We start from the raw sequence: 144,179 nt of genomic DNA, 5'->3' as shown, positions 1-144,179 counted from the left end.
CATTAGTTCTAGCAATAAAAGAAGAAAAAGAAATTGAAGGAACTAGAATAGACAAAGAAAAAATTATCACTCTTTGCAGACGATATAATGATATACTTAGAGAATCCTAGAGAGTCAAGTAAAAAACTTCTTGAAACAATAAACAACCTTAGCAAAGTTGAAGAATATAAAAATAAACCCACATAAATCATTGGAATTTCTATGTATTACTAACAAAGCCCAGCAGCAAGAGATAGAGAAATAGAAAGAAACAGAAATAGAAACATTTAAAGTAACTGTATGCAATATAAAATATTTGGGAGTCTACCTGCCAAGACAAACCCAGGAACTAAACACAATTACAATTACAAAACACTTTTCATACAAATAAAGTCAGATCTAAATAACTGGAAAAAACATTAGTTGCTCATGGGTAGGTCAAGGCAATATAATAAAAATGACAATTTTTCCTAAATTAATTTACTTATTCAGTGCCATACCAATCAAACTACCAAAAAATTATTATATAGAGCTTGAAAAAATAACAAAATTAATCTGGGAGAATGAAAGGTTCAGAATATCAAGGGAATTCACGAAAAGAAATGCTAGGGAATGTGACCTAACCATACAAGATCTTAAATTGTATTATAAAACAGCAATCATCAAAACTACTTCATACTGGCTAAGAAATAGGGTGGTGGATCAGTGGAATAGGTTAGGTACTCAAGACACAGTAGTCAATGACTATAGTAATCCACTGTCTGATAAAACCAAAGACCCCAGCTTCTGGAATAAGCACTCACCATCTGGCAAAAACTGTTGGGAAAACTGGAAAATAGTATGGCAGAAACTAGGCATAGACCAACATCTTACACTGTATACCAAAATAAAGTTAAAATGGGTACATGATTTAGATATGAAGACTGATACTATAAGCAAAGTGGGAGAGCAAGGAATAGTTTACCTGTCAGATTTATGGAGAATGAAAGAATTTATGACCAAACAAGAGACAGAAAATATTATGAGATGGATAATTTTGATTATATTAAATTGAAAAGCTTTTACACAAACAAAGCCAATGCAACCAAGATTAGGAGGGAAGCAGAAAACTGGGAAAGAATTTTTACAACCAGTGTCTCTGATAAAGGCCTCATCTCTAAAATATATAGAGAACTGAGTCAAATTTATAAAAATACAAGCCATTCCTCAATTGATAAATGGTCAAAGGAAATGAACAGGCAGTTTTCAGAAGAAGAAATGAAAGCTATCTATAGTCTTGTGAAAAATGCTCGAAATCACCATTGATTAGAGAAATGCAAAGTAAAACAACTCTTACACATCACAACACACCTATCAGACTGGCTAACATGAAAAAAACATAAAAATCATAAATGTTGGAGAAGATGTGGGAAAATAGGAACACTAATGCATTCTTGGTGGAGTTGTGAACTAATCCAACAATTCTGAAAATCAATTTGAAACTATGTCCAAAGGGCTATAAAAACATACCTATCTTTTGACCCAGTAATACCACTTCTAGGTTTGTACCTCAAAGAGATCATAAAAATGAGGAAGGGACCCACATGTACAAAAAAATATTTATAGCAGCTCTTTTTGTAGTGGCCAAGAATTGGAAATTGAGGGGATGCCCATCAACTGGGGAATGGCTCAACAAGTTGTGGTATAGGAATGCAATGGAATACTATTGTGCTATAAGAAATGATGAGCAGGAAGACTTCAGAAAGACTTGTAGGAACTGATGCTGAGTGAAATGAGCAGAACCAGGAGAACATTACACACACTAACAGCCACATTGTGGGATGACTAACTTTGATAGACTTAACTCTTCTCAACAATGCAAGGATCTAAGACAACTCTAAAAGACTCATGTTGGAAAATGCTGCCCACATCCAGAGAAAGAACTATGGAGTCTCAATGTAGATGAAGAACACCATTTGCTCTCTTTTTTTCTTTTTCTTTTGTTTTGTTTCTTCTTTCTTGTGGTTCCTCCCACCGGTTCTGATTCTTCTTTACAACACGACTAATGTGAAAATACATTTAATGTAAATGTATATGAAGAGCCTACATCAGTTTACATGCCATCTTCAGGAGGGTGAGGGAGGGGAGGCAGAGGAAATTTAAAATTCAAAAGCTTATGGAAGTGAATGCTTAAAACTAGCAAATAATTAATTTAAAAAATGTCAGGCTCTAATTTGTAGTATTTGCCAATTTAAAATATTAATTAGTCAAAATCTGCCTTCTTACACCCCTTATCCTAATTGAGAAAACAAGAAAAACTATGTTACAAACATGTATCATTCATCAAAACAACTTTCTATAATGGCATATCCAAATAAAAATTAATCTCGTGCATTGAGTCCTTCACCCTTCAATAAGGAGATGGGCAGCATGTTTTATCGTTAGTCCTCAGGAATCCTGGCTGGTCATTATACTGATGAACATTCAGCACAATCATATTCCATCACAACTATATACCTTGTTCACCCTTTGCCCAATTGATGGACATCTCCTCAGATTCCCCATTCTTTGCCACCTCAGAAAGAATCCTAGTTGTGTACGTCCTTAGAGGCTGTTTTGATTAGGACTTTATTCTTTCTCTAATTCTTTCTCCCCTTCCCTCTTTTTTCCTTTTCCTCCTATTTCTCTGTTGAGTAAAATGTATTTTTGTACCTAACCCTGAGTGTGTGCGTGTGTGTGTGTGTGTATTTTGTCTTCTTTTGAGTAGTTCAGGTAAATGTGAGGTTTAAGTGTTATCCACTATCTCCCTCCACCTCATTTCCCCTTCTTATTTGTATAAATGTTTATCTACATACTCTATGTAAAATGTTTCCCCTAACCTTCCCTCCCCAAATTCCTCTTCCCTTCTCTTTTCATTCTTTTAAGATCAAGACACTCCAGAACCACTCCTAAGCTGTGTCTAATTGGATTCCTCCGTGATCCCCGGTAGTGGCGACACAGAGGCTAGAGCGCTGACCTTGGAATTAGGAAGACTCACCCTTGTGAGTTCAAAACTGGCCTCAGACACTTACTAGCTCTGTGACCTTGGATAAGTCACTTTACCCTGTTTGCCTCACTTCCTCATCCATAAACTATTCTCCCCCTTCATCTTTACCTCTTCACTTCCCTGGCTTCCTTCAGGTCCTAGCTAAAACCTCACTTATATAGGAAACATTTCCTGATTACCCTTCATGTTAGTGCCTTGCCTCTGTTGATTATTTCCACTTTAAGGTGGTACGGTGGATACAGCCCTGAGCCTGGAGTCAGAAAGACTCGAGTTCAGATTTGGTTTTAGACGCTAGCTAGGTGACCCTGGGCAAGTCATTTCACCCTATTTGCCTCAGTTTCCGCATTTGTAAATTAGGGATCATAATAGCACCTCTCTCCCAGAGTGGTTCAAATGAGATAACTGTAAAATGTAAAATGGTGTATAGGAAGTGCTATGTACATGTGAGCTATTATTATTATTTGTACATAGTTGTTTGCATTGTTATTGTTTGTTTACCTGTTTTTCAGTAGCTTCAACTCTTCATGATCCCATTTGGGATTTTCTTGGCAAAGATGCTGGAGTGGTTTGCCATTTCTTTCTCCAGCTCACACTTTACAGATGAGGAAACTGAGGCAAACAGGGTGAAATGAGTTACCCAGGGTCACACAGCTAGTACATGTCTGCGGCTAGATTAGAACTCAAAAAGATGAGCTTTCCTGATTCCTGAACAGGTACTTGACCCACTGCACCACCTAGCTGCCCCTTGTGTTATTCTCCTCTCTCATCAGTTAGATTGTGAGCTCCTTGAGAGTAGAAAATCTTTGAATCCTCAACACTTAGCAAAGTAATTGACTCATAGTAGGTGCTTAATAAATGTGTATTGACTGACTGACTGGCTAGTCCAAACTTCTGTACATTTTGCACCTCCCACCACCAACACAGCATCTCTACCTCTCCACCCTGGATAATGACTGCTATCTAATGACATTCCACATCCTCAGCAAAATTCAGCAAAGGAGAATGAGTAAAACCAGGAACCTGAGACATGCTAAGAGCATCTTTGTGGGAAACAGTGGCCTTAGATACAAAAAAAGGGACCAGAAGGGGCCAACATTAGGTTGTAGTGGAAAGAATGTAGTGGATTTGGAGTTAGACAATCAAGGTTTGTATTTGAGCTTTGCCACTTACTACGTATATGACCTTGAACAAAAATTTCATTTCATCTCTCTGGGCTCATTTACTCATCTATATAATGAGGGTGTTGGGTCAACTGACCTATAGGGTCACTTCCTGCTCTAGGTAGGGTCTAGGAATTCTGGGTCAGGCTTTCTAGCCATGGGTCCACATTACTCCTCAGCAATGATTTTAGATACATTAGGACAATTCAAGGCAATCAAAGTAAGAAAAGCTGTCCATAAATCTCGGACCAGAATAGAAATACCAGCTTCAGAGAAGATGTCTAGGACAGACAAAGGGATTAAGGAAATATACCCTGGCAACGAAGGCAAGACAAGAACGAAAATTCCAGCAACACTCATAGTCAGGAGGGCTTTAAGGTTCCCAAAGGACTTTCCTCAGGACAGCTCTATGAACTAGGCAAGCACAAATACTGCTATCCTTGTTTGACAGAAAGGATCATTCTCTCTCACTGCAAAGTGTAAATAAAACGCACTCTTGGTGGTTGACCCAGCTTCCTCCTAAAAGCTTGTCTTAATGACAGTTGTAAGAGAAGGAAGAAGAAAAACCTGTTCTTGAGTATGTTTCTTCCCAACACAAAATCTGTTTTTCATATTTCTGCCTGTTCTTCAGGTCCTCTGGGATTTTTTTCCCCTAACAGGGGGTAGAAAGGGCCCATCTTGCTTCTAATGTGGATTCCTCTAAGTCTTGTACTTACAGTGTTGGAGGTGAGGAACGGGAGCAAATGACTGGAAAGAAAGGTGGGAGGTGAGAGATATGCTATTTATAGCTTCCCTGGACCTTCTAGAAAGGTTACCTTCTGTTCTCTGTCATTAAAAACAAATCAGGATATTCTTCTCGCACTTTGCCTGTAGACCAAATTTCCCAGAATCTGAAGCTTTTCCAGGCATATCATCAAAGTCAAAGCCATTTGAGATTCACAAGAGGAATTTATCATGTTAGATCTAGGGATATTTTGGACTCTTGCTTCTAATATAAAATATGCATGCATATTTAGGGATATTCAGCCAGTTCCTTAATAATAACTGTATTGGCAAAGCACCTTACATGTATTATTGTATTTGGCAGCATTGCAACAACCCTGTGTAGGTAGATGCTGAGGCAAACAAGGTTAAGTGACTTGCCCAGGGTCACATAGCTTAGTAAGTGTCCGAGGCCAAATTTGAACTCAGGTCTTCCTGACTCCAAGTCTGGCAGCTGCCCCTACAGGTAATATTATAGCCAGTTTACAGCTGAAGAAACTGAGACCTAGAGAAATTAAATCACTTGCCCAGTGTCACATAGCTAATAATAATCAGAGGTTGGATTTGAACTCAGGTCATAGAATGTAAGCCATTGGAGGGTAGAGACTGTTTCATTTTTATCTTTGTATCTTCAGCATTTAGGACAGGGCCTGGCACATAGTAAATGTCTGCTGGTTGACTCATCGTTACTCTCTTTCTAATACTACCTTAACTACCCCATACTGCTTCTCTTTGGCTGTGTTAACAGTGTCATTTCCCAAGAGAGGTAGCTCCATTTAAACTGACTGTTCTCAAACCAGAATGAGAGGCTGGGTGGTATATTAGAAAGCTCTGGATTTGGAGGTTGAGATTTAGCTCTGGTTGTATCTCTATAGGCAGATCACTTTAGTCTCTATGGTCATCACCTATAAAATGGAAAAAATAATTCTTTATGATCCACCTCACTAAGACCTTTTTAAATAATACTTTACTATTTTCCCAATTCTATGTAAAGGTAATTTTCAACATTCATTTTCAAAAAAAAATTTTAGTTCTAAAGGTTCCCCTTACCTCCCCTTCCCTTCCCTGAGATGGTAAGCAATTTGATATGTTATATATGTGAGATCATGCAAAACGTATTTCCGTATTAGTCAGATTGAGCTCACTAAATTTTTTTTGCAGGGAAATCATTTCATAAACTTTTGGAGTACTGAGTAAATGTCAACAGTTATTTTGAGAGAACTAATTTAAGCTCAGAGTCTTTCAAACTTTTAAATATGAACTGTTTTCTTCCTTTCACATCCAATACCAAGTGTTTTGTAACTCTCACAGCCTCTCTAGGCCCTTATTGTGTACTCTTCCAAATAGAATCTCTGTGGGATTGCTCTTTCTGGGTTAAAAAATAATATTTATATATGCTTCCTCTACACACATTAGCTCACTTGAACCTCTACACAACCCACAGAGGTAGGTCCTTCAGGTGTTATCATCACCACTTTACAGAGTAGGGACCTGAGGTTCAGAAAGATTAGGTGACTTGTCCATGGTCACACAGCTAGAATCCGGATTAGAATTTGAACTCAAGTCTTCCTGACTTGTCCAGCATGCTATCTACTCTGCAAGTTGTTATCAGGAAGGCAATCTTCTCCTGGCACTTTGAAAATGAGGTTGGAGGTGTGGGGTGGTAGGGAGGGCAAGGAACGATTCAAAATAGTCAGAGGTTACCCTCCGAGGCCTTGGTGAAACTGGCCAGGTCATAAAGAAATCAATCAAGCTGAACTCAATTTGAAGAGAAATGGGCTTACAGCACCAACGCTGAGATTCTTCAGGTTGTTGGCATTTACTAGTTTTCATGGGTGTTGTTGATATGGCCCAGATAAGTGTGGAAGAGCTTGGTGAGAATATGGCGGACTGGCAAAATACACCATAGACAGATGGAATTTTTTCATCATTTATGAGATTTTCTTTGTGTTTTCATTTTTTTTTTGTTTGGGGGAAGTGGGCAGGAGGGAAAATAAATGATTTATTTGTTTAAAAAAAGGAGGAAAAAGGTTAAAAAGAGAACATTTATAGGATCATAGGATTTTGAGGCAAAAGAGAAAGTATAGCATCGTAGGTCTAAGGTCTGGAAGAGGCCTTAGTAGCGTTGTGACTAGCTAATCCAATTCCTTTGTTTTACAAATGAGGAAACTGAGGCCCGAGGAGATTAACTGAGTTATCCAAGGGTACACAGGTAGTAATCAGCAAAGCAAGGTTTTAAACCGATGTCCTCTGACCCTACTGCCTGGACACCATGTATTCCTTTTCCTTCCATCCCTACAAGACTGTGTTAAGGTAAAAACCCCCTCCAATTCTCTTAGAAATCATCTACTATTCAACTAGCAAACATTCCAAACTTCATTCCATCTATTTCTGTACCCCTTAATCATTTCTTTCTCTATGATTAGGACCAGGGGAAAATAGCTAGAGAAAACAATACTTAACTCTAAGTTAATCTGTATAAAATTTGCTTCTAAGACATCATGAGGTACCTAATGTGGCAACTTTCAACTTCCTTGCTCCCTTGAGCCTGAACAAACTATGACTGGGTAAAATTTCCATCACTAAGGAGAAGTTAATCTGTGCAGAAAAGCCAGCTCATCAGGGAAAAAGCCAAGACTTCTATCGACTGTCCCAACTGCAGTGTCTCAGCATGTTTTCAGTAATATCATCTTCTGATTTCTTTTGCAATTCTGGATCAACGTTCTTTATTGATCATGGGTTGCCAAGGGGAAAATACATTCTGCTTGGCCCCAGAGTGATAGGGAGAAATCACAGAAATAAAAGTTTTAACTGTTAGACAAAGAAAAACTTCCTAAAATTTAGTCATGATTTCATTGATACAGAGAATTCCCAATGAAGAAACTCCCTCAACCAATTTAGATCTGTACTTTCTCTATGACTTATGATCTTGGAGTGTTGTCTAAGCCCCTAACAGGTTAAGTGACCTGCCTGAGGCTTCCCATAACAGAAGCTAGCATTTTCAGAGTGATTCAAAGTTTGCAAAATATTTTACAAGTATCATCTCATTCAATCCTTAAAACACTTCTGGGAGGTAGGTGCCTATTATTATGCCAGTTTTACAAAGGAGGAAACTAGGGCAGACAGCGATAAAGGGACTTACCCAGGGTGAGACAACTAAATGTCTGAAGAAGGAATTAAATTCGGGTCTTCCTGACTCCAACGTTGGTTCTATTATCTATCAAACCATTCTACGTCTCCTAAACATTAAAACTATCTTAGTGGGAAATAGGCTACCTGGGGAGGTAGTGTTTGTGCAACCACACCCCCTTCCCCTTGGAGTTCTTTGAGCAAAGTCTGGATGATGTTTTTAGAGGGGATTCCTTTTCAGGTCAAGGTTGGTCTAGAGGGTCTCTGCTTTTGAATTCTCCCCCTAGTGTTTATCACATACCCAGAGAAGGAAGACACGATTTGGAAGTCCTAAATGAATTTAACAAATGATAGGTTGCCATTTCTTCACTAGTTACAAGACCAAATGAACCAGGCACCTAAAGATAAAAATCATAAAAATCACGTGACTTACCTGTCCCAGAGATGAGGACATTCCCTATACCTCATTCCCCACCTGCTCCTAATTTCAAAGCAAAGGATATTGATTTTGTAAAGTAACTAAGAAGTTCTAGAGATATCTAAATGTGAACACTGTGAGGATACGCATTGCTAAAAAGTCTCTCGTAATTACAGTGATCATATCTACCATATAGGATTTCTAGAAAAGATATCCATGAGAATCCTACATATTGAGAAGGTCTAGAAGGGCTGTTCCTTAACCATCCTTATTGGCCACACCATTTGTGGCTGTTGTTCACTCATTTCAGTTGTATCTGACTCTTCATGACCCCATTTGGAGTTTTCTTGACATAGATACTGGAGTGGTTTGCCATTTCCTTCTCCAGCTCATTTTACGGATGGGGAACTGAGGCAGGCAGGGTGAAATGACTTGTCCAGGGCCACACAGCGAAAAATAAGGTCATGATTTCAGCTCAGGAAGATGAGTCTTCCTGACTCCAGGCCTGGCACTATCTCCACTGCGCCACCTAGTCGCCAATTGGTCACACTACCATTAACAAATTAAACATTTATTAAGCATTGTGCTAGGCATTAGGATAGAAATACAAAAATGAAACTGTCCCTATCCCTAAGCACAGGCAAGGTCAGGACCTCATTATTTCTAGCCTAGATAAAATTACGGTCATTTTTTCTTCATTCTCAAAGAAGCACAATAACATTATGAGGATGATGTCTTGATCTGAGAATGGACTGGAAACCTAGCGTAATAGAACAATAAGAAATGAATTCAAGCTTTGTAAGTGCTATGTAAGTGCTAGCTACCGTTGTCATTTTCATTCGCTTAGAATACTTAATTCATCACAGCTGATAGGGTAGGAAGAGTACATATTATCATTACCAATCCAGAGAAAAGGAAGTTGAGATTCAGAAGTTATGAGAGTTGATCAAGGTTGCACAGCCTTTAAATATCAGACTCTGGACTCTCGTTCCAAATATTCTTTTCCACGATAGTCTTACCTTCTAGCCAGTCTCTAGAAATTTTAGAGAGCCTGAGATTCCTACCTGTTCCTTAACCATGCTTTCTGATCACACTACCATCAATCAATCAAAATTCAACAAGAATTTATCAAGTATCTACTACTTTCAGTTTCTCACACCTCAGAGTCTATCTGATAAAGTTTCTATACATACATACATACATACATATATATATATATATATAAAGTTTCTATAGCATATACATACTATCAGATAAAGTTTCTTAATGCACGACTTTGATTGTAACACTTCCTTCTGGGGAAAAAACAAAAACTTACACACAAAAAAACCTTCAGTAACTTTTCTTTCCTACTAAATAAAGTTTAAAATCAACTCTGAAAGACTTAGAAACTCTGATCAATACAATGACCAACCAAATTCCAAAGGACTCACGATGAAACATTCTGCTTCTCCAGACAGAGAACTAATGGATTTAGGATACCCATTACAGCATATTTTCTTTTCTTTCTTCCTTTCTTTTGACTTGGCTAATGTGGGAATTTGTTTTAGATGACTATGCATATTTGCAATGGGCTTTTGTTTGGCCTTCTTAATAGGTGGGAGAGGAAGAAAGGGAAGGGAATCTGGAACTAAAAATAAAATAAATAAATAAATAAATTTTAAAGTTCAAACTCTAGCGTGATGTTTAAAATCCTCTACAAACTAGTTCCAATTTAGCTTCCCTGCCTTTAGTCACACTGTTAACACCCCGGGTTTTCTTGCCTGAGTATTTTTACTCACATGTGCCTGGAATGTCTATGTCCTCATCTCCATCTCTTGACTTTGATATGCCCCCTGTGTGAGCATGGACAAATATCTTAATTGCTCTGAGTCTCAATATAAGTGTAAAGTGAGGATAATAAAACCTTTAGTACCTATCACATGGTTTTGTAGAAATCAAATTGCCTCACTTTCTTAACCTGTAACATGTTAGGTTGGATTAGATAAAGTTTAAGGTCCCTCCTAACTCCAAGTTTATGAAATAAGAATGTACATAAAGCACTTTACAGATCTTAAATCACTGTATATTCTCATCATTATTACCCATTCATTCTTCAACGACCGTACTGCCTTCTTCATGAAACTTTCCTTGATCTCCTAACTAGGAATGGTTTCTCTTTCCTCTGATCTCTCATAGCATTTTGTTTGTACCTCTCTTAGGCAATTGGCATGCATTTGGTATTACAGTTAATAATAATTAATAATGAGGCAGTATGGGATAATGGATAGAGAGTTGATCCCAGAGTGAGGAAGACACACCTCTGACACAAACTGGCTGTGGGACCCTGAGTCAGTCCTTTTAATCTCTCAAAGCTCTACCCAACTCTAGGACTGGGAGTTATAGAGAAGATGCGTACCTGTATCAGTATTGCTTTAGGGATTTCACTATCGCACTGAAATCACAGATTCATCCTCTTTCCCTTATCATAACAGTAATTTTATATCACAGTTATTTGTGCACATCCCCTTTTTTCTTACTAGACCGTACGCTCCCTAAGGTCATGGATTATGCATTTATCTGGTGTCATAAGGGAGTGAAGGTAGTCAAGTGGAATGAACACTAGCTCTATAAAGTTAGAGAACCTAAATTCAGATCTTGACTCTGCAGCTTATTTCATGACAGACTTCAGGAAGGTCACAACCTATAATAGCCCCAGTTTTCTCATCCATAAAATAAAGGGGTTGGACTAGATTGGCCTCTGAGGTCCTTTCCTGCTCTGTATCTTTGATACTCTGTTAGGCATACATAATAGATTCTTAATATTTGCTCAATGAACAAATGGTGAATGGGTGTAAAGAAAGGGGTGGAGGGATGACATTTTTTCCATCATATTTTAGCATGTACAGAATCAAAAGCTAGTAGTACTTCTTGGATTTCTTGACTGACTTTTCCTATTTAAGAAAAAGCATGAATATACAACCCCTTTTTTCCTATTCTTCTTTGTGTATGGAAAGTTTAGGTTTATTGATGTTTGTCATGTTTAAAACAGAAAGAAGGAAAAAAGTTTTAAAAATGATCCACCCATTGCTGTCTTTCATCAACTAGAGATGAAGAAAACATTCCTGTGTTTATACAGCCACCTACTGGTAACCATCCAGTAGTCCAAACTCTTGTGGTATTAAATGGTTTCTCTTTTCAAGGCGTCTTAACTATCCAAATGTACACATTATGCCATACGAGGAAACAAGAGCTCCAGCTCTGTCATCTTTTCTTGGGATATGATTCATAATCCATAGACACTGACATCTGGCCACTAAAAATTCAGTATTGTAATCTCATAAAACTGAGAGTCAGAAGACCTGGGTTGTCATCTTAACTCTGCCATTAACGATAAGCTGTTAACTTTGCACAAATCACTCTGGGTTTGTCTCCTCATTTTCAATATGAAAAGGTTGCAATTTAGTGCTAAACTCTTGTCCAGTGCTTATATTCTATGATGCTATGTCACTTGTAAATAACTAAATTTATTTTTATTAGCATCCAGTAACTCCCCAAGCAGGGTAGTAGCCAGGCTGGGCCTGGAGTCAGGAGGACTTATAAATTCAAATCTAGTCTCAGACACTTACTAGCTGAATGACCCTGGGCAAGTCATGTAACCTTGTTTGTCTCAGTTTGCTCATACAAAATGAGCTGGAGAAAGAAATGGCAAACCACAGTATCTTTGCCAAGAAAGCCCCAAATGGAGTCACATATTTGGATATGACTGAAATGATTCAACAACTCCCCAAGTTATATTTTCAAAATATTTAAATAAATAAAAATTATCTAATTTTACAGGTGGGAAAATGGGCCCTAAGAGGTTGTTACTTGAATAGATCTTACATGTACTAAGAAGGCCACAAACAACTTTGAATAACTTAAAAATTCCGGTCAATGCAACGAGCAGCCACAATTCCATAGGATCAGTGATGAAACATGCTACCCATCTCCTGACAAGAGAAGTGTTGGAATTTGTTTTACCATGAATGTGTGTTTCAAGAATTTTATTTTCTCACTGTGTAAAGAGGAAGGGGAACGGAGAGAAAATGAAGCTTGTTAATTGAAAAAAACAAAACTTAAGGAAAATACTATCTAGTAATGCAACCAATACGTAGGTAAAATATGAACTACAATGACTGAAATGAGAGCAGATGACAGACCACTTTTTGCGGGGGGTGGGGGGAATCAGGAAAGGCTTTACACGTAGAGGTAGAATTTTCAGCTTCAATTTACTTTGAAAGATTGGAAGAAAGGAAGAGACTGAGGGAAAAAGAAAGATCTGACTTCAGGCATAGCTTCAGGAACTCCAAGTGTGTTGCTTTTTTGCTATCTCGGTACCACATGGAAAATGAACCTCAAACAGAAAATTTCTGTAAGACATTATAAAAATGCCCAAACTATCTTTACTGTTTTTAAGAAATGATGAGTTATTTCAGAGAAACCTGGAAAGATTTGCATGAACTGATACAAAGTGAAGTAAGCAGAACCAGAATGATTTCTACAATAACAAAATTATACAAACAGCCTGAAAGACTCGGGAGCTCTGATTAATCCAATGCCCAACCAAGGACAATTCCAAAGCATTCATAATGAAACACATTATCCACTTCAAAGAAAGAAAAGATGCACTAGAAAGACTGAGGCATTTCTTGACATGCTAATGTGGAAATCTGTTTTGCTTGACTACACATATTACCTCGCAATCAATGAGTTTTGTTTTTCTTGCTTTCTCAATAATGGATGTGGGAAAAATAAATTGAATTCAGGAAAAAAAGAAACTACTGCTTTTAACCTCATGGCAACTGAAAACGAATAAAAAGTAAGACCGACTTATTATTTATGAACTTGGTATCCACTCCCAATGTCTATTAACAGAGTTTACTTACTGTCAACTCTCAATTATCCATGCTGATGAAGGGAAAATGGCAGGAGAAATAATAGATTTGACTTTGTACCTGTGGGCTTCTATGAGTATGACAGATGTGTGGGTAACCAACCTTTCAGATAAAACTAATAAAGCCATATTGTGAACATCTGGCTCATTTAATCCACACTGCTATTTTCTTCAGAAGTCTTCCTGGCTACTCACTCCCTCTTTGGATCCTGACAGCATCACTTAAGTCTGATAACAAAGCACCCGACCAAAGCTAAGTTGTATTACTCTCTAAACCTGCAACATATGAGGTTCCTTTGCTCCTATGAGAGGCAGCATGGCACAGAACACAACTACACCCAAAGCCTCAAAGGTCTGAGTTCAAGTCCTCTCTTTTTGACATATATTGGCTAAGCAAGTAGCTTAATCACTCAGTGCCCCGGGTTAAGACTAAATTTCAGAGAAGGCACTGACCTTTACTGGTAGAGAGTGTTCTTACCTGGGAGTTCCCTATACCAATGAAAACACAGGTCCAGGTCCCATCTCTGTAGTCCCAAAATAATGAAATGGATTCATTTAAAAAGTTTCTCATATGTGGGTCTCTGAATATGTTCATCTGATTCACACACACAAAAGGTTTTCATGTATTTCATAAGAATTCTCCTTCCAGCTCTAACTGACTTAGAAATAGAAGGGGGCTATGTCATGTCTATGTTGAAAGGAAGGACTGCAAATGGGATAATTCATTATTGATATGGAATTTTTCTTTTTAAGAGGTAAGTACACTGGCTTTACCCATTTCCTCCAAAAAAGATTGGAGCAACACATCACTGTTAAATACAGTAACAGAGAACAACACCCTTTTACAGATGAGGAAACCAAGGCAGAGGTTAAGTGCCCAGCTCTAGGCGCACTTAGGTAGCAGAGCTGTGACTGGAACTTGGCTCTTCTGACTCCCAATCCAATGCTGTTTCCTTCACACCATTCTAACATTTGGAATCAAACTTTGGAAATAAGAAATCCCCCCCAAACCTCAGGATAATGAAGAAGCACTCATGTAAATATGTGGTAGCATGATATAATGGAAAGGAGATAAACTCTAGAAGAAGGGCTTACTATGAAAATGACTATCTGCCAACAGCTTAGCACACACAGCACCTGGCGCAAAGTTCATTTACTTCTCTGACTCCCCAGGGAGTCTTACTCCAGCTTTAATTTGGTTGATCACTGGCAACATGTTGCCTCTCTGGCTCCAGATCCTCATGTGTAAAGAAAAAGGGGCTGGGATGACACAATCTCTATGACTCTAGTTCTAGGATCCTCTGGGCTTTGTCTTATGGAATCTGAACTCTCTAGGCTCACAGGAGCATTCATAACAAGGGTGAGGGTCCTGACTCAGTCAGGAGGTTTTATCTTTTGAGCTACTTTTCCAGGAGAAGTAATGGGACTGCACTGAGTCAACCACATTTTCAACAAGGCCTTGGAATTATGCTTGTGTGAGATAGTGAGCGAAGGTCAGGGTGTAGTGTCTAACTTTTATACTAACCTATGAAAGAAATAGCTCCAAGTCTCCTTTGGTTTACTTAGTGTTCTGTGCTTTGGGAGTAAAGAGAATGACTTTTTAAAAAGGCAAACCAGGTGTATTTTCTTGAAAGAAAACATTTATTTAGAGTCTCTTCAGTTTCAAACAAAAGTAGAACAATGTTTTGCTTGGTTTTTTTTTTTTTTGCATTTTAAGCTTTCAGAGCACATATAGTATGTCGCATGTACAGCAAAATTCTTTTTCAGTGAATCCATTCCTGACTCATGTAAATATCAGAGTCACCAGGCAGATGAAGATTTGCTTTAAGGATAACTGCTTATAGACCTGCTTGAAAAATGACATGATTAAAACAGCTCATATTGTTTCTGACAACATAAATGCGAAAGACAACTCATAATCTTAATTCCAAAAGAAAACACTTTCCCAAATCTACCCCAAAATAAAAATAGCAATTTATATTTTTCTTAAAAGAACCCCAACAATTTAAAATAAGTTCCAAATATATACATATTCATAACTTAAGTATTCCTTTGCTCTGTACTTTAGACCCATGCAAGAGTTATGAGAGGAAAGATGAAAAATTCTTAGAGAGGTTTTTCTGAGAATGCAGTAAAACTCTTCACTCTGGCAAAGAATAAGGGGGTATACATCTTGTCAATTTCAAAAGCTGTGACTGCAGTCTCACCAGTTGATCTAGAAAGACAAAGTCAAAATATTAATTTCTAACTTAAAATCTCTTGAAGTCCTTTTATATTTCTTAGGGCACATAGGATATAATCATTCAGAATTTGTATGATCAACCGTAATATGAAGGTGAGAGGGAAGAAAGTGACGAATCTAGTCTCTTTCCTTTAAAAATAGTTAAGGGGGAAAATAGATAAGAAACTAAAGAACAAAAGTAATTGACCAGCACCAAAAAGGAAGGAGCCAAGACTACACACGTCTTATTTCTGGGACCATTTCCCTTTTACATCAGTTAAAACCCATCAGAGCTGCTTGCCACCTGTTTTGTACAATTTCTGAGCTTTGTTCTTCTCTACTGCTTGAGACCCTCTACCAGACTACAGCAGTAGAAGAACTGCCTTTTGGATTATCTACTGCTTTGAACTATGTGTGCCCCCCACTGAAGGCCAGGACTGGAGAGAAATACAAATAGCCTCTCACATCTGTAACTTCCCAATGGGTACGGAAAGTATATTATATATCTGAAAGTGATATGATCTCTAAACAACCTTTTTAAGCCCCCAACCATGCTGGTAGAACTGCTAATATATAGTACCCAGACCTTCTACTTCTCAAACTGCAGAATTTAAGAAGAAAGGTTATCTTATTGAAAGTCAGATGCCTGTGTTCTCTCAAACCTACATAAAATAATTTTATTATCTTTGTAAACTAATCTCTTCCTCTAACTTAAAAAGAAAAACTGGTTTTTATGCTGCATAATTAAAAATAACAGTATTTACAAATTAAGACTATTTTTCAATAGATGTTTCATACAGGTAAATCTTGTCTCCCCAAGTAAGCCTCTTGAGGGGGAAGAGACTATCTCATGTCTCATACTTCTCTCACATCTCTTGCTAGCTAGTATGTAGCACAGTAATGGGTACATACTTCAAAAGATCCGTAGTTTCACTGGTGTGGGGTACTCCTTCCCTGGTTGAAGATCACCACCCCTCGCATGCCTTAGTAGATGGTCTTCATGAAATGCTGTGGCCAAAAAAAATAATAAATTATCACCTGGTGGCCAACCTTCTGGTGATGAGTTTCTCTGAACTTAAGTTAAGCTGATTTCTCAGATGACAGACATAGTCTGTCAATGGTCTGGTACTCAAAGCCCTTCCAGCTTAGGAGGAGGCAACAGAGCTTGTGCTTTATTAGCATAACATGTGAGAACCCAGGATCACTTCCAGACTATGAGGACACAATGAAGTAGCGTTTGAGAGGAGGGAGGATGACAACGTAGGTGCTTAATATTTTCCCGGTGACTACTAATGAAAGGGAATGGGGGCATGCATAGTTCAGAAGAGTGGATAACCCAAGAATCACTTATATCTGGTCTAAGAATGCACTACTTGATGTTCTGAGAAGAAAAATGTTCCTAACTAAGTTTTGCTTAATATAACAATAAAACTAGTTTCCATTCCCCTACAACAAACTAAAAGGCGGTGGGAGAAAAGAAACCAAAGTTTAAAAGGTGCAAAGGAGAAAAGAAGGAAAGAGCATAGCATTAAAATTTTTTCCTGTATAACTTTAATCAATATAGAGTAAATTAGTATCATCATCGTACCCTGCAAAGAATCTCATCTACAACGAAGAATCCAAAATCTGATAGCCTGGGAAAGAAATAAAACGCTTTTTATGTAATATTTTTCCTTATTACACTCAAGACATTTGCTTACTTGTAAGTAATGTGGCAGGAATGATGTATCCAGACAAGCTTGTTGAATCTCTGATGGCCACTGGAACAAAGCTGGAGACCAACATGAAAACTTTGATCTGTTTCTTGCACAGGGACTCGACGAAAATATCTATATTTATAGTCGATTGGTTTCTATAAAAGAAAACGTAAGTAAGACCTAAGAACCTTTTCTCCTCTAATGATTATTTCTGTTTTAAGTGAAAGTGACCAAGATAACATTACTAATAATCCTATAATTCTATAGTTTGTGCCTTTTCAAAGCACTGTATTAGTTAACATCTCATTTAGTTCATCACAAAAATTCTATGAAATACACAGGTTGGGTAGAATTACCTGGTGTTTGTTTCTTTTTTTTTAGCTGAAAAAAACTGAGGCTCAAGGAATGGAATGACACTTATGAAGCTAGCTGGTGGAAGAACCATGACAAGAACTTGGGACCCAAGCCCCTGACACAAGGCAGCCTTCTTCTGCTACACTCCAAAGTTTCAAATACCCAGACTTTCTGACCCTCAGTCCACTGCTGGACTTGGATCTCCCTTCAAGGTAAAAATTTGTAAAGGAAAAGAAAAATAAAAGCAATTTATCATTTGCAATAATAAGGGACTTGTGGTGTGTGTTTTATTTTCATGATAGGACCCACTAAAAAATCATATTACATCAAGTGGGTTTAAAAAACACATTAACATGTGAGCAATAACAAATTTTTATTACTTTTTAGACATAAAACCAGATGGTTTTAGTTCCCCTTGTATGGGGACTCAAACTGTTGATGAGAGAAGGTTTAGTACATTCTGAGACCTCTCCTATGACATTACCCTGGGGGTAATACTATCAAAACCATAGTCAGCCATGACCTCTGCTACTTCTGTGGCCAGCTGACAGCTAGAGGTGGGACAGGAAGGGAAGCAGCAGATGGTCATAAAAGCAGAACTTTCCACAGACCAAAGTCTGTCCTATGTATTTCCTACATGACACCTAGGACTACAGGGCTACTGTCACACACCATTGTATTGAGGCACAGCTTAATTCCTTAAAGACAATAAGCACAAATAACTAGCTGGGATAGAGAAGAGGGCAGGAGTGGAAGTGTACAGAAAGTGAACACTTATAGAGTTAGTGTCTAATAATAAAATAGTGTCTGACAATAAAAACCCAAGAATGTCATGTTGCCAAAAACACCTGTTTGAATTGTGTAGTTCTTTTTTCCAAGAGAAGGAGGGGAGGGAAGGCTTTTTCTAGCTCATTTTCAATGGGAACAGAAATAATTTTCTAGTGGTATCCCTGACAAATCAATCAATCAGTCAAAAGAGTATTTATTAAATACCTGCTATGTGTCTGGCATTGTAAGTGCTAGGAATATAAAGAAAAAAAATGGAACAGTTCCTGCCTGGAAAGTACGTACATTTTATAAGGGGCAGCCAGACAGACACAGACACAGACACAAACACACAGACACACACACACAGACAGACACACAGACAGACACAGACAGAGACACAGACAGACACAGACAGAGACACAGACACACACACCCCCCCCCCCTAAGAATGATCAGTTTAGAAAACATACAGTCATTTCCTGTATCTTTTAAGGAACAGGACTAATGAATACCGGATTGAAGAAAGAAAATGACTCTTCCTTGTGTGACTGATCAATCAGCAAGTATTGCTTATGAACTGACTCTGTGCCAGGTACTGAACTAGACCCAGAGGATGGAAAGAAAAAGTGAGATGGTCCCTGCCCTCAAGAAGCTGCTCAAGGGCATGCATGCATACATTTAACACCGAATACAAGTACAGTAAACTGAAAGTCTGGGGGTTTTTTGGGAGGAGGGGTAGGAGTGGTCGCAGGTCCAAGGCAATACTAGAGTGGGGGCTCTGCAGGGAGCTCAGGGAGTCACTTTGGTGGCTGTTAATACAAAACAAACTGGGAAAGGACAAGATTCACACACTTACTTCTTCTTTTTTCTTAGTTATCACAGCAAATACTTTGGTTTGATTGTCTGTGTCCTGGGACAAGCGATAATGACCAAGTAGGATTGCATCAGTTCTAAAATAAGAGAAAAGTCCATTAGTTAGTTTTTAGATGTATGTAAGCCTTAAGAGAAAGGAGACCAATGACTGATGGACTCTGTAACAAGTTACTCTAACATATAGATTGGATGAAAAGACTCAACAAATAAAAACCTGCTATTCTTAGTTCGTAAACGAGGAACAATGGACTGTGGCTCCTCAGGGGTCGTCAGCACCATGACTTGGCCATCTGGAAAGAATCTCATATACCTGTGTTTGAAAAAAAGAGAACCCAAAAACACTACTGACACAAGTATACAATATATAAATCCTGGAAAAGCTGAACAAATTATGTTTTCTATGTTAAGATCTTCAGGTACTAAGGGGAGAGGAAAGGGTCAAGGTGGGTGGTAAGCAATAGGGTCTTTCATAATAAGATGCATTATTCTATCTGAAGAAACCAAATGCTGAAAAACATACTAATCTGTAGGACACCTAGGCTATTTCTGTACATCATTCTGTGTCTATAAAACTTGTATTTCACAGCCTAAAAACAACTGATTGAATAGCATAAAATAAGGATGACTGACGGCTCTAGAAGTTGATGATAAAAAACTGAAGGTTTTTATCTTTTTTTTTGGAAAAAAAATTCTGAGCTTCACTCACTGAAAGAATATTAATCATGAAAAAGCTGTCATATTATTTTTGCTAGGTAAACTGTTAATCCATGTCAAGTCGGACTGCTAGTCAACCTGAGAATAGATATTTCCACACTAATAAAGTTTTACTGCTGACTCATTAAAAAATCTATATTTCAAGAAAAAGACATTGAAGAAGAATCACAAGATTTTTGAACAGGTAAACAAGTGGTGGTGGTGGTGGTGGTAAACAAGTGCAATAAAGGTAAAAAGAGATTCTGGAAATCTGTATCGATGTACTGAACAGGTAAACAAGAAGAAATGTTCAAAATGTCACTTTTGGCATAATTAGAGATACTGAAATACTAGTTCTAATTCAAGTGCTTAGAGGATAGTTCCTGTGAATAATAATAATAAAGGCAGCAGGGACATTTATATATGAATGCCACATGATGTCAGAGCAAATAACTCTGGAGAAAAAAATCCAAACCAATCTGCATTGGACAAGAACAATTTTCCCATCTGAATCATACTTGGATAGATATAATTTTTCACTCACTCAGTTTACTACAGCTGTACCTGTAATATTCCACTTGGTGCCAGGCCCGATAGAAACCATCAAGCGATTGTTCGCCTTGACGTATATATGTAGTTTTGCTGATATAAACTCCTATGGAAAAGGAGCAGATTCTTAAAAGCAAGGCCATAAAAAGAAAAAAATACTTTAAAAGCCACAATTGTGTGTAGGTTAGAAATCTCCGTGTGTCCCTCCTGCCCCACTTTCGTCCTCCAAACATTTCTACTAAATATGCTGATTGTCACAATTCCATGTCAGCAAATACAAATGCATGGTATTCAATAAAAGTTCATGCTATGTTTCCATACTTCCTGACTTCTAAAAGCTTAACTTACCATCAAACCGAACACGGGGCCGTTCTAAAAACATCTCTCTCCATGAGGTGTAAGGAACAAGTTTAATACAACTTCTGCCCCAAACTTTCAAGCAGGCTAAACGCCAGATTTCAGGGTCCCTAGGTAATTAGAGCACATGTCCAGCTTCATTATACTGAATGGAATAAGTCCCACTACTTGGAGACAGAGAAATATATCAGTTATAGTAGTGCAAAGGGATTAAATAAGTCTTCACCTAACTTTAAATTTACTGCTTTTTGACTGAAATAACTGTGCAGCTATGGGGGGGGGGGGTCAACAATTAACAATGTTAATTTTTGAAACTCCTTTTATAGTTTTATTTAGCCATTATATTCTCTAAGGACTATGCTTTAATTGCTTTTACATGGTGAGATAATACATAAAAAACTGTTCCAATGAAAATTTCTCCTTTCTAATTCTGCCCCAATATTGTTTTTTTAATTATATGAAAGAATTAAAGGAATACAAGAGTGCTAAGTTCTTCAAAAATTAAGTGGCAACACAGTAAGTGCTTAATGCCACTTAAATTATGCCACAGAAATCCAATAAATAGTTATTTCAGATTCAATGGTAAAATGAAGAAACTGATACAAATTTTAAAAAAGATTAAAAACTTAAGATTCTAAAAAAACCCCAAAATTTACCCCTGAAAATTTCTTCCAATTTCAGGTATCAAAATATCCATTTGCTTGACATAAGCAGGCAGCAAAATATTAGAACCATTAACAGTTAATAAAATTCCATTATCCCCCCAAAACACACACACAGTTAGTGGCTTGCTCTGATCTAAATGCAAACCACTATTGATCAAAGATTTACTAAATTAATTTATATGTATCATCCAAGACAAAGAAAGAAGTACACCAAGTGATGAAAAAAATAATGGTCCAAGTAAGATTTCTCAAAAACATTTCTTTTCTAGCATGCAACTACCCAATGAAAGCAGCACACTATTCTACATGAAAGCAGATGAAGTTACGTTTATCTTACTGTACTACAGCTTTATTCAGAATACTGTTAACATGGAGTTCATAAGATTTAGAACTGGAGGAGGTTTTTGACATTATATAATCCAATCCCTTTTTACAGATGATAAAACAAAGGCCTAAACTTGCTCAAAGCCACACAGATTTACATACAATTCCAAAGCCAAATCCAGTGCTCTTTCAACTAAGGATTTTGAGTATACCACTTTATCACACTGTACAACTAATAATGGATGCAGCCTTCCCTCAACTGCATGTCATTTGGCTACTGAGTTAAATGTTTTCAAAAGTTAATACCTGGCACAAATATAGAATCCTCTGCAAACCAGAGACAACTGTTCTAATGACCGAAGATCCAAATCACTAGAAACCACCCATCGGAAAATATACATTAGGACTTCCATTGGCAAAACTGCAAACAAAATAGAATCATTAGAAAGACCATCATGTTAAAAAGTTTTTCCCTACATACCATTATGACTATCTTATTCCTGTTTTTATATAAAACAAATGAATAAATGGTTTCTATTTAACCGAAAATAAATAAACTATATTCTCTATGTATAGCATAGCATATTTGACTAATTCACATTTCTGAGCAAGAAGCTTTGTTACTCCAATCTATCCCAAGAAGAAAACAACTTTTTGGCTAAAGTTTGGAACTAGGGGGAGGGAGAGCGAAAACATCTGAGATATATAGAAGTGATTGTAGAAAACTGAACTGAAAATATACAAATTAATTTAAAAAATAAAAATAAAATCATCTTTTCTATCAAGTGGGTAAATATATATATCTTTGGAACTAAAATAAGGCTCCACTAAATAAAGCAGGTTATCTTCATACATCATCCAAAGCACTTATAATGCCTAACGCAGTAGATATAGGGAGCTGTCCAAACACAAAAATAAGTATTACAGACCTGCCCCCAGTCTAATCTACATTGTTTTTGATAGCAACAAAATATTACCCTATTAAATTTTTTGCACTTGCTTGAAAATTCCAATTGTATTTTGGGTCTGTAAACTCCCAAGGCAAATTTAACATATTTGCTTCAAACAAATAAAGTATAATCATTTTTAATCATTCACACTACCCCCAAATTCCTGTATATATTTACTGGTATAGAAGGCCTTTGGATCTCTTCAAAACCTCCTAGCTCCATTACAACATACAATCCTGACTCAAATATCTAACTTCTCAACTTTTACATTCTCCCTGCCAAAACCAGAAGTATCACCAATACAACACTGTGTCAAAATTTTTAAATTTTAACTGTCAAAAAACACATTAAGTAATTGGATTTCTTCCTATACTGTGGACTAGAACAACTGCTATATAGCTGGTAAAAATATTTGAAGATTTGATAAGCTTACTACATTTATAATGCGTCTTAAGTAAAAAGTATTTCTTGTCAAGTTTGAGCATCCAAGATTTCATACCTGAAATGTGAGTCTGGCTGGTGTCAAGCTCAGGCTGACAAAGTTTGAGCATGGATTCCTGAAAAGTAAGTTGCTGCTGGAAGTAGGACAATAAATCAGCCATTTTGCTATCATCATCATTATCCTCCATGCTTGGAGAGAAAGAGAAAAGGGGAGAAAGAAATGAAGTAAATACTTCAATCTATATACCTATAGACTGAAAATGGCCTTTTCTGAGCTCTCTCAATGTAAGAAAGACAATGGTGTGATAGATTATTCCTGATTTGCAAAGAAGTAACTTTGCTGTTTCATATTTTGTTTTTACAAAAAAGCTTAATAACGTCCATTAGGATTCTAAGAGGTTTGGAAGTATTTTGTGAGCATGTCCAGGATTTAATGAAGAGTTTAGTTTTATTTTTAAGTGGTACATAGGCTTCATGAGCTAAGTACAAAAAGTAACTTCAAGGACCAAAAGTTTTAAAATCATGTGGTTGAAGTGGTTTATGCATCAAGTCCTTCTTGAAAGAAAACATGAAATCTAATAGAGCAGATGTAGTACGTAGGGGGCAGTTCACTTTCTAAGAGTTTCCTAACAGATGTGTCCTAATTCATCTACCTTCTGTAAAGGAAGACAGTCAACTGGAAGATTTAAGCAGTGCTTCTAAATAATCTACCAGTGCAAACAATCGCAGTCCAGAGCTTTGGGAAGAGATTAATGGTTCACATTCTGTCCTTCATATAGTTAGTTATGAAGATAAAAAGACTTAACAAAAGGTTCAGAACAAGCTAAGAATTAGAGAGCCAATAAGGGCTTTTGCCCAAGAAGGGCAAGTTAAGTTCAGGAACCAGTTTCCTTCACTACAAAATAAATATAATAGCAATCGCACTACCAACCTTAAAGGATTGTTGTAAGGCAAGCATTTTACAAACTTTAAGTGCTACGTAATTATGAAATACTCTTATGCAAACTTAAGGGCTATTTTCTGAAAAAATTTTATAAGAAAAAGCAAGTAACTTATCAACTCTTTAAGAAAAGAGTTCAATTCTTAAATACTTTTCGTAGCATTAAAAGCTCATTTTAAAAGGAAGAAGGAGGAACAGTATTTCTATATTATATTCAATACAACTCTCTTCAACAAGTAATATGATGCAGTTATTCCCATATGGATTTTTTAAAAGCTACTAAAAGTTATTGGTGAGCTGACCCTACCCACATCTGAAAAAGGCTGTTAAGTGTATTTGACACTAGAAGTGTCAACTTCATTGGTGAACCAGATTAATATGTAATTGGAAAATATTTAACAAAATAAATAAAAATACAACACAAAAAAAAGTGAATTTGTGGTTTTCTAAGTCAATATGTGGCCCCCAGGGCATCTGTTTGAGTTTGACACCACTGTTGTATACTGCACTGTTACAAGCACAAGTTGGTAAATAGTTTGATTTGCTACCAAGTAATCTAAGCAAAATTTAAAAACACTAAATGATGTGAATTCCTTTTAATACAGTTTTTCTAAAACTTTGTATTTAAGATGAGTTCTGGAAACTTAGTATTTGTATTGGAAAATGTTTCTAAGAGTATGAAGAGTTTGTGGCAGCTCAAAAGAAAAGACTTTAGTAGTAGTCTTTCCTTCTCTTCACACAAACTGAGGTGGGAGTGGAGTGGGGGTAGCACACATCATAGGATCATAACACTAAAGCTGAAAGTTACCTCAAAATACACCAAGTTTGATCTCTTCATTTTATAGGTTTGCTTTACAGATTTACCAAGAAGTCAAATAAAGGTACCTTTTAATTAAATTCACAGTTCCATGTTCGACTCAGTAGTAGTAATACACTACCCAAACAGAAAAAATATCCCACTGATTAACACTGCAGTTTGATATTCATTTCTTTTTAAAATTGGCAGTTTAATATTTTTAATATTTTTTCACACATTCGAGTTTCTTGCCCTCACTTTAATTCCAGTGAAAGAGGTGTGCAAGACAGCGAAAGTCAAGTTTCCCCAGTAAGTTACTGTTAATTGACGAAGTCACTGAGAATAAGTTAGATAATAAGAAGGTCAGCAGACTGTAGGTAGACTCAACCAATCAAAAGACAGACAGTGGTCTTCAGAAAATTACAAAGTTTTTAATAAAGGAACCAAATCTACAGCTAGCTGGAACTAGCCAAGAAAAACGACCCAGAGTTACCTGGAGAAGATTTTTTTCACTGTACTTGCTTAATGAATCTCGTGCATGTAAACAGACACACCCCACATAAAATTATCCCTCCATTTTCTGATCATGGGTCCTATGGTAAAGCATGTTTGGGAGGGAGGATCACAACAAGGGTAGTTATGTTAACAGGCATGTAGAGAAGATAGTGACCTAATGAAGACTGGACCAATCCATCTCCTGGTAGGAGGATCTCTCTTGAACTAACAGTATATACAGCTCATTTCACTTCTGTATTCAGTGATCCCTCCTCAGCTGAAAAGATGGTGGGGGTCTGCTTCGGCCAAAGTGTTCAATTCCTCTGAACTCTGCTGTAATAAATTTTCCTTGATACCTTATTAGTGTCAAGTGTGTTTCCAACAGAGGCCTTTTGAAATTTAAGTTCAACTACACAAAGCCCCCCACACCATTTCAGTCTTATAAATAGCTTAAAAACATTTTCTAAACTTTTTTTTTTAGTCTCAAGTGTCCACTAGCACATACAATCAACATAGTAATGTTCTGAGATTTGATGACCTCCTAAAGCAAGACATTTCAATGAAACTTGAACTGATTTCCTTTAGAACCTGTATCTAAGACTTGGGATTGCAGCAGTAATAGTATCTACTATGTGTGAAAGTTACTGTGTCAAATGTTACAGGGGGAACTGAAATAAGAATAAGACATAGTCTCTGCTCTCTAGGAGCTTAAAAATTAGTAAGAAAGATAAGACATACAAGATAAGAGTGTGAAAATACAAAATGTTATGGGGGTTCAAAGGAGGAGTTCACTTCTGGATGGAGGTATCAAACAACACTGGAGGGAAAGAAAGGCACCTGAACTCGGTGTTGGAAAGATGGAAGGAACGGAACAAGTACAGCCAGGAGTCAGGGTATTCCAGGTAGAAGGAAGAACATGAATTAGAGGTATCAGCTTAAATTATTGTTTTAAAAAAGGCTATTTGAATATACTTTAGTCTTTCCCTATTTAAATTACTATTTAAAATAAAGGGACTTTAAAAATTTAAAAGTCATTCAGCTTAATTCTTTTTGATACCTTGCTCTTAATAAAAAATATTTCTCAATCACCAATTTTGGGCAAAGTCAAATGATCTGTTTAGAATTTTTATTTCCAAATTTTCATTCTTTAAATGTTTCTAAAACGTTGTTGATATAAATATAATTTGGGTGAAACTACATAATTGCCACTAATTTGCTATTATATATTTTGTCAATTGGGCAAAAATGCTCAAGTTTATCAGTTTTTATGCCACAGAGTAGATATGATGATTATACTCACTAGCTATTTCCAACACCGTCACCATCTGGAGCCCGGGTGTAAGTAATCTTGAACTCTATATCAGGTACAAGCTGCATAGCCCTACGATAAAACTTGATGGCTAAAAGAAGGAATAAAATGAAATTAAACACACTTTGTCACAGGTTCCATTTTATTTGGTGATTTTCTTTAAGCACACCAAAAATTCCTTTTTTCTGAATGTAGTAATTCTGAATGATTTACTTTTGTTTTACTGGAAATTCACAGTAATCAAGATTACTATAAAGCTAACTGATTGATAAATATATGTCCTCTTCTTATTAAAGCTGGTAAATCATATGAACTTTCAACTTAAAGTATTTACTTACAGTAATACTTAATAAAATACTTACAATATTTTGTTCCTCCTTACTAGACTGCAAATTCTTTGGGAGCAGGGACCAAAAGTTTTTCAAATCCAGTCCTCACATACATCTAGCATAATGGACGTATGCAGAGAAGACACCCAGTAAACATCTGTTGGATTTGAAATCCATCTTTACACTAACTTCCCCTGTGTATTTCCCCACTCTACATTTCTGGGGAGCTTTGAAACAGCAATTGCTTCTACTCAGTCAGTAAGTCAACAAACATTTATTAAGTGCCTACTCTATGCCGGCACTGGGCTAAGCCTGAAAATAAAAGGAAAGACAAAAGCTAGTTCCTGGCCCTGAGGAGCTCAAAATGTAATGAAGGAGAAGATGCAGACCAGAAATATACAAAAAAGTTATAAATTTATATACATATATATGTATATATATATATATATATATATATAGAGAGAGAGAGAGAGAGAGAGAGAGAGAGAGAGAGAGAGAGAGAGAGAGAGAGCGCGCATAAACAGGAAATAATCAACAGAGGGACAGCACTGCTGTCAGCTAAGAATTATCTAAGGAAAATGTACTTTTCCTTACCATCACAAGCAAGGAGTTAAATTGAAGGAACCACCAGTTGATGCTGAGAGTAGTAGAAATAGTAGAAGCCTGAAAGCCTTTTAAAAATTAGTTATTCTTCAATTTCTAATTATTCAGTGCATTTAAAAAATGTATACCCCTGGACTCTTCCCTGTCAGCCCCCACATCTCACGAGTTGCATGGCTTGCTCATTTCACCTCTGCTACATTCCTTTCTTCCCTCTCCTCTGGTATGTGCCACCACTTGGTCAGGTCCTCACACGTTCACTACTCAGACAGCCTGCTAGTGGCTCAGTCTGCTTCTAGTCTCTCTCCCATCCATCTTCTCTTTTCTTCCCTAAGTGATTTTCCTGAAGCACAAATCTCAGCATCTCCCCCTATTCAATAAACTCCAGTGGCTTCTAACACCTCCAGGAGGAAACAGAAAATCCTCTCCTAGGTCTTCAAAGACCCTCCCATGTACAGTGACATTGCCTTGCCTGCTCCTCAAACAAGGTACTCCATCTCCTGACTCCACACATTTTCACTGGCTGTCTCCCATGCCTGGCATGTGCTTCTTCCTCATCTAAACTTTTTCAAGAGCAATAGCATGGGACGAGTTCAAGGAAATCATCCTCTACCCCACATGTCAACACATATATTTTTGTAACTATCCCTGACAAAAGTGTATCTTTCTTCTATTCATCCTACTACATATTCTATTTGCAATAAGTGCTATGGTCACATTTTTCTTTTTAAGATTTCTTTCAAATATTAAGATATATTTTACTAATTCCTTTTGTTTTTATATAGTCCTTTCTGATTGTAGCTCACCCCCCTAGAATTAAACCATCTCTCATAACAAAGAAAAAGTACCTGATGAAAAATAACCATGGAAGTTTATGATACTAAGATCTCAGCTATGCTATAAAAATTCAGAATTAATGTTATAAATAAAAGACAATCAAGTGGGGGGGGGGGGAGAGAGGAAAAGAGGATATAGTGCCAGAGAAGAGTTGCAAAATTACAAAGCATAAGAGTGGCTCCAAAGAAGAGATATGAGAAGACACTATGGTGCAGCAGACGTCCTGGACCTTTGTTAAATTTTCAGTATGATCATTTATACCTTAAGAATCAGCAATGCTATAAATCAGGGTTTGATTTACTATGCTGATTGCCCAGACTTCAGAAAATGCTAATGGTACAGATGAAATTCTAAAGTGTATGCACATAAAATCCCGCCCCCCAGCCAGGTTGTTAAACATTCGAATTGTTAAACATTTAATTTTGTTCAACATTAGAACTGAACTCTTTGTAACAAAAAAACCCAATCCAACAAAAGATAACTATGGAAGCCCTGCACTGCTCTATAAACACTGCTTGAGCTCAGTAGAAGTGTAGTAGAATGCTCGAGGAATAAAATCATCACCAGACTGGAGACCTAGAGACTTAATAATTATTAAGTTAACAACAATAGTAACAATGATAACTGACATCTATGTAGCTTTAACGTTTCCAAAGTGCTCAAAATCCATTATTTCTTTTGATCCTTACAATAAGCCCTGTCCCCAGGCCACTCCTTTGCAGAGCTGAAAAAGTACATGGGTAGGGTACTTTGCACACATTTTTGGGTTCTTTCAAAGTATAAATTAGTTTTACTGATTTTTTTTCTCTTTCCCTTTTTTTTTTCCACTTTAAAAAATGTTTGTAATATGAAATGGCTCTCTTGGAGGGAGAAGAGAAGGGACAGTAGGAGAAATTCTGGTATATACAAAAACAAGTGATATCAATGAAAATGTATTTTTAAAAAATGAAATGCAGAGTATTGATTTTCTTGCACAATGACAATTCTACCAATTCACGCAACATTCTGCCCCATTAATCTCCCACCTCTCTGTTACAAGGAGGGAAATCACAGAACCACAGATTGGAAGACCCAGGCTGACCCTGGAAGTCATCAAATCCAAGCCTTCATTTTATAGATTAGAAAACAGACTCAGAGAGGTTACAGTGACACTTACCTAGGGTCACACAGCTACTAAGGGATCACACATTTAGAACTGGAAGAGAATTTAGAGGCCATCAAGTCCAACTCCATCTTTTTATAGCTGAGGAAACTGAGGCTCAAACATGTTAAATGAACTGCCCAGGGTCCCATTAGCTACCAAATTTCTGAGGCAGTATTCAAACCCAAGTCTAACGAGCTTCAGATCCAGTGCTCTACCTACCACACTACAGTCTATTTCTTGTTGTCTCTTCTCTAGGTCCAAGATCACTCATTATAATTACTCAATCTGTTGGGGGGTTTTTTAAGCATTCTTTTGATTTGAATTATTTTTGTATACTGTTCTTTATGATTCTGTTTATTTTTCTGCATTAGTTCATGCAAATCTTTCCATATTTCTATGAAGTCCTGAAATTCAACAATTCTCACTGCCTAATAACATACCAATACATTTATAAACTAGTGTGTTCTGTCACTTCATAACCAGCCTCACGCCTACTTTATTTCCAGTTCTTTGAAAGTGTTAAGACTAGTTTTCAATCTAACATTCATGCAAACCATGAATGGCCATGTGAAAACAGTCTAGGGTTACTAACAGCGAGAGGAATATATATTGAAACAACTCTCAGGTTGCACCTCATGGCATGCAAATTGACAAAGATGATAAAAAAAGAAACAGTCAGTGATGTATCAAGACAGATGGTATATTAACCCACTGTTGGTAGAACTGTGAATTGGATCAATGCTTCTGGATTATAAATTTTGAATTCGTATGAAAAATGAACTATTCATCCCCTGATTCTGTGAGCCCCAAATACTCCCTTCAAGGAAGTAAGAGACAAAAAGAAAGGTCCAATAAATACAAAAATATTCATCAGTATTTTGTGATAGCAAAGAATTAGAAATAATATGGGTATCCATCAAATGGGCAGCAGATGAAAAACTATGGTATATGAACGTAACAGAACATTATTATGCAATAAGAATACGAGGAATTTAGAGAAACATGGAAAAAACACTCCCATGCAGAGTGAAATAAACTATGAAAACTAAAAGTACAGCACACATAATGACTACAACAGTGTAAATGAAAAGATCACTAAAAGAAAGATAAACTGAGTAACGCAAAGATAAATGACGGTCCTGGAGAACGGATTCTGCAGCACACCTCCCTCCTCCTGGCAGAGAGGTGGGGAGCTACGAGGGCAGACCGCTGTCCTTTGTTAGATGTGGCCATCACACAAGACTCTGATGTTACCCTCTATTTCTCATTTGTATGCCCCACACAGGCAAGTCTTATCATTCCTATGGCCACAATATCGCTCCTATGTATCCTTTCCAAGCACCACCTCGGGCCAAGCCCTCTTTACCTTATGTCTTATCTACTGCTAAGCCCCCTGGTTGGTCCTACCTCAAGTCTCCCCCTACTCCAGTCCCTCTTCTCAGCACCCAATTCATCTTCCTAGAGCTTAGACCTGACCATTTCACTCCATTCCCATTCCCTCCAGAAACTCCAGTGGTTTCCCTAGTACCTCCAGGATCAAAAAAGAAAACCTAGATTTGGCTTTTAGATCTCTTTATAACCTGACCCCTTCTTACCTTTCCAATCTTCTTCCCTTTTACAAGCTTCCATGAACTCTACAATCTGGCAACTCTGGTGACTGCTGTTCCTCCCCCACAACTCTTAACTGTGTCTTTTCACTGGCAGACTCCCATGCCCCGAAGGCTATGTCCTTACCTTTGCCTCTGGTTCTCCCAGCTTCCTTCCAGACTCTGCTCAAATCCCACCTTATCCAAGGTGGGTCTCCCCTGGTCTCCCCCACTGCTAACACCTTTGCTCTGACTTCTTGTTTACACTGTATTCATCTTATAGGTACACAGTTGTTTGTATGTTACCTCCCCCACTAGAATTTGAGCTCCCTGACTGTGTTTTGCTTTTTTGGGAAGGAACGGAGAAGTGGGAGGGGGTTATCCTTGGCTCTTAGCAAAATACCTGGCACAAAGTCCTTAATAAAATGCTTGTTAAAAGTTTTCTTTGCTACATGAAAAGGTTCAGTCTGGAGGGTGGGAAATGACATGTACAAATGAAAAAAGGGCATTAATAATTATTTTAAGTACTTCTATGAGTATTCTGGTAAATACTGGAATTTTCTTTCTGTCTCTGACCTCCCAGGAATATATGCCTGGTAGTGGGATCACTAGCTCAAAGGTACAATTTAGCTACATTTATCACATAATTCCAATTTGTTTTCCAGAACAGGAAAACCAATTCACAATTCCACTAACAATGCATTACTGTCTTTACACAGACCTCCTAACTTTGACTGCTTAGTTTTGTTTTTTCAATTAAAAAAAAAAAAACAAAAACCTTTGTCATATTATAGATGTAAGTAAAACCCCAGAGTTTTAAAAATTTCCCTCTTATCAGGGATTTAGAGACAGGTTTTATATGGCCACTGATAAGTGTGCATTTCTTTTGAAAACTGTATCTTTTCACATTCATTTGTGTATTAGGGAATGGTTCTTGGTCTTACATAACGGTACTACCTCCTTAGATAATGCAGTTATGTTTTAAAGCCTTTACTTAGGAATTTTTAATCAATACTTTGTTGCAAAAATGAACATTGGGTGTGAAATGTCACAATTTCAGTTTATGTCAATCAAAAAGCATTTACCATCCTTCAGAAATGGAGTACATACTGAATCACTATCACATGCTGAGGTCACTGCTCTTCTTCTCATTCAGTAAGTACATCCATGACATAGCAACACACTATTCAATTACTAGTTTTAGGATCTAAAATCAATCAGTAAATTAAATCAACCATGATTGGTGTGATGAGTCCCCAATTTTGAACTTCCTTTCTTGAAGCAAATATATACCTTTTCTGCAACTTACAGTCTCAGGGAGCTACCTGGGCTCCTGATAAAGGACTTGCCTGGAGGTCACATGGTCAGTAAACATTGGAGATGAAACTCGAGCCCTGGGTGCTCCTGACTTAGAAGCCAATTCTCTCTCTCATATATCATGATGCCTCTCTGCACTACTAATGAGGATTGTATTAAAATCCAACAACTATTTATGAAGCACCTATTATGAAGTAAATATGAAGATATAAGGAATAGGACGCTGAAGGTACAAAGCTAAAACCAAAAAGGCTTTGCAAGGGAGGAAGTAGCACCTAAGGTGATCCTTGAAGGAAAGAAAGTAAGGATGTTAAGAAACAGAGATAAGGAGGGGTATGCCTCATACGCACGGTGAAAAGTCTGCGTGAAGGAACACAATAATGACAAAGTTTCTTATGCTTTATATTTTACAAAACACTTTCCTCACAACCTATGAATTAAGTTGTGGCAATTATTATCATCATTATCATTCCCATTTCATACAGAGAAGGGAACTGAGAGGTGGTGTGACATGGCATGGTCACATGGCAACTAAATGTCAGAATATGATATTGTAAACAAAGCACTCACTAGATATGAAATTGAAGTGCCTCAGTTTAAATCCCAACTCACCTACTGAATACTGCCACTTAACCTCTCAAGACCTCCTCACCTAGGGTTCATAAACTATATTCTTTTGTAATCTTAAAATTTACATTTTATATATTTAAAAAGATTATTCTGAAAAGGGGTCTATTGGCTTTACCAGACTGCTTCCAATGGATCTATGACACACAAAAATGGTTATGAACCCCTGAACTAAGGTTCTTTCCTATTTTAAAGTCTATAAACCTACTACGTGTGAGAGCCAGGATTCAAATACATTCTACTGCTCTTTCCACTATACCACCTCTTACAGAAATATACCATTCCAGCCCCAATGAAGCTTACTAATTTCAATATTTTTTCTGGTTTTCAAATCTCTTTAAAATAAAAGTATCTTTAAAAAGTCACTTTAAGAAACTGGGATCTTTCATTTCTCAACTGATAAGCAGTCAAAGAATACAAACAAAAATTATTTCTAAAAGAATTGCAAATGATTAACAACCACATAAATGAGTGCTTCAAGTGACCAAAACTAAGAGAAATACAAATCAAAACAACCCAGAGATTTTACTTTACTAGCAAACTGAAAAAGATGATGAAAGATAGGAACAGAAAATTTTGGAAGAAGTGTGGAAAGACCAGCCCAGTAACACACTGTTGCTAAAGATGTGAACTGGTCCAACCATTCTGAAATGGATTTGGAATTATATAAAAGAAGAGGCTAGAATCAGCATATCTCTTAACTCAAGAGATTCCACTGCTCGGTATATACCCCAAGGACGTCCCGGACAAAAAAAACAACAACAACAACAAAATAAAGACTGTACACACACCAAAATATGTCTAGCAGTACTTTTTATGGCAGCAAAGAATAGAAAACAAACTACATGCCCATCAAGAGGAGAATGACTAAACAAATTGAGTTATATGAATGCAGTGGAAACAACGAATATGAAGAATACAGAGAACAAATGTAAAGAGAAGCAAAAACTAGAAAAACATATACCATGATTTCAAGGATGCAAATGGAAAGCACAAAACCAAAACTAGACACTGTATAACTATAATCATCAAATGTGGGAGACAATGGTGTGATACGTTACATTTACTGTTAGACCGAGCTAATGTATTGACCAGCTTTGATGAACTGGTTTCCCCTCCTTTTCTTTTTTATTCTTTGTTACAGATAATAAATAAACACCTCCCCCAACCTCATCCCCAAGGCCCAAGCAACCCCATTCCCAGGCTACCTCCCACCTGAGATCTCTATAAACCCTGTCCTTTTGTTCCTTCATTACATCCTCACTGGTTCCAAAATTTTATGATTCTGGTACTGGTTTATTCTGGCACCAACACTTTTATCAACAATATCAAAAACAAACTTTTAAAATGTAACAAGGAGTAAATAGCAAGGAAGGTCTAGACTTGAGGCTTCACTGGTATAGGAGACTTCCAGTGTAGAAACTCCTTCTTCCAATGCAAATCAGCAATTTATCTGTAATTTAAGAGTCCTAGAAAGCTTTATAAAGTACTTAGAGGTTAATGGCTTTGCCTGTGGTCACAAAGCCCAAGGTCATGTGTCAGAAACATGACTTGAATCCAAATGTTCCTGACTTCAAATTCTGCCCTCTTTGTAAAGTCATCAAATTTATTCTTATGGAAAAAGCCATCCAACAACAAAAAGTTGCTAGTGGGAAATGCTGTAATTATGTATTTAAACAGTATTAGTCTAGACAGGGCATTTTACCTTCATAAAGAGCTCCATTTTGCTCTTCTTCCACTGCTTTCAGGAACAGTTCTCTAGCCTGTAAAAACATGTAAGGACTTAACTTTACAAAAAAAAACAAAAAACACCACAAAGCCAAAGATGTAAATTTTCACTAAGCATGGCACTGACAGATTATTTAAAGTCTAGTTACATATTAAGAGAAATTTATTTGGATATTCAGGTCAGAATTCACACAAATGGAAAAAAAATTATGAGACAATGACATGTCTGCTTCTTTTACAGTACCAATAGCTAGTATCATCAGCTATTATTGTTTTATGGTTTGTAAAGTATTTTACATATGCTTTAGCAATTTGAGTTTTACAACAACATTTTGAAGTAGGTAATATTGTTATCACCCCATTTAACAAATGGGGAAATTGAGGCAGAGGTTACACGACTTGAGCAGGGTCACATATCTAGTAAATGTCTGAGGCTGTTGGCACTCAAAGCTTCCTGACTCCAAGCCTTGTGCTCTTTCCACTGCACCATACCTAACTGTTTCATTTGAAAGAACTTGAACCAATTTCTAGCTGAAGGTTTTCAAAACGGTATCTCACAGAGATATAATAACAGAGCAAAAGAGGAAAAGAAATTACACAAAACTTGCTCTACTTTATCTTTTGGGTTCCTCACAAGAAAGAAATGTTATATTCCTGAAAAACAAATTAATGTTTGGACAAGTGAATTCTTTCTTTTCATATAGACATTGATGTACCAGAGCTCACTAGCTCACTGGACCTTGATACAAGGTATTTCAGATGTCTTAGTGCATGTTTCAAGCTATTAGAGCTTTAAAATTAGAGCTTTGGGGATACCATATACTGTCAAGACCAAAAGATATCCTAGGGACATATCTGATACTGAAAATAGGACCTGAAGATGGAAAACAAATAGAAAGCGGTGCCATCCACAATCATGAAAAGGCAAAGTAGCCCAACAAAAGGTACAAAGTTGGTACCATCCAATTCAGCCTGGAAATGTTAGCTAAACTGATAGATATCAGCTATTACATTATTCTGACATGGAAAAAGTTACAAATTTATAAACTGACTTTACTTTGGTCAACAAGATCTTTCCAAATTCATATTTACTGAAAAAACTTCCAAGGAAGGCAAAGCTTGTCTAGTTGAATATCCCCCAAATGCTGAGAAAACATAAGTGACTACCCCATTACAAGTCTGAACAGTAGGGATCTTGAAACAGAGAAGACCCACGGTCCCTACCTTTTCTTCTTTTGCCTGATCTTGCTTTCCTTTGGTATCTGTAGCCTTCCCTAATGGCCCTCTTGTTGATCCCCTCGATGAACGAGTTTCTAAACCACTGGAACCTACACCAGGGGCAAGTTCAAACATCCACTGAGCTCGGAACATCTGGAGTTGTGCCTAAGAAAAAATGTTTAAATTCATTATTAATATAATTTTAGATTTTTAAAAAAGTGAGCAGCATAACTTTGAAACTGTAACATTTTAAACAGATCTATAACACCTATGTCTACTTTAAGCCTAATATTACAAGACCAGAAGGCAATAATTAAGTCTACCAAATTACAAAATTTATTTCACCAATAAAATACATATAACTACTTTACAATTTTCAGCTTCAAACAATTTGAAACAAACTATGTAAATTAGTATATGGTTCAGGACCCAAAAGAAATGAGTACATATTCCAAAGAAACTGTGCTATAGATAAGCCAAAATTGTAGTTAGATTTGTAAAAATAACTTACAGAATAAGGACTACTCAATGGAAGCCTTCTGATATTCATATAAAATCAGTCAATATCTCTCTGACACAAAAGCACTGGTAAAAATTCTTTGGGATGGTCAAAATTTTTCCTGGTGTAACATTTTTTATTGTACACATAAAGCTACACTTCGGTCACTCTTACTTCCACAGGGGGAAAAATCCAAAAAAAACCAAAACCATGATGCAATTTAAAAAAAACTTGCAATTATAAAAAAATAAAGGAAACTGCACTGCATATGTGAGCACTGGATTTTTAGACTTATGATCCACCATTTCCTATTATTTATGGAAGCCTCAAACTGGTCACCTATAAAATCAAGAAGCTGGAGCTGAGCATTTCAAAGTTCCTCCCAACTATAAGTCTGTGGTTCTTTATTTCCAAGGACTATGAAATAAGAACTAAGTGTGCGATGTAAAAAGGCATAGTAATAGAATTATAAATTCCTTGACAAGTATTGTGCTTTAATCATCTTTGCAACTGTTCAGTGCTTAGCATGTGACCCCATCAAACCACTGAATGAAATACCTGCAGATTAGCTTCTTCAGGACTCGTATTTTCATCATCTTCAGCTCTTTTGGAATCAGAGCGACAATCATCTTCTTCAGCTTCTGCCTAAGAGGAAAACATAGGCATTTCAAATTAAGAGTCTGACCTTAACATGTTCGGTGAAAATAATTTCACCAAAAACAATCTCAGTCCAACTGTTACAACATACTCATTTTCATACATTTAACATGGGACTTTCTATTCAAGCTCTTCTAGCATTTAAAGCCCTTCAGAAATGGATTCCAACCTACCTTCAAACTGGGCAATACATGTGGTAAAACCACTTTGCAAACCTTAAACTTACATACAAATGTTAACTATTATAATTATTGTTAATATCTTTCCAGAATTATTATACATTTCTCCCTTTCACATTTTCTGTCCCAGCTAAACTGGTCTTCCTGCTATTCAACACAAAGTATATTCTGAATCCTTACTCTCCTTCAAAGTTCAGTTCACTCACCACCTTCTACATGAAGACTTTCCTAATCTTACCAGCTGATGCTACTGCCTCTTCTCCCTAGTCCCCAATTACCTTACATTTCTTCTCCATGTATGTGTATATGTCCAAAACCAGCATGGTCTCAAAGGCAAGAAAAAACGGGTTGCAGTCCCACCTCTATCTTGTGACCCTAGGCAAGTCACAACCTCTCATGCTAGGCAATCTTCTATGATGAGAAACTGCAGAGAAGGTATCCCCTAAGGGCACTTCCTAACCTGAGGTCCCACTTCAATTAAATCACAGTTCCACGTCCTATCCCTGACCCTATAAACATATATGCCATCTATCCCAATAGAATGTAAAGTCCCTGAGGACTCTGACTACAGGATTGTGTGATTTGTGTCTTTGTATCAACAGCACCAGCACAGTGCCTGACACAGACAAGGTGCTTAATAAATACTTAATAATTATTAGATTGTGCTCATAAGGAATAAGGATCCTGAGAATTTATCAATAATAACTGCATGATCTCATTTTCAGTAATGATTTCTGCCTCCTCTACCGCCATACTTTTAAACCATGTTGTTAACAAGTGTACTGTTCTAAATTTCACCTCTCTCCCATATTCCCATCTGAAGCTCTCTTAACAGCCAAGGAATTTCCTACCTAAAAATTGCTATTAAAAGTGAACATTACATTGTATTTAGTTATAATCTGGTTTTGTGACTTTATTTTAACTCTCTTTACACTTTCGTACTTTCCAAAGGATTTAGATAAAAAAAGAAATGTATCTTACCCAAAGAATACCAGCTGACAAGAAATGGGAAACGTGCTCCTTCATTAAATACTGCTGTGAACTACCAACTTTTCTTATTTTGAGAAAGCTTCTGTTTTAACATAAATGTCTTTAGTTGGTTTGTTTTATCTGGTTCATTAATGCATATTTAGCAAGGAGTATTTTATAGTGTATTGTACAAGTTACAATAGCAAGTAACCAGAACACAATGTTTTACGTCTAGCTGAAGTAGAAACAGGACTCAAAGCGCTAGTGTCTAGGAGGCAAAAAAAATTTTTAATTACTAGCAGTGTTTCATGAAAATGAAATATTTCCTGACCTCTGGACAAATTCTTCATTACTCCAAGGATCTTGACTCAGAAAATAGTATATATCACTTTTGTTTTCAAAATGTTTTACAAAAATAGGCTAAGTTCCAAGCTGACCAGATTCATTAAATAGAGTATTTTTTTGATTAACTTTGGTTTGAGAGTTAGCAAATTAGAATATGTCATTCAAGTCTTTGGTAATGTGGCAACGCTGAAAGACAGATGAACTTGGAGAGTAAAGATATCTGTGTGCATATCCTGGCTCTGAAACTTATTGTTTGCCCACAGGCAAGTTACAACCTCCGAGTCTTAAGTTTCTACTACCGTAAAATGGGAATCTTTGAAATGCCTGCCAAAAGAAATTGTTGAAATAAAACACCTTTTAAAATTTTAAGTCACAACATGAATTATAACACAGATTGCTTGTTTTCCATAAGGGAATATTTCTAAAAATATGTTTGTTTCTAATTTCTACCAAATGGATTATTTTTCAAATGTATTGGGCAAGTTAATTCTTTAATGGAGTTACAGTAAATTATTTTGTAAAGAGACAATTTGTTAATATTAATTACTACTTATTTTCTTTTTCAATCCAGGTTTTCCTATGCACAATATGGGGTACAGCCAGACTGCTATAAGCAGGAATAATTCTAAAAAGAACAATTAATATCTGTGTGTTGCTTTAAAGAATAATAGAGAGCCCCCAAAAGTTGTTTTTTTCCCCACATCAGATAAGGATGTATCTCCTAGACTTTTCTTCCACAGTTATCCATAAAACTGAGCTCTTATGAGATTCTCCACAAGTAAAGCTGCTAGTTATAGTTACTACAGAAATGGAAAAGGACTTTGCTCAATACAGAATGTGGTCAGTCACATAAAAACTGTGGCAACCAAGGAAATTGCCTTGTATCTTCCTTTTATGGTTACCAGGAACAAATACGAAACTGAAATTTAACATAACATTCTAAAGACAGTAAGGTTATGGTACTAAATTTTAGCTGGATTTGAGTTTCCTTATGATGGCTAAGAAAATAATTTTGCCTTAGTCGTATATTTTCACTATTTTTTTGTAAAGTGCAGTATTCTCAATCTGCAGCATTACTTAGCAATAATTACAGATGACCGCTTCCTTTTTCTCTTATCTTCAGCAGTCAGACTTTAACTAGCCTTTCACTAACATAGTAAATGTTTAAGTCTTGAGCTAAGACTTTCAGGAGTTTTCAGAAAAATGATCATTAGGAAGGGAACAGTGTTTGCTCAACAATAAATTGTTATGGAGTTAAAAAAACAAATCAGAGCTCAACAAATTTGCTTTGGTCCTAGGAATCAAATCCCAAGTTCAGAAGCAAGTTTAATTTTTCAGGTTTCAAAGAAAGAAAGAAAGTGTGGGACAGGGAGAAAGAGAAGCCAGCAAGTTTTCATCACAGTGGCACCCAACTTTATTTAGACATTCAAATGTCTAAAAGAGAAGGGTCAACAAACAGTTTCCTTCAGAAAGGCTCAAAGAGAACACTTTAAACCTGATCTGAATACCTCCTTGATTACGAATACCATAATGAAGTCTGGTAGAAGTTTTAATAGTCATCTATCTTACCCAATTCCTACTCTTTTATCTTCCATTCCCTTCAACATTCTCCCCCATAACCTCTAAATGAAGTACAAAATGGTAGGTGCAACAAGAGAGTGGTTAATTAAAGGAACCCAAAGGTTTGTGATGGTATCTTGCGACAGTACTGTATTTAACTTTCATATTATCTCTCTTTTGAATACTTCTACTTTCCCACCATCCTTCCCTAAAGGACTTGGGAAAGACATTCTGCTTTGAAAACTTTCCAATCTAATACTTTTCCCACTATCCCTAAAATAAAGAATTTATAATGATATGGGAGAAAAAATCACAGGAATAATTTAATAATTCAGAATATTTTTCCTTGCACTATTAGAAGAAATGGAAAAAAAGAAAGCTAAAGTTGGAAGGAGCTATTAACCAGTAAATGAACCACTTAGTTTGGGACCATTCCTTGGTTGCTAAAACTATAAATTTAAAACATAAATTTAGCTACTTAAATTGGCAATTTATTTGGTACCAAAGAGATACATTTCACATCTCTGACCCCAGTTTCCTCATCTATAAAATGAAGGGATAGATTCAGGAATTCTTAACCTAGGGTCCAAGAACTTGTTTTAAAAAAAATACTTCAATAATTATTTCAATATAATTGGCCTCCTTTGCAATTCTATGCATATGAAAATATTATTCTGAGAATAGGGTCTCTTAAGTTTCACCAGACTACCAAAGGAAAACACTAGTCACAAAAGGTTAAGGACACCTGGTCTAGATCTTCCGGCTCCCTTTCAGCTCTGAATCCTATGATCCCGTGAAAGCTGACTTGCATAGATGGGAAACTCCATGTTCAAGTATGCAACAGTATCAAAGCATTCGCAGCTGTCAAGCTCTAGAAGCCTGATTACAAAGTGTCCACCTGGCAGGACACAGCCCACGCTATCAGCCTGGGCTCCTTCTTGCCTATCAGAAAACCTCCCCCAAAACTCAGCAAGTAAGGCTTTCACAACCAGAACTGCCTACCCAAAGTCTTCCCACCCACAGCCCTGGCTGCTGCGGTTCCCAGGGCTTCTTGCCCTGTCCACAGAGAGCTAGCTGCTGGCTCCCTGAAATTTCTGACTCCAAAAAAGGCAAACAGAGTATACCCACGAGCTAGAATGAGAACTGAAAATTTAATCTGGCCTCCCAGAGAGCAAAGTAACAAATCCTCTGATCTCTAAAGTTTCTTTCTAAAATTTTCCCATAGGCTCACTTTAATCAGATGAGGCCTGACCTGTCATTTGGGGGTGCGGTGGGGAGGGAGGCTGAATGGTCCCCAACAAAAAACGCAGCCTCTGGAATTTTCTGGATAGGTATAACTATTTCCCACCTGGAGGGGGTGAGGGAAGGGAGTGATGGGAATCCACAGGTTGCCAGGATGGGAGGGCTGTGGCAAGAATTCAAGTCCTGGTGCCAACCCAGCTTCAGACCCTTCCGAGCTAGTGCGAGTTGGTTCACCCGGCCTGCCTCGGTGTGCTCCTCTGTGAAATGGGGCCACCAGCAGCCCCCACCTCGCAGGGCTGCTCCCAGCACCTCGCAGTTTCATCAGCGTTTGTTTCTTTCCTTCCGAGCACGCTTGCGGTCTGCCAGACTAGGAGGGAGGCGGAGGGGGCCAGCCCACTTCTTTCACTCCCATGAAGTCAACCTGCATGGAGTATGCTCCTAGGAAGGGCCGGACTCTGGCCCCGCCAGCCCCGAGGTGGTGGGGGATGGGGAGGAGACAAGTTCCCCGCTTCAGGAGCCCCCGCCGCGGTCCCGCCCCCTCCCGACCCCCCGCCGCGCCCGGGCTCCATTACCATGCTGGCTGCGGCGGCTGCGGCCGCGGGGTCGGCGGGGCGCTGCCTCCCCGCGTCGGGCGGGCCCGGCCCCTCTCCCTGCCAGGGGCGCGGTGTCGCGGCTCGGTCTCTTCCTCCTCCTCCGGCCCGCCTGGCTTAGCAGAGTTCTCGGTCGGAGAAACGCACCAGGCAGCGGCAGTGACTGCGGGCCCGGCGGACGGCAGCCATCTTCCCGGAGCAGGGCGCCAGAGCGCGGCCGGCCGGGCTGGGGCGGGCCGGGGGCGGCGCGGGCGGGCGGGAGGACCGGAGGGCGGCGGGGCCTGGCTGGGGGCCGCCCACGGCCGGCCGAGGGGCGGCGGGGCCTACCGGGGAGGTGCGACGTCCGTCAGGCGGGCCGGCTCCGGTCGCGGCTCCGCTGCCGAGCTGCCTCCACAGCCGCCGAAAACTGCGCCGAGCTCTCTGAGCATGCCCAGTGCGGGCGGCCCGAGAGTGCCCCCCTCCCTCTCGCTCGACCCCCGCGAGGCGGCAGCCGCGGTCGGAACAGGTGCGGGCGGGAGGAGCCGAGCGGGGCCGTGCGTCCGTGCGTCCGTGCGCCCCGCACCCGGGCCGGCGGGGAGGCGGGGGGCCCCGCGGACGGGACCCAGGCGGGCGCGAGCGGGAAGCGCGTCTGCCACCGAGGAAGGCTGCCAGCCAGGGTGCCCAGCCTCCGGGCGGGCATCCCTGAGGCTGGCAGCGCGTCGGCGTGCTGCTCAGCCTCCAGGCGGGGAAACCCGAGCCCGAGTGTCCGGCCTCCAGGTCCGCCAGGCGGGCGGTCCGCGAGCCTCCTCGCCCAGGCTCAGGCTGGCCGTCCAGCGGTCCTTGCAGCGGGCAGAAAGTTTGTAGATCTGGCATGCAGTTAGGCGGGTCCTCAGGACCTGGGCTGTCAGGCAAGCCATGAATCCCCTGTCAGGTACCTGTTGCTGGAATTGCAAAGACGACAACTAGTTCCTACTTTCGAGGAGCTTCCGTTGGATGGAGGAGACCACATGTACGCATATAGGTAGATACAAATTATGCAGAAGGTGATTTTGGTTGGTGAAGCAAGGGCACTCTCAGCTAGAGGGATTAGGAAAGGCTCCCTGTAGTCTGTCGGTCTGCCATTCAGGCAGGTTGGCAAAGAAGGCTGTTTACAGAGTGCCCTCCCTCAAAACAGTCAAGTGCAAGTCATGTCATCGTTTCTCTGATGTCATAATCTTCTTCGAAAACGAAGAACAAACACAAGAAGAACTGTGTGATGGATTTGAACTGCAGCATGAACCAGATCTCACCTAATAACGATAATTCATATTTAACTAGCCCCCTACAGGCAGCCTGGCATAGGGGATAGACTACTGGGTCTGGAGTGAAAAAGACCTGCGTTCAAATTCAATCCCGTTTGCTTACCGTGGACCCTGGACTTTTTCCTTTCGTTGGGTCTTAGTTTCCTCATCTGTAAAACGGGGATCAAATGATGTAAACATGGAAAAATATGTTCAAGCCTTACAGATTATATAAATGTATGCAATTTTTATCCAACCTCTGACACTAGCTATGTGATCTTGAGCAAATTCATTAGCTGTCTTATGCATTTTCTACTAACCCATGACTTGTTGGGTGGATGGAGTCCCTATGCTGGGTTTTATACAGTGTTTTAAAGTGTATGAAACATTGCATTTGAGCTTTGCAACCACAGTGAAAGGGTGGGTTTCTGATTTTTTCAGCTGATAAACTTAAAACGCTAAAAAGTTAAGTGACCTGTCTGAAGTCACACAGCTAGTTAATTGTCAGAAGTGAAATTTGAATCCAGGTCTTCTTGACTCTTAGGTACTCTAACAAAAATAAAAATATAGCAGTATGTGAACTATAAAGTTTTCATCACAATAACCATGTGAGAAATTTTGTTTAACTACAATGTTAATAACCCAACCCCTAACAGCCTACATATATACATATATATATGTGTGTGAACCTCTTAAAGCCTCATCTGTTTCCTCATCTGTAAAATGAGGTCGTTGGATTTGATTTCTAAGGTCCCTCCTGTCTCTGAATCTATAATTTTTACAACACTGTGATTCTATTTTAGAATAATTCTTCAACAGGAACATCAAACTATTCCTCAAACAAGACCTGAAACATTTCGTACTCCCTAAGAAATCTTCACTGATTCCCACCATCTCCCCTTGCTTTTACTTTTACAGACAAATTCCTAGAAAAAGAAGTCTACACTTGTAACTTTTACTTCCTCTCCTCTCATTCTTCTCTGGCTTCCCAATGCATCATTCAACTGAAACTACTGTCTCCAAAATTACCAGTGATTTCTTAATTGCCAAGTCTAATCACTTTCCTACTTCACCCTTCTTGACCTTTTTGCAACATCTGACACTATTAATTAACCTTCTCAGTGATACTGGTTCCTCTTTAGGTTCTGATAACATTGTTCCCTCTTATTTATCTTCCTTCCTATCTGATTTTCTCTTTTTCACTTTCCTATATTGGATTATCAACATACTCTCTAACAGAGGATGTGTTCCAGTCCTGTAACCTTGACCCTCTTCTATTTTCTTTCTATACTCTCTTGGTGACCTCATCAGCTCTTGTGGGTCTAATTATCTTCTCTATGCAGATGACAATTTTGACACGTATCAAACTGGATGCCCTATAAGCATCTCAAACTTAACATATCTTAAAACAGAATTCATTACCTTTCACTCCAAATCTACTCATTCTAAACGTCAAGAGCATCTCTATCATTTGAGCTCACAATATCCATATCATCCTCAACTTCTCATTCTTACTTAACTCTCGTATCCAACAAGTTGCTAAATCTTGTCATTATTACTTTCACACCATCTCTTGCATCCATCCTATTTTCTATACCAGTGGTGTCAAAGTCAAATAGAACTGGATACCTGTGGGGTGCATATTAGAAAACCACAAATTAACATTTTTCTATGTTGTATTTTTATTTTATTTGTTAAGCATTTTCCCATTACATTTTAATCTGATTCTGCCCAATGCAACCTGTGGATCACAAGTTTAACACCTCAACCCCATACTCATCAGCCAGCTCCCCCAGTTGAGGCTCTTATCTCTCTCCTGAGCTATAACAATAGACTTCTCTGTTGCTATTTTAATTTGAATTAATTTTCACCACCTCTGCTCCCACTGGGGGAATAAAAGGAAAACAAAACTCTTGTAATAAATATATATACTCAAGCAAAACAGATTTCCTATCTTGGCCATGTCAAAGAAAAGTGTGTATTTTGCATATTTAGTTCATCACCTCAGGATAGCATTTTTCATCATCTTTGGAATCATGCTTGATCATTGTATTGATCAGAATTCTTCAGTCTTTAAAGTTGTTTTTTACCTTGTTGCTATAGTATAAAGTTCCTTGTTCTACTCACTTCCATATGCATTGGTTTGTACAAATCTTTCCAGGTTTCTCTGAAAACTTCCTTCTTATTTCATCCAGATGATATTTATATGCCACAATTTGTCGAACTATTCCTCAGTTGATGGGCACCCCCTTAAATTTTCAGTTCTTTTGCCACTATTTTTTTTAAAAGCCTCTATATTTTTCTTCTTTGATCAAAAGATCAAAGGTATAGACCTAGCAGTGATATCACTGGGTCCAAGGACATGCACAGTTTATTAATTTTTGAAGCGTTGTTCTAAAATTCTTTCCAGTGCCTGGAATATAGTTCTAAAGTACTTTCCAGAATGACTGGATGAGTCACACCTCCACCAACAGAAAGCAAAACATTTATCATTTTTCTTTTTTACCAGCTATGCCACTCTGATGGTTATGAGGTAGATTATCAGAGCAACTTTAATTTGCATTTTTCTAAGTATTAGTGACTGGAAGTATTTTTTCATATGGCTATAGATGCCTTGGGTCTCTTTCCTTTAGAACTGCTGATTAATATTCTTTGACCATTTTTCAATAGAGGAATATCTCTCATTCTTAGCAATTTGACTTAGTTCTTGATATATTTTAGAAATGAGACTTTCATCAGAAAAACTTGCCTCAAAGACTCCCACTCCCCTCATTTAACTCTTTCCATTCTAATTTAAGTTGCATTATATTTGTTAAATTTCATTTAACCAAAATTATCCATTTTCTCTTTTCTGATCCTTTTTATCCTTTGTTTGGTGATGAATTCTTCCCATATCCGTAGATCTGAATGGTAGTTTCTTCTTTGTTCCTTCAATTTGCTCATCATGTAACCTTTTATTTAGCACAGTGTCTGGCACAGTAAGTGCTACAAATTATTGTTATTATTATTACATATGTAGGTCTTGTATCCATTTGGAGGCCTCCTAATTGATCTCCTTGACTTGTCCCATTCTTATTCCAATCTATTCTTGATACAGCTAGCAAAATTATTTCCCTAAAACACAAATCTGACCATGCTAACTCCCCTTCCTACTTGATAGGCTCCATTGGTTCCCTATTAACCACCTCCTACAACCATCTCCTATAACCACCACCACCACCAATTTAGATCTAGCCTTAGACACTGAGTAGCTATGTGATTCTGGGCAAGTCACTTAACCCTATTTACCTTACTTTTTCATCCGTAAAATGGGAGAACACTGAAGAAGCAAATGGATTTGCCAAGAAAACCCCACGAACAAAAAAAAAGTCCATGGAGTCAGAAATGGTTGAACATCTACCACCAACACAAACGCACTGTTTGGCATGTAAATCTATCTCTTCACAGTCTACCTTTCTAGGCTTTTATTTCACACATTACTCCCTTCATGCACTACATCCAGCCAAACAGACCTCAAAATACACAGCACTCCATCTCTTTTCTCCATGCATTTGCACAGGGTGCCCCACTCTCCAAGCACTTCCTTCTTCCCTCCACCTCTTAGAATCTTTACTTTCCTTCAAAACTCAGCTCAGATGCTACTTTCTACATGAAGCCACTCTTAATTCTCCACCCCCCCAGCTATTAGTGCTCTCCCTGACTTTGTATCTACAGATATCATATCTACATCGTCTCCCCCATAAAATATAAGGTCTTTGAGCTCAACAAATGGCTTCAGTTTTGTTCCTGAATCCCCATTGCCTAGAACAGTTTTGGCATGTCATAAGCACTTAACAAATGCTTCTTGATTGATTCTTCTTGAGTACCCCTTTGGTGGATCTCTTGTTTTGATGGTATGGTGATAGAGATTGAACCACTTCTGTGTTCTGCCACTCTATGAATTTCTTGTCTATATTCTCTCAGTCTTCCATAGAAGATGTACCAGAGAGGCTATTCAGTATTTCAAGGATACCCAAATGTGTTGGGGGAAAGCACGAACCCACTTTACTCAAATTGACTGCTCAGAGGCGTCTCAAGGTAAAAACAGAAAATCTCCTTTATTCGGTTCTCACGAGAAACTGGGCGATCCCTTCACCAGTAAAGCTGGAGTAGGGAGGTGCCTTACAGAAGCAGAATGGTAATTTATATAGACCGTGATGCGGAAAGCCCCCCTCCCACCACTGACCATTATTTTCATTGGCTGAGAAGCAAGGTCTTACATTCTAGGTGGGAAATCTAACCAATCCCTTTAGAAACCCGGTTTAAATTTTCCACTTCCCCGGATGTTACAAAGCCCGCAAAAATACACGTCATTATATGCAAATTAGGCATTGAAAATATATGCAAATAAAGCATTGACGACTCATGCAAATTGGGCTTTGAGAACTTATGCAGATCAGGTGGACCTGTGTGAGGACTGCAGACTGCCTGCTATTGAGGAGTTAGTGAGTCATATCCAATCATTGATGCAAAAGCAATACATAGCCTTATATGGAAATCACCCGCCTCTGGAGGAATGGAAACCTGGGTCTAAGGTCTCTTCCACCAGGGAGAAGACTCCATATTCTTGAGAAGTCTTCACTAAATCTGTTCCCATTCACCAAGTATCTTCCTAAAAAGCATTACTACACATGTCAGCCCTTGGAGCTGTAACCTATTATTGCTTGTTATGTGACTGGCCTCCTTTGTTGTTCTGGTCACACATATCTTTAACTGTATCATTTATGTTAATACTGTCCTTATGAAAATCATGGTTTATAACATGTCACAACTCACTTAGGCCCATTTTGATCTTTCCGTTGACCTTCTGGTTATTTGTAATTTTACTTCTTCCAAACTTTGAGTTTTGATGCTTAATATTTATTATATAGCATCAACAGAAGACTACATTAAAAAGATAGGTCTTTGAAGGAGGAAATAGTTTGGGATTACTGAAAGATTTGAGTAGTTTTTCAAATGCAATCCACTTGATTTTCTTCCACTTCAACTTTGACTCCATCTCATCCATTTGTCATGCCTCTATAAATACCTAGCTATAGATGTGTAGAAATATATCCTGATAGACCAGTTGGACAAAACTGTGGTCTGGGGAATATGTATTTTTTCATCTGCATTGTTTTCTTAAATGTGGTTGGTTAGACATAGCCCTAAGCCTGCTGTACTGGGCGAAAGAGCAAAACAGGATAGAAGAGAAGGTCCTGTGGACTAGTTTTTTCTCTCCTCCTGCAGTACTGATTACTGTTTCTTACCAGAGACTAGATTGATATTCAGACCTCAGTGAGAAAGTGGGTGCTGAGGAGTACCATATAAATTAAATTGGAAAACATGAATTGGGATCAAGAGAAATGGAGAAAACCTTTGTGTGTGGATTTCCTCTCTCTTTCACAGTGAAGTGACCTTTCCCTTTCTTCATCACCACCCCTATCTTCAAATGCAAATACATTTTTTGTTTTTTAAAACAGGTGGCAATCTAAGAATCCAGAAAAGAAAATCACATTTCTTAACTGGGAAATCTCCAAGGACAAATGATCTTTCTCATTATTTCTTGTCCCCTTTTTGCCTGACCCTCTATAACCTTGGGATTCTTAACATGGAGCCCATAAAGAACCTCTCCTGATAGATTGCAAGGGTTCCATGAACTTGAATGGGAAAAATATATATTTTTCACTAACCCCTATTTGAAATTTAGCATTTCCTTCCATTATGATTTTTTTAAAAATGATTTTCTGAGAAGGGATCCATAGGCTTTGCCAGACTTTGAAAGTTATCTGTGACACTAAAAAGGTTAAGAATTCCTTCCCTGTAGACATAATTACTCATTTCTTTTCAGCTTTAATATTGCTTGTGAAGTTAGATTCCTAATGCAGTTGACAGGTTTCCCATTTCATATTCCCATAACACTCAAATCAGAAAGATTCTGCTATTGTAGATTTAAGCAAAAGTGTTGTGGTTTTTTTTCCCCCCATAAGATTTGTAACATAAAATTCAGGGCTGACATTTTACTACATTGTTGTGTTCTGGGGGGAAAAAGTGATGAAACTAGCATACACTTAGCACATCTAGCCCCCAAATTATCACAACACATTCCCTTACTCTTCCCTCAGCTGCTTTTTCTAAAACCAGAATTGTGGAGTATAAATCCTGAAATTCTAAGGTGACTTTTAGTTCTTGGGTATATGTGCTCAGTACCAAGGGAAGATTTTCCTCATAGCGGTGTGTAACAAAGAATTGTACTTATTAGCACTCCAGACAGATGTTGGAATATGAAGGCAAGCTGGACTTGAAAGGGATATATAAATAGGTAAAAAAAAATACTCAGAACAACCTTATATCAATGATTCGGACATAATCTGACTATAAATCCCATCTTGCTACAGTTCCCTACGTGCACTGCTTCCCCATTATCTACATGAGGTAATAGTGATGTGTGCTGGGATTTGTAGTCTTCCAAATAGTGTTGCATGCTGGATCTGACAGAGGCCGCTTATACTCTGCCTCTTAAAGGTCAAGCGCATTTATTTAATTTCTGCTAAAGTGAAATCTAATTTTGAGGCTCTTCACTACTCAAGTGTTCTCTTACTTTGGGAAGCCAAATCTTTTGGAAAGTACTTCAGAATAGGCAGAAAAGTCACAGTCCATGAAAAAAAATCAACCTATTAGTAGCTGAAAGGAGAGCTTAAATGTCAAATCTATTGCTTTATTTTTGTAGGTCCAGGAAATGTATTAGTTGGGAAATGGGACTGAAGGGGACTGTCAAAGGAGGATGGTAACATTGAAAAGGGGACAGACAGATAACAAATGTCATTTTGTATACTTGGAGCCTTCCTGTGGATTCAAACCCTGGAGCCGCCCTTCTCAAAGTTGTGTTTTAACACTAGAGGAACTGGAATTTAAGAATATCTCAAAAGATCAATCTGTGTCAACTGACCCTGCATTTTTTTTTAATCCATTAAGGCAAAGAAAATAAAGATAGTACCATGAAAATTTTTATTTCAAAATGAGATTATTGTATTTGGGGGGTCACTTGAGGTGTCTAGTCCTTCTTGTATAATATCCCAAAAGTAAAAAGTGCCCTTGAGCTATTAGAGGGCAAAAGTTTAATTGGAATATTTAATTATAATTTGGTGAGTCACATATCTTGAAGAAATAAACATTCTTTCCTCCTCCTCTCCCCATTTTAAAAATTCACAAATTCAGTTTTGAAATTAAAATGGTATGGGGGAGGGACTGGAGATCTTATAAAGAAACAATGAATCGGGTGTCCTAGAATAAAAAAGGTTTTGTCTGCAAACAGGATATGGGCTATTGAGCAGCACTCTGTCCTGTCTGTTTAACTTTCTTCTTGTCAGAATACTCCATTGTGGTCCATCCAGTCTGGGCACACAGGTTTTATTTTGCCTGGCAAGGAACTAAAGTGTAAACTTTAGTAATACTATAATGAACTAATAATTTTTAAAAACATGATTTCATTAAAGTTACTCTAACTCGTAGTTCTTGATTTTCTATCCAAGGCTAGTAGATAATGATGCCCTTGATTGAAGCATCAGGCTGCCTCTACACAGGCACGAGGATTTCCAGAATGCCAGGTTAGTTTCCAGGACCAGGAAGTAGTCCCCTACTGCATCTTCCCCACTCAGGGAAAGTACAAGTTATTCCACAGGCCAGCTGACTGCCTCAAGCAGTATGTTTCTCCAGTATAATGTTTGCACTATTGATTTTAACTTACTGTTAAATTGAGTTTGAGTTACTTTAAAAGAAATTCTTTGTGTTAAGAATTTAAAGGCAGTTTGTTAAAGTGTTTTCCTACTTCTCCACTTCCCTCATTCACTGATAAAGATTCCCTATTGGCTTAGAGTTTAAGTTGTATGTATAGATTCACTAACTGGTCAGATAGTCCTTAGCAGTTTCCCCTCAGAATATAGGTTCCTTGAAAGCAGTGATTATTTCATTCTTCGTATCAACAAATAAGAATACTTTGTATTATTTGGCAATAAATCAATCAAATATTTATTAAAAGGTTTACTATGTGCCAAGCACTGTACTTTGGGGATACAAATATAAAGAAACAATCCTTACTTTCAAGGAACATACATTCTAATGGGGTAAAGAAGTACACATAAAGTTATATACAGAATAAATGTAATATTAATAAATACATACATATTCACACATATGTACCTTCTGCCCCCTGTGCCTTTCCTTCTGATTGGATGGCTCCTCCCAAAATCTCCATTTAAGGGGGCCACTCAGACCAGACAGAAGTCATTCCTCTTACCTGGACTTCCTCTACCATGTTCCCACTCTGAACTTTGTTGTCTTTCTCAGCCCTGCAGTCCCAGCCCCTTTTCAGTTTCCTTTTATAAACTGACTTCCCCCATTGAGAATATAAGCTTCTTGGGTGCAAATACTGTCTGTGTTTCTATTTGTGTTTCCACTTAACAGTGTGTGCTACATAGTAAACACTTTTTAAAAAAGGTCTGTAGACTGAAATTGTATGTGCATACTCATGCACGTGTGTGTGTGTGTGTGTGTGTGTGTGTGTGTGTGTGTAAAACTGGGAGGATCAAGAAGAAAGTATTTATTTTTAACATCTTTCCCCCTCTGTTCGAGGTTTACCACTAACCAGTCCCTCCTCCCCTTTAGAAAAACAAAACAAAACAGAGGCTACCATGTCAGAAAATGAAGGAGGGTGCAGAAATACCCAAAGCCAGTAAGGGGAGCTACAGTGTAACTTTGACCAGGGAATGCTACTGGTTGTCCCTGATTAGAAGCCACATTGGCTTTTGTTTGTTTTTCTCCTGGTGGGTGGAAAGCTGCTCTGTCTCCGGCGATCCTTACCATGAGCCTGCTGGCCAGCCTAGGCCCATTCACTCTCAGAGCCTCCCCGAGTCACCAGGATGGACCGCATGGACTCTCCTAGCAGGGTTGGTACCACGTTGGTAGTTCTTTCATGGTGGGGAAGGGGGAGGGCTGCCTCCGGGAGCTGCGAGGCTGTGTTTATCCATTGCCTGGGGCTCAGCCTCTTCTAGTCTGCTTTCGACAAGACTGACCAGACTGGGGGTGGCCGAATGTGTTCTCTGAGGGGGAATGTCGTTCTGTCTCACAGATCTGATCGTGCAGATGCTTAGACACCAGTGGAAAGAAAGGGAAAGGTATAAAGCAGTGTTGGCTTTGCATGACCCCTGGCATCAAAACTCTGTTTCCTGGGAGACCGGAAGATTTGGATGACTGTTTTCCTTTCAGTCTTAAAGGGTTGGGAGGCACTTTTATGATCTCAAACCCTTTTTGGGGAGGGGAGCACCAAGTAGCTGCACATGGAATTTTCCCCGATTAGGCCACTGAGTGCCCCACAAAGGGGGGGAAGTCTAAGTAGCAAGCCTCACATACTTAGTCGCAACCATTTTTTATCGGCTTTGCAGATGGTGATTTTATTCCCGTCCTCCTTAGCCAGGGTGGACGTTAAGGAACAGTTATGCTTGGAGTTTTCAGAAGCAGCCCTAGTCTTCATATTTCCATATATATTTTAAAAGTTCAACTCTGACTTTTAAAGGAGAGCTTTTTTATTCAGTGTGGCTGGGTAGATCAGGGAGGAGTTGGTTTAGTTGGACTTAAAACTAAGTCACACTCTTCTTTTGCTAAAGCTGGACTCTGCAGAGAGACAACTGCCACTTTGAGTATTGAGCTTTGCATGCCGGGCTGGATTTCTCAAAGGTACGTTTAGTTTGGATTTTGGATTTTGGTCATTTGCTAGTGGTTAACCGGAAGTTTCCTATGGACCCGTCATTCTCATCTCTTCCAATGAATTAGATTGCTGGGCAGCCAGGGTTACTGTATTGTATTGTGATGATTAAATTAAAATGCTTTAGTTTTGTAAAGCCAGTGCCCAAATCACCAAGAATAACTCACATGTGGCCTGCCTGCTGACTCTGCCATGAATTATTTGGCATCCAGACGTTAGATAGACCTTGGGATGCCTTTTGCCTTTCTTTGTATTTCCAGCACTTGGTACTGGGTACGTAGGAGTTGCTTAGTAAATGCCTATTGACTGAATGACTTCAGTAATCTGTTTGGGATGCCTCCTTTTCTTATTTAAGAGAATCAACGCCTAAAGGGAAACAGTTGGTTCCATTTTGTTGTGGCTTTAATTCTCTACCATACCCCTCCTGGGGGCAAACTATTTCTTAAATGCACCTCCTACCTTCCCCAGGACTAGAAGTTATATTTTTAGTACTAAGAGGGAGGAGAATCAGAGCCTTTCAAATTTTCTTAAGTACTGTTCATTCAGAATTTTTGCCTTTATTTTGTTATAGGATCAGATCTGTAAGAGTCCTTAGGACATCTAATACAATTACATTTATTTATTGATGAGGGAGATTAGGTGACTTGCCCATGTTCACATGGGTCATGAGTGTTGGAGGTCAGATTTGAACTCAAGTCTTCTTGGTGCCAGGCCTAGTGCTCCATTCACTGTGCCACCTCACTGTCTTAAGACAGCATATTAAAATAGATTTAGTGCAGTAGCACATATGAGAATCCAGCTGTCTTCTGTTAAGACTGGTATTAAATTTGTAAATATGTAAATATTTGGGTAATATATAAATACTTAAATATGTAAAATAGTGCTATTCTTTCTAAATATTTTTGTTCTGAACAAATGGTTTTTCGTAAAATGTTATCTATGTTAACATATAGTGAATTTCTTATTGTTTTTAAATGAATTAAATATTTTTAAAGTATCAATTTTAATTGCTAATATTATAAGCATCAACATACATAGACTGCATATGCAAAAGCTCTTTAGGTTGTCAATAATATATGAGAGAAAAGGGTTCTTGATTAAAAAAAAAAATGTGAGAACAGCTGATATAATCCAAGCCTCTCATTGGCCTAAGGAAGCTAAATGACGTTCCCAAAATATTATGTGAGCTAAGATTTTAGCATACGTCCTTGTAATTTAAAATCCATTGTTCCTGGATCTTAAGTCCAAATGAAAGACTTCAGAAAATATAATCATACCTTTTGTTTTATATTGATTCAATTCACTCTTTTAAAAATAAATTTTATTAATAATATTACCTACATTTTTCCCCTGTATTCCCTTCCTCTCCCCTTCTCAGAGAGCTGTCCCTTATAACAAAGGATTTTTTTTAAAGAAAAAAGAAAAGGAGGAGAATTTTACAGTACATTAGATAACTATCTCATCTACTCAAGCTCTTTTCAATCAATTCATGCTCTAATTATGTTGCTTTTTGCAGTGCCTAATAAAGATGGAAACTGCATAGATCTCAAAACCTTGAGGTCCTCTTTGAATTTTCTCTTTCCTTTATCCGCTATATTCTATCCATCACCAATCTTACAGAGATGTCTTTCCTGCTCATCTAAACCTTTTCATCTCCATTGCTATCCCCTCAGCCTCGTTCCGCCATCAATTCTTCTTTGGATTGCTGTAGCTATTTCCTAGCTGGCCTCTACGAATCCAGAATCTTCTTATTCATTTCCATCCTGTGTACAACCAGTAGACTAATCTTTCTTAAATAATGCTCTTATTAATTAATTCAATTCAGCAAACATTTATTAAGGGTTTATTAGGTACTAGTGTTTCAAAGAGGGAGGGAAGAGGAAGGAATAAGCATTTATGTAAAACCTTCTACATTTACATAAAGCACAGGTATTGTGCTAAGTGGTGGTTTTTAAAAAATATCTCAAATTATCCTCACAACAACTCTTCAAAGTAGATGTTATTATTTTCACTGTTTTACAGTTGGGAAAACTGAGGCATACACAGTTAAGTGACTTGCTCAAGGTCACATAGCTAGTAAGTATCAAGTCTTCCTGACTCCTGGCTTATATATAAGATAACGTTGGGAGATATAACAGGTCTACAAGTAAAAAACCACTGCAAAGAATTTGAGAGAGAGAGAACATCAGACACTGGGGAATCAGGAAAGGACTTTGTGGTTTCTGAGCTCTGTTTTGAAGGAAGCTAAGGCCTCTATTATGAAGACTTAAGGAAGGAGTGTCTTCCAAACATGAAAGACCATTTAGTGGAAAGGCACTAAGGCAACAGGTGTAAAATCTTGTGCTTTCTTGCTTAATAATGTTCCTAGCAGAGAGGCATTATGGTACAGCAAATGAAGAGTTGACCATGGAGTTAGGAAGATGAGTGTTTAAGACTTGCCTCTGATATGTGCTGGCTAGGTGGCCCTAGTCAAGTCATTTAACCACTCACTGTCTCATACAGCTCTCTAAGACTATAAGTTGTAAAACAAGTGCATATCTGCATCAGTAGAGCAAGTCTTCTCACTTAAAGGTCCCTATATGAACTAATTCCATAACAGATCTGGTTTAAAAAAATGCCACTACTATACCCCAAACTGTAGGGCTTGTGCCAAGTAGTAAACTCCTGCCTTGCTTTCAAGGAATGTCATGATCTGGCCTCACTGTATACAACCAACCCCTCAAAATACTCTCTTCTGGACTTGAAAGTTGGTATCCTCTTTGTCCATGCTCATTTTCACCTTTGCTCATTCACCTGAAAATCTCTCTTCTTCCCCCACTGCCTGTCCATATGATGTGAAAGCTTTATAAAGACATAGCCCCTGATCTTAGGGGTTTACAATCTACTTTGGAAGAGCAGCCATGAAAAAAAATTGAAGAAAAAATATTAAGCAGAGCCCAATCAAGTGAAAGGCAACATGGTATTATAGCTGCAGAGTTGGCCACTCAGCTAGAATCTTACTCATTCTCTGAAGTCTACAGATTCCACTTTCTCTGTGAGTCCTTTGCTCATTATCCCATTCCTCCTTTATCTTCTCTGTCTCTGATTACAATGGAGTATATATTATCTGCCACATTATCTAGCACTTAACTATCCCTAGCCTGGGTTCTTAGCTAGTCTTCTTACATCTCTTAATCTTATTTCCTGCTTTAGTTTATAAACTAGAGGACACGGGACCAGTCTGTATCAGCCTTTATATTCCTCATTGCCCCTGGCTCAACATAGAACTCAACATTCTATAAAAATTGGTCGCTTTCATTCATGTAGTCCACAAACATTTATTAAATGGCCACTATGTGCCTGGCACTAAGCTAAGCACTAGAGGTAAAAAGATAAAAACAAAGTTCATGCCCTCAAGGAGCTTGTATTCCACTGGGGGAAAACATGTACATTGAACAATTTGGGGGATGGATATTTGACAAACTAAACATCACAGCTCAGTCTGAATACCCAAGGAATTGAAGGTTAGGTGTAGGGCAGCCATTTGAGCATCTCTCTGTGGTCCTTCTCTATAGTGGCTTGTGGCTTATAGGTTATCCTGGCTAACATTGCTCCTGGAGACCCTCTTTTTTTCCCCACTTGAAACTAGCCAGGAATGCTGGTACCATTTTGTTTTGTTTTAAATTTAAGGCTGTCCTGGTCCACTCCTCACTTAGCCCTTCTATTATATATCCTCTGGAGATTTTGCTGGCATAGAATGTTCATTTATGCTCCCACATTTTTGTTGGGAGTGGCGATGAGGGGAGAGGTACAGGAAGCATACTGTGTCCAGGTTCTTGTTCTACAGTGGTTTCTTGGGAGCCTTCTAAGTACAATGAAAACTCTTGTACATGCTGCTTTGTAAACCTGTCCATATTGTCAGCTGCTTCTTTCACCAACTGACTGGAGGAGCAGAAGGTATTCCAGGAAAAGGGGATGAAGAGTAATTCAGAAATGTGCTGTTTGTAGAATTAGCCCTTCTTTGTGGTTTAGGGGGGAATGTGCAAAGAGAGGTGCACCTGTACCTTAAACAGGCATTGGTTTTTTTTTTTATTATAATGTAGTAAGCTAGGTTACTTAGTCAGTCTTTGAAATGTATCTGTATACCTTCTGATTTTAAAAGATTCATGTTTTCTCTGGTTTGGCCAGTTCCTTTCTCTACAAAAAATATTAACTTTCCCATGTATTAGGAGGTCATTGGAAATTAGATTTAAAATTAGAAGGGACCTTAGAAGCCACCAGGCCCAACTCCCTCATTTTACAGATAAGCAAAGTCACAATTAAATGTGACTTTATTTATTAATTAATGTATTTATTTGTACTTATTTAGTTATAATTAAATATGTAAGATAGTTAAATGACTTACTCAGTGTGCATCAGAACAGGTCTTCTGAATGCAGCCTAGAGCTCATCCCATGATACCTCTCTTGTGAAATGAGGAATGACCCCTGAAGTCCCCTACAACTCCAAAATTCATTGTTTCCATGTTTCTGCGGTCTATGAAGTGTGCTCAGTATAACTGCTATTAATATTTATGGGCTTAATTTTATAATTGGCTTCACATAGTATTGATCATACACATATGTTTGGTGTTTTGTTTTGTTTTATCCAAACCTATGATTTCATTGGTATTGAGAATTACTGGTGAGGAAACTCCCTCTAACGGTGTGAATCTCCACTCGCCTGCAATTTATGGTTCTGAAGAGTTGCCAAGGGGCAATGAGATATTAAGTGACTTGTCCAGGGTCACAGAGTATCTGAGAAGGAACTTTGAACTTGAGTTTTCTCAGTCTGAAACTAGTTATCAATCAACAATGTCATGCAACCTTCCAGCTAATTATTAATGTTTTGTATTTTTCCTTCATTTTTTTTTTTGTTCATGTCTAGTCTTCCAAAATAAATTATAAATTCTTAAGGACAGGGATATTGTCTTTAGACACTTAAAAAATGCTTGCTGATTGACTGATTTATAAATCTTTTGTGTTCCCTACAGTGTTTAACCTTGTGCTGGGTCTATGTAAATTACATTTAATAAATACTCGTTTTGATTAGTAACACTCTTATGACAGCCACATACTTTTGTTGAAAGATCTGGGTGGCATTGTATTAGATGAGTCACGCTGCATTCATCCTAAAGGTGGGGCATGACCTATATTAAACTGCTGATAACATGTGACTGACTGGCCTGAAGGTTACTGTAAGCAATTATAAGAGCTTAGCGCCAACCAGAGAAAGCATTATTGTATAATATCCAGCTGCCTATTTGACCATATTAAGAAAAGTAAATATCTGTATGAACTTCTAATGCCTTGGAGATCTACACAATAATCTTGCCCAGTTGGCCATACCATTTCTTAAAGAAAGTGTATAACAAAATATAACTCCACCAAGGCAATTTCCTCCCTGCCCCAGCAATTTGTTACGTTTATATATTCTAAACTTACAATAGTAGACAGTTTGTTGAAGAACCAGTCACTTTAAAAATTAATCCAAAATATGTTAAAGAGAAAAAAGGATTGTCTACATTGCATTCATTAGCATTTGTATAACTGAGTTAAATGTAACTGGTAAATCATGACTAGATCACCATCTTCTTTAGCTGTATATCCTGTACTGTCATGGCCTAATGAATTATTTTTTCAGAACACTGTCATACAAACCATGCTGATTTTCTGAAAATAAAAGCAATTACTTTCATATCTCATAAGTACATTATAAGAAACCTTCAAAATAGCTTCCAGAATTTGTCAGGGGGAAAGCAGAATAGCTGGGAGTATAAAGAATTAAATGAAGAAAATAGCTATTATAATATTGGATATTATAATTAATATGCTATTGTAATATAGAACATGTTGTAAGTAGTAGGAATTACTGCATGACAAAATAGTGATGAAGTTCTTCTTATATGTCCCTTTGAGAAATGGATAGGGTTCAAACTTGTTTCCTACATGGGAGGTGTTGACAGCCAATAGTTCTCTACATCACCTACCTTATCAAGGTTTGTTAAAAATGCGAGAGGTTAAATCAAATTACAGAAAGTACTCTCTTGTACCAAAAAACCTATATGAGAAAAAGGTAAATTAGGCAGTGTAGCACCTACATGCTACCTAACTATAGGGAAACAACTGAATTTTTCATCAGAGTAAAACATTTGAAAACAATTGAGGACTTATAAATACTATGTATACGTGCCTTGAATATACTGAAGATAATGATAACCCCCATCCTAACTCAGTACTCTGGGACTATACTCACATGGAGGATGCCTGATCCAGTTTTAAGATGTGCTATAAGTCTTTACTCCTGAAACTGTAGCTTTTAAGCCCCTACTGATGAGCCCCTATCTTCAAGTCAGTCATATGACATAGTTTGCTTAGAGCAAAGGCATTAACTAAGGTCACATGTCAAGAACAAGAACTATAAAACATCTCCCCCATAAATCCGAGGCTCTCCCCATGAATACGGAGGTAAAAGACTAGACATATACATAGAATATGATACTAGAGAGACTGATACCTAGGGAAAACATAGGAGAGCCTAACGTCTTTTCTCTCCTGGTGGTATTCTCATGCTGATCCCCTGAGCACTGTGTATCTGCTGGGCTCTACTAGGCTTCCTGGTCCTACTTCTTTCTACAGTCCAGGTTAACTACAAAGTTAACAGCTAGACTCTTCTCAGTGACTAGAACTCTTTAGAGAATGTTCTGTCCATGGAGCTAGATGGCTTTTTAAAGACCACCAGGGTTGTAGCTGGTTTTTTTAGACAGCCACTGAATAATTGTCTTACAGTTCCATCAAAGTGATGGAGGAGCTTCTTCATGACTACTAAAGGAGCCATGCCATGTATACAATTATTTACATGAACTTCCTTTTTCTAGCAGTGAATGGCTACTCTCAGTTTCACTCTTTTTATAGTGTAGAATAGGTCATTCTGGCTCTAAGACACTCTTGGTATGAACCACTCCAGGTCAGAAATGGGCACAATCTAAAAAGGGCTTTGTCCCCCACCTTTACACATATTCAACCTTCCTGTTCTCTCATATTTTAATCCTATAATAAGGTAGAAATCACATAACCATCCTCCTTCTGAGCCTTCGTCACACTCTGTGGTCATCATTATTCTTGGGTCACTGTTGTTTGTCCGTTGTTCTTGAAGAGGACCAGTGACATCAGGAAGGTGATGTCTTGACTTGCAAGAGGATTGTATTTAAGTGAGGCAGTACAAAGTACAAAGTCACCAGCCTCACTCTTTCCTCCAGAGCCATCTGGGTCCAATGGCAAGACATAAATCAGGACAACTGGAGATGGCTCCCACCTTGGGTCACTGAAAGTTACAATGAAAACCAGTGGCAAAGTTAATTGGAATCCAGATCTTTTAATATTTCTCCCATGTTCATTCCTTTGTACTTGGAGCAAAATACTAAGTTTTCTTTTGTGAGTGAGATGGTTTATAAGTGAACAGTATTTGTGTTTATAGATATGATTTCCTTTCTTTTCAGATTTTGGGTTTGGGATATTTGGACCTTTGGTCTAAGGAAGGACCAGTGAGCTACTGCAATCCTAAATTAGAACCTTCCCATCCTCATGGGGTTGGAAGTGCATTTTGGGCACTAATTATTAGTAGAGCTAAATAGCTTTCTCTCCTCTCATCTAAGGGATATAGGAGAGATGAGGAAGGAATAAGTATCCCTTTGGGGGGGAGTAAAAGGGAGGGAATGGGGAAAAAAAGACAAAAAAAGAAATTTACATGGTAATTTGATTATATATTTAAAAGAAATAGCAAGTTGTGCATAATAGATTTGCAATTTCATGTGCAATATTTTTTAAAATTATTTTATGTCATGGAAATGCTTGTTTTAATTCATAAATTAAAAATTAAATAAAAATTTTAAAAGTAGTACAGGGAGTAGTACAGGTAGGAGGGCTGACTTTTTTCTCCTTCCATTCAATTCACGTTTTTTTTTTTCACCCAAGATAGTGGCAAACAGCTGATTGTGGCTTTAACTTGATCTTTTCTGCGCTGGCAAAGACAAAGCCAGTTAAACTACTTCTGACACTACCTCTGTGACCTTGGGCAAGTCAACTTCAACACCCTAGGTTGGGCCTCACTTTCCTCCACTGTTAAATAAGGGGTTGGATTATGGCCTCTAAACTTCTTTCCATCCCTAGATCTGTATAATCTTATTATCATAAGACTTAGAGCAGGTTCTCTTAACATTGCCTTTAGCCTTCTAAATCAGAAAGGAAAAAAGTAAGAAAAGCATTCCAAACATTTTTTTCTCTCTGAAATTAATGCAAAAAGAACCTAGAGAGACAAACACATGGGTAAATTCTGTATTGTTAGGTCTGCTTTTTGAAACAAAAAGTTTAGTCTTATTCTTGTGTCTGATGGTTTTAAACCTGGACCCACTGATTGAGTTTTGTCTACTATTTGACATGAAAAGTAATAAAACCAAGGTAGAAGCTGGGGATACTGCAGTGATCACAGGATTGGTTTAGCGTGTGTGTGTGTGTGTGTGTGTGTGTATAAGTGTAAAATAAAAAACTAGGACTCCTAGGTCAGAGAATCCTGACTGAAATAAAGTCTGTCATGAAGGTCAATCATGTTTAAAGAAAAAAAGACAACACTTTCCCTACTCATTTCATCCCACATGACTGCAACTCAGAAATTGTATACTCTGTTAAGTATCATTAATATAGAATAATTTCCTCCCTATATCTGATGGGGTGGCGAGACTTGGATTTCCAGAGGAGCAGATTACACCTGCCGTATAGCCAGAAAAGGAATCTGGGCCTTGACTGAGATTATCTTGAACCACAGGCAAGAGAAGGAAGAAGATTGGTGATGAGCATAGAGAGGGTCCCTGGGGACCCAGCATCCGGTTATGCTAGGCTTTCAGTATTCTACCTAGTTCCTGTCTTATCTCAAACTGTCCTTCATTATCCTAAGCTCTAGCTCAACTTAACTACTCATTCCCTCCCTTCTCCAAACACCTGCTATTTACTTACATCCCTACCTTTGATCATGATATGCTCTTTGAGTGAACTACCCATGCTCATATCTCTGCCTGCTCATTTAATTTGTTCATTCATTTGTTAATTTATTTAACATATATTAAGTATCTAACACTTGAAGAATACTGTGCTAAGCTTAGGGTCCATAGTTTAGCTAAAGCATCATGGTCCATGCCCTTATGGAACCATACCTGACTGGGGGGCTAAGCCACCAATACAGATAATTATAATACACAGTATTAACATGACAAGTGACTTACAGAGTCAAAAAACAAAATTTTGTGTGAGAGAAAAGAGAGAAGGACAAAGATGGGCACTTCAGGAATGTCCACAAGAGAAGGAGGAACAGATAAATAAGAGTGATATTTTAAAATTAAAGGAGGGAATTGCCAGTGGTATCTAAAGCTGCAGAAAAATCAAAGAAGTTGAGGCCTGAGAAAAGATCATTGGATTTAGCAATTAGGAGATCATTGTTGACATTAGGAAGAGCAGTTTCAATAGAGTTAAAAAACCCAAACAAACAGATTATAAGGGTTTGAGGAGAGATAATGAAAAGTGGAAGCATCTGTTGGAGAAAATCTCACCCCCACCTCCAACCTCCAGCACACCCCCCCCCCCCCCCCCCCCGGGAAAGAAATGGGCCAATAGCTGGATCAGATAGAAAGGTCAGGGAAAAACTTTTACTAATAAAAGTATCTATTATTAATAACTATTAATGAATTATTATTTAATAAATAATAATATTGAGGAAATCTGAACATATTTTTAGGCAGATAGAAATGAGGCAGTGGAGAGGCAGAAACTAAAGGTTCATGAAAGAGAAGAGACTATTGTAATGAGGAAATGGAACATATTTCTGTTGAAATCCCCTCCATCTTTCAAAGTCCTACTCCACTATCACTTCCATTAAGTCTTCCCTGATTCCCTTCTCCTTCTGCCAGTCCTCCAGAATGAACTCTTCTCCCTATTTACTCTTGTGGCACTTAGTACCTCTCGTTGTCACTAAACACATTCTGTTTTGTAGTATAGTTGTGTGTGTGTGTGTGTGTAAAACATTTCCTCTTTTACAGTGTGAAATTGTGGAGGGACCTTTTTTAATTCATTTTTTGTATCCCTCTGTAGGCAGCTAGGTGGTATAGTAGATAGAGTGCCAGCCCTAGAGTCAGGAAGACCTGAGTTCCAATTTGGCCTCAGATATTTTCTACCTGTGTAACCCTGGGCAAGTCACTTAATCCTATTTGCCTGTTTCCTCATCTGCAAAATGAGCTGGAAAAAGAAATGTCCAGATACTCCAGTATCTTTGTCAAGAAAACCCCAAATGGGGTCACAAAGAGTCACACCTGACTAATTGACAAAACAACTTCAAAAATCGCTTTTGCAAGGCTTAACACAGTGACTTTTACATGGTAGGGTACACCTGAGATATTTCATAAATGAATTTTATTGTGTTCAATAATAAGATGGTTTTATGATGCAGAATTATATGGAGTTTATTACTGCATTTATCTCTTTTAGTTCCAGGGATTTTACATGAATATTTAAGGTAAAACTAGTTGCCCAAGTTCAGTTTTCACTGAGGTTTCAGTACGCAACAGTGGATTCAAATTGCACTATGGTTTAGCAGTAATATACTTCCAGTCAGAATAGTGAGAAATGAATGTTTCAAGTGAGACATTGAGTTTTCTTTTCTGGAGCTAACTAAAGGAGGGCAGAAGCTTATATCTCTGTTATAATTTAAGTATAGCTCTGGCTCAAGGCAGGAAGATGGCCTACTTGACCATTTGAGATCTTTTCTTCTCCCCAATCCTTTTTTTAATACCATGCTTTTCACAGTAGTTCAAAGGTTAGCTCTTTATCTGTATAAGCTACTCTGATGTCTGTCACCTATGTGGCATAATAGAAACAGCATTAATTTTGGAATTAGAAGACACAGGTTCAAATTCTGTCTCTGATGCTTGTGTAACTACCTTTTACATGAAGTCTTTCCTGGTCCTCCCACTGTCAGGACAGACCCTTCTTCCTTAACTGCCTTGTGTTTGCTATGTATGTACTTACATGTATACTTGTTTCTTCCATTAGAAGGTAAATTTTTTGAGAGTAGGAATTGTTTCATTCTTTATTTTGTATTTCCAGTGTCTAACGCAGAAGGTAATTAGCTTGTTTTTCAGTCATGTTGAATTCTTCATGACCCCATTTGGGAATTTTCTTGGCAAAGATACTAGAGTACACTGCCATTTCCTTCTCTAGTTCATTTTACAGATGAGAAAACTGAGGCAAACAGGGTTAAGTGACTTGCCCAAGGCAACACATCCAGCAGCTGTCTGAGGCCGAATTTAAATTCAGTCCTCCTGACTCCAGGGCTAGCTTTTTATCTACTGCACCACCTAGGTGCCTAGGAGATGCTTAGCAATGCTTGTTAATTTATTGCTCATGGGCAACTCATTTAACTTCCCGGGACTTCAGTTTCTTCATTTGTGAAGTGAAGGGTTGGCCTTAATGGCTTCTGAGGGCCCTTCCAGCTCTACAGTTATGTAACCATTCTTAGTAATACTTGTTAATGCAATTTTTCTTAAAATAAATGTTGTTCTTACAGTTCTTCTCCCTGTATCATTTCATATAAATTTTCTGTGTTCTTTTGTATTCTTCATGTTTGTCACTTTTTATGGTATAGCAATGTATCATTACGTTAATATACGACTGTTTGCTCAGCCATTCTCCAGTTGATGGACATACAGATTGTCTTAATTTTTTGCTATTACTAATAAAGTATTTGTGAATTTTGTTTTGCTTTTAGATATTTCTCCCCTCTTAAGTATCCATATAATATAATTTTCTTAATAGGATCACTGGATCAAAAAGTATAACTATACTATATAGACTGTTCTCAAAAATTGGAAAATGAAGACTCTGTACTATACTCTTTCTATGTGAAAAACCTGATCTTCTTTTATTTTTTTTAAAAATCATTCATTTACTTAGACATTTATTCATCCATTTATTTTTATAAGCATTTATTATCTTTCCTTCCCACTATTTCCTCCATTTGAACAATAAAAAAAACCTCATAACAAATATACATAGTTCAGCAAAACAAATTCCCACGTTGGCCATGTCTAAAAATATATTTCTTCAATGCAGAATGCATTTTAAGTCCATCCACCCCCTCTAGCAGATGGATGTTTCATCTTCAGTTCTCTGGACTCAAACTTTAGGTTTCTGATTTCCAAACCAGGCAAAGATAAAGACAAGGACATCAGGTCTAGAGTCAGAGAATCTGGGTTCAATTTTGGATTAGGCATTTAACCTCTCCGGGGTTCAGTTTCCTGATTTTCAAAATGAGAATAGTTTGACTATGATTTCTAAATCTGTCATTTTACGTACTAATATTAGTAACACATAAATACAAAAATTCAACATTGGCAGATAATTCAGAGCGATATAACTAAATTATTCTTACTTCTTACCAAGTTGAATTGTAAGCTCCTTGAGGACAGGACTATTTTTTTGCCACTTTTTGTATCCCTAATGCATAGCACAGTTCTTGTAACATAGTAGATGCTCAATAAATGTTTATTGATTGATGCCAGAAATTCAAAGGTGGAAAAATGACATAATAAATAATACTAATAAGAGATCTACATGATTATGTCAACATGCAGAAAAACTCACTGATAACCTATGGCATTCCTTGAGTTAAAACATTAAAAATGGCAGAAGAGTGAGAGTATTTCCCTCATATAATCAAAAGTATTTATCTGAAACCAAAGGTTAATATCATTTATAATGAATAAACACTGAAAACTTTCCCAGTAAGATTAGGAGTAAAGCAAGGATATCTACTATTATCGTTTGATGTAATCCACTATTATTGTTTCATATGATACTAAAAATGCTGCCATTGCAGTAAGGCAAGAAAAAGAAATTAAGGGAATAGGCATTAATAAAAAAAACCAATTTATCTATTTGATAATGTAACTCTTGTTTTTAAAACTTAGGGAATCCAAAAAAAAATTTGAGACAATTGTTTCAGTGAAGTATCAAGATGTAAAATGAGAATGCCATCACTATTGAACCTTAAAAACAAAAACCAAGGAGAAATAAAAAGAGAAATAATATTTAAAATAACAAATTTAAAGTAAGAAAAACACATTAAATTGAATCTAGAGGTTAATATACCTACCAAGAAACATGCAAGATATAACTACAACCACAAAACAATTTTCACAGAAATAAAGAAGGGCCCCAATAAATGGAGAGATAGTCAATATTTATGGCTAGACCCTTACCATCAGGGAAAAATGATGGTGCTTTCCAAACTGATCTACAGAGTTAGTGCTTTACCAATGTAATTGTCAAGGGGATATTTTACAGAATTGGGCAAAAGTATTAACATGTAGAGTAACAAAGGTCAAGATTATTATACAAGAAAATAATGAAGCTTAAGTTTAGAGAGGGGTAAGTGATTTGTCCAAACTATGATTATCTATAGATGAGACATCAGAGGTACAGAGAGGTTAGGATCCATGCCTAAAATGGTACAAAAAACAGAGAGGAGAAGTTAAGAATTTATGATGCTGAATCCCATGGGCTCTGTTGTTCCCCAGTAGTGATGGGTTGCATGGTACCAGCATTCCCTATGGATTTTTGTCTTCCCTTCTCATACAGAATTCCCATAGAGGGAAAAAGAAGATAGACAACTTTGTATCATGCCAATGACTATCAAGTTCATTAAAACATATGTCTTTTATCCTCCTAGGGAGAATTATTGAGCCTGGAGAGCTAACTACTGTTAAAAAGTAGATTTCACTCCTTCCCCAATAATATCTTTTTTTCCAAATAGATCAAGAGTTCTTAACCATTTGTATACCATGGACCCCTTTGACCATTAAAACCTATCAGGAATAATGTTTTTAAGTGCATTAAATAAAAAATACATAACAAAGGAAACCAATTATGCTGAAATACAATGATCCAAATATATTTTTTAAACCAAGTAGATGGATTCAAGGTTAAGAGCCCCTGGCATAGATTAGTTTTTTATTCCTAGCTGACTACAGATGGTGTGATGACAGGAGATTCATTTTTACAAAGAGGCTGACAAATTAGATCTGGCAGAAATGCTGCAAAATATCATCTTGCTTCTGGTGATGCTTAATTGGAAAGTTAAGCCATTGCCATTCTTTCAGGCACCATCATTGTTTCCCACAAATGGTCTTCGTATTAATGATAATGATGAATGCTTGCATAAGAACCTTTTCTAGGATTTTAAAGCATTATACCAATAATTATTTTGGCAGTGCACCATGTTAGGTACATAGATATTTTTGGCTTAGTTGGCAAATTGGTAAACTAAACATGGTGCGGTTGTGGTGAGCAGTTTATTCCAGATCACACATGGAGTTGGAGAGGGAGCTAGATGTCCTGCCAGGTTTGGAACTGCTGACTCCCAAGGTGGCTGATGGAAGGAACCATTGTATCCTGTTCACTTCCCAAGCTTCACTGGCTGTATATACACCAAGAAATTCCTTCATCTTGATGTCATTGATGGAGCTTGGGAAAGTACTGCTGGTATTGCTATAAACTTTTTTTTTAGTCCCAAACAATAATTTACTGATGTAAGGAGCCCCTGGTAAGGAAACATCTTCAAAGTGGGGGCCATGGCCAGACCCAAAGGAATATATCCTCCTTGTCATAGCTAATCATGAGGCTTGTCTCTAACACAACTTATTTTCCAGCATTCCCCAACTCTTCCCCCTCCCTCTGCTATGCAAACTCCCAACCTCTCCTGAATAGATATTAGTGGTTATATCCTAACTGCTACCCAGGCACTCATAAAAAAAGCTGCAGTTGCAGGAAAAATTCTGTACCCTCCTTTCTGCAGTATACTTATCCCTCTGCCCCCCAGATCACCTTGTGTCTATGGCAGGTGCTCTTCAGAGTATACGCTCTGGGCTTTGGAGTAGTAACCTGTGAAAAAGAGTCCTGCCTATCCCCTTCATTCTGGATGAGGCAAAGAGTGCAGTACTGGCTGAACAGGCATGAATGGGTCATAATCTTCATTGACGATGACATTATCTTCTCCAAACCTACCCCTTGTATGAATTTCCATATCTCTGTTGAGGGATAGTGATCATCCTTCAAATAACCCAGTTTCACAACCTCTGTCATCTTCTACTCCTTACTGTCCCTCACCATTCACATTTAATCATTTAACAAATCTTATTTCCATCTCTGTAATGTCTCTTGCATTTTTTCCCTTCTCTCTACTCACACAATCACCTTTAACACCCTTTGGGCTACCACAGCAGTCTCTAATTGGTCTCCCCGCTTTAGGTCTCTCCCCTGTCCAGTCCATCTGCTTCATAATTACCAAAGTTATTTTTCCTAAAATGCATTTCAAACTATGTTACTCCCTTATCTAAAACCTCTCTTGACTCCCTATTTACTCTAGAGTCAAATATTTTATTGGTAACTTATCTTTTGTCTCTTGCTTAATGTACATAAAAATTAGTACAATAGTACATGTGTATAAATTGTAAAGAAGTAAATACAGGATGTCCACAAAGTCTCAGTGAGCAACAGGATGTTGGGCAAAACTTTCTCTATTAGAAAACTTTGCACAGTAACAAGGAGTTTTGAACGGATAATTGATATTTGGATATCAATTGATACTCTCAATAATGTCTCCCTCCTCTAAATGCTCGTAGCTCCTATTGTCTGAAGTACTTGATATTTCAATGCATCTTTATTCTCTTTGATATCAATTGACAATTGAAATAATGTCTCCCTTCCCTGAACCCCTGGAGCACCTATTATTTATGCCACTCATATAATAATAACAGCCTTCCTATCTATAGTTCTTTCCTCACACCAGCCCTGTGAGAGGGGTACTTGATAATCAATGCTTCTAGGTTCTCATTGATGTAAGTGCTCTGAAGTACAGGTAAATGGCAGCTCCTCACATCCTGGGTGATTCTGGTCTGTGTCCTACAGGTCTTCCATGGGGTCCATACAACGATCTTTGGATCTTCTTAAAGCTGCCTGGGTACCAGTGGAGTGCAAAGGCTGTCTATTGCTTATCCTATGCTCTTGCTAAATGAGCAGCTTATCCTTTTTTTTTTCTGGTTATATCTTTCTTACTAATGACTTCTTACTGCTGGAAAACCTGAGGCCCAGAGAAATAAAGTGACTTGTACATAACTACTAAATGTGTGATATGATATGATATATGATATGATATGAAATGAACATAGCCTTTCCCAAATCCAAGTCCAATGATTTTTGTTACCTACCTTCTCTCTCTCATGACCCCTTTTACATTCCCAAACGTTGTCATGTACTGTAGTTACTTGTATTTATGTCAACTTCCCAAGTAGATTTTTAAAGTTACTGAGATAGAAACTATGCCTTATATTTCTTTGTATCCTTCATGGAACCTGGGATTTTACCTCTCATGTGGTTTTGTGCTCAGTAAGAAGTTGTTTATTGAAGGTGAAGGTGAAGTACTACTTGAGAGGAAATTGTTTCAAATATAGAAATCATGAAGTCAATTAGTAAATAGAGAGCTCACCTCAAAGCCAGGAAGACCTGGGTTCACAGTCCTCTTATGACACTTACTTCATGACCCAGAGCCAATCACTTAACTTCTCAATGTTTGAGACAGCTAAGATATGATCTGTATTGGTAGAGGGAGTGTCTGTACTGGGAATCCCTTGTACCAATGAATAATAGGTTCAGTCCCAATAGCAAATAAAAAAGCAACATGGTGTAAGCCCTGTGCAATTGATCATTGTATCCCTCACTAAATGGTACTCCAGAAATGCAGTGACCCTTGATAAACCAAGGACTCAGTGGAAGGATGATAACTTTTAGAACAAAAGTGAATGCAGTCACCTTAAGGTGGAATAATGATAATAGCTTACACTTCGGTAGATATGTAAAGTTTACAAAGCTCTATATCTGTTATCTCATTTGAAGTAGGTACTCATGATTCCCATTTTACAGATGAGAAAGCTGAGGCTCCGTGAGGCTTAGTGACTTACCCCTGGATCACATATCTTAATAAGTGTCTGATGGGGGACTTCTGGACTCTTTATACCCACTACCCCAAATTGCCTCCCTAGAGGCAGAACTGAATGGTATGATGGCAGCTTGTGTTTGGAGTTAGGTGGGTCTTATCCATATCTTTCTGTCCTGCAGAAAGAGTCCACCAAATGTGCTGGTAGCCTTCCTCTGTTCCTGGTCCATCCTTTTGTTAGTGCCTTCCCTCTAAAAGTATCTCCAGTTTATCCTCAATATACCTTGACTGTACATAGTTGTTTGCATGTTGTCTTACTATTAGATTATGAGCTCCTTAAAGGTAAGGTCTGTTTTTGCCTTTCTTTGTGTCTTTAGAACTTAGTACAGTGCCTAGTGCATAGAGAAGATATTTAATACATACTTGTTAGCTTCAGTTGACTAGACAGAGTGTTGCTACTACTGGGGCACCATGATTGTTTATCAGTTGTCTTTGTCTCTCCTCACTTAATTGGCTCTCTCTTTTTTTGAGGTGGGGGATGATACAGCCCTAAGACGACGTCCTTCATGCTGTTTATCCTATATAATTCTTTGCTACATTTGCATCCTTGGCTTAGAGTTAGAGATAAAATGGAGAAATCAACATTTAGATAAACCAAGATGGGGAACCTGCAGCTTCGAGGCCACATCTGGCTCTTTAAGTCCTCAAATATGGTTCTTTGACTGAATCTAAACTTCACAGAACAAATCCTCTTAATAAAAGGATTTGTTCTCTAAAACTTGGACTTGGTCAAAAGGCTGCACCCAAGGACCTAGAAGGCCACATGTGGTCTTGAGACCAAAGGTCTCCTCCCCACCCCCAAACTATCCAAAACATTGGATACATACAAATATCTCACTTCTTTTGATCATGTTTTTCATCCCCTCTTCCTTTTATTTTTCTCTGAACTTAACAGACATCAAATAAATCAACATTTCCATATTTATTTTTTATTTTATTTTTCCCCAGTTACATGTAAAAACAAAGTTTAACATTTACTTTTAAAACTTTGAGTTCCCATTTCCATATTTAAATAGTAGACCAGAACAGAATTGTACACGAAACTTTTAATTTCTTTGATGTAGAGCTTATTTTTCCTTTTAAGGGTGTCATGAATTTTTCTTGTCTTTCTGTGTGTTATTGGTCATTTATTACGCTTTCTAGATTAGAGCTGATCTAAATGTAGGCATCGTCCATTACACAGGTGTCAGAGAGGTACAGAATATTTACCAAAAGATGTTATCTTTTGATTTCCTTGCCAAAGCTCAGGCAGAAAATAGCTTCAGTGTCATAAATCATGTGTGAATACCCAAAGCCTGAGTTTGCTAACCATCATCACATGTTCTAAGAAATGGACTAAGAGGAATGAGGCCAAAGGGAAAGTAAAGCTGTGGGTTAGGAGTACTTATCGTCCCAGATGCTGCTAAGTGGAGTGAACTGTAGTTGTTCTCATTGAATCAATCACCTAACAAGCATTTATTAAACACTATGTTCAAGTCACTTTGCTAGGCACTAAAGAAAGAAGTTAAAAAAAGAATCCCTTATTGCAAGGAATGAATAACTTTTATCCATCACTCCTAGTTTTACCCTCTGAGGTCCAATAAAACAATTTTAATCCTTTTTTTTCCATGTGACAGCCTTCAGGTACTTGAAGACAATATATGTCACTCCCCTAGGTATTCTTTTCACTGAGTTAAACATCCCTAGTTCCTTCAAATGATCCTTGTATGCCATGGGTCTACAGTCCTTTTACCATCCTAGTCACCAACCTTGGCATCCATTCCTGGCTTACCAATGGCTTTCCTAAAATATGGTGCTTGGAACCAAACACAGTACTCTAGATATGGCCGAACCAGGGCAAAGTACATCATCTCCCTCATTCTGAACATTGTGCCTTTCACAATACAGGCCAAGATGGCATTGGGGGTTTTTTGGGCTGCCATGTCACAATCTTGACTCATAATGAGCTTGTAAACCACTAAAACTCCCACATCTTTTACACAGGGAACAGTTAGCCATCCCTCCTCCACCCAAACTTGAGTACTGGATGAAGGAAAGGCATTGAATGTAACCTGTCAGTAAGACTTTTAATTTTATCTCAAGAGTCTCTCTTTCATTTAGGAGCTAGGAAGATATCAGTCCACTCTACGATTGTTTAGTGGGTGAACAAGTGACTTGAGATAAGGCTCAAAGAAAAATAAGTTAATAGTTGACTATGAATCAGCCTGTGGTGTCATTTTGTAAAAACCTCATATGAGACTGGGATGTATTAAAATAAGCAATATGAGGTATATTATTCAGACTCTCTAATTAGAGTATTGAGTCCAGTTTTGGTACTTCCAAAAAGTTGTGAAGAACCAGATTCCCATCAAATGAGACAAGGATAACAATGGGGATGGAAAACAGGTCCTTTGAAGAAAAACTATTTATCCTAAAAAAGAGAAAGTTTGGGGGGATTTGATTACTGGTCTCAAGTAAGCAAAAATTTTCATGAGAGAGCCACTGAACAGATGTCCCTAGCCACAAAATTAGCTTAAAATTAAAGACTGGCAGATTTTGGTTAGATATGAGTAAGGTTGCTTTCTTTTCTTTTTCCACCAAGATAAATCAGAGGGGCCCCTATCCCTGAAGAATTTCAAGAGGAGAATAAACAATTTTCTCTCCTACCTGGTTTGGACATTCACCTGCTTGAGGGCAGAGGGCTGGACCAAATGCTCTCTCAAGGATGTTTCCTGCTTTATTTCAACATTGTGAAACAGGGCACAGATTTCAAACTCCTAATGATTTCTCAGTTAGGAAATAAGTGAGAAAGCATATGGTAGTCTTTTGTCATTCTTAGTTGCACAGGGAGAAAAAAATCTAGGCATATGTCATCACATATTTTAGCCAGTTTATGGTTATTATTATTAGTTTCTTAAGACTGTTAGCTCATTGGCTCAGTAAGTACTCCCACAAAAGTTACCCATCATATGTATGTGTGTGTATGCATATGTGTATGTGTGTGTATATATATATATATATATACACATACATATATATATACACATACATACATACATACATACATACATACATACATACATAACACTTAAATTGAGACCTTGGCATACACTTCATTCAAATGCTTTTCCTACAGTACCATAATTTTCTCAAGCATAATCCATGTGCATGAATTAAAGAAGTAGCTAGATGTCATTGGTAGAGAGGGTGACAATCTTTGGCATCAGTGTGGATAGCGTGAAGCAACTTTTTTATGATAATCAGCTCTCTAGACTTAATACATCTTTGTAGGAGGATATTTAAAGTCTCAATTATGGTCCTTCCAATTATGTAGTCTGTCCATGGGGATACAGAATAAAACGTGGATGTTTTGTCATCCAAGTGCTTAATGTAGCTTTATTTTATCACTCACTGTCAGAGTTACTGAGGCTCTGTGGTCTGACCAAGTCTATTTTTGTTGATCTTTGCTCAGACTTATATAATACTGACTTACGAGCACATATAGGGTACATTTTCCCTCATACTTTCCTCTACTCCATACCCCATCCTAGTCACCAGTCATATTCAGTTGTCCTATTTACATACTTATGAATTTCCTTGCAAAAATGGAATTTCTACCCAATTAGTACACTTAGCATGTTAAGGATTTATAGAAGAGCATGGGCAAAAGTCATAAAGAATGAGAAAACATGCATGCACTGTGATCTACATAGGCAGGGGGAATCTCCATATCATAAATCATAAAACCTCAGGGTAGTGAATTATCAACTCCAGCTTTATCTATTGAATTTGTTTCATTCACTTATTTAGCAATATTCAAATATTTCAACAAATGTTTATTATATTCTGAAAGAATATACAAATTTTAGCTATGATACTGTCCTTGCCCTCACAGTTTAGTTTCAAAAAACCCAGTTCTAATCCTGTCCCTTCTCATTTAAAAAAAACCCCCATATTTTTATGCCTTTTTTCCTTTCTCATATGACTCATTTCCCAAAGAACTTCCCTCCAACCTCCCTAGGATCCTTCCTTATTACAAAGAAATATAGTTTAGTTAAGCAAAACCAAAACAATACATTGTCCCTGCTTAATATATGCAGGAGTATATGACAGCCAGCTCATAGAGCAGGTTGGTAAATTTTCAGTGTAAATAACTACACCTTGGAAATCAGCAAATTCTACAAATCAGGGCTTGATTTCTTGTTTTGTTAATTGTCTAGATTTAAGAAAGTGATGGAGAAATTGTTAATAGTGCTGATTAAACTTTAAAGTGTGTCATAATATATTCCTGAGGGCCAGTTACCAAACATTTACCAGCATATTCTTTGTGAACATATATCATACTCTATACCTAGAGTCTATGACCTCTCTTGAGAAGAGAGAGGTGCGTTTTCCTGTTAGGAGAAGTCAAGATTGGTCACTTGCAGGGATCCGAGAACTCCTATCTTTTGGTATTGTTTTCTTTTCTCATTATTTGTGATCTTGTGCAAATTTTTCTCCTGAATCTCTTACTCTGCTTTGCATCAATACATATATTTCTTTCCAAATTTCTCTGAATTCTTCCTAGGCATAATTTCTCTCAGCCTAATAATCTATTAATTCATATACCACCATAGTCCACCATTCTTTGCTTCCATTTCGCTGCTATCACAGAAAGTGCTGCTACAGTCTTTTCAAAAATGTATGGAGTCTTTTTCTCTGTCTTCGACCTCATTGGAGTATAAGCCCAATAGAAGTATCTCTGTGTCAGAGAATGTGTGTATACACAATTCAGTAACTTTCCTGGCATAATGTCAAATTTCAAAATAATGTCTCAGCCCATTTCAATGAATTATTACTACTTATGGTTCTACCTCTTTAGGCATAATAACTCACATTTTTATAACAACTTATTTGCAAAATATATTCCTCATAAGAGTCCAGGGATGTAGAAATATACGTATTATTATCCCCAAATGAGAGAATTAAGCCTAAGGGATGTTAAAAGACTTTCATAAGGTCATCCTAAATTAATTAAGCCCAGACTTCGAACACACAGCTCCCTGCCTCTAGGGAGAGTGGCACACGGGGGTCTCACAAGTTAGGGCAGCTAGGTAAGTCTGTGGATAGAGTGCTGAGCCTGGAGTCAGGAAGACCTGAGTTCAAATCCAGCCTCAGATACTTACTAGCTGAGTGTGGACAAATCACTTAATCTCTGTGTGCCTCAGCTGTAAAATAGTGATAATAGCATCTTCCTCCTAGGGTTGTTGTGGAAATCAAATGAGATAATATATGTCAGGTCTTTAGTGCAGTACCTGACACATAGCAGATGCTTATTAAATGCTTTCCTTTTCTTAGAAAAGTTTTAAGCTTTAATAATTACCATTCAAGTTAAAAACCGCACTACGATTTTTGGTCTTAGTGGCTATTAAATAGTTTAATCACTTATTAAAGCTTTTTGATTGATTGATTTTATTTTTTTATCTGAATTACTTTTTTCATTTTATTTTTATTTTCAGTTCCACATTCTCTCCCTCCTTCCACTCCCTCCCCACCCATTGAGAAGGTAAGAAGTGTGATGCCCGTTATATACACACAGTCATGCAAAACATTTCTGTATTAATAACTGTTAAAGCTTAAAACGGCACTAGGACTTCTGGGACATGCTATATTCTCCTAAATTCACAAATTCAGGCGACTTGGTGAGAGGCATCTAATAGATTAGCCACAGTCCTTAAATTTCCAGTCTGTTCCTTAGCTAGTAAGTGTCTAATAGTAAAAGTTATCCTGCATATACTCCCATAAATAGCTTGTGCATTGTGGGTAATTTCCTTCAAAATCTTGTCTGAGAACTTTAAATTTAGCTCTTCTTAGCTTGTATGTTTACATTAATAAACTTAGCTCCCTTTCACAAAGTTATTCTCACTTAGTGTATTTGACAGGCTGGGCCTGCACAGAACGTGTTAGTCATCAGAGAAACATTGAATTGGAGCCGATTCATTATTGAGTCAGTGAAAAAAATGTATCCTATTTCCCCACATCTTATCTCTAGTAAAAATGCAAAAAGGACTTTATTTGGCTGCTAAAAAAAAAGACTCCTAACTTATATCACTGAAAATGTGATAGACTTCGTCATCATCTTTCCTTTTTCACAGCAGGCAGAAGACTGAGCCTTGAAACTATGTATTTGAGAGACTGTCACGACATCTTGAATACCTTGTGCTGGTGCTGTCATCGAAAAGTGTGGCTCCATTCTGAGGAGAACTGCTTCCATGACAGGAAGGAGCCATCTCAGGACTGAGATGAGTATAAAGTCAGAAGGGACACACCATGCATAGATATACGACGATCAAGCAGCTTGGTGATGGAACCTATGGCTCTGTCCTCCTAGGAAGAAGTATTGAGTCTGGAGAGCTGATTGCCATTAAAAAGTAAGTTTTTCACCTTCCCTACTCATACCAAAGACTCTCACTCTCCCCACCAGTGCCATTTCCCACCCTGATTCATACTGGGTGGGAGTTCTACGGTTCTGCCTGAGGAGATTATGGTACAATGGAAAAAGCACTTGAATTTGGAATCAGTTCTGGGCTTGAGTCTCAGTTCTACCATTCGGTGGCTATGTGACTTGGGACAAGTCACTTACTTCCCCAGTCTGGGTCTCCTTTTCTTCATCTGTAAAATGATGAGGGTTCAATAAATTTTCTTCCATGTTTTTCCCAGCTCTAAATCTTATGATCCCCAACTGCGCATGTCAAAAAAAATTTAATACTATACCTCTTTCTTTTCCATCTTTGATATTAGTCAGTCAATCATTCCGTGATCAAAAAACCTTTATTAAGTATTTGCTGTGTTCCAGGAACTGTCTTAAGGGTTAGGGATGCAAAGAAAGGAAAACACAAAATCTCTGCCCTCAAGATACTCCCACGCTAATGGGAGAGACGACACACAGACAATTACATACATACAAGATATCTACAGTGTAAATAGGAGGTGTCTCCCAGACCACAGAGAAGGAAGGTACCTCAGAGACTATCTTGTTCAATCTGTGCTTGACTCAGAATCCCCTGTATAACATAATCAAGGGCTTTGAGAACCTCTTTGAGAGCCACTACTCTATCTGAAACCCAAGAGTTTGCTTGGTACTTACCTTCCTCCCAGTGTTATTATGAGGCTCAAATGAGATAATTCTTAAAAAGCACTTTGCAAGTCTTAAAACTCTATGTAAATTACAAACAGTGCAAACTGTTAAATACAAGAGGCATCCTGGGCCTTTTCCATCCATACTGATGAATATCAGGCCACTGGACCCAGATGGCTCAGGAGAAGAAAGTGAGGCTGGTGACCTTGTACAGCCCTTCCTCACTCAAATCAGAGTAAACTGCAAGCCACGTCATCATCTTGATGTCATGGTCCACTTCAAGAACAAAGGACAAACACAACAAAAGGCTGGTGACCTAGAGTAACTTTTACCTCTGGCATTTATTAGTATTCTAGCTGGGTGACTTTGGGTAAGTCACTTAACCTCTAGATAATGTCTTGTTACATAGATTAAACTGAAATGATACAGATGAAAGTGCATTGACAAATAGGAAGGACAGTCCGAAAGCAAGGCACTACTATTAAGTTGTCGGAATTCGTTTGTCCTTCACCACACTACAGAAGGCACATTAGGGCTGGGGTAGGAAAAAATATTTGTAGGATCATAGATTTAGAGCTGGAAGGGAATCTCAGAAACCATATTTTCCTATCTTCTCATTTTACAGATAGGGAAACTGAGGCACATCAAGGTTAAGTGACTTGCCCAAGGTTACATAGGTAAATAGGCATCAGAGGTGGAGTGAGGTCCACTCCAGCCTGAGGTTAGCTCTTGATAACAGTCTCCTGAGTTGGATCTGTAGGATTCTAGTTTGTTACAGAGGATTGAAGATTTGGTTTATGCCTGGCTTTTACTGGCCCATTCTCCTTCCTCTCCATAAGTGATTTGACATACTAGGAATTCTGTTGGCTGATCCAAAATGAGAGCCAGCTGCTCTTTTGGAGTAGACCTCAAATATCTTCACTCCATAGACCACAAAAGACTTTGAGGCTCATCAGGGAAGAAATGACACTGGAACTTTGTTCCCTTGGGGGTAGCATGAATCCTGGTTATTTAAGTGTGTTCTTTGTAACTATTTCTGGAATGCCATTGTGAAAAAAAGTCTTATAAACAGACCTGAGGTTCACCATCTGCAGCCCTATGTACTTGCCTTTAGAAGAAATAAAAATAGTCATTTAGATACTGAGGAAAAGGAGAATGATGATGGCAAATACAGGAAAAGAGAGAGGGAAGGAGAGAGGTTAATGTTTATCTCTGTGGTCCCCACCCTAGGGACGTTGCCCTTGGATTCTATTTCCTTTCAGTTACATGAATTTCTTCATTTCGTGTTTTAAGAGAATGATCTTTGAACTCTCTGGAGCCCCTTGAGGTCAGGCAATCTTCTCTTTCATTTTTTGTAGACCCCCTCATTGCTCAGGGTAGTGCCTTGAACATAGTGGGAATCTTATATCATGGAAAAAGCAAAATTAGATTTTTAAATCTTCACATGTTAATGTCAGCATGATAGGATTATGTTTTCTGCCTTAGTGGTGGTAGGATTGTCATTTTGTTACACTGTCTAATCATGGCTTGTGGGGAAGAAAAAAATCTTAAATAAACCTTTGAAATAAAGCCCAGGAATTGGAAAACTTATACCAGAAGGAAAAATTCTCAAAGTGTTGAGTGGCACTAAGAAAATTAAAGGTCAGTTATCTCCCCTAGTTTTGTATCAATAAATGTTTGTTGAATGAATGAATGAGTAAAGTAAAATGGGGAATTGGAAGAAGGAAAGAAAGGTCAAAATAAAACATCCTTTAGTAAAGCATTCTGTACCTTCCCCTCGTTTTTTCTGCTTTTGTATCTCTTGCCTTCACCCATAGATCAGAGATGGTGGAAGTCAATTTTGTGGGGGTACAGTAGGAAAAACAATGTCATTTGACATCAGAGGCTCTGGGTTCAAAGCCTTGCTCTGTCGCTAGCTGCATGACCATGAACTGTGTTCCAAGTCTCACTTTCCTTATCTGACTTCAGACACTACATAGCAGTATAACTCTAGGCAAGTCACTTAACCACTGTCTGCCTAATTTTCCTTATGTGTAAAGTGGGAAAAAGAATATTGATTACCTCCTAAGGTTGTTGTGAGGACAAAATAATGTACTTGTAAAGTGTTTTGTAAACATTAAAGCGCTGTATAAATGATAGCGAGGAGTTTTTCCTTTAAGTACAATTATGACTAAATTTCATTCCAAAAAAATAAATTTAACCTTTTTTTTCCACATAAGCCATGATTAGATACTCTAGTACTACTACCACCAGGGAAGAAATTATAATTTTATCAAACTGACACTAAGGTATGAGGATCTAAAAATAAAATTTTCTATTTTTCATCCTGGAAGGTCATGTCAGCAAATATAGCTAAACTTTTTCTCTTATGATTTAAGATAAACAATTTTGGTTATGAATCTATATTAAAATATGGCCTCCAATTAAAGCTGGAACCCTGATCACTGTCCCATATGACTTACATAGAAAACATTGCTGACTTCACCCTATAGGATGGAAAATAGAAAATTTGATTTTTAAATGCAGTGACTTGGATGCTAGACTTGCCTTCAGGAAAATTTGAGTTGAAATCCTACTTACTGACACTTAACTATATGAGTTGGGCAAATTCCCCGGGCTTCAGTTTCCTCATCAGCAAGATGAAGGAGTTGAAGTTAATAGCTTCTAAAATCTAGCTCTGTATTTGTAATGTTATAACCCCATGAATTTCTTTGAGCAGTTTTTTCATCTGTAAAATGGAAAGATGAATACCTATGTATATCTCCTGTAAAATTGTGAGGAACAAGATCTTTAGGAACTTAAAAGGGGTATGAAAATATCAATGTTTATTATTATCATCATTTATCATCCTCATAGGATCAAGAATTTAGAGTTGGAAGTCACTTCAGAGACCATCTTATCCAGTCCCCCTCATGAGTTGCTGAGGATAAGTGACTTGACCAGGGTCACACAGGTGTTTGTTGTTGCTGAATGATTTCAGTTCTGTCTGACTCTCTGTGACTCTATTTGGGGTTTTCTTGGCAAAGATATAAGAATGGTTTATCATTTCCTTCTCCAACTCATTTTACAGATGAGGAAATTGAGGCAAACAGGGTTAAGTGACTTGGCCAGGGTCACCCAGCTAGTAAGTGTCTGAGGCTGGATTTGAACTCTGGAAAAGTCTTCCTGACTTCAAGCCTAGTTCTCTATCCACCTTGTTGCCCTGGGTAGATTATTTACTGGGTCTACGTTTACATACGTATACACATACACACATATGTACATATATACACATACATACATGTATAAATATGTATGTATAAATTTATTATGCATAAATGTTGTGTATGTATATATGTATTTACTGGGTAGATTACTTTTTTTGCATTCAGTGACAGTGAACAAACACCCTGAAGGGGTTCACATTTTTTGTATCTTTCCACTGTGTCTGTCTCTGTTCCTTGTACACAGAAGGTATTTGACAAATATTTGTTTATTTCATTTGAGGTAACAGTGAAAGGAGAGCTAAGATTCTGTTTTTAGAGATTAAGCTTGGTAGGAAAACTACTGCCTTCCTCCTTGTCTACAGAGGATTTAGAATGCAGGACTCAAAGGCTTGTGCCCCCAGATCAAATTTTGTTTTTGAAATATAACTGTGCATTAAGCTTGTAAGATAGATAGGCTTGGAGTCTGGAGGGCCTGAGTTTAAATCAAATCTCAAAACATACTAGTTATAAGGCAGCTAGGTGGAACAGTGAACCTAGAGTCAGGAAGACCTCATTTAAAATTCAACCTTAGATGCTTTGTGACTCTGGTCAAGTCATTTGACCCCTACCTGCCTCAGATTCCTTTTCTGTAAAAAGTGAATAACTAAGCAGCCTATCTCCCAGGGTTGTCATAAGGATAAAATAAGGTGATGCTTATGAAGTGCCATATAAATTCTATCTATTGTGGTTAGTTGTGTGACCCTAGGCAAATCACTTAACCTTCTGTGCCTTGGTTTCCTCATCTGTAAAATGGAATAAGAGTTGGACTCTATGGCCTTCCAATTCTGTATCTATGATCATAAGAAAGCTGAGAGATTTGAGAAGGGGAAGAGGGACTTATATAAAGCCCCTTTATATAATCTTATATAAAGTAGGAAGTGTGTTTTCTACAAACACCTTTTTGTCATGTAACAAATACAACAATACAATATAATTCAAAAAGCGTTTGCTAAATACCTCCTGTGGGCAAAATCTGAGACACATGCTGGAGGATGTACAAAGTTTAGTTAAAATATGACCTCTACCTTCTAAAAGCTGATAGTGTAGTAAGAGACAATCCGAATATCCACACAGAAAGCTAGCTACAAGACACAATATCATCTAATAAGTACATAACACCAAGAGTCCTGGGAATAGCAACATCTCCTTCCTCCTTCCCCCTATGCTTCTAGTCTGACTCCCAGAGTCATTGTCCAGGGGAGCAACACTTGTGGATAATGGGCCCTCCATGTCTATTACCACTCAGCCACTATCAGACAGCTGCCTCCAATGGTCTAGGCAAGCCAGATTGACTAGAGCAGTAAAGCATTCTACCATGCTTTGTTGTTGTTCAGTTGTGTCTGACTCTTTGTGACCCCATTTGAGGTTTTCTTGGCAAAGATACTGGAGTGGTTTGCCATGAGAAAACTGAGGCAAACGGTTAAGTGACTTGTCCAGGATCACACAGCTACTGTGTATCTGAGACTAGATTTGAAGTCAGGTCTTTCCATCTCCAGACCCAGTACTCTATCCATTGTGCCTCCTGGCTGTCCACAACATTTAAGTCTCACCTACTGTGCTTATTCTCATATTATAGAATATGACTCAGAGGGCATCCTGTTTTCCTTGTAACTCATATATTAGCCTAGTAACATTAACCTAACTCATTGAGTCAGTATGAAGAAAAGATTCATTTATGATTTATAACTAAAACCAAAGATGATTTTGACTATGATTTTGTTAAAGATCTACTAAAATCTTTATCTTGGTCATTGAATTAGAATCATAGATGGTAAGAGCTAGAAGGGACATTAGAGGTCATCCCCCTCATGTCACAGATGGGCAGAATCATCACTGGAAATTCTGTCACCAGGCGAAAATTCAGTTGGCAGGTCTAGGGGGAGAACAATTTGCCTTAGTTGAATGAAGTCATACAGAGAATCTCCAGCAACTCCTAGGAATAAGCAGATAGTATAGGTGTAAGCCACAAAATTGAGATGGGAGAGAGGTGGGAACTCTGTGGCTCTGTATAGTGCCAATTGATAGGATGAAACACAAAGAAGTGTGCCCTTTTGACACTGGTGTCCTAGGACAAAGTCATAGTTGCCACACCCTAGTTATTGCTCTTTAGATGAGGAAGCTGAAGCTCTGAGGATTTAAGTACTTTGTTCAAAGTTGGAGAGCTACTTAGTGACAGTTGAAACTAGCTAGATCTCCTGCCTTGCCCACTTCATTGTACAGTACCATACTATATCTCCTTCTGTACTTTGTTGCATAGAGCAGAATGAATTGACAGGTCTTAGGATGCAATACAATTTAGAACAATATAGAATGGTGAAGTCATTTTGTAGATTTCCATTGGGTAGAGTCTAGAAAAGATAGTCAGCTTTGTCCAGCTTATAATGAAAACCCCCAATTTTTAAGAAGCACAGATAGTAGTTTTCACTAAATACACTGTTCTTTTCTTTTTTCTCAGAATGAAAAGAAAGTTTTATTCCTGGGAGGAATGCATGAATCTTCGGGAGGTTAAGGTATTTTTAAATACATGAACAAATCTTTTGTGTTAATGGCTAATTGCTAAGTTTGTCTACATGAGTTAGCGATGACTATTAGTTTTAAACACAATTTCAGTTTTCCATTTATTAAATATTATTAATAACTCATTCCCCAAGGGAAACTTTGACAGTCTAGAGTAGTTAATAAATGTAATGACTATGAAGTATTATAGCATTATCTACAATAATAAATTAATTCTCACTGAACACAGAGCCCCACCCCACTGTAAAGGTTTTACTATATAATAAATTAAATATGTCAGTTCATTGTATTGCTGAAATGCCTTCAGCTAGTCTTTAAGGTTCAGTATTAATATTTGTGAAAAATTGTTGGCAGGAGGTAAAGATTATTTTTCTTTTTTCCAACTGACTCTTATCTTGTTTCTTGTTTTTCCTCTCTCCCTCTAATCTTTTACCTTTTTTCTTCTCTAAACTGATTTCCTATAAAATATAACCATAATCAAGATAAATATGTATCAAACTCTTTCTATGATGCCATTTCCTATTTTGGGGGCTTTTATGTTGGGAGGAAAGCTTTTCTTAATTCAGCATTACAGCCAGATATCTTTCCTGTTCCTTCTCTTTCCTTTATTTTTCTCTTTTCTAAATGAATGCCCCAATTTAACCATTTCTTTGCATCAGAATAGTTAACAACTCATTTTTTTTCCTGCCCAAATAGCTTTTCTTTAATGTAATCTACCTGATTTATATTGAAAATTACTCTTCAGTTGTCCAGTTTCTTAGCTTTCTTAGTTCACAGTATACCTCTGTCTTGATTGCCTTAACATAATGTTATATACATATCTTTGACCTTTTCTTAAAAGCCTGGCAGTGGGAGGAGGGGTAGATTAAATCCAGAAGTTAAAGTCCTGTATTATCGAAAGTTGTCAGTGGAAAGTTCATCAGGGTGAAATCAAATATTCTCCAAGGACATTTTTTTCACTGAAGGGAAATTTTGCTGGAACTCCTTCCTTGTTAGAATGGGCCTATGTAAACTTTCTTAGCATCTCAGAGTTAATACTCAAATATTTACTATTTCTCAATACATACATAATTCCTATTTCAATCCTCTCCCCACCCCTGAACATGAACACTTGCACTGGGTGGTTGGTGACAATGAGGAAGAAAAGAAGGAAAATCTTTTCTGCTGTTTGCCTTCCCCAACTTCCGTCTACAACCAAGAGCCTACACCTAAAGCTTTTACCCTATCCCAGTGCCCAGTCCAGTGCTAGTCAGAAGCAGCAAGGGGAAAGAGGAAATGAGATGGGGAGGGGAGAGGGGGAAACAAATCCTGTTGGATCATTTCTTTTTTAACCTATTTACCTCCCATCCCTCTCCTCGCTGCACCATGTTCTACACTTGGATGTCTTCTAGGCATCTCAAGCTCAACAAGTCTAAAACCAACCTGCTCCTTCTTGTGACTTTACTCTGTGATGCCACCATTCACCCAATGTATAAATATCCCATTGTACCATGTTCCATTTTGTACCTTGGAACTCTTGTCCCTCAAAAACCCTCCAAATTTCTTACAAACCTTCCAAACTCCTCACAAACCCTCTAAACTCTAGGAGCTTGGAAGTGGGAGGGTCTTACTTCAATAGGGATCAGAGTGAGGCTATCTCTGTCATTCATTCATTCAGTGTCTACAACGTACAGAGAACATTGTGCTATTTGAAATACAAAATATAAATTAAACATAACCATTGCCTTCGAATAACTTAAAGTCTCATAGAGGGATAAGACGCAAATACAGATTATTAAAAATTTACAAAACAAATTGTTATATAAGGGATCATCGTTAACATCCAGGAGGATCAGAGAAGGCTTTGAGAGGCAGGTGGCTTTTGAGAGGGTCTTTAAAGAGCAGTAGAAATTAAACAGGAAAAGGGGAGTGGGATAGACATTCCAGAAGTAGGAATACTATAAACAATGACAGGAAAGTGTAGTAGAGTGTATTAGGTCGGGAAAGGAAGAAGTGACTCATGTTGGGTAGATAGTAACAATAATGGAAGTGAATTGAATGAGACAAGCCTTGAAAGCTGTGGGTGCTGCTAAATTGTGGAGAGCCTAGAGTATAAAGCAAAAGAATTTTTGCCTTTCTTTAGTTAGTCAGAGTGGACCAAAGGAGAATCACTGACCATTTTTGAACATAAGAATGATCCAGATCTATGAGTAAAAGAAGAAAATTATTCTGATAGGAAAGTAAAGAATGCATCTCTACTCCTTTTTCCCTCGAGATGCAAAGATCTGTTATAATACTTTTATGATAGCCCAGGTGGGTAGTGATGAGAACCTACAGGGACTGTAGCAATAGCAATAGTGAGGGGTGGACAAAGTGAGAGATGTCATTGAGATTTTTTAAATTTTATTTTCATTTTTAATTAATAAGCATTTCCTTTTTTATCCCATGCATCCCAAGTTATAATAAAAAAGAAAAACAAAACCCATATAACAAACATGCATAATCAAGCAAAACAAATTCTCATATTGCCTGTGTCCAAAAATTATCACCTCTTTGTCAGGACATGGGTAGGAAGCTTCATCATCAGTCTTGTGGAATCATGATTGGTCATTGCCTTGATCAAAGTTCTTAGTGCTTTCAGAGTTGTCTTTATAATGCTGCAATTGTGTAAATTATCCTCCCAGTCTGCTTCTTCACTTTGTATCATATCATACAAGTCTTCCCAGGTTTCTCAGAAACTGACCCTTTCATCATTTCTTACAGTATAATTCATTGGAAACAGTATTCCATTACTTTCATATACTACAATTTTTTTAGCCATTCTCCAGTTGGTGGGCACTCTCTTAGTTCATTGCCACTACAAGAAGAATTTCTATAAATGTGTTCATGCACATTTACCTCTTCCTTTGATGTCCTTAGGATATAAATCCAGTACTGATAATGCTGAGTAAAGGAGAATGCATAGTTTGGTGACTCTTGGGGCACAGTTTCGAATTGTTTTTCAGAATTACTGGACCAATTCTACTAATAGCTCTACCAACAATGTACTGGGGAGCTTGTTTTCCTGCACCTTCTCAACCATTTATAAATTTTCTTTTTTGTCACCTTTCCAAGTCTGATGGGTGTGAAGTGGAACCTCAGAAATCCTTTAATTTGCAGTTCTCTGATTACTGAGGTGCTGAGGTATTTTTTAAAATGTGTTTTATTGACATCCCTTTCTTTGTATAGTAGTCATTTTCCACACCTAACCCCAGATTGAACCCTCCCTTGTGCCAAAGAAAAAACATTATTGCTGAGGTGTATTTGACAGTACTTTGTCACTGGTTGGGTATGAGAAGTGAGGGAGAGGGAAGAGTCAAGGATAACACCAAGGCTAAGAAAATGGTATATTGTCTCGATGGTGGCATCGTGGACAGAGTAAAGTCAGAAGAAGAAGCAGGTTTGGGGTAAAAGATAATGACTTTGGTTTTAGATTTGTTGAGCTTGATGTACCCAGGAGACATCCAAGTGGAGATGACCTATAAACTGTTGAAAATATGGGTTGGAACTCAGAAAAGAGGTTAGAGCTACAGTTATGGATTTTAAATTCATTTATTTAGTGGTAGTTGTTGAAGTTCTGAAAGGAAATGAGTTTGATAAGAGAGTGTATGTTGAAGAGAGCCAGTGATGGGCCCCTGGGGAGCAAGACTATGAAGGAAGGGAAGGGAACGGAGATGAAGCAAAGAAGAGAGTGGTGACCCTGAAGCCAATCTATCAACAAGTATGTATGAAAGTGCCTACTATGTGCCAAACACTTATTAGGTGCTGGGGACAGACAAAAATGAAACAGTTCCTGTATTCAAGGAGTTAATATTCTATCAGGAAAGAGATTACATACACAGACGTGTGTGTGTATATGGATGGAAAGATAGATAGATATAGATATGTAGAGAATACATACATGCCAGTTTAAAGAGGGAAGGCACTACAGTTGGGCATCGAGAAAGGCTTCCTGCGAAAATTAGTGCCTTCTATAAGGCAGAGATGAGGACAGAGAACATGGAGGACAACCAGTACAAATTCAGGGAGACAGAAGATGAAGCATCATGTATGAGAAGCTGCAAGACCAGTTTGGCCAGACCTAGAGCATTGGGGGAGGATAGGGATAGGAACTAGACCTGTAATTTCATTGATAAGGGAAACTCCCTCCACTAATGCAGTTCAGCACCTTTTCTGCCTTTTATGTCAGTGAACAAGCATTTATTAAGCACCTCCTGTGTGAACATTGTCTTGTAATTTGCTTAGAGCATTAAGAGGCTAAGGAAATCACCCAAGATCACATAGTCAAGATATATCACAGATGGGACTTGAGCTCAAAAAAAATGTATAAAGTAGGTTGGGGTCTGGTTATAAAAGCCTTTGGAAAACTAAACGAGTGTGTACTTTTTAATCCTAGAGTAAGTATACACTTGAGTTTGCTAAAGGAAATCACTTTGACTACCGTGTGAAGGAAGGAGTGTATCCAGTAGGAAGACTAAAAAGTTTCAGAGACTTCAGGGTAGTTGGTGGCCTTGGAGAGGATTGTTTCATTAGAAGAATAGGAATCCAGATTGCAAAGAGATGAGGAACGCCTGTGTAATGAAGAAGCAGAGGCATTGGATATAGTGAATTTTTCCTATTTCTGTGTTTATCAGTGAAGGGAAAAAAAAATGAAAGTCACTGTATGGGGTAGAAGATTTTTGTTGTTATTGGGTTTTTGTTTGTTTTTAAATGAGGAATCTGAGATGTTTGAATGCAGATGGGAAGGACACATTGGCATGGAAATGAGAGTGGCTGAAGACCTGGAGGAGAGAAGAAAGGATGTAACTTCTAGAAATATTGGAAGGGAATAGAATCCAAGAATTTAGAGGAATTAACCTTAGTGAGGAGGAGCAGGATCTTAGGGATAGTTGGTGCTCCTGCCGAACTGGACTTTCATCTCTTCCTCAAACTGGACATTTCTTCTCCCTGTTTCATTCATTCCCTAGAGCTGACCTCCAAGCCTAGAATGCCTTCTCTCTTCAACTCAGCCCCTAAGAGTCTCACTTCCGGTGCTGTCTCTATGAACCCTTCCCGGATTCCCACCCCCTTCTCAGATTATCTTAAGCTTATTTATTTGTGAACATGTTGAGCCTCCAATAGACTATATGTTTTTTGAAAGGCAGTTTCATTTTTTATCTTCGTATAACAAGTGTTTATTGAACTGAATTGTTAAGGCAACCAGAATAGGTCACCAGAAAGAAATGAGGAGGAAGGTTTCATACTTGGGTAAACTTGGTAGAGGAAAGAAGAAATATTTGAGTTTTTGGAGAAGTGACTTGTGCAAATATCTTTAGTAATAATGGCATTAATTCAATTCAGTTATCATTAAATATCTAAGGTAACCATTCATTCATTCAGCAACCATCATTCAACATTTATCAAGCACCTAATTGTGTGAAAGGTATTCTGTGACATGCTGGAGATACAAACATTTCTAAAACAGTAGCACACATGGTGTAGTATAGGGGTTGCTAACTTGCGGCCCATGAAGTCGGACGGGGAAAAAGTATATTTTTATTTCAGTGTAATTGTTTCCTTTGTAATTCTATCTATTTCATTTTGTGCATTTAAAAATATTATTCTGAGGAGTCTATGGGCTTCACCACACTGTCAAAGGGGCCAGGGGCCAGGACAGAAAAAAGGCTAATGAACTCTGGTATTGTGGAATAAGTGTTGAATTTGGACTTAGGACCCGGGTTTGAAGGCCTGCTCTGTGACTTACTATGGAACCTTGATTTGGAGTCTCAGTTTCCTTGTCTGTAAGATATTGGGCTAGGTGACCTATTCTTCCTAACTTTAAATCTATGCTCCTATGATCCCTGCCCTCAAAATGAGCCATAATTTTCATTACTTTACAGATCATAATCCCCTAGCTGAGTTTTTATACCTTAAGTCAGGTTTTCATGAGTTATTAGGGGACTAAAGGCAGGACCCAGGTCAATCCAGTGGGGCAGGGCAGATAAAGCACTAGACAGGCCCAAGGTCACAGCCAAGGTCAGCCTATGTTGGGAGAGGGCAGATAGTGTGAATCCTGAAGACAAAGCCAAAATATGAGTTAGAACAAACTAGAAGAAATGGGCACATTTTAAAGTCCAAATGGATAGGTCATGACTGGCATCTGGCCATATAAGTCAAGCATAATGGCAGTGGCTGAATCAGAATTTGAATGAACTGGCATACACTGGGACTTGGGAAATAGGCAGGGAAGAGGTTTTGAACTGGAAACAGCATATTATTAATGTAAACTATAACACACTGTTCAGTCATTTTTAGTCATATCTGACTCTTCATGACCCCATTTGGGATTTTCTTGGCAAAGATATTGGAGTAGCTTGCCATTTTCTTCTCCAACTCATTTTACAGAGGAGGAAACTGAGGCAAACAGGGTGAAGCAACTTGCCCAGGGTACCACCAGTAAGTGTCTGAGGTCAGATTTCAACTCTTGTCTTCCTGACTTCACTGAGCCACCTCGCTGCCCCTAGCACATTAGTATAGCTTACTGAATGCTTTTGTGTGTGCCCTCTTCATGTGCATTCTTGCCTCTGACTCATGGCTCAAATCTTTCTATTTGACTAAACTGCTTTCCTCTCTCTCTATTTGTCTTAAATCTTACCCATCCTTTGTTTTTCCATTTTTAAAACAATGTATTTTTTATGTCATTTCCTGACATGCTACATTCCCTCACATTGAGCTAAAACCTATAAACAAACAAATTTTTAAAAATTATATAACTCTTAACTACATGCCAGACACTGTGTCAATAAACACATTACAATTATTACCTCATTTTATTCTCACAACAATTCTGGGAGGTAAGTGCTATTATTGTTATTATCCGCATTTTACAGATGAGGAAACTGAGGCAAAGAGAGATTAAAATGACTTGCTTGGGATCACACAGCTTGTAAACATCTGAAGTCATATTTGAACTCAGGTCTTCCTGACTCCAGGCAATCTAGCCACCTAGTTACCTCAAAAAACCCAAACAGTTAAACAAAACCCACTCTCCACCAAAAGACATGTGCATATGTATGTATATATACATATATTTATATGTGTGTATGTATACATATATATGTATGTATGCATATGTGTATATTCAGCTGTCACAGAGGAGGGAATATATTCCAGTCAGTGCAAAGGCTCAAAGATGGAGAACAAATGCAAATAAGTCTCTCAAATGATAAAGATAATAAATACCATGCAATTCAATACAAGGTAGTTTGGGACGAGGGACTACAGGTTGTGGGGATCAGCAAAGGCTTCGTGAGGAAGGTTACGCATAGTGCCTTCCTTTCCTCTTCATCCTTTATGAATGACTTCCCCCTCCCACCCACACTTTTCAGTCTTACTAAATTTCTCTCTGTTCCTCACACCAGATATTTCATCTTCCATTTGAATATAATAAACAACTTGGTGGTGGATAAATGTTTTATTCTGTACATTTGTATCCCAGCTCCTTGGCACATAGTAGGTGCTTAATAAGCAATTTTTGACTGTTTGGTCCAGCACCAAGTGCCATGTCTTACTAGATAAAAGCTTGTTCTCATTAACGATAGCTGACATCCGAATCATCCAGAAGACTGGACTGGATCCTTTAAGAACAATGATCCTTTTTTCAGAAGAAGCCCCATATGCCCAAGACAGCCCAGTCTGCCAAGGAGAGGGACCTTCTTCCTGGAAATACTATTTAATATGAGTGCACACATGGACACACACACACACACACACACACACACACACACATGCACATTTGTATTTTACAAATAGATGAAAATAGGATATAACTTGCCCCCAAGCGTTAATTCTTCTCGAAAGTATAGTTCTGTAGGAACCATTCTCTTCAGCTTAAACAAGCAATCTTAGCTTATGATGTCCCCCTTAGGCCAACAGTTAGAGGTACTCTGCTCCCTGACTAAAATCCTCTGCTTGGAAAATACTCTGTCCATGACTTCATTTGTCTCTGAATTAATTTTCCTCTGGGCCGTCTCCCTATTCTGAGACATCAGGTTTATTGCCTGTGATCTGTTTTAAGCCAACAGGCAGGAAAAAAGTGATTAGAAAGCAGTGAAGAGGTTGAGCCGCCATTTGCAAGTTGATTTTTGTTTATGCCTGTTACCCATGGAGCCCAAGGAACCTAACCCAAGAAGGAGGTAGAATCGTCCAGCTAATTCATGGCATTCCAGGCAAGAGAAGCAGGCTGGGCCAAGCAGATGAGGCTGAACTGCCAGGAAAGTGCCTTGGCAAGAGTTTGTCTTTGAGGGAACAGGCCTCAAAGGAGATTGGTTTTGCTTTTTAAAATTTTGTTTTTGTTTCACTAACTACCTTTTGCCTTGTTTTCTGGCTAATAGGAGTATAAACCTCACCTCCACCCAAGCACCAAACCCTGGTCATCTCCCTTTTTACTGAGTTTCTTTCTGTGCTCAGATATGATTTATTTCAACATTTTATTCTTCAGGAAAAACTTCTTAATTTTTCCTCTTTCTTACCCAGAATGACAGAGCCAGCATGGCATGGTAGAACAGGCACCCAAGATTAAGATTCAAAGAGACCTGGGTTCCAGTGTGACTCTCACTAACTGTGAAACCTTGGGGAAGTCATTTTACCATCTGGGTTTGTTTCCTAATTTGGAAAATCAGGGGTTTGGACAATCAGATATTCCTTATGGCCCCTTTCCCCTATGATATTCTGTGATAACTCATGAAAAACAATCCAACGGACTTCTTAATATTGTTATTAATATAGTTGACCCTCTTCCATGAGAAACAAAATGTTCTTCAAGTTAAAAGATTTACCCGGGTGGTCAGGGTTGCTTTGTTTTTTGTTGGCTTTCTTCAAAGAGGACCTAATTCAAAAGGACACAGAAAATTAATTTATCTGATGGGTTTTACTAACTGTAGTGTGTCTGACCTATTGCTGTTTTACAGGGCTACCACTGATAAAAAAAAATAGATTTAATCTTCATCACTAAATATACAGATGATTTGAAAGCAGAATGGCTAAGCAAGCAGAAGACTGTGTTCTAGGCTGTTCTACTATTCCTGATCCCCATCTGAACCAGTCCACCAACAGGAGTGCCTTCCCCTTATCCTCTTGACCCCCCTCCTCAGCTAGCACCCATCGTAGCTGCTTGACTGATCACATTGTTTGAAATAGATGGCAACAACCAGTTCTATTCCTAACAATAAGATGGAAGATCATGAAGACCTATCATCTGTGCCTTGCTATTACCTCCAAGGTCCTCCAGGCATAACCATTTACCCTGTCTCCCAAGATCCCTGGCATTGTCATAAAAATCATATAGGGGATAAATTACATCAAGTGCTAGACTTGAAGTAGGGAAGATAACTCAAATCCTACCTTAGAGGCTGACTATATGACCTTGGGCAACCTCTTTTGGCCTCTGTTTCCTCATTTGTAAAATAAGGATAATCGTAACACCTCACAGGGTTTCTGTGAGATTGAAAGGAGATAACCCATGTAAAAACTCTTTGCCAACCTTAAAGCACCCTATCAATGCCAGCCATCAGTAGTACTGTCATTATTATCGAATCTGTGGATGCAACCTGAGGAACCCTGGAGCTGCCCTAGTTATAAACCTCAGGAATTTCGGGGCCTTTCTACCCATCCTGAAGCCAAACTTTCTTTTACCTGTGATCTCTCTCAATTAGAATGTGAGCTTCTTGGGAGAAGGAAGTGTCTTACTTTTTTTTTCTACTTATATCCCCAGTACTTATCTCAGCACTTGGCACATAGTTAGTACTTAAAAATACAATTTCATTCATTCATTCATTCTTGCCTGTTTCTCAGGCAAATGGTTCGTCTCAGTCACTCTAGGGTCATGAAAGCTCCCTCTCTCTCTTTCTTTTTCTTTCTCTATTGTTTTTCCTTTCTTTATTTCTTCCTTGTCTTCCCCCCATCCTTTCTCCCTCCCATACAATTCTTAGTGTTTCCTGCATACCTAAAGCTTACAGAGCTTGAGAAGAGGTAGCACAGTGCATGGAATAAAATACACAGAGGAAGATGGAGGAAGACTTAAGAATCTGGCCATCTGCCTTGGCTGTATCCAGCCATTCTTACTTCAAAGTATATGCAAACACTTAGCTAATGATCTCAGCAGGAAGCAGCTGCCATATCTGCAGCTGGGGAAAAAAAAGGCAGCTTTCTTTATTGGTTCTTGTCTAGTTATTTCCAGATTCCTACATCTGGAAACAGTCACGTAAGCTTATAATGCAGTTCTTGGTGCATTGTCTGGCACATAATAAGGGGCACTCTGTAACGGTTAAGGACCAAGTAAGTACTTTACAGTGTGGACTGTCAATACCTTTATTCCATGGAAGGTTATTAATGATCTCAAAGAAACATTTCCTTCATTAAAATTTCCATTTATAATAATAATGACATGCTATAAATAGTGTTTTTATGGCTATAGAATTATAGCAAAGATTCTTAACCTGAGTTCCAGAATCTTGTTTTTAAAAATATTTTGATAGCTATGTTTTAATATAATTGCATTGCTTCATAATCCTGTGTATTTTATTTTATGCATCTTTTTGCTTTTTTATTACTGAAACTTAAATACACGATAAGAAAATAAAAATAAACATATTATAAACTTAAATATTGAAAATTAAATACAAAATAAGGGGAAAACGCATGTCATGTGCACGGCAGAACATAAGATAGGATTCAAAATATATAGCCATAAGTTTCCATTTCAAGAAAGCCTGTATTATAAACCCTATGCATTGTGTTGAGAGTTGTACATCTTTATTTGCTTCCTTGTTAGTTTTCTTTTGTTATTTGCTGTTTACTTTTTATTTTGTTCTGTTTTATGCATTTAAAAACATTATTCTGAGAAGGGGTCCATTGGCTTCACCAGACTGACAAAAGGGTCTGTGACACGGAAAAAAGGTGAAAAAAAACCAAACAACTCGAAGTTAGGGTACCAAGATATATTGGACTAAAGTCAGGAAGGGCTGGGTTTGACACTTGTCTTTGATAGCTGATTGTGTGGCCACAGGCAAGTCATTTCTCTTAACCTTAGATTTTAAAAAATTATTATTTTTGAGACTGAGTCTCCCTGTTTTGCCTCAGCTAGAAGTACAGTGGCCAGTCAGTGGCTCAGTAGTAACTAATACTGATCATCCACAGAGCTTTAACTTGCTGTTTCTGATCTGGACAGATTTGCCTCTTCTTAGCAGCCTGATTTCCCCATGCATGCTTGTGGGACCTCATCACATTTGTGCCAGATTTAGTGGCAATACCCAAACAGCCTTAGCAGTGATACAGCTCAGAATTCTTGAGCTCAAGTTATCCACCAGCCTCAACATCCCTCCCCTGCCACCCCCACTGATTTCCTTATTTATAAAATGGGGGTAGTATCTGTATTATCTACCTCAAAGGTTCAAATGAGATAATATGTGTGATGTGCACTCTTTCAAGCATACTATAAATAGTAGATGTTATTAGTAAAGTAGAAGGTAAAGGACTTTATTTTTCTAACCAAAATCTTTCCTCTTTCTTTTTTTCCAGTCTTTAAAGAAACTCAACCATGCAAATGTAGTGAAACTGAAAGAAGTCATCAGGGAAAATGATAATCTTTATTTTATCTTTGAATACATGAAGGAAAACCTTTATCAGCTAATGAAAGAAAGGTACAGTTTGGGGAATTTGTTTTAGAAAAGAATTTCTCACAAGGATGCTTTCCTTTTTGCTGCTGTTGCTTGACTCTAGTTAATCCATCAATCAATCAACATTTATTAAATACCTCCTATTTGCCAGATGCTACACTAAACACTTTATAACACTTTATAAAGACTATAGATTTCCTTTTTAATAACCAAGATACTTAGGCTGGTACTTTTGAAATTTCCTATTATTTGAAAGAGTGAAGATGAGATCAAGAATTTAAAGGAAAAGACTCAAGATGACACAATAGACGTTCACTTTAAAAATCTTTAAATTGCCTGTTCCTTAATGGTTATTCAGAACATTCATCATCTAATCCAACTGAACACATAAATGTGTCATTATTTCCAAGGGAACAGGCATCGCTCTATTTCCTTAGAAACTATATACATTCAAAAGTACCCTCATTCTTTTCAGTTCCTTAATTGCTAAAATGCCTAGAGAACGGTAATAAGAAATCCACCTGCTATAGGTGATGCTGATCTTAGGTGATGGTAGTTCTTAAGGTCACTAAAGCCCTATTTGTTGTGTCCAGAATTCTTCACCTATCCATAGTGGTCAAAGTTATCTTCTTCCATCCTCTTATAATTTGTTTATGATACTACCTTTTATGTCTAGGTTGTGTATCCATTTGGAGCTTATTGTTTTATACGGTGAGAGATGCTTTTAGCTTAATTTCTCCCAGATTGCTTTCCTAAATTTTCTTGGCAGGTTTTCTTGAATAGTGAGTCCTTATCCCAATAATTTGTGTCCTTGAGTTTAGTGAACACTATGCTCCTATGTTTCCATTGCTTATAAATCTTACATACCTAATTTATTCTACTGATCAAATTTTTTATTTAAAATTTTTTATTTATTTTAAACTTAAAACAAAAATTAAAAAAATCTTCTGAACTTTAAACACCCAATAAAATTAGTGTTTCTATATACAACATAGACTGTGAAGCATTTCTATTTTATATGACTTGCTATTCCTTAGAGGAGTACAATAAATCCAACAAGTTTCAAAGCTGCCCTGCTTGTGTGTGTTTGTGTGTGTGTCCATGTGTGTGTGTGTCTGTGTCTGTGTCTGTGAATGTGTGTGTGTGTGTCTGTGTCTGTGTGTGGTGTGTCTGTGTCTGTGTGTGTCTGTGTGTCTGTGTGTGGTGTGTGTGTGGTCTGCGTGTGTGTATCTGTGTGTGGTGTGTGTGTGAATGTGTGTGGTGTGTGTGTGTTTTCTGGCTTTCTGTTATCTTCTGAGCTTTTTTAAAACATGCTTTAATGACTCCCTTTTCTTTTTTTTACTTTCCTTTTATTCTCTGGCAACCCTATAACCTATCTATTTCTTTTAACTGCTATCAAATTGTTTTGATGATTATCATTTTATTGTATAGTTTGAAATCTGGTTCTTCTAGATCCTCTTCTTTCCTATCATTTTTCAATTATTTCCCTTGAGATTCTTGTTCTTTTGTACCTCTAGATGAATTTTTAAAATAATTTTTTTCATTTCATAACGTATCCTTAGACAAAGTAGTTTAAATATTATCATCCTTTTTGTTATCTTGGCAATTAATTCCTATCCAATTTACTTAAGTTTTCTTTTATTTCTATAAAAAGTTTTTGTAGTTGTAATGATATAATTCTTCAGTGTAATGGTAAATAGTAACCCAGATATTTTATACATTCTGTAATGATTGTCAATGGAATTTCTTTTTGTCTCTCTGTTGGATTTTATTAGTAGTATGCAAAAGGATTATTTTGTAAATTTATTTTATATCCTACTACTTTACTGAAGTTAATTATGTCAGTCAATTTTTAGAGGAGTCTAGGGTTTTGTAGATAAACCATCACATTATCTGCATAAAGGGATGTATTCATTTGTTCTTTGCCTGTACTTATTCCTTCATTTTCTTTTTCTTATCTTATTGCTCTAGCTAGTATTTCTGGGCCTATAGCAAATAGTGATGGTGATGATGGATAACCTTGTTTTACCCCTGATGTTATTAGAAAGGCCTCTACTGTTTCTCTATTATAGAACAGTTACTTTAACCCCTTGCCTAGTGTTGCCATAAGAACTCAGAAACAAGCAATAGATTTTTATGTGTTAACCTAACTTGATTTTTCTTTCTCTACTTAATACAGAAACAAGTTGTTTCCTGAGTCTGCTATTAGGAATATCATGTACCAGATACTACAGGGACTTGCATTCATCCACAAACATGGTAAGTCATTTGAAGCAATTATTCTTTTAATTCACAGTGTAGTGACATACCTGGTATCCTGTGTGGAAAGCACTGGTACTGGATGGCTAAGGCACTGCTGATGGACTTTTGAGTCTGTCACCTCCTTAATTCCTGGATTTTGTGATCATTTGTCATATACCCATGTGCTTACATCTTACGTTTATAGCCTTTAACATTACTGTTGCTTTTCTGCATCCAAGACTTATTACCAATTCAAAGCTACATGGTATGTTAATGAGGAAGCCATAGACATCATGGTCCTTTAGGCTCATGTGTACTGTTTAAGGCACTGAGTCCTCTGATTTTATATATTAGAAATGTAATTCTTTTTGCCCATCATTTTGAAGTCAAAATCATCATCGCTGTTCTTATACCCACAAATCACAAAATCTCAGGCTTTAAAAGGGACCTCAGCTATCTCATCCAATACACAATGAAAGAAGAATCTTCTTTACGCCAAATTTAACAAATAGTCATTCAGAATTTTCTTGAAGTCCTCAATTGAAAGGGGACCCAATTCTTCCAGAGGCTTCCCATTTCCCTTCTGGGCAGCTTTGCCTATTGCAAAGTTTTTCAAGCTTAGAGTTGCCTCTTTGCAACTTCCACCCACCCCTTGGCTCAGGGTTCTTGCCTAGAAGGCAGATTCTTATCACCCAACCAGAAGATCTGGTTGAAGCGCTTTGTAAATCTCAGATTTACAGTTCAACTCAGCATTGAATGGAAATACTTGCTGTAAGTCACTTGGTAGGAGCAGCAGGGGACATAACCAGAATCAATCTAAAAAATAAAATTACCAATTTCATCCTTAATTGCCCATAGTCAGCTCTTGCCTTAGGTAGTTAAAATTTTCCCTTAATTACTGACTAAAGATGATAAAAATAGACATTATTTGCCTCCCTGCATTTAAAAAAATCATCCTGTGATGTTATTAAAATGTTGATTTCAAGAACATATTTTAATTTCTCTACAGAGAGAGCTTCCTCTTTTCATTAAGCCTACTGGAGGCTCTACTTTCCCTCTTCTTCTATCTCTTCCCTCTCTCCTCCCCTTCTCTGATCCCCTTTTTCCTCCCTCTTCCTTCTCTTTCTCCCCTTACTTCTTTACTCATCCTCTCCCCTTATCCTTTCCCTCCCCCTCTCCCTCTCTTTTTTCCTCCCCCTTTCCCTGACCTCCCCTCATCCTCTTTCTCTTCCTTCCCTCTCCCTTCCCCGTCCTCTTCTTCTCTTTATTTCCCCATCTACGATTCCTTCTCCTGCCCACTTCTTTCTTGCAAAGTATTGCAAGTATTTCTTTTCTTAAGTACATTTTATTGATGCTCTTTGCCTTTACATTCCAGCTATTTCAAATTCCCCCTCTAGAACAAAACTTTTCTTGTGACAAACAAAAATGAATAAATTTTAAAAAACAGCTGATACATTGACTGCATCAGATACTATATAAAATACCTAAGTATTGTATATTTGTGGATTGTAATAACTCATTCCAATTCTTGGTGACCCCATTTGAGTTTTCTTGGCAAAGATCCTGGAGTACTTTGGCATTTCCTTCTCCAGCTCATTTTACAGATGAAGAAACTGAGTCACACAGCTAATAAGTGTTTGAGGCTGGATTTGAACTCTGGAAGATGAGTCTTCCTGACTGCACTCTATCCACTCCGCCACCTAGTGGCCCAAGTTGGGAAATACACTTCATTATTTGTTCTACAGGACCTTCATTGTACATGTTATTTACTTCGTTCTGATTATTTTCATTCCACATTGAATCTCCCCACATTTCTCTGCATTCTTCTTATTCATCATTTCTTACTGTATAGTAATGATCCATCACATCAACCAAGAAGCATTTATCAAGTGCATATAATATTCCAGGTTCTGGTGATACAAAGCCAAAATTGAAACTGTCTGTGTTCTCAAGGAACTTTTATTCTGTCTGAAAAGTCAACAGGTACACATACAAATAAGACAAATGCAAGGTAATTTCGTGGGAGGTGACACCAGTAGCCCAGTGCATCAGCAAAAGTCATGGGTAAGAAGTGATGCTTGACCTAAGCTTTGAAGAAAGGTAGGGATTCTGAGGTGGAGGTGAGGAACAAAGGCAATCCAGGTATTTCAGCACATCGGTATTCTCTAACGTTTTAACCCTTCACTGTTCGGTGGATGGGCATCCACCTTGTTCTCTGCATCCTTTGCTGGCTTTAGGCACATGGAGGGTGTCAGGTGTGAAACAAACAGAAAATTTTCCATCCAAGTCCTGGTACATGGATGTCTCTGATTCAGATAATGTTTTAGCCTCGTCTGCCAAAAAAAGGTCCTTAACCTATCCTGGTGGATAGAATACTATGATTGTAGACTGGGCAACCCAAATTTGAGTCCTGCCTCTGAAACTAGTTAGCTTTGTGACCTTGAACAAGCCATTTGGCCTTAATACAGTTTTTGACAGCTCCCAACAACTTCTTTACTAAGACACAAGATTGTTCACAATCTGCTTGGTGTAGAGGGAGTTCCCCACATTGATAGCTCCCTGTCCCGATAAAACAGATGGTTCATGTCTTTGCGTTTTAGCAAAGATCACAAGGAAAGGCCATCTGCCAAAAAAATTTGTAAAAGATTGTGATTACGTGAGAATTCACAGTATGTTTTCCTTAAGTTTTATTTTTGTCTTTTGTTTTTGCATTGTAGTTACTTCCTCATTTCAAGAGTTCTCCCCGACTGCCCATCTCCACTGATCCTTCCCTGGAAATTAAGAAAAATAGTTAAGCAAAACCATCCTGCACAATACCTGACATTTCATACCCGGTTCCCCATCACTCCCCCAAAAAACAGGGTGCTGCATTTCTTTATTTCTTCTCTGGAAACAAAATTGGTCAATATAGTAAAACATTTTTGTATCATTTTCATTTATATTATTGTGTCATTGTAGAAAACTTTCCCCTTAGCCCTGCTACTTTCACTCTGAGTCAGTAGATACAAGTAGTGATAATAATGATGATAACCAGCATTTATATGAGTCCTGCCATGTGCCAGGCACTGTACTAAATGCTTTACCAAAATTAACTCATTTGATTAATGGCAGATAGGTGCTTTTATTATCCCCATTTTACAGTTAAGGAAACAGAGGCAAACAGAAGTTAGGTGGCTTGCCCAACATTGCACAGCTGGTATGTATCTGAGACTGAATTTAAACTTAGGTCTTCTTGACTCCAGGCCCAATGCTCACCACCTACCAACCTATCTTCTCTTGGTTCACTGAATTCCTCTTAGAGTGGAGTAGCATCACAGGATTGAATTGAGTGTTATTTTAAAAATAAAGGGAGGCAAAGAAAGTCAATTTAAATGGTATGAGATTTTTGCAGTCCTTCCACTGAATGAGTATGTATCCCTTGAATTGAACTTGAGATGGGCAACAAGACTTTACCATTCCTCCAGCAAATACGATTCTACAATTTTTTCCTCATCGTAAGTATAGATAGTCTATTCATTCTGCTTAAAGTAGTAGTGTAATCGAAGGGGACAGCCTTTCCTGGCCTTCCCAATATTCCTGATCTTCTACACGATCCCTGCTATGTTCCTGTTGAATTCTCTGGGCCCTCTTTTGCTTCGTGCTGCAGCAGAGAGAAGTAGGTGTGCCCAAACCCATTCTGGGAAACAAAGTTGGTGTAAATGTCTCTTGATTGGGGAAATAGCTCAACCAATTGCGGTATATAAACTTAGTAGAATATTTCTGTGGTGCAAGAAATGATAAATATGATGGATACAGGAGAAGCCTGGGGAGTCTCAGATGACCTGATGCTGAATGAAGTAGGCAGAATCAGGAGATACACAAAAACACAGTGCTACAGTGGTATCAATTAAAATAGAGTAATACCAGCAATAAAACAGAATGCTACAAATTATAATAACCACATGTGGCCCCAAAGAAGAGATATGGGAAGATTTCTCCTCTCCTCTTATTTTCAGAGTTTGGGAACCATGAATATGAAACAATGTATATGAAATTAGACTTTTTGGATGTATTAATTTTTTTCTGAACTTTTTTTTCTTCCCTTTTTTCCTTCATCATAAAGATGCTTTCTGGGAAGGATACTATGGGAAATATAGGTAATGTGAAAATAAAAGATATCAACAACTGTTTTTTGAAAAAGAAGATTTTACACACACACACACACACACACACACACATATAAAAGTAGATGGACCTAATATGGTTCCCTACAGAATTATTGGATATAAATTTTACTTGTCATGACACCCAGAGAAGCTATTTATCAGGAAAAAGGCAGGAACCAAGACTTCAGCTCACAGATTTCTAGCTGGAAGGGATCTTGGAGGCTATGTAATCCAACCTCCTCATTTTACAAATGAGTAAACTGAGGCACAGAGAGGTGAAATGATTTGCCCATAGGTAGTAATAGACTTCAAGTACTGTTCTTCCCACTGTTTCACTCTACTGTAAACAGAAGAAAACAACAGCTGGTAGGCACAGGAAAACCAATTGTTATTGGAAAAAAAATACATTCACATGCCACAATTTTTTTGGCTGTTCCCCAATCAGTAGACACCAATTTTGTTTCCCAGTATGTTTTCTCCTTTGTTGTTATTTGTTTGCTTTGTTGCACAAGGGGCAAAAACTAATGGACATAAGTGGGGATGAGACACCCCTAATTAGATTCCTGTTTGGGTTTAGGATTTCAGCACTAATAGTTGCCAAGTATCAACAGAAACGTGCTTAACCAAGCAGACATGATCCTGGAGGAACTCGGGCACTATGTGTAGGGAGTATGTGTAAGTCCCAAGGGCACTCAGTTATGGGAGGTTGACCCTCACCAAGGACTTTGATTTGAGGGATCTCTATGGATTCTAACAAAGGTACTACTAAAATAACAACTGTCATTTATGTAGCACTATAAAGTTTACATTTGTAGCTACTGCAAATGACAACTTTTGATCCTTACAATAACCCTAACAGGAAAGAACCAATTTTTGATGTTGTTCATTTGTTTTCAGTCACGTCCAACTCTTTCTGATTTCATTTGGGGTGTTCTGGGCAAAGGTACTGGAGTGGTTTGACATTTCTTTTTCCATCTCATATTACAGATGAGAAAACCAAGGCAAACAAGGTTAAGTGACTTGCCCAGGGTCACACAACTAGTAAGTGTGTGAGGCCAGATTTGAACTCAGGAAGATGAGTCTTCCTGATTCTAGACCCAACACTCTACTGTACCACCTAGCGACCCAGTGCCATTTTTACATTTGAGAAAACAGTATGAGAGATGTTAGGTGACTTGTCTATGGTCACACAGTGAGTAAGTACATAAGGCAGGATTTGAATTCAGTTCTCTCCTGACTCCAAGTTGGCTGTTCTTGCCGGTTGCAACACCTAGCTGCCTCTAAATGAACTTTGGATGTTGTTATATGCTCCTTGGATGGATATAAGATACTGGGAAAAATCTTGAGGAAGGAAGACAATTTGCTGTTTCACTAAGTGAACTGCCTAAGACCTTGTTCAGGCCCTGGGAAGGTACCCAGAATTGGGGTCATAGACCATTGTGGCCAAAGGCACCCTTCGATAATTTGCAGTGGTTACAAATTTAACCAGAGAGAGAATGTAGTGGATAGTGACAGTGGCATTGTTTTGGGTCCAGATGTGAAATTCCTTATACAGAATATAAAAAGGTTAGTTTGCCCTCATGTCCCATTGGTGAGAATTTTTCTTAGCACTAATGATGTCCTTAATCAGGTGTGGATTTCTTGCCTTATTCTTGGTTACCCCACTGATGCTGTATTAGGATGATTGATCTGCAACCAGTTCATGCTTCTAGGCTACGTGCCTGGACTTGGCATTTTAAAAAGAAGAGAAGAGATGAAGGGACCCAAAGAAGCAGATCTGAGAAGTCAAAGAAGAGCCATTTGGACCCAACTGGACTTTGTTTTCTGACCAGAAGAAAATCCCTCAAACCTGAAACGTCTAAAAGGAATCATATGTGTTGATGAACAAGTAGAAGAAGAAAAGTTCCATTTTATTCCTGGACTTGAGAGGATCTAGGGACCAAAGAACAACTTAGAGATCAAACCTGTATGTGGAGGAACAAACCCACATCTTGCCCTTCACTTATACTTTCAGTTACATGGGCCCTGCAGGTCTGGGCAAGATGCCCCAACGCTCTAGAAACATTAAGTGTTTTCTCACATGGAAGGCTATCCTATTTTTTTGTTTGTTTGTTTGTTTCTCTTTTTTAAATAGCATTTTATTTTTTTCCAGTTATACCCAAAGATAGTTTTCAACATTCATTTTTTATGAGATATTGAGTTACAGATTTTTTCCCTTCCTCTCTTCCCTCCCCCTTCCCAAGAGGGCAAGCAATCTGATATAGGTTATACATATGCAATCATGTTAAATCTATTTCCACATTAGTCATGTTATGAAAGAAGAAACAGAGCAAAAGGAAAAAAACATACACAAAAAAGTGAAAAGAATGTGCTTAATCTGCATTCAGAATCCATAGTTCTTTCTCTGGATGTGGATAGCATTTTCCGTCATTAATCTTTTGGAATTGTCTTAGATCATTGTATTGCTGAGAAAAGCTAAGTCTGTCAGACTTGATCATCTCACAATGTTGCTGTTACTGTGTACAGTGTTCAAGGGAGGTCCTGTTCCTAAGATAAATCTACTATACATTTAGAAAGTTCTCTCTGGGAGGTGAAGGCCCATGAGAGAGGGAAGGAGAGTTGACTTGACAATTTTAGGGTCTAGGTTTTAACATTTTATATTTTTAACTTTTGGTTAGGCTAAATAAATCCTCTCCTCTCTTCCAAATATTATTAGCCTGACTGCTTTCATGAAATATTAGGATCTTTTTGTAGCAAATAGCTAAATACTACATTCCAAGAGGAAATTATGGACAGGAACAAAGGAAGCCAAACACTGATTTCTCCCAAGGGAAACCAACTATCATGGTTGAAGCTTAATGATGAAGCACCCAAAATGGACCCTAGTTCTGATTTGTGTAAGAAAGAGATTTTTCTGGCCACAGGTTACTTGTAGAAAACCATTCCTGGCCTAGCATCTCTGTGAAAGATGAGGAATGGGAATACATTTGGAGCTTTTGTGATGTATTTTAAGAGTCTGGAAGAAGAGGATTAAAGAATGAGAAGATATGAACAAGGTATAGAAGCTCATTTCAGGGGTTTTGAAAAGGAAAGCCATTTGGTAGAGAGGAAAGGTCTTTCGATTTGGATTCAGAAGACACAGGCTAACATCGTCCGCTCTGCCACTGAGTGCCTGTGTGACCTCAACATATAACCTCTTCAAACCTTGGTTTTCTCATCTTTAAAATGTAAAAATTGAACTAGATATCCTCCAAGGTCCTTTCCAGCTCCAAATTCTCAGACCAATAGCATCAATCTGTAGTAGTGTCTACAAGGAGTTTTTTTAAGTAATGGCTGGTCAGTGGGAATGTCTACATATATTATTCATTTGTAAGTTTTACTAATGACTTTTGTTTTTTGAACAACAGTCATTTCCAAATATGCCTCTCCCACTAACCATTGAACCTCCCTTTATAACAAAGCAAAACAGTTCAGCAAAACCTACTGACAAAAGTGACTTGGACATCAAGTGACAACATGCAAATATTTCACATCTTTAGAAAGGCAATGCTATAATAACAGCAACAGTGATGATGATGATGAGGAGGATGAGGATGAGGATGAGGATGATGATGATGATAGCTAGCATGTACTTAGTGCTTACTATGTGCCAGGCACTGACAGGTGCTTTCCAAATATTATCTCATTTGATCCTCACAACAACCCTGGGAGCTAAGTACTGTTACTATTATCCCTATTTTACAGATGAAGAAACTGAGGCAAAGAGAGGTTAAGTATGCCCAGGATCACATAACTAGTAAATGTTTGAGACTGGATTTTTTTATTAGTATTATTAATTTTTTTGTTTTCAGTTTTCTACAATCACTTCCATAAGTCTTAGATTTTCTCCCCTTCCCTCCCCCATCTCTCCCCGAGATGGCATGTAATCTTATATGGGTTCTACACATATATTCTCATTAAATACATTTTCACATTAGTCATGTTGCATAGAAGAATTAAAATGAATGGGAGAAACCATGAGAAAAACCAAGCAAAACAAAATATAACACAAGAGAAAATAATGTACTTCATTCTGTGTTCCAGTTCCATAGTTCTTCCTCTGGATGTGGATGGCATTTTGCCTTAAGAGTCCTTTGAGAATGTTTTAGGTCCTTGCATTGCTGTGAAGGGCGAAGTCTACCAGAAAAATTCCTTGCACACTGTGGTTGTTGCTGTCTTCTCCTGGTTCTGCTCCTTTCACTCAGCATCAGTTCATATAAGTCCTTCCAGGCCTCTCTGAAGTCTTCCTGTTCATCATTTCTTACAGCACAATAGTATTCCATTATATTCATATACCACAACTTGTTCAGTCATTCCCCAGTTGATGGGCATTCCCTCGATTTTCAGTTCTTGGCCACCACAAAGAGAGCTGCTATAAATATTTTGGTACACGTGGGACGCTTTCCCATTTTTATGATCTCTTTGGGATACAGTCCTAGAAGCAATATTTCTAGGTCAAAGGGTATGCACATTTTTGTAGCCCTTTGGGCATAGTTCCAAATTGCTCTACAGAGTGGTTGGATCAGCTCACATCTCCACCAACAATGAATTAGTGTTCCAACTCTCTCACATCTTCTCCAACATTTATCATCTTTCTGTTTTTCATATTAGCCAATCTGATAGGTGTGATGTAGTAACTCAGAGCTGTTTTGATTTGTATGAGATTAGATTTTAACTCAGGCCTTCCTGACTACAAGCCTGGCACTCTATGAGATAGATGTAAATTTTGCAGGTCTGATACTCTTTGAAAATTATTGTTGAGTTCAGTGGGGTCATATTGATTTAGACTTTGGTAAGAATCATTAAGGGACAGCTAGTGTTGAAGTGGATACGATGTCCAGTCTGGAGTGAGGAAGACTCATTTTCCTGAGTTCAAATCTAACCTCAGACACTTACTCGCTGTGTGACCCTAACCCTGTTTGCCTCAGTTTCTTCATCTATAAAAAGACCTGGAGAAGGAAATGGCAAGTCACTCCAGTATCTCTGCCAAGAAAACCCTACATGGGGTCACAAAGAGTTAGATACAACTGAACTGCAACATAAATCATTAAATCATAGACCTGGAGCTGGAAGAGACCCTAGAAGTCATTTAATCCAATGCTCTCATTTTATCAATGAGTAAACCAAGACCCAGAGATCTAAAATAACTTAGGGATCATAGGATCATGAATCTAGACCTAGAAGAAACCTCATAGGCCATGTAGTTCAAGCGCCTTATTTTTATGACTAAGGAAACTGATATCTACACAAGTTAAATGATTTGTTTACGGTCCCATAGCTAGTCCCCTGTTCACTCCACCAAACCATCAAAGGTCGTTAGTAAGGAGGAGATTTACACTGAGATCTGACTAAATTCAGCCCTCTTTTCACCACTCCACACTATCTTCCTAGGATATATGCAACTTGATAATAATTTCTCTTATCCCTTATTGCTATGTTGAAACTTGGTGGAAAAATCAAAACCAGAACAGCTCATGGAGTCATACTCTCCTGGGTCTCATGCTTCCTTGTTACCTCTTCCTCGGTGTGAGAAAGTACAACCCGCCCCTGGTGAATAGACTCCTTTGAGAGAGCAGAACCATTCTATAGCCAGTTGCCATAGCTGTAAGTTCATGTCACTGATGTGTTTTTCCCCCACTGGAAATGAAAACATAGTCTTACTTTAAGGTCACTGAAAAATGTCAGAGCACATGTCTGTTGCTGGCATTAAATATGTAAATTGTACCACGTGGCCACAGTCTGCCAGACTGAAGCACTGGGGCATATTGAGCCTTGAAGGTATTCATAAAAGCATTATAGGATTTGAGTGTTTTTTGTACTCTGTTGGGAGTAGTCTTGACTTGTTGGATGACCTTGAGGAAGACATGTGGAGAGGCAGTGGAATCACATGATTTAGATTTAGATCCTGGCTCTGCCACTGAGTACCCTTATGACCTTGGGGCAAATCACCTAACTAAGCTCTTTGGACTTCAGCTTCCTCCATCTGTAAAATGAATAGATTGGATTGCTGTTTTCAGTTGTGTTTGACTCTTCGTGACCCCATTTGGCTTTTTTTTGGCAAAGATACTAGAGTGGTTTGCCATTTCATTCTCCAGCTCATTTTATAGGTGACTGAAGTAGTTAAGTGACTTGTCCAGGGTCACACAGCTAGTAAGTGTCTGAGGCCAGATTGGAACTCAGAAAAATAAGTCTTCCTGATTAGGTGATCTTTAAGACTTTCAATCTGTCCTCTCTCCCTAAGTCTTCTCTGTGCTTTAGTTCCTTTCCATGTAAGGTGGAAATAGTATCTGCATCCTTCTTTCCTCTCAAGGGTGTTGTGGGTGTGAATTGAGTAATATAGTTGTGGAAATGCATCTCCATAATATGGGGGGGCGGGTGAGGTGTGCTCTGCAATCGAAATACGAACATCTCTTTTCCATATCTTCTGCAGTGGATATCTTTTCCTACCAGCATCACCTACCTAAGGTGGCATTGGGGAAGGGGGGAAAGAAGCCTATTCTGTTGGTCGGCATTTTATTGCCTGGTCATAAATAGAATAACTACATGTATTAACTTCCTGCCAGGATGACAGGACATATTCTTCTATTTTTCAGCATTCAGAAATGAAAACTAGTATCAGGCAATATTTTCTAGATGACAGGCACTTTTCAGAGCAGAAAGACTTCTACTTTGTTGTTGAGGAGTAGCTGATCATGAATGATGAGGATGTCTTTCCTCAATCTGATGCTCCCAAGATGGAAGGAAGCAGGTGCATGATTTAGGTGATAGCCTTTGAATGAGAGGTAGCATGGTGTAGGGGGTGTTTCAGAAGGACTAGCACCTTTGGCGTGAGCCCTTTTCAGGGCTCCTCATCTGCCTCTGATGTCCACCTGGTGTTCAGTTCTCACCTGTGCCTCCAAGAAGCTATAGCATGAAATGACTGAACAAGAACAAGATTCTGGGCAAGTCACTTGACTTCCTGGTTGTTGTTGTTTGTTCATTTTCATTCGTGTCAGTCTCTTTATGATCCCATTTAGGGGTTTTCTTGGCAAAGATACTGGAATTATTTTCCGTATCTTTCTCCAGTTCATTTTACAGATCAGGAAACTGAGGCAAATAGGGTTAAGTGCCTTATCCAGGGTCACATAGCTGGTAAGTGTCTGAGGCCAGATTTGAACTCCGGAAGAGGACTTCCTGACTTCAAGCCTGGCACTCTATCAATTGTGCCACCTACCTGCCCCAACCTCCTAGGGCTCCAAGCAACTTTATTCATCACTTACCCAAAGATCATAAAAGATATTAGTGGCCAAATAGAAACAAGATCCTAGTCATAGTGATTACTAGTAGGGTAACGTTGCCATATCCTTTCTTGTAGCAGCTCTGGTGTGAGGGCTTGCCCAGCTCTTTTCAGGGCTGCTCACCCACCTTTGGTATCCACCTTTCACCCACCTCCCACCTGTGGCTCCAAGAAGGTGTAGCATGTGCAATGGCCATACCCTAGTAAAACCATTTCAGCAAATGGGCTAAACCAAGTTGAAGGTAACTGATGGACATCAAACCTTATGGGGAGTCAGGGGGATGTCTATTCCAAGCATGAACGTGAAGACTTTCTCTAGTAGAATGGGTGGATGAGAACACTTTGTTTCAATGGCCCTGAAGGTAGCTGAAGCAGCATTGTGGAGTGCTTATAGCTTGGTCAGACATGGAAGATGCCAAAGTCATCCTCTGCATCCTGAGCCGTTGCCAGCAGCCTTGACCTTTGTCTTGCCACTGGACTTGGATGACTCTAGAAGAGAGACTGAGGCCAACAACTTTGTGCAACTCTGCCTCTCTTAAATCCAAATCACATACAAGTCATTGCCCCATGACGTCATTGGCCTTCTTTGAAAACAAGGACAAAAAACAGCACCAGCATTGAGTAATAGAGAGCCCTAGATTTCAAATCAAGTAGATCAAACCCTGCCTCAGACATTTACTAGCTGGTCAAGTTATTTACTATTTTTGTGCCTTGGTTTTCTTGTCCGCCAAATGAGGGCAGTGATGAATTTGATGGCCCATCTCTAAGGTCCTTTACGGCTCCAGATCTATAATCCATAATGCAAAATCATTGTTGGGAAAGGAAACCAAAGAGTGCATCATCGCATCTGTGTTAGACTTAAGGTCATTAACACATAAGCAATTTGGCAATTCTGCCCTACACAGAATGGGACTGAGGGAGAGATCTCGGACCTGGTTGATACTCTTTAAAATTTATAAGCATGGGGGTGGACAAAAGCACATACACTGTTGTGTAATAGAAAGAACTTTGGACAGAAGCCCAGATTTCTAAAGTTCTTGTTCTAATTTTCTATTTACTCACTGTATGACTTCAGTTTAGTTACTTGGTGTCTCTGAGCCTTGCTTTCTTTATCTATAAAGTGGATATATAATCCTCAGCTCTACCTACATCACTGGTTTGATGGGAAGAGTAAGTAGGGTAATACATATAAAAGTATTTTGTAAATTGTAAAGCAGCATGCAAATTTATTTATCTCTAGTAGTAGCAGCAGTCACCATCATTATTATCACACGGATTATTACTATTAGAAGGGGCTTTAAAGATTATTCCAACCTATTTACTTTAGGGAAAAGAAATGGGTCCACAGAGGGAAAATGACTTGCCCCAGGTCACACACATAAAGATAGTGACAAAGCAAAGACTACATAGAACTCAGGGCTCCCGAATCCTATACATGTCTCTTTGCCTATAAATGATAATGCCTTCCTATAATTATCATTGCTGTCATCATAATTATTTTTATTAAACCATACTTATGATTGCATTAGCACACTTATCCCTTCCACATCAGAAGGGTTAGGAGCATGGCATCTCTGCAATCTGGAAAATCTGTGTAAAATTTTTTGTCCCTCCTTTCATACCAGAGAAGAAGTCTTTTTTCTTTTTCTTTTATGGGGTGTACCTTATTGTAAAATTTGGATTGAGTATTTGGTCATAGGCTCTGTGTTGGCTGCTGACCTTCATGTTTCATATGCAGCTTCTGCAAAGCTCCCCAAAAAATTCCCATTTAATTTCTTATTCCAACCTACAACATATTGAAACCTCAATGGGGAAAGTTGCGATGTGGAAGAGATAACTGTATAAGGAATTCTTAGTAAGATCAACACTCTTATACAGCTTAGAATCTTAAAGAGTTAGTTACCTGAGCCAAAGAGAGATTAAATTTCTTGTCCAGGGTCATGTAGCTGGATCAGAAGCTCAACTTGAACCTGATGCCAAAGTTGGATTTTTATCCATTTTACCACGATGACTCATTATCATTATTATTACTAACTGCTGGCCTTTAGAATTTGTATAACATTGAGACCAAATGCATAGCTGACCTATGTGAAAGCTCATAAGTCATTCATTCACTTTTATAATGTTCTTTAATTTTTGCTTTTTTTCCCACCCTAATGTGTGATTGACCTGAAGTGAAGTCTAAGGAGAAAGAAATTGTTTTCACAGGAATTTGTGAGAATCCAGAGTCTTCATTCTAGTGAACAAAGAATCCCATTTTTGGAGTGGGATTGGAGGATGGTCTTGAATAAAGCAGAGAAGAGTTCTTGACAGAAGGCAGATGTCTCACAGTAGATAATGCAGGATAGTGATCTACAATGAAATTCTATGGCAGGAGTTTGGCTAGTTAATTTGATGTAGATTTCCTAGCTGGGACTAGGTTGGCATCAATAGTGCGGATAACTTAGAGTCAGTAGAAGGTTGAAGGCAAGAAAAATGACATGATAATCATGACCTAACCAAAGAGAAAAGATAGCGTTAATCAGAGCTTCAGCCCAAAATTTAGCTGCGGAAATTAAAAGATAATGTTTTGAAAATTTAAAATTTAATCACATTATACATATGACAATATCCTCTGTCATCTTAAACAATTCATCTTAATGTGTTTTTTCCTTGTTATTAAATAATTATTCCCTAATTTGCATACCCCCCTTATGGTTTACAATGTGTTTTTACATATGTTATCTTATTTAATCATTCCCCAACTCCTATCCTGGAAAGAGAAACCAACCCCGTGATGTAGTTTAGCACAGATGTTGAGCGATTGGATTGAAGTTAGACAGCTAGTAAGTGGCGGACTTGGCCTAAAACCTACCCAGGTCTAGGAGCCGAGTCTAGAACTTTTGAACCTAAGTTCGGTGCATTTTCCACTATGTCACTTTACCTGTTAAATAAGGATATCTATCGTTTCCTTTTTAAATGTCAGTCAAACAGTAATTTAGCTCCTACGATGTACCTGGCAATGTGCTAAGATACAATGGTGTTTAAAGACTCAACACGGAACATCTTTGAGCTCCTAAGCCTCCTCTCCAAGACTGCCTTCTATAGGTTTCATTAAGTGCTTTGTGGATCATGACTTCAGCTGACTAGGGCCTGTTTTGCTTTGTCTTTGTAAACACAGTGCCTGACTCATAGTAGGTGTTTAATCAATGATTGTTGATTGAATGCTTGTCTAAAAAGAGGTAGAACTTGTGTGACCACTGTAATGTTAATAATAGTTCACAGCTACATAGGACTTTAAGTTTGCAAAATACTTTACCTGTTGTCTCATTTGTCCTTCACAACAATCCTTTGAAATAGATACTGCTATTATTTGTCCCATTTTACAGATGAGGAAACTGAAGCTAACAGCTGTGACGTGGCTTGCCCTGGGTTACGCTGCTACCACATCCCCTCAGATGTTCCTAGTGTCTTGTCTAGCACTCACTTCACTGGTCCATCCTGCTTTTCAGTATGGTTCATAATAGAGGAGTGAAGGTCCATGGGAGTCCCCTCAGAAGTATAAACAATCAAGAATTGTTCTCTAACTTCTCATAATTTTACACATTCTTAAGCTAATTCCAAGAGAGGAGTGGACAATCAGGCCTTCATGGTCGTCACATGCAACAGGGTTATTCTGAAGGACAAAAGGTCTAGGGACAATCATACTAATTGTTAGAACATATGTCTCTCATATCCCTGGTAGGCGTTGATAACTTTCATTTAGTTATGTTAGTAATGAACCAGCCACATTTTCCTACTGAAACTATCTCATCCATATAGGAGTTATTTTTTTTGCAATGTATAAAAATATATTTTGGCAATGTATAAAAAGACCATTCATAAATATTACCCAAACTATTACTGTCTGAATTTGGTCAGTGTGGTAGGCAAAGGCCTACCGTTCCTGAGTGTTAGTAAATGAAATCACCAAGAGAAAGAGTTGAGAACAAAACCCTAGGAAATGCTAACTTTTCAAGGACAGGAGAAGGAAGAAGTCTGATTGTGAAGAGACAAATAAAGAGGGTGAAGAGAACTGATGTGGCCACAGTAGTATGGTGTCATGACAGACATGAGAGAGAATATCAAGCAGAAGAAATGGTCATTTCTACCTGAGTTTTCTAGAAAAGCCACCGAGGATGAGGTTTGATAAAAGACTTTTGTATTTAGACATCAATCAACCTGATTGATGACTTGTAAGGAAATAGCTCCAGTAGAACGTAGGAGCAGATAGCAGGCAGCTAGGTGGCACAGTAGGTAAAGTGCTGGGCCTGAAGTCAAGAAGATTTTCCTGAGTTCAAATCCAACCTCAGACACTTACTAGCTGTATGACCCTAGGCAAGTCATGTTTAATCGTGTTTGCCTCAGTTTCCTCATCTGTAAAATGAGTTGAACAAGGAAATGGTAAACTACTTCAGTGTCTTTGCTGAGAAAACCCCAAATAGGGTCATGAAGAGTCAGACATGTCTGAAAAGTGACTGAATAACAACAGAGAAGGGGTGGGTAACAGATTAAAGGGGTAGAGAAGTAAGTGGCTGGTGAGGAAGTATAGGTGACCCACTAGAGGGCAAGAAATAGGAGTAAGCCTTTATTAAGCACCTGCGCCAGGCACTGTGCTAAACACTTTATTTCATTTGATGTTCACAACAACCCTGACAGATAGGTGCTTTTAGTATCCCCATTTTACAGATGGGGAAACTAAGGCAGAGGGATTATGTGACTTGTCCAGATTCATACAGCTAGTAAGTGTCTCAGGCCAGATTTGAACTTAAGTCTTCCTGACTCTAAGCTCATATATTCTCTGTGCTACCTAGCTGCCTCTGTTAGAGATTATTAGAGCAGTAACAAAGTACTAGACTTGAAGAGAAACACAGCTTGGAGAAGTAGACAGAACTCTAGAGTTAGAATCTGGAGAACCTCACTTTGAATCCTGCTTCAGACACTTACTAGGTGTGTGATCCTGGGCAACTCACTTAACCTCTGTTTGCCTCAGTTTCCATATCTGTGAGATGGGAGTGGTGATAGACCCGCTTCCTTCCGAGACTGTTGTGAGGAACCTAGGCAAGAATATGCATAAAGTGCTTTGCAAACCTGAAAGCACTAGGCAGATTTGAACTATTATTACACTGAGGAAACTGAGACCCAGAAGGGTCCTGCCTCAGGCCACCCAGGCAGAGCTGGGATTCTTTTGGATTTTCCTTAGTGGTTGCTTGACCATTTCAATCAAAGCAATTTAAAAATGTGAAACATTTATAACATACAGAATTATATACCAGAGTGTACCAACAACATTATGGAGTAGGCCACGTCCTTAAATCCTCTCCTTTCTTTAACCTGTAGCCAGAAGGGCAGAACAGGTATGCCATATTCAGTGCTGGTCTATCTGCTAGGGGAGTGACCTATCAGCCTCCTGTAGGCAGATGGCTTCCTCATGAGATGGTTTAAATCTCCAATTACTGCCCAATTTGACTTGGGGAGGATGGGCACAAGCTATTCCTTCAGCCTAAGTCTGTATGTAGATAAATAAAACAGGTGTTTTTCTGCCATGCAAACAAAAGATGAAGACAAGACTTGAATGATTTCAGTTTTTTAATTCATCAAGGGAAAATGAATGAAGTGTCTTCTTGCAGAATTCCAAAGAATCAGTGGGATAACGCATATAGTGTTTGATGACATCCTAAATTTGTATATACAGTATATAATGAAGCTTATGATTACTGTTAAGCTTATGTTTGAAACTGCAATAAGACTTTGGGGACACACATGCATGCTTGTATGTATGACGTATGGGTTTGTGGATATATGTGCATGTGTACCATGCATACGTATATGCATGTATGTGCACATATTGTATATGCACTTGTATGTGTGTACATGTGTGCATACACACATGAATATACATGTACATGTAATGTGGAAGTTACAGAGATATGAAATACTAACATAAATTACATGCAGATTATGTTTCATTCTTCTTACAGGTTTCTTCCATAGAGATTTAAAACCTGAAAACCTCCTTTGCATGGGACCAGAACTTGTGAAAATAGCTGACTTTGGATTAGCCAGGGAAATCCGATCAAGACCACCGTATACAGACTATGTATCTACAAGATGGTGAATACTGTTTGTTCTCTCTCAGATACATAAAATTGTTTCTTTACATGAAGAACCATCACTACAAGGATAATATTAAAGTTGTCATGCTACAGTCATATTACCACTTTTTCAGAGAAATATTTTGAGTAGACATTATTACATTATGCAGAATACATAGTTCATGTCGTACATTTTCTATGAAGGGCATCTTTTCCTGCTTTATCTTTGTGTATAAAGAATATTTTTTAGATTAAAGCATTTTTGCCTAAAGGCACTTGAATTGCAGAGGTATTTGTCTAGAGTGATTATGCCACCGATCATAGGCTTTGCATACCTGTCCAAAATAAATGTAAAGAGATTTTGAGGGATCACTCATAGTTCAAGGTATTAGTGGACTTCCTACAGCTCAGGACTTCCCTAAGATTCTGGGCTCACATCTAAGTTTTATGAGCCATGAAGCTCAGCTTTTCTTCTTGGCTCATTATACTCATTTGAATTACTCATAACCCATACAAGCACTCAGCATACAAATCCATGTAGGGTATGGGACTGCCTTTTTTATACTGTAGAAAATTCAGAAGATGCAAAGATACAGAGATATATACAGCACTATAAGCTACCCTGGAAGAAAACTGACCATGAAATTTCTGTTAAAGCAACTCTTTGACATTCTAGTGACTCCACTTTTCCACAGAACCCTATGCAGTTCCCCAAAGACCCACAGTATCATCCTATGTTTTATACAAAACCTCATAAGAAAAATCTCTTTCCTTAGTATTTGTATTAATATGCTGGTGCTTAACACAGCCTGAGCTATATTTCACATGATGCAATAAATTTGTCCCATTAGATTAAGGTATTGTACTTTTTCATTAACTGATCTCTCATTGTAAACTGTGACAGGTCTATATTTCACACTTAGCTTGATTAAAAAATGAAATTTATAAACTCTTTAACTGGCATTAATCACATTATTTAATTTAATTTAAATTTCAATTAAGGAAAGTAATAAATAGCAATCTATTTTTGTTACCCCAGGTATCGGGCTCCAGAAGTTCTCCTGAGGTCTACCAACTACAGTTCTCCTATTGATGTCTGGGCAGTGGGATGCATCATGGCAGAAGTTTACACGCTACGGCCGCTCTTTCCAGGCTCCAGTGAAATTGATACAATATTCAAAATTTGTCAAGTGCTGGGAACACCAAAAAAGGTAATAATAAGGTGGGATCTAGGTCCATAGTCCAAAGGCCATGACTTCTTTGGGCTTCATCTCCTTAACTTTCTGCACCATTGACCATGTTGCCCATCCCATCCTTTTAAAATTTTCTTCCTTTCTTTATTTCCAAAACTCTAACCTGGTCCTCCTTTCATGTCTCTGATCATTTTCCTGCCCCTTTTACTTACTTTTCTTTCTCTGCTGCCCCTTACTTAGGGATGTTCCCCAAGCCTAAGTCTTCAGCCATCAAATAGCTTATCCTTTCTTAGAGCCATGGTTTCAACTCTCCCCTTTCTCCTGGTGACTCCCATGTTCTATCTTTGACATGTTTCTCTTCTACAGCACTATTTGTACATTTCCATATTAATGTCCTGCCATCACTTCCAACTCAAGGAATTTAGACTAAACTTCATCTTTATAGACAAACCAGGTCCTCTTCCTGATTACTCTTCATCTAGCCCAGTAATCATACCATTGTTCTCCTTTTTATTCAGGCTCAAATAAAGTCTAGAAGTCAAACATGACTCCTCCCTTTTGTTCAGCCTCTGCATCTAATAAGTCACCAGGTGTTATGAGTCCTTCCTTTATAATGTCTTCTGAAAGCATCATTTCTTTTCTATAACCAGTTCCATCCTAGTTTTCACCATTCTGTCATAATTACTGCAATAATTTCCTAATTATCATTCTGATTTTAGATAGTCAGGTGACACAGTGGATAGAGTACTAGACCTGGTATCAGGAAGACTTGAATTCAGATCTGGCTTCAGATGCTTCTTAGCTATGTGGCCTGCAAATCACTTTTTTTGGAACCAAATTTCAAACTACTTTTTTTTAATTAATTATAATTTTAAATTTATTTATTTTTAGCATACCACATTCAGTTCCACAAACTTTTGAGTTCTAGATTTTCTCCTCCTCCCTCTCCTCCCTCTTCCCTATCCCCAAGAAGGCATGCAATCCGATAAAGGCTCTTACATATACATTCACATTAAACATTTTCACATCAGTCATGTTGCAAAAAAGTATTAGAATCAATGGAATGGACTATGAGAAAGAAGAAACTAAACAAAAAGAGAGGGCAAATAGTATGCTTCAGTCTTGGGTAAATCACTTTTAACCTTTGTCTACCTCAGTTTCCTCAGCTGTAAAATGAGGATAATAATAGTACTTACATCCCAGAGTTGTTATAAGACTCAAATAAGATAATAACAGTAAAGCATTTAGCACAGTTCCTGGCACATAGCAGGTTCTTAATAAATGCTTGTTCCCCTCACTTTCTCCCTTTAATCTCTTCCCTCTAGTCCATCTTGCATACTTCCAGAATGCCCTCCTATCTCTTTTCTATCTGTCTAAACCTTATCTTTTAAGACCCAGTTCAAGTCTAGTACTCTTCATGAAGTCTTCCCTCAGCAACCTGGCTCATTTTGATTTCTATTTCTTCCTAACTCTCATAGCCCTTTTTTTTCTGTAAAATTTCTTTGACCCTTCAGGACATTGCTTTGCCACAACGCTAATATTTTTGTCTCTTGCTGATATTTAATTTTTTTGCTGTTATTTTCTGTGTGTGTGTATATACCTCATCTCCCAACTAGATTATAAGGTCATTAACTATGAGATTCTGTATTTTTCTTCTTGGTATCACCCCCTTCCCCAAAATGCCTAACTCAGTACTTGCATCAGAAGTTCTTTGGACTCCCCTCATGTTAAGTTACACTCAATCATATAAAATGATTCCAGTGTTTCCAAATTGTTTAGGAGGTGGTCCTATTCATTCCATGCTACTCCCCTTTTTCCTTCCTCTACTCCCTGGTTGGTTAACCCAATTTGGGAGGAAGGAGAGGAAGCCTCAGTCCATAAATATAGGCTTCCCATGACCAACATTTAGCCCTCAAGACTGGTAATGGAGGTCATCAAAGCTGTACTGAATTCTGGGTGTCCAGCAGAGTGTCTAGCATTCATATTTGGATCACTGAACCAACTGAAAAAAAAACTGGTCTGTTTTCAGCTAGCTGAGATAGCAGTGAGCTGTCAGTAGCTGTCAATAGATATAAAGCAGTAGCTTGCTAGCAGGAGCTCTCAGAAAATACAGAAAAGTGGGAAGTAGGACAGGCAATTCTGGACTAGAGAGCTGTGGAGGATAGTGGCATGTCTTTGTCACCTGCTTATGTTCTTATTATGGTCCTCCTTCTCTAGTGCTCGTAGAAATGTTTACTTGTAGTTTTTAAGGAATAATACTGTAGAACCATAGTCATCTAAATGGTTTCCTTCATGCCACCCAACTCATAATAGCTATAGACAATAAAGGACTAACACTGTTCTCTATATCTCCCAAGTACCTTGTATTTGTGTGGGGTTAGGTTTGGAGTCAAAGATCCAGGCTCAAAGCTCAGCTGTACCATTTACTACTTGGGCAAATCATTTAACTTCTCTAGAAGTCAGAGTCATCCTTTATAAAAGAGGAAGATTTAGACCAGAGGGCCTTCAGTGACCCTTCCAGCTAGACATTCCTGAGCCAATAATCTCTATAAATGTTATAGCTTCCCATTATGAAATGTAGTTCCTTGTGAGCAGGGATTATTTTCTGGCTTTTCAAGCTCCTAACACAATGCCTGGTACCTATTAGGCACTTAATAAATGCTTATTGAATTTAATCAAATCTATATTTAAATTTAATTGAATTGTATTGCTAGAGCCTGAGTAGACTTTAAGATAGGTGCTTGCCCTATTCTGTTGGTAACGGTCACTCAACAATCATTTATTAAGCACCTATCATATGCCAGAGCACCCTGCAGGTTGATGGAGATTTTATAGACAAAGTAAAACAATACCTACTTTTAGGATGTTTACATTCTTTCTAAATTTGTTCAGTAATTTCAGTTGTGTCTGACTCTCCGTGACCCCATTTTGGGGTTTTTTTCTTGGCAAAGATACTGGAGTGGTTTGCCATTTCCTTTTCCAGCTCATTTTACAGGTGAAGAAACTGAGGCAAACAGGGTTAAGTGACTTGCCCAGGGTCAAACATCTAGTGAGTGTCTGAGCACAGATTTGAATTTATGAAGAGAAATCTTCCTGACTCCAAGCCCAGCTTTCTATCCACTGGCCCACCTAACTGCCCATTCTTCCTAAAAGGACATTTTAAACAGATTCTACCAAACAACTGCTATGTTAAAACAAAAATAGAGGAATCATCATGGATCTAGATCTGGATGGGACTTCAGAGACCACTTAATGTAACCTGTTTATATTACAGATGAGGAAACTGAGACTCAGGGAAGCTAAGTGACTTCCCCAAAATTGCATAGAGGGCAGATGTCAGAAGTAAGACTTGAACCTGGGCCCTACAACTCCAGAATCAGTGTTCTTTGTATTAGACCCCCTGCTTCTGGTATCAAGCGAGATAATATATGTAAAGGACTTAAAGTCTAAAGTGCTATTTATATGCTAGCTATTATTAATTTTCAGGAGTTATCTTTGTTGAGAAAGAAATGAAAAATTAACATCCTTTATAATCTTGTCATCCATGGGTCTTTGTCTTGTTAGGTGTCAAGGCTAGGTAGGAGCTTCTATCTAAAATTATGGGCACATATAGAATGTGTGATCCTTGCTTTGCCATAACTGATATTTTTATTTCATATTGATATTTCATCTCTCTCTCTCTCTCTCTCTCTCTCTCTCTCTCTCTCTCTCTATCTATCTTGTCATCAGCTAAGTAAGATTTTCTTTTTTCCTTTCAGAATGACTGGCCTGAAGGATACCAACTTTCTAGTTCCATGAACTTCCGTTGGCCTCAATGCATCCCTAATAATTTAAAGACCCTGATTCCAAATGCCAGCAGTGAGGCAATTCAGCTCATGAGAGACTTGTTGCAATGGGATCCCAAAAAGCGACCAACAGCTAGTCAGGTTTTCCTTCATATTCTGTTACTCAGTGCTTTTCTTATGACCTATATCATCCTTAGTGTGGAGAGTTTTTTCTTATTGTTTTTGCTACATTTTGTCCAGACCTGTAACTCCATTACCATCATAATTAGGGGGTTGGAGAGTCAGAGAGAAGGTCCCCTTCTCCGCTATATGGAAACTATCTCTATTGATTGAGATTGTGATTGACTTGTAGTCTTTGGGAGTCTAACTGGGGCACTGAAGGATGAAGCATGGTCTATTACTTGCTCAGCTATTACATACTAGAATTGAGACTGGAACTCTGGGCTTCCTGAATGGAATCTGTATTGAATCCCCCATCTGCTCATAGGTGAAAGGTGGTCATTTAAAATATGTAAGTTTACAATGATTACAGGGAGGGTTTTTTAATGTACAAATACAAAAGTACTGTGGTTTCTCAGAAATAGGCATATATTATGATATGTTGTCATATGTTACATTATAATAATGTAAAAGGATTTTATTTTTGTCTTTGGAGAATATTACAAAGTAACTCATCACTTCTGAAAGTCAGTATTTCTTGATGTGTTTTGTAATAAAACAAAAACTAAGAGCAGTAGTCTTTGATTTAGGATTAACTGCTGGACCCTAATTCTTAGAAGATTCCCTGACATTTTTAGATATTTAATATTCTAAAGATAATAATAATTGTTTCATCTATTAAGTGTATAATATTGGTCTTATTAGCTTAAACTGACCTAAGCAACTGAACACACATGCACATGTGCTCATTCTTCGTAGAAAGAAATAATCTGTTCATTTTTTAGGGGAGAACAGAAGTAAAATTTCATTAGTATAGGGAACTTCTGATAAGGAAACACCTACTATGTACCAGGCACTGTGATAAGCTCTAAGGATATACAAAGAGGCAAAAAATAGACCCTTCCCTCAAGGAGCTTACAATCTAACATGAGAGATAACTGGCAAACAAATATGTGAAAATGAGATACAAAGGAGATGATTTTAAAAGAGAAGGCATTAGAGTTGAGGGGTTGTCGAAGGCTTCCTGTAAGAAGATAGAACTTTAGTTTAGAATTAAAGGAAGTTAGGGAAGCCACTAGGTAGAGATGAGGAGGGGAAAGCTTTATATGTGTGGGGGACAGCCAGAGAATCAGGAGATGGAATGTCTTGTTCATGGAGAATATAGGAGGCCAGTGTCACCGGATGGAAGTGCACAAAGATATAAGAAGACTGGAAAGGTGTGGGGGGAAGTCTATTATGAAGGACTTTGAAAGTCAAATAGAACTTTGTATTTTATCTTGGAGGGGACAGGGAGCCACCAGAGTTGACTGAGTGGAGAGGTGACATAGGATTTTTAGGAGAATCACTTTGGCAGCTGAATGGAGCATGGATCGGAGTGGGGAGAGACTTGAGGCCATTAGACCTATCAACAATGGTCCACAGGTTAAATGATAAGGACCTGCCCCAAACTATGGCCATGTCAAAGGAGCAAAAGGGGTGTATTTTAGAGATGTTGCAAAAGTGAAATCAATAGACCTTGGCAACAGACTAGATATGGGATGTGAGAGATGGTGAGGAGTGAAGGATGACACCTAGGCTGCAAGGCTGAGGGATTGGGAGGATGATGGTGCCTTCTACAGTAATAAATAATGATAGTAGTAAATTAATTAATAAATAATAAATTAATAGTAAAATTTCATTAGGTACAAATGAAGAAACTGAGGTTCAGAGTGATGAAATGACACACATACCCAGGATCACACAGCCAGTATGTGTCAGAGGTGGAACATGAACCCAGCTTTTCCTGACTCTAAGATTGGGTCTCTACCCACTATGATGTACTGCTTCTCTGTCCTGTTTTCAAAAAGGTTACTAGACTGGTTAATCAAGAGACTTCTATAAACTTTGTTTTAGTTGTATTTCAAGAAGACATCTGCCAGAGTTTTTTAAAACATGTGGACACTTTGGAGAAATGTGGGCTAGTTAATAGTATGGGCATATAGCTAATTGAGTAGCCATATATAAAGAATGCTCATTAATGATTCCTTGTCAGCTTGGAGGGAAGTCTTGAGTAATATGCCACAAGACTCTTTTGTCAGCCCTATCCTATTGTTTTGGGGTTTTTCCCATCATTGATTTAGAGAAGGTTTTTCTTTTTATAAAAAAAGCATTCACTTCAAATTTTCAGAAGACAGAAAGTGGAAGGGTTTTGTTAGATGGTGGGAATGGTGATTCAAAAAAGGTATCGATGGATAAAGAAAATTTTTCTGTCTTTTTTTGTGCCTTGGGTTTAACTGAGGAAAACAAATTGTAAGATAATTGGGAGTGTCTACCTCCAAGAAGTAGCATTTGCATTTGGGAATATATTTTGCCCTCTTCCTTCCCTTCAGTGTTACCAAGGAGTTACTCAAAACATGAAATATTTTTACAGAAGAGATTCATGAAAAAATTGAAGAAGGCCCTATACAGGATTTTCCATCTTATTATGCTATTAAAGATAAAATTTTTAATGTTTCTATGCCTGGAATGCTAAGGTTCAAAGTAAATCGTTAAGGACAACTTAGGAGAAATTCTGTCCTGATATTATATTAGCAGGTGTTCCCTTTTAACAGCGAAGCTGTGAGTTTTTCAGTTACTACCGCCCCAGACATATTGTCACAGATTCTTGTCATGGTGAGTCAAGTCCATCAAGGAACAGTACAAGTGAGATAGAAAAATGAAATCAGCTTCCCTCTTTGCAACAGAGAGGTTGGGGGAGGGGGGGAGGAAATGTTTAGAACAGTTTCCATTTTTAAAAGCAATTACAATGTAAAAGTCCAGAACTTGACAGATCTTAGATGGCCCCTGAGATCCTTCCCAACTTTAAATCTATGATCCTTTCAATATGGGGCTGTTTTGGGGAGGGCATCCAGAGAAGAGTGACCAGGGAGGTAAATTGTGTGACGATTATGCCATATAAGTATCGACTGAAGAAACTGTTCACATTTAGCCTGTAGAAGAAAACCCAAATGCTGTGTGACAGTTGCCTCTTGAAATCTGAAGGGATGAAAAGAAATAAGAAAGGAGAAAAAGAAAAGAGAAAGAGGGAGGAATGAAGGTTGTCTGGATTGATCTAAAAGGAAAGAATTTAGGAACAATCGGTGGAAGTTGGAAAAAGAGAGATTTCAGCTTGGTAATCAGGGGAAAAGCTTCTTAAAAACATGATCAATCCTGAAAATCAATAGAATGCTTTCTGGGGGTAGTGGGTTCCCACTGCTTAGAGGTGAGCACAAAAATTAGGTGAGCACTTACCGGTTATGTTATAGATTCTTATCTAGATAGATTTGATTCATGGCTTCTGAAGGACCTCCCACTTCCACTGTGCTACAATTCTGACTTGGCATAATAATTTCCCAAGGGTTCTCCATGACCAAAATGTCATTGTATAACTTAAAAGTGCTTCCATGATGTTTATTTAGCAGTTCACTTCTTTAGAAAGCTCCAGGATTGTTTCATTGTGCTGTAGGATTATATATTTTTTCCACTACCACAAAATGTGGAAACAGACTCGGATGGCTCAAGTGACATATTTATGACACACAACAAAAGATGAAAGAACACACAAAAAATCACTGATGAAGTAAGAATTAGAATTTAAACATATAGTCTCAGTTCAGTCTGCTTTTCAATAATAACATCAATAATTGCTGATTGTTGACAATGATGGGATGTTTAGGACCCAGCCCTAAGATCATATTTCTGGAAACCTCCAATTTCTCAGTAGGCTCCTGCCCTGTGAGAAAATTTTCTCTTGTTGCAGAACACATTCTCTGATCAGAATAGACACAGGGGTGCCTGGCCCAAGGAGTTTTGTCCCTGGCTAACCCAAGGACTCACCCTTGCAGAAGATCACCAAAGTCCCTATGGGCCTCTGACAACTCCCTCACAATGTCTGGTATCAACAGTGTGTTATCTGTAGATTCCCTGCATTTTCCCATCCATAGATCAGAGGCACCTGCTCCAAATCTAATCCCTAGATTACCTAATTAAAATCCTTGGTGTCCTTTCACTGTCCCTTTTCCATTTAAGCCCCAGCACTATCCTCACTATCTCACAGGTTCCCTAAGGACCCTTTTTTGCCAAAGCATTACAATAAACTTTTTGCCACTTGATTAAGACAAGGTTTGTGTCATTCGAGGCAACTCTGCCTTGGCATTTTCTGGGTTCCAGCATCCCTAAACCATGTCAGCAATACCAAAAATATTTCTAACAAGTACATAAAAAAGCTAAGATTCTTAGGTTAAAGGACATGACTATTCTCGAGCATCCTAGTTATCTTAGGGAAAGCTCCAGAGGGACAGTATCAGTACAGGATACAAGTTTCTACATTGTCTGGACCATATGGAGAAAAAGGCAAGATTAAATTGGCTGCATAGATCATGACTATTGTTGGTTCCTCTAAACCTGTTTTATAAGTTATGCTTCATGTAACATATAGGGAGGTGTGATGGACCTAGAGTTAGAAAGATGCTGGTTTGAATCCTTCTGACAATATGACTTTGGGAAAGTCACGTAACCACTGAGCTTCATCTGTAAAATGGGAATGAGGTAATAATACTTGTAGTACCAATCTGAGCCCCAAGTGGAATAATAATGTATGTTGAGCACCTTACAACTTTAAAGGAGTTTATAAATATCAGTAAAGCAGCTAGCATAATTTAAATCCTGTCTCAGACAGATACTAGCTATATATCCCTGGGTAAGTCACTTATCTTCTTGGACTCATATAACTAACTCTCTTAAACCTGTATGTTATACTCTATCAAACAGCTTGCCTTCTTTGGGAGGGGTGTGAAGAGGGAGGGAGAGAATTTGGAACTCAAAATTTAAAAAAAAATGTTAAAAATTATTTTTACATGTAATTGAGGGGGAAATGAAATACTGTTTAAAAAAAAGAAAAGAGGAGTGTAAGTTATAGATGAATTGCCAGTCTTCACTGATGGGAAATTTCATACCAAGAGTTTCCCATAGAGATGAAATCGTAGATCTAGACAAGGGGTTCTTGGTCTTTTCTTTGTCATGGATCCCTTTAGCAGCGTGATGAAGCCTGTGGACCTCATCTCAGAATAATATTTTAAAATGCATAAGATAAATATATAGAATTATAAGGGAAATCTATTATATTGAAATACAGTTATTAAACTAATATTTTATTAAGTTTACAGGTACTAGGTTAAGAACCTGTGGTGTAGACAATGTATTTGTTGTATTTGTTGACCCTTGCCAGGTACTTAACCTCTGTTTGCCTCAGTTTCCTCATCCGTAAAATGGAGATAATAATAGAACTACCTTGTAGCATTGTTGTGAGGATTGAATACAATAATATTTGTAAAATACTTTGAAAATTTTAAAGTGGTATATAAATGCTAGCCATGATTTTTATTGTTGCTGTAATGACACTTATCTCTCAGGATTATTGTGATGGTAAAATGAGATAATAATAGCTAACATATACATAACTTCTATCAGCTAGGCTCATTCGATCCTTGAAACAACCCTGGGAGGTGGGTGTTGTTACTGTTATCCCCATTTTACAAATGAGGAAACTGAGGCAAGCTGAAGTGAAGCTACTTGCCCAGGGTCACACAGCCTAGTAAGTGTCTGAAGCTGGATTTGAATTCACGTCGTCCTGACTCCAGGCCCAGTGCTCTATCCACTGAGCCATCTAGCTGCCCATTTATGAAAGACATGTAAAGCAGCTTGCAGACCTTAAAGTGCTATGTAAATGCTAGCCATTGTTGGTGCTGTTACCATCCTCACCACAGCATAATCATATCTAAGGAACTTTGGAAGAAACTGAACACTGTCCTGGGAAGAAGGGTCACTTATCTAATTCTGTCTATTTTGTTGATTCCAGGCACTTCGATATCCCTACTTTCAGGTTGGACATCCCTTAGGCAGCACTCCCCCTAGCCTTCAGGAAATGGGGAAATCACAGAAAGAATTCCATGAGAAGATGGGACCACCACCTCATATTAAACCCGTCCCTCCTGCAAACCCTCCTGCCAAACCACACCCCCGGATTTCTTCTCGACCACACCAACCCAGCCAGCCCCCACAGCATCTCCTCTATCCGTACAAAGCAGAGGCTTCGACAACAGATCCTGAGAGCCGGCATCAAGAGGACCAGCCTACTCCGACGCTTTTCCCAGCCCTCCACAAGATTCCTCAGAATGTAAGGGACTTTAAGAGAACCTTTTTAAATCCCTTCTTCTGTTGTGTAGTCGTTCAGATGTGTCTGAGTCTTTGTGACCCTATTTTGGGGGCTTTCTTGGCAGAGATACTGGAGGGGTTTGTCATTTCCTTCTCCAGCTCATTTTACACATGAGGAAATGGAAGCAAACACGCTTAAGTGACTTGCCCAGGACTGCACAGCTCGTAAGTGTGTGAGGCTGGATTTCAATTCAGTTAGATGAGTCTTTCTGAGCCACCTAGCTTCCCTCTCTTATTATTGGTGGCATCCGTGGGTAATGAAGGAATTTTCAAGAAAAGAGAACATCTAGTTTACCATTGGCTTTGCCATTCTTTAAATCAGTATTAAAGTACTTATTCCTGGAAAACAGAATTAGGAGCAATAGGTAGAAGTTACAGAATTATAAACTTAGAATTAAAAGGAATTTTAGAGACCAATCTCTTCCTTCAACAGAAGAGAAAACTGAGGATGAGAGGCTAAGTAACTTATCTAGGGTCATATAGCTATTAAGTGCCTGAGCAAGATTTGAACTCAGAGCTTCCTAACTCCACATACAACCCTCTATCCACTATAACTCCCTACATCTAAGTTGCAAAGAGGCAAATATAATTTATTTTATTCATTTATACATAAAGCAGTTGTTTCATAATTTGAAAGCTGTCAGTATCTTCGACTTGTAAAATGATGATAAGAGGAGGCAATGTGGTATTACTAGAATAATGGCTGGTACTAGATTGAAAATGAGAGCCACGATTTATTTAGATGGCACTTATGGTGAAGTTTTACACACTTAAGGCCTGCAATGTACTTGTTTGCATCATCCCCATTGATCACCACAATAGCCTTATAAAGTAGGTTTACAGACCTTATAAAACTACATGTCGTTAACAGATCAGGAACTCAGGCTCAGAGTAGTAGAGACATTCCCAGAGACTTGCTCAGTATCACATTGCTAATAAGTGTCTGAAGAAGACACTAACTGTTGTTGTTTAGTTGTTTCCAGTCAGGTCTGACTCTTCATGACCCCATTTGGGTTTTTTTTGGCAAACATACTAGACTGGTTTGCCATCTCCTCATTTTGTATATGAGGAAAGTAAGGTTAAGAGACTTGCCTACGGTCACCCAGTTAATAAGTATCTAAGGCTGGATTTGAACTCAGGAAGATGAGTCTTCCTGACTCCAGGCCCAGCATTCTATCCACTGCACCACCTAGCTGCAGACCCTAATTAGCTATGTGATATTGGCCAACTCATTTAACCTCTCTGAGCAAAGAGGTAAACATCATCTTGAGGTAAGAAAGAACTTCCAAACAGAAATAAAGTGGGCATCCTTGGGAGATAGTGGGGTTCCCCTCAGAGGAAACCTTCAAGCAAAGACTGAGTGAGCCCTTGGATACATTGTACAGGGCTTTCTTTTCTAGGTATGAGTTGGCCTTGGTAGCCCTCAGAGTTTCTAGCTCTGAAATTTTATGATTCTATATTTTTATTTTTTAATACTTAGACACAGTAGTTATTCTTGTTTATTCAATATAGGTTATTTACTGACAACCTACTGTGTGTCAAGCACTGTTTTCAACACCGAAGAGAATATAAAAGAAGTAGGAAACATGGTACCTGCTTTTAGAGAGCTTTATGTTCTGATTGAGGAGACAAGAGGGCTATACAACTAGGTGGAGCAGTGGATAGAACCCTGCACCTAGTCAGAAAGACCTGCCTCAGACATTTACTAGTTATATGACCCTGGGCCAGTCACTTTAACCTCTATTTGCCTCAGTTTCCTCATCTGTAAAATGAGGACTTACGTCTCAAAGTTGGCAAGATAGCATCAGAAAGCACACAGAATGCTGTGATGAAGACAATATCTGTGGAGCTCCAAGAAAGATATTAACAAGAATTGGGGTACTTAGAAAACTCTTCATAGAGAACATTTATTTCTTGGCTCACCATATATAAAACTACAAATAGCTCATAGGCTTGTTAAAAATAGAAATATTCTGGTCACCTCTTTTTATGCATAAAAGGATGGTTTTTATCCCCTCATCCCACTTTTGCAAAATCTTTTTTGATTTTGAAGACATTTCTTGAAGGACTATCAAAATGTATTTTTAAAAGAGGAAGCAATAAGTGTTCCACTTAAAATGGGCATTGGAGATCAAGCCCTGACTTTTTTTAGGCTGTATAGCACAGAGAATGAGAAGTTTTCTCTAAAAGAGGCAGCTAGCAGAAACTTTGAATGCTGTCAGTGGCTTCAGTGGCTGCTGATCAACTTCTGTATGCAGGGTACAATACTAGGTTCTCTGAGCAACATAAAAATGATATTCCATTGTCTATGAAAAATGAATCTTTTGATTAAAAGAAAATTATAGTAAAAAGCAGTTGATTCTACATAGTTAACAGATGGCAATCCAATCCAATCCAATCAATATATATTAAGTACCTACTATATGACAGGCACTGTGCTAAGTGCTTGAGGTACAATTAATAAAAAGAAAGGCAGTCCCTGCCCTCAAGGAGAAGACACTACACAAAGTGTAGTGAGAGACACTACACAAAGGAGGCAAGAAGGGGTAGAGATTGGTCACTTAGAGGTATTTGGCTTGAGAGCATCTTGTTCCGTGGAGTTGAAACCAGACAGGGCTGCAGATGTAAAGTGGGGTGAATTGAGTCCAGTTTCTGCTCTCTATAAAGGAAGGCACTGTCAGGAGTCTGGTACTCTGCCCTGCAGTTCTCCAGTAAGAGGGGAAAGGACGCGAAGGGAGATAGTGTCAATGAGACTTGAGTTATCAGTGTGGTGGTGAGTTTAGAAGTGATGAACTTAACCTGAGAGGGCTATCTTGTTCTGGGGAATTGAGACTAGGCTGGTCAGCAGATGCAAAGTGGAGTGAGGAGGTGAGTCTAGGTTCTGCCCTGTCTCTATAAAGGAAGGCAAGGCAGCCAGGTGGCGCCATGGTCCACAGAGTGGCAGGCCTAGAGTCAAAAAGACTTTATCTCCCTGACTTTAAATCTACCCTGGACAGGTCACTTACCCCTGTTTGCCTCAATTTCCTCATCTGTAAAATGAGCTCAAGAACAAAATGGGAAGCTACTCCAGTATTTTTGCCAAGAAAACCCCAAATGGGGTTTGAATGACCACAGCACAATAAAGGAAGGCTCTGGGAGCAGATAGTTCTTAATAAGAAATGTCTCTCTAGGGCAGAGGGGAGAATAGTGTGTGTTCTATTTAGCACAATGGTCATACAGGATTCTACACCAGATTTGTACATCCTTGTATAAATGATGATCTGAAATGTGTTAACCCTATAATTAATAAGGATGACATAAGAAGCTAATCTTCCTAAAAATATAAAGAGTCATTTCCAACTTTTTACCAATTAATTTTTTATGTAATTTACAGTCTTCCATAGTTGGGAAATGATATAATGTGTAATCCAAGATCAAGATAATAAGTCCAAGAATCATCTTTCAAAATATTCCTCTTTTTTATCATAATTCCATGCAATCGTCTCAGTTCTGTTTTTATTAGAGCAGTGTAGTATAGTGGAAAGAATACTCGATTTGGAGTCAGACAACCTTAGTGCAAATCCCGCCATCTACTATGTGCGTGACCTTCCCCATGTAAATTTTTTTTTTAATTGATCTTTCCAGCCTTTCCAGCTCCAAATCTAGTATCCTTGATTTGTTGACAAGGGGCTGCACAGAGTGATGACTATGCAACTGAGCAGTAGAGTGGATTGAGTGTTAGACTTTGAGCCAGAAGCCGCGTTCAAATGCTGCCTCACTTACTTAGATATGTGGTGCTGGACAAGTCACACCTTGCCCTGCACATAGTAAGTGCTTAATAAATGCTTGTGGACTTAACTTCACCTCTCTTGGCCTCAGTTTCCTCATCTGTAAAATGCAGATAATAATAGCACCAGGATTGCTATGAGGATCAAATGAGATCATATCTGTAAAATGCTTTGAACCCAAAAGAGCTACCTAAATGTTGCTTGTTATTATTAAGAACAAACATTAACTAAGCACTACAATGTGTCAGACCTTGTTCTAGGAACAAAATAGCCCTTGTCCTCAAGGAGTCTACATTTGTTCTAAGGGGAAGGGGGGGAAGAGCATCTGCTCAGATAGGCAAAAATAAAATAAATTAAAATAATTTGAGGGTGATTGGGGTATACTGATGAATCTTAGATCATTTAGTCCTAATGGTTATCTTTTCACCCCCTTTGTGTGTTTACAGAAAATTCTGGCTGGCATGGAGCACCCAAATGGAGAAATTAAACCAAAGAGTAGGAGGTGGGGCCATGTGTCCAGGTCAACAAAGGATTCTGATGACTGGGATGATTTAGATGACCTCGATTTCAGCCCTTCCCTCACCAGGACTGATCTAAAGAATAAGAAAAGACAGAGTGATGAAACTCTCTGTAGGCAAGTTTTATATTATTTTCTTTATGTATTTATATGATCATTTCTCAGAGTTTATGCATGTGATATACAACCTCTAGCAGATTTTTCCCCAGTTGGAAAGACTTCCAGGAATAATCCTGGTAATGGACTGTATTTTGCCAAGGACCAGCCTACCAGCCCAGATAAATTCAGAGGCTCATTGCCAGCTACTGGACTTCAAGGGGATGAGTCTTCCCATTCTAGCAGTTGGCTAAGGCCATGCATTGAGTGGAATAGGGGCTTTCACATGTATTTGTGGAAGGACTCACCATTACAAAATCACAAATACCTAGAGTAATGATCTGGACTGGAGAAAATCACTGCGTGAAGATCATTACTTTGGTGCTAAAATAAAGCTTGTTCTCTTTTTACAGATTTGAGAGTGTTTTGGACCTGAAGCCTTCAGAACCCATAGGTACCGGCAACAGTGCACCCACTCATACTTCCTATCAACGACAAGACACCCCAACACTGCGATCTGTAGCCAAGCAGCATTACTTGAAGCACTCTAGATACTTGCCTGGTGAATAGAATTTATTTACCTTTAACATTATAGGCACTTAATAGATACCTGTTGATTGATTGGTTGATGATAAATCAGTGATGTTCCTTGTTCAAAAAAATGTGCTTTAGAAGGCAAGGCAAACCTTTAGTGGACTATGTAAGAGCTGTTGAAAATGCTAGAAGAATAGTTGTTGAAGCCCATGAGTCATAAAGCCATCCTATGCCATGTAATTGGGCTAAGATGGAAAATGTGAACATGGGTGCCTTATGGAGTGTTCCCATGACTACCCATTGGATATCATCATGAGCTGCCATTTAAAGTCCAGTGAGAAAAAAATCCATTCAATTTCCATTTTCCTGCTCTTTGTTTTAGGTATAACAATAAGAATGTGTTTTTTAAAAGAGTTAATGATCATTGTGCTTGAGAAACAGGGGAGAAGGATGAATACATGAAATAAAACCTTGTAAAAATAGCTGTTGACATTCAGTTTTCTAATGAGAAACTGAAGCTTTATCTGGAATAACATTCTCAGAATAAACAAAAGAACTGTCTTCTAGTCTGTTTAGAAAAATCTTCAGAATAGTGTTCCAATGTACAAATACAAATTGTCTGCCTTTCAGCCTCTTGAGAAATAATATTTCAGCTAGGAAATAGTAACAGACATGTTTGCCATTCAGTCATTTTTCAGTCATGTTCAACTCTTTATGACACCATTTGGGTTTTGCTTGGCAAAGATACTGGAGTGGTTTGCCATTTCCTTCTCCAGTTTATTTTACAGATGAGGAAACTGAGGTAAATAGGATTAAGTGACTTGCATGGGGTCACATAGCTAGTATCTGAGGTCAGAATTGAACCCTGGAATCCATGGCGCCACCTAGCTGCCCACTTACAGACATTAGTCATGAGATTATGATAAACTGCCCTTAAGAAAGTGTTCTGTTATATGGATCAAATCAGTATAGATTGATCTGAGGGGTTACCAATTTGGATTGAGTATACTGAGTCAGAGAATCAGGCAAATAGTCAAAGCAGAGAGAGATAACATACATGGCAGGCTAGTCTTGGATTCAAGGAGATTCAAAGGTACAGCCTTTGACACACATTAGCCAGGGGCAGCTGGATGGCACAGGGGACAGAGTGCCAGATTGGGAGTCTTCCTGAATTCAAATCCGGTCTCAGACACTTACTGTGTAACCCTGGACAAGTCATTCAACCCTATTTGCCTCAGTTTTCTCATCTGTAAAATGAACTGGAGAAGGAAATGATAAATCACCCCAGTATCTTTGCCAAGAAAATCTCAAATGGAGTCACAGAGAGTTGTACATGACTGAAAAATGACCAAACAACAATAGAAACAGTTATTTAACTATTGGCAAATTACTTAACTTATTATCTGTCTGTGTTGTGGCTCTCTCTTTTTTATTCTCATTTTCTTTCTAATTCATAAAATCCAAATCTGATCACCATCCAGCTAGGCTTCCATCAAACCTGAATATCATTCTGCCATATTTCCTATGGTCAACAAAGTGTATGTGTAAAATATATACACTTATCCAAAGAAACATGGTGGAGATAAAAATGAACAGGACTTGGCAGTTTTCATGGTTGATTTTATAGGAAATGTTTAATTGTTCAGGTTTTATATTATTTCTTTTCTGAGCCCTGATGTAAGACTAAATATACACATTACTTTTTATTGTTTCCTACTAGGGATCACTATTAGAAATGGCATACTTCCAAATCCAGGCAAGGATTTTCTTCCACCCAATTCATGGTCCGGTTCTAGTCTCTCTGGAAAATCTTCAGGGTCAGTATCAGGAATCAGCAGAATGAATTCAGGTGAGTAATAATGAAATGCTGAAAGGGTAATAAGCAAATTTCACTGGATTTGGCAAATTCATGAGAAATCCCTAATGCAGTTAATGCCCTTGTTTTTGCCTTTTCACATTTTACTGTGCTGCACTTAGCATTATTTTCCCCTTCTCTTATGTGGTCTGTAGAAAACTATTATGACAATATTCCTTCCCTTTCTACCTCCGTTGATTCCCCACCCAAATGTTTTCTGCAATGCTTCCGCTTCTAGTTTCTACATTTCCTCACATGAACATGTCTTCTTAATATAAAATTCTACTCTACTCCTTTTGATTAAGATCTACCCATAAAGCAGGCAGCTGGGGATACAGTGGATAAAGCACCAGTGAAAGAGTCAGGAGAACCTGAGTTCAAATCTCACCTCAGACACTTGAAACTCACTAGCTGTGTGACCTTGGGCAAGTCACTTAACCCCAGTGGCCTCATCCTGGGTCATCTCCAGTCATCCTGAGGAATATCTGGTCACTAGATTCAGATGGTTCTGGAGGAGAAGTGAGGCTGGTGACCTGCACAGCCCTCCCTCACTCAAAACAAAGTCAAGTGCAAGTCATGTCATTATTTCTCTGATGGCATGGTCTTCTTCAGCAACGAAGGACAAACACACCCATAAAGGGAAATTTTCCAGTCATGAATTCCACCCAACTATGACACTGAATTTGCTTGCCAGTATTGGAAATTCATAGTTAACCTTATCACATTATTTTATATTTTATGCATATATGTATAAATATTTGATACTGTGGGTTTTATTTCTGTCTTTCTTCTTAGGTATCACCTCCCATGAATTATTGGTCCTCTCACTAATACATTCTTATTCTTTTGTATCTTCTGGTTGTTCTTCTTTGTTTTTTGTGGGATCTGGCTTGGCAGATATGCAAGAATAGTTTTCTTATTTCCCTTCTTTTCTCCAGTGTAATGCTTTCCTAGTCGGATTCACAAGACCTCTAGCCTTCTGACTGAAAGGACCTTTCTTTCTTATATTTAAGCCTCGGTCCAAAAGACTGAATTCCAGTCTTAAACACAATATTCTATTACTGCTGAAAAGTTTGTTATTCCTATATTTTAAGTGACAATCAGGAAATCCAAATCCTGTTTCCAGACACCATATTTTTTTTTAAAATTTAATTTTTAATTTTGTAATTTTTTTGTTTTTATATCACTTTTATTGTGAAATATATTCCTCCCCTATCCAGTGAGCTGTTTCTATAACAAAAAATAAGAAAGAAAAGAGAAAAAAATAAAATATTTCAACTAAACTAAGAAACACATCAGCTGAATCTGACAGATTATATAATCTTCTGCACTCATAGTGCCCTCCTTCTGCAAAATAAGTAGGGAAGTAAATTTTCTAATATCTTCCCTGAGGTCAACTAGTCATCCTAAGTCCACATTGTTCAATTTCTTTCTTATTGTTGTGCTTTCCATATGGTCACTGGGTATATTGTTTTCGTGGTTCTTCTTACTTTACTCTGTATCCTTCTATGCAAGTGTTCTAGTCCCTCTCCAGATTCTTTGCATTCACCATTTCTTATAGCATGGTTCCATTCAAATACCACAGTTTCTTTAGTATTTCCCCCAATTGATGGGAACCTACTTTCTTTCTTATTCTTTGCTACTCTAAGTGCTACCATGAATCTTTTGGTGTACATGGGAGGTTTCTGTCTTTGACATCCTGGCGGGGTATGTTATTTAGTAATGGGATCTCTGGGTCAAAGGCTATAACCATTTTAATCACTTTTTAGCATAATTTTAACACATAACCACTTAATTGCCAAATCTTGGCATTTCTACACAACATCTCTCACATCTGATGCTTTCTCAAGATTCATATAGCCACCACTTCAGTCCAGTTCAACTGCCTCATCACCTCTTATATAGACTATTACAAAAGAATCTTAATTGATCTCCTTGTTTCAAGACTCACTGTTCCAATCCATGCTCCACACAGCTGCCCAAGTGATATTTCTAAAGCTCAGGTCTCATCACGCCCCTTTCATACTCAGTAAATTCCAATGGCTCCCTGTTACTTTTAGGATAAAATATAAACCCTTTTGGGTGGTTTTTAAAGTCCTAAGCAGTCTTTCAAGTCATTTCCCATGCCTGAATTTTCTCTCATTTCACCTCAGGGAATCCTTCAAGACTCAGCTCAAGTATTACCTTCTACAAAAAAAACCAATTTCCCCCCTTTGATTTATGTGGGAGTAGACAACCCACTCCTTACACTTAACTGTAAGCCAAATCTATAAGGTTTTTCACATATTCATAATCAGAATTCCATAAATCAGATTACAAATTAAACTACTTAGAGGCCTCATAATGGATCATTTTGAGAAGGGAAATTTACATGTCACTAAGGTAACCAAGAGAAGTTAAACATAAATTAACATCAAGCCTCCTTGTATCCTAGTTGCTCATTCCCAAAGTCCATTTAATCAGTGTGGTTTGAGTCCCAGAAGTCCCAGGTAGTCTTCTGGCCCCTAGATATCTTCTCTTGTACATTTTAGAATAGACTTTCATTCTCAGGGCAGCTGTGAAAGGAACTCTGCTTCTCTGGTTTCAAATCCCTTTTAGAGGTTCCTAAATAATTCCACTAAAATCTGCTAGGACTTGAATATCTTTTCCTTACAGTTAACATTTCTTTTATCCTTATAAATTAAAGTTAACCACATTCTGGAGTTTCAACATACATCAAATACCTGTTGATGTTATTGAAGTTATATCTTCAAACCACCATATATATGCATTTTCATAATTTTTATAAGTGATAGTCAAAAATTTTCAGAGTAAAACTCTGTGTTATAGCAAAGTCATTATGACTGTCTGTTTTAAAACAATATATCCCATTAAATATTAAACAGTTTTGAAATACCTGTTTTTATCATGTTCTTTTAAAAGGTAATTCATAATCTAGATTAAAAGGGAAGTTAATGTTTAACAGAATTTCTGATAGAATGGTTTCCCAAAGTATTTTACAACTGAGAAACAATAACATACACAGAATCATGTATTTAAAACATGAAACAAAATTTATTACTGGATGATATCGATTCAATCCGTTATATTTCCAAATTGTCCTACGTAGAACATCATTAATCTTTATTACCTTTGTAATTTTACACTAATCGTATCTGCAATTCAGTATGCAATCCACTCAATTAAAGAATGAATAATAGTCAGCATTGATACAGTGCTCACTAAATGCCAGTCACTATATTATTTTGATCCTAGCAACAACCCTGGGAGGTGGGTCCCATTATTATTTTCCTCTTCACAGATCAGCAGACTAAGGCAAACCGAGATAACTTGCTTAATATCTCACAGCTAACAAGTTTCCCTTCTAATTCTAAACCTGTGGTTCTCTGATTCTTTTTCCTAGTGTGAAATCAAATCAGTAAGCATTTATTAGCTTATTTCAAACCAGACATTTTGCTAAGTTCTGAGAAAACAAATACATGCAGAAAGAAAGATAGTACTTCTCCTCAAGGGAAACTCCTATGGTCTGCTCATCCAAACATTCATTATCCCTTGTGGCCTTATCTTGTGGAATATCCCTTCCTTTCCCTCAACTTCCTTGTGTTGGTAGAGAAGCCTGCAGAGTCCTAGGAAAAATTGTGTTGTTTCAGGCTTTTTGCTTTATTTTTGGGAGGGAGTGGGGGCAGAGGGCAGAGCCTCCCTACCTCAAAGAAAAAAATCCCATGGCTTGTAAAGTATAGAGGTTCCACTGAGATCTGGTGAAACTTCCTTTGGCCCTGAAACTTTTAGAGAGATGGTACAAATTTGGCCTGGGCCTTATCCATATCTGCCAGAGGTCTCTATGTTGAACAACCTCTGGCATGTTGAAAGTAATAGAAGCTGGCACGCTGCTAAATTCCATCCAGTTTGGTTCTAAAGGATAGATTGGTCAGGCTACATGTGAATTGGAGCTGAATGCCTATCCATTCAGTACCCCACCATCAACTCACTCTGCTGACCTCCCCTATCCTCCCTTTTCTGTTGTAAGTGGGGCAACCACAGACAAGGAGGCTGGGAAATGTGGTTTAAGGAAAACCAGTCCCCTGGACAGCATTTCTCTTTTTGTGGAGGATTGAGTGCTGGACTTGTGTCTAGGAAGACTTGTCTTTGAATCCTGCGTTGAGTGTTTAGCTGTGTGACCTGGAGCAAGTCACTTAGAGACCTAACCTCTTTGTGCCTCAATTTCCTCAACTGTAAAATGAAGGGGTGGAATTTTATGGCCTCTAAGGTCTTCCCTAGGTCCAAATCTATGACCCTCAGCTAAGGGAAATTTTCACACTACTTAGAGTTACTGATGAGGGAACAGCCTATGTGTGTCTCCTGTCATACCCGCACTGAGTGAATGCCATTCATAATTGCTGGCACTCTTAAAATTGTTGTTTCTTCTTTTCTTTTTTTTTTCTGAGTACATATAATTGAATTTAAATAAGTTACATATATGTATGATGAGACATTACAGTGAACCCCTTCTCATCTTCTGCATTCTAAACATATTCTCATCGTTCTTCATAAGAAACATTTCATCTTCCACCTTTGCTTTGGCCCAGGCTTGTGCTCCATGTTTGGAATGCCTTCCTTTCTCACCTCTTAAAATTCCTAGTTTTTTTTCAAAGTTAATTCAGATACAAGACCCTTACCTCAGCTCCAAGGGGCAGCAGCTACAGTAGATAAAGTGCTAGCACTGGGTCAGGAAGACGTGAGTTTAAATTCAGACACTTAGCTTACCTCCCAGGGTTGTTATGAACATCAGATGATTATATGATACATAATTATAAAGTGTTTGGCACAATCAGTTCCTTATAAATGTTAGCTGTTAGTATAATAGTACCCTCCTTCCCCTCCCTTGCACTTACTTTATTTACTTATTGTATGCCTGTTGTTACCTCCTAGTGTACTAGGAGCCCCTCAGGAAGTCCCAGGGTTTACACGGCACCTCACTAACGGACTTTCTTTCTTTCTTTTGTACCTACCAGTTGTCTCTGGCTATTCAGGATCTGGCAGACTGACTGGTAGCTATCTCCCTTCATTTCTGAAAAAAGAAGTGGGTTCTGCTGGACAGAGAGTGCACCTTGCTCCAATTTCAGATCCTTCTCCTGGTAAGTTCAGTTAACACAATGCATTAATTGTACACACAGTGGTCCATTTATACAGCCCACAACAGCTAGACAGAAGCCTCATTTCCCAACAGGCAAGACTTGATGTATGTTAGAATTTTGGGGCACTGCCCCAGTCATCCCCCTCCCCCCCAGGCTAGGTGAAGAGAGGCAATGGGGGGGCAGTATGGGGGATGGGGGGAGTGGGAGACAGTCAGAGAGAGCAGTGGAGTCAGGCACTTCCCAGAAGACAGAGCCTGGAAGTGGATGGTTGAGTTTCTAGAAGACAGGACTTCACCATCTTTCCTGCCTTTCCAGATGTAGAAGAAAATAGGTCATACACTTCTTTGAGTGAACATCTGTCAAAGATATATTTATTATTTTATAAATAATTTGTTTGAAGTACACTCCCTCTCACCTCTGAATCCTAGAGTATTTGATTTCCTTCAAAGTTCAGCTCAAATGCTAACTCTTCCAAAGGGTCTTGCCTTATCTTCTCTGCTATCTTAGCTGGCTTGGTGTCACAGTGAATAGAACTTTGGATCTAGAGTAGACACTTATTACCTATGTCACCCTGGGTAATAATGCAGTATTGCAATAGAAGTGCCTCTCATTGGTGCGGTAGATAGAGTGCCCAGCCTGAAGTCAGGAAATCTCTTCTCCCTGGGTTCAAATCTGGTCTCAGATGCTTACTAGCTCTGTGCCCTTGAGTAAGTCACTTAACCCTGCTTTGCCTCAGTTTTGTCATCTGAAAAATGAGTTGAAGAAGGAAATGGCAAGCCACTTCAGTATCTTTGCCAAGAAAACCCCCAACAGGGTCACAAAGAGTTGGACGTGACTGAAAAATAACTGAACAGTAGAATGCAATTTAGGGTCATGCGATACAGGGACATTCACCCACCTCCATCTTATGGTTATTTGTGAAGTGGTTAAGTGGCAAATATGGTACATTAGGCAAGTCACTTCTGTCCACCTCAGTTTCTTAACTATAAAATGGGGGGGGGGTGGAATATAATAGTATTTCTCTCCCAGGCTAGTTGTAAGGATTAAATAAGATCATGTTTGTATTGCGTTTACCACTTAGGTTATTGTTCAGTCATGTCCGACTTTTCATGACCCCATGTACGTACCATAGCACACCAGGCCCTTCTGTTCTCTGCTCTCTCTCGAATTCTGTCCAAGTTCACGTTCTTTGTTTCCATGACCTTATCCATCGCATCCTCTGCTGTCCCCTTTTCCTTTTGCCTTCAGTCTTTCTCAACATCAGGGTCTTTTCCAATGAATCCTGCCATCTCACTATGTGACCATAAGTATTTAAGCTTCACCTTCAGTATTTTACCTTCCAGTGAATTAATTTATTGCCAAATTTATAGTAGCCACGCAATAAATGCACTCCCTTCCTTTTTCTCCCTCTTGAAATTACTTTGCATATACTCTGTATTTAGTCACTTGTGTTCATGTTTTATCCCCCAGTCAAATGTCAACTCCTCGAGGCTAGGAACCATTTTGGTCTTATCTTTGTATGCCCAGCACCTCCCACAATTGGATACACGTAGTAGGTGCTCAGTAAATGTTGTTGAGTACAAAGAAAGCCGATAAAACCAGATTCCATTTCTTTTCCTTCTTTTTGGTGTCCATCATTCACTTTTTTATTTTTTGCAGGTTATGCTTCACTGAAGGCTGTGAGACCTCATCATAATCGACCCCTTTTCCACACCCAGCCCAGAAGTACCCCAGGATTATTGCCTCGACCACCTGCAGCCCAGCCAGTCCATGGACGTACTGACTGGGTTTCTAAATATGCATCGCGACGATGACAGATATGAAGCACTTTGCACTGAAGAGCAAGAAACTTTTCATCAGATAATTATGGTGAAGAAAACTGTCTCACCTGCAATAAACATGAGAAATGATAAGCAAAGGCCTCTCCTCAACTCCAATTATAGTTATCTTCTGCAATCAAGATATTTCAATATTCCTTTTTTTTAGTTTTTTAAAAATATTCATTTGAATCCAATGTTGTAACTTTTTTTGTACAAAATTATTTTGTTCTATAACTGGGTCCTATTATTTTCTTAAACAGCAGCATTTTGTATATAGGAGATTACGTTTTGGCATTTTATACAGGAACCTTTATAATGAACTTAAAAAAAAAGACTTTTATTTGGGGGGTGGGGTATCCAGGTAATATTTTATACAAATAAAGAAATGCAATGAAATTAATGCAGTATTGCAATATAGGTGCAGTTTAGGGCTGTGTGATACAGGGGCATTCACCTCCGCCTTGTGGCTATTTGTGACATGGTTAAGTTGCAAATATGGTAAATTAGGCACATCTAGCCTGCTCTGACAAACTGGCTTGGTTTTAGTACTGTAAAAGTGATTCCCAGCTTTTTCAGATGCCCTATTTTCCTTGGTTTGAGTTTGTAGCCTATGATTCACCTCTCCTGAAAGTATTATAGCATTTCTTGAATTTCATTTTGAGAATTCTCTAGCATCTTTTGAAATTATTGGAAATACCCTAAGGTATTGCAAAATGAGGTTTGGGGATCACTGTAAGAGACCTTCCTATTTCCCTTTCTATCCATTTTTGAAACAGATTAACCTGTGGGGAGATGTAGTCCTATAAATAATTGTGCACACGCAGAAAATTGAATTTTTGTTGAGCAAAAGCCTGTTTAATCTAAAAGGCTCACAGACAGTTTGAATTTATGTTCCTATCCCACAATAAGCACTAGTAGACACAGTCAGTGGTGTTTCATCATTCCAAGTGGAATTTTACATAAATTGTACCTCTCTAGGTCTGGTTAGGACTAGACAGCATGTAATCCCACTGTGTCTGCCAGATATTTCTTGGCAGTCTGCTCAGCAGCAAGGACTTGGTTCTCTCTGATTCACTGGGAAACCAAGTTAACAGTAATGCTAGTGTCAATAATGTGTCACATTTGAATTTAACCATTAATTTCTCGCAAGCAAAGAGAAGACAAAACTATTTGTCTGGCAGAGGCTGTTCCTGGGAGAGGAATGTTTACAGCAATAGTAAAAATGACAAAGCTGGCTTGTAGGCAGAAAACATAAAAGATTAAGACCTTCTTGACCCGTTTCTATAGGACTTTTCTGCTCCCTTAATGGGTTTCCGTAAGGGCAAAAGGGAAAGTTATTTCCAATAAAAACAAAAATGTTTATGGTTTATTTGGGTCCATATCTGTGATTTCATCCTCATACAGAATTCCTAGTACAGAATCTCTCTTCATAGATACAGACCAACAACTTACCTGCAACTGATAATCACCTGCCCATGGCTACTCAGCTAGTGGGGCAGGACTTAAATTCAAATCTTCCTGATTCGGAGACCAGCCTCATGCTACGTCTAGCAGAACATAAGGCTTTCAAAATTTTTAAAGCATTTGAACCTGATTAACATTTTAACAGTAAGTGAATCTAGTTCAATACTCAGTAAGTAAACTATTCCTTTTCAGGTCTCCCAAGTTCAAGGACCCCATGTTATAAATTGTTGCATGAAAGAATGACTAATGACTTTCAAAGGTCCCTAATTTAAAACTGGGAATATCTTATTCACTGATGTGCAAAAATGTGCAATCATTTATTAACCAATGCCCTTCACTAAACCCAAGGGAGTAAAAAAAACAACAAATTTTTTTTAAAGCACATAGCGGATATGGGTTTGGTCTTTGAACTGTTACGTTTATTGCTGGCAAACTAGCAGCAAAATTTAAGAAAGAAATGATATCTTTACATATGCAAGCACATTTCGCAGCTGCATTCACTCATTCATTTTATTCTATTGTGTAACCAGTTGATTTCTTAAAGCAACATGAAATGTGTTTTCAGCAATGGCTTTTTTAGTATGCTAGCTAGCGAATATTTATTTTCTATCCTGCATCATTACAAAAATCCAGTTTACATGAGGATGAGCATATACTGATTTGGTGGGGAGAGCTGTTTTCACATTGTAAACAGAGACCGTAAGTAAGGCACATACCTTATTTCAATCAGGCTCTAATTTATGTTGCATTCATTGAATCTTAGCAATTCCAAACACTGAATTTGCATGTGTTCCAAAAGGCCAATTCTTATTACAGGACTACAAAAATTTTCATAGGATCTGTTAAGAACAACCTATAAGAAAATTTTTTTTTCTTTTGTTATTTACTTTTCTGTGTCCATCAGAAGTCCCAACAGCTTTCCTTGGCCAAAGCCCAGTGAAGTTCCTGTATATAAAGGATCGAGCTGTTGCACAGAAGGGAAAATAATGGTTATTTAGCATTTAGAGTGACTAAGTGCAGACTTAAAGTGCTCTTTTATTTGCCAAATGGGCAAAGGACAAACCGTCTATTCCAAATCTGTGTAGCAGAGGCAAATGATGACTATTTCTCTTAGTAGAAATGAATAACTGCACGTATTTTAGCTTTTGTTTTAATGATATTTATTTATGATGCAAGACACAAAAAAAAAGAATGATGAGCTTGATGGTATTAATGTGTGATTATACCTCAGCTAATCACTTTGAAGGAAAAAGCACAGTGTACTATCAGTGATGGCCACAAACTCAGCTCTTGTACTATGTCCAAAAATGTCCAGAAACAGAGTTTTAAACGCAAATGCAGGCATACTCCTGCTTTAAGAAAATCCAATATTTGAAAAGACTGAATTTACTGAGAAGATGAATTAGTGGTGATTCATGAGAGTGCATGTATATGCGTGTGTGTGTGTGTGTGTGGTGGGGTAAGGTGGAAGACAGGGAATGATTTGTTTTGCCATAGGCTCTCTTTCATTAATCTACCACCCTCATACATTGGGGGTATTTAGGGAAATTGCGTAGACAACTCATATTGCCGACTCCATCACTCTTCTTTCCCATGGTTAACAGAATCAGAACCTGACCCTTGATTAATATTTATATGCAATTCTTGCTTTGTGTGATTTATCGTTTTCACTTTGTCCAAAAGCTCAAATACAGGTCATGTCAGGAGAGTGTCCGCACTGTGTATCCTTTCTAAAACATACTATTTCCCTCATAGAAATTGTACCAGTCAGTCATTGCTTCGTGCCATTTCTAAGAAAGAATGCAGGCTGTTGGCAGCTGCTCACTCTGTGACCAAAAGCAATATGTTCACGAAAAAACATTTTAACATTCAAACCTTTTATATACTTTGATGCAGATTGTAGCAACTTGGATGTCCAATAGGTGTTCTTGAGTTTTTAAGAATGGTTTTAAAATTTTCAACCCAATGTACTGTATTTTTGTATAAGTTTATGTGAGGACCTTCTTGTAGATATGTTACAGAAGCTGAGTCAAGGGTGAGCAACACATTAATCCAGAATATCAGTTTTCCCTGCATGCCTTGTGCTAATGTTTGAGCTAAAAGGCTGATATGATGACTTGAGTCGAAGCCTCACCTCAGTTACCCAATCAGTAAGACCATTTAATTACCTGATGATTTGAAGAAAAAAAAACTGAGATTATATTTTTATTGCAAATAAAGAAATAAATAAAGGAATAGAGGAAGGGGGAAAATGTCTTTTGTGGGAGAAAGCCCACAAAATCCAATACCCCACTTCAAATAATGTGTTGTATGGCCATTTAAAAACATCCATTAACTTTGTGTAAAGAAAGTTCTCTTGACCCAAATAAAGTTACTTTTAAGAAGTGTTGGTTTAAGGGTTTTGTTTCTGTATTTGCTTTCTACCATCCAAGGATGAGGTTGATATTTTATAATTTTACTATTGCTGTGAAGTTCATGATTTTAATATTCTTTCTGACACTGAATACATTGACTTCCATCACATTTACAAAATAAAGTTGCAGCAATCTGAAGATGTTGCCTCTCTAATTTGGGAGTTTCATAATTTGGCTTTTTATTCAAATAGTCAACAACAAATGCCTACTGTGTGCTTGGTACTATGCTAAGCTCGGGAAAATACAAAGAAAGCTAAGAGACAATCCCTGCTCTCAAGATGTTCACAGTCTAATGGGAAACCATATGCAAACAACTATATACGGACAAGATATATATATAAGATAAATTGAGGCAATCAAGAGAGGGGAGATAATACCATTAAGGGGAAATCTGTAGAATCTTGTAGAAGATGGGATTTTAGTTGAGATTCGAAGGAAGATGAAGAAACCAAGAGATGGAGGTAAGTAGGGA

The 144,179-nt window shown here is 38.1% G+C and overlaps 3 protein-coding genes across 4 annotated transcripts; 2 read left to right on the top strand and 1 right to left on the bottom strand.

The window, feature by feature from the left end:
• Positions 1–15,010: 15,010 nt before the first annotated feature.
• FBXO9 (F-box protein 9) lies at positions 15,011–42,144 on the bottom strand. Of its 2 annotated transcripts, XR_011974320.1 has the most exons (14): positions 41,764–42,144; positions 37,264–37,350; positions 36,213–36,371; positions 34,966–35,023; positions 26,812–26,911; positions 23,339–23,469; positions 22,196–22,310; positions 20,892–21,010; positions 20,559–20,649; positions 19,516–19,611; positions 19,285–19,378; positions 17,310–17,461; positions 16,522–16,617; positions 15,011–15,603 (listed from the first exon to the last, which is right to left on the bottom strand). XR_011974320.1 is itself a non-coding variant. In XM_072642465.1 (13 exons), exons 1-13 carry the CDS (start codon positions 41,977–41,979, stop codon positions 15,495–15,497), a joined length of 1,527 nt encoding a protein of 508 aa, XP_072498566.1. In that variant the 5' UTR covers positions 41,980–42,144; the 3' UTR covers positions 15,011–15,494. The 2 variants fall into 2 exon arrangements, 1 of the variants encoding a protein (XP_072498566.1); XM_072642465.1 differs by lacking the exon at positions 16,522–16,617.
• Positions 42,145–76,532: 34,388 nt separating this feature from the next.
• LOC140526331 (uncharacterized) lies at positions 76,533–76,782 on the top strand. The gene has a single exon (XM_072642463.1). It carries the CDS (start codon positions 76,533–76,535, stop codon positions 76,650–76,652), a length of 120 nt encoding a protein of 39 aa, XP_072498564.1. The 3' UTR covers positions 76,653–76,782.
• CILK1 (ciliogenesis associated kinase 1) lies at positions 76,665–143,677 on the top strand. Its single transcript, XM_072642453.1, has 13 exons — positions 76,665–76,782; positions 83,190–83,244; positions 94,826–94,947; positions 97,103–97,182; positions 114,624–114,756; positions 115,777–115,948; positions 119,689–119,856; positions 125,750–126,067; positions 130,319–130,506; positions 130,899–131,047; positions 132,740–132,868; positions 137,887–138,009; positions 139,669–143,677. Exons 1-13 carry the CDS (start codon positions 76,682–76,684, stop codon positions 139,821–139,823), a joined length of 1,893 nt encoding a protein of 630 aa, XP_072498554.1. The 5' UTR covers positions 76,665–76,681; the 3' UTR covers positions 139,824–143,677.
• Positions 143,678–144,179: the final 502 nt, after the last annotated feature.

This window comes from Notamacropus eugenii, chromosome 2 (genome assembly GCF_028372415.1).
Source record: "Notamacropus eugenii isolate mMacEug1 chromosome 2, mMacEug1.pri_v2, whole genome shotgun sequence".
Taxonomy (NCBI): domain Eukaryota; kingdom Metazoa; phylum Chordata; class Mammalia; order Diprotodontia; family Macropodidae; genus Notamacropus; species Notamacropus eugenii.
Note: the sequence above shows the minus strand (reverse complement) of the source record. Positions and strands in the feature narration are given on the sequence as shown.

Coding starts and splice junctions, on each gene's coding strand:
- FBXO9 (XM_072642465.1), bottom strand. CDS start 41,979: ATGAAACTGCGAGGTGCTGGGAGCAGCCCTGCGAGGTGGGGGCTGCTG. Junction 26,912..34,965: donor AAATGGAGCTCTTTATGAAG/GTAAAATGCCCT, acceptor TCCTTCTTTTAG/CCATCAAGTTTTATCGTAGG. Junction 17,462..19,284: donor TAACTAAGAAAAAAGAAGAA/GTAAGTGTGTGA, acceptor TTTCTTTTATAG/AAACCAATCGACTATAAATA.
- LOC140526331 (XM_072642463.1), top strand. CDS start 76,533: ATGTATTTGAGAGACTGTCACGACATCTTGAATACCTTGTGCTGGTGC.
- CILK1 (XM_072642453.1), top strand. CDS start 76,682: ATGCATAGATATACGACGATCAAGCAGCTTGGTGATGGAACCTATGGC. Junction 130,507..130,898: donor AGTGATGAAACTCTCTGTAG/GCAAGTTTTATA, acceptor CTCTTTTTACAG/ATTTGAGAGTGTTTTGGACC. Junction 131,048..132,739: donor GCACTCTAGATACTTGCCTG/GTGAATAGAATT, acceptor GTTTCCTACTAG/GGATCACTATTAGAAATGGC.